The sequence below is a fragment of the Semicossyphus pulcher genome, unplaced genomic scaffold (genome assembly GCF_022749685.1).
Source record: "Semicossyphus pulcher isolate SPU_LCO1_2020_fin unplaced genomic scaffold, fSemPul1.0.p SCAF_10, whole genome shotgun sequence".
NCBI classification, from domain to species: Eukaryota; Metazoa; Chordata; class Actinopteri; order Labriformes; family Labridae; genus Semicossyphus; species Semicossyphus pulcher.
Window position 1 is genome coordinate 4,315,783 of NW_027211604.1, and position 140,666 is coordinate 4,456,448.

The 140,666-nt window shown below is 42.1% G+C and overlaps 10 protein-coding genes, 1 non-coding gene and 1 pseudogene across 13 annotated transcripts; 5 read left to right on the plus strand and 7 right to left on the minus strand.

Moving 5' to 3' along the window:
• The first annotated feature begins 300 nt into the window (after window positions 1-300).
• LOC138601832 (uncharacterized protein C11orf87 homolog) lies at window positions 301-2,704 on the plus strand. Its single transcript, XM_069673088.1, has 2 exons — window positions 301-758; window positions 1,177-2,704. The coding sequence occupies exon 2, from the start codon at window positions 1,275-1,277 to the stop codon at window positions 1,692-1,694; it is 420 nt and encodes a 139-aa protein (XP_069529189.1). The 5' UTR covers window positions 301-758; window positions 1,177-1,274; the 3' UTR covers window positions 1,695-2,704.
• Window positions 2,705-11,251: 8,547 nt separating this feature from the next.
• Window positions 11,252-26,441, minus strand: mybbp1a (MYB binding protein (P160) 1a). Its single transcript, XM_069669566.1, has 27 exons — window positions 26,252-26,441; window positions 25,652-25,747; window positions 25,076-25,159; window positions 24,910-24,984; window positions 24,354-24,461; window positions 24,001-24,191; window positions 23,584-23,751; window positions 23,222-23,339; window positions 22,642-22,931; window positions 22,413-22,523; window positions 22,197-22,322; window positions 21,764-21,970; window positions 21,327-21,435; window positions 21,143-21,236; window positions 20,550-20,707; window positions 20,112-20,231; window positions 19,751-19,921; window positions 19,410-19,583; window positions 18,720-18,877; window positions 17,948-18,082; window positions 17,331-17,409; window positions 16,173-16,304; window positions 16,016-16,084; window positions 15,658-15,771; window positions 13,995-14,096; window positions 13,788-13,912; window positions 11,252-12,693 (listed from the first exon to the last, which is right to left on the minus strand). Exons 1-27 carry the CDS (start codon window positions 26,426-26,428, stop codon window positions 12,321-12,323), a joined length of 3,864 nt encoding a protein of 1,287 aa, XP_069525667.1. The 5' UTR covers window positions 26,429-26,441; the 3' UTR covers window positions 11,252-12,320.
• Window positions 26,442-27,210: 769 nt separating this feature from the next.
• tbl2 (transducin beta like 2) lies at window positions 27,211-31,513 on the minus strand. The gene is made up of 7 exons (XM_069675434.1): window positions 31,340-31,513; window positions 30,602-30,723; window positions 30,013-30,197; window positions 29,704-29,855; window positions 29,362-29,488; window positions 28,644-28,796; window positions 27,211-28,297 (listed from the first exon to the last, which is right to left on the minus strand). The coding sequence occupies exons 1-7, from the start codon at window positions 31,464-31,466 to the stop codon at window positions 27,838-27,840; spliced, it is 1,326 nt and encodes a 441-aa protein (XP_069531535.1). The 5' UTR covers window positions 31,467-31,513; the 3' UTR covers window positions 27,211-27,837.
• Window positions 31,514-32,604: 1,091 nt separating this feature from the next.
• On the minus strand, window positions 32,605-43,551 carry pom121 (POM121 transmembrane nucleoporin). The gene is made up of 13 exons (XM_069670041.1): window positions 42,980-43,551; window positions 41,674-41,883; window positions 41,421-41,570; window positions 40,509-40,589; window positions 40,209-40,380; window positions 40,031-40,119; window positions 39,872-39,951; window positions 38,757-38,878; window positions 38,553-38,652; window positions 37,310-37,576; window positions 35,580-37,100; window positions 35,255-35,353; window positions 32,605-34,403 (listed from the first exon to the last, which is right to left on the minus strand). The coding sequence occupies exons 1-13, from the start codon at window positions 43,549-43,551 to the stop codon at window positions 34,303-34,305; spliced, it is 3,564 nt and encodes a 1,187-aa protein (XP_069526142.1). The 3' UTR covers window positions 32,605-34,302.
• A 1,290-nt stretch (window positions 43,552-44,841) lies between these two features.
• On the minus strand, window positions 44,842-47,019 carry LOC138599794 (G protein-activated inward rectifier potassium channel 3-like). Its single transcript, XM_069671553.1, has 3 exons — window positions 46,825-47,019; window positions 45,179-46,367; window positions 44,842-45,038 (listed from the first exon to the last, which is right to left on the minus strand). The coding sequence occupies exons 1-3, from the start codon at window positions 47,017-47,019 to the stop codon at window positions 44,842-44,844; spliced, it is 1,581 nt and encodes a 526-aa protein (XP_069527654.1).
• Window positions 47,020-50,254: 3,235 nt separating this feature from the next.
• On the minus strand, window positions 50,255-58,171 carry zw10 (zw10 kinetochore protein). Its single transcript, XM_069673715.1, has 16 exons — window positions 58,012-58,171; window positions 57,263-57,397; window positions 57,038-57,139; window positions 56,814-56,891; window positions 56,509-56,668; window positions 55,856-56,008; window positions 55,515-55,712; window positions 55,222-55,358; window positions 54,885-55,067; window positions 54,199-54,422; window positions 53,371-53,442; window positions 53,099-53,268; window positions 52,733-52,863; window positions 52,490-52,621; window positions 52,170-52,372; window positions 50,255-50,785 (listed from the first exon to the last, which is right to left on the minus strand). Exons 1-16 carry the CDS (start codon window positions 58,114-58,116, stop codon window positions 50,665-50,667), a joined length of 2,304 nt encoding a protein of 767 aa, XP_069529816.1. The 5' UTR covers window positions 58,117-58,171; the 3' UTR covers window positions 50,255-50,664.
• A 643-nt stretch (window positions 58,172-58,814) lies between these two features.
• On the plus strand, window positions 58,815-64,498 carry mks1 (MKS transition zone complex subunit 1). Of its 2 annotated transcripts, none has more exons than XM_069665948.1 (18): window positions 58,815-58,898; window positions 59,067-59,188; window positions 59,674-59,726; window positions 59,939-60,106; window positions 60,236-60,336; window positions 60,603-60,731; window positions 60,831-60,935; window positions 61,123-61,231; window positions 61,366-61,422; window positions 61,685-61,727; window positions 61,811-61,873; window positions 61,976-62,046; window positions 62,139-62,208; window positions 62,325-62,432; window positions 62,883-63,016; window positions 63,562-63,644; window positions 63,824-63,921; window positions 64,076-64,498. In XM_069665948.1, the coding sequence occupies exons 1-18, from the start codon at window positions 58,822-58,824 to the stop codon at window positions 64,177-64,179; spliced, it is 1,695 nt and encodes a 564-aa protein (XP_069522049.1). In that variant the 5' UTR covers window positions 58,815-58,821; the 3' UTR covers window positions 64,180-64,498. The 2 variants fall into 2 exon arrangements, with proteins under 2 accessions (XP_069522049.1, XP_069522057.1); XM_069665956.1 differs by having other exon boundaries at window positions 60,239-60,336.
• A 654-nt stretch (window positions 64,499-65,152) lies between these two features.
• Window positions 65,153-85,621, plus strand: ap2b1 (adaptor related protein complex 2 subunit beta 1). 2 transcript variants are annotated; one of them, XM_069665927.1, is made up of 22 exons: window positions 65,153-65,237; window positions 67,254-67,308; window positions 67,479-67,584; window positions 68,194-68,329; window positions 68,634-68,879; window positions 69,736-69,926; window positions 70,099-70,320; window positions 70,429-70,549; window positions 71,553-71,648; window positions 71,954-72,069; window positions 72,247-72,412; window positions 72,541-72,639; window positions 73,012-73,271; window positions 74,441-74,633; window positions 76,312-76,353; window positions 77,214-77,366; window positions 78,598-78,743; window positions 78,898-79,027; window positions 79,181-79,265; window positions 79,503-79,589; window positions 81,510-81,664; window positions 83,114-85,621. In XM_069665927.1, the coding sequence occupies exons 2-22, from the start codon at window positions 67,272-67,274 to the stop codon at window positions 83,186-83,188; spliced, it is 2,862 nt and encodes a 953-aa protein (XP_069522028.1). In that variant the 5' UTR covers window positions 65,153-65,237; window positions 67,254-67,271; the 3' UTR covers window positions 83,189-85,621. The 2 variants fall into 2 exon arrangements, with proteins under 2 accessions (XP_069522028.1, XP_069522037.1); XM_069665936.1 differs by lacking the exon at window positions 76,312-76,353.
• Window positions 85,622-86,039: 418 nt separating this feature from the next.
• On the minus strand, window positions 86,040-86,128 carry trnaf-gaa (transfer RNA phenylalanine (anticodon GAA)). The gene is given in 2 exon segments: window positions 86,040-86,075; window positions 86,092-86,128. It is a non-coding gene; the product is annotated as a tRNA-Phe (tRNA).
• Window positions 86,129-87,042: 914 nt separating this feature from the next.
• Window positions 87,043-92,529, minus strand: LOC138604647 (hepatic and glial cell adhesion molecule-like; annotated as a pseudogene).
• Window positions 92,530-94,488: 1,959 nt separating this feature from the next.
• Window positions 94,489-98,781, plus strand: styxl1 (serine/threonine/tyrosine interacting-like 1). Its single transcript, XM_069677127.1, has 8 exons — window positions 94,489-94,591; window positions 94,677-94,738; window positions 95,813-95,912; window positions 96,176-96,309; window positions 96,434-96,579; window positions 96,668-96,765; window positions 97,549-97,661; window positions 98,611-98,781. The coding sequence occupies exons 1-8, from the start codon at window positions 94,489-94,491 to the stop codon at window positions 98,740-98,742; spliced, it is 888 nt and encodes a 295-aa protein (XP_069533228.1). The 3' UTR covers window positions 98,743-98,781.
• A 2,073-nt stretch (window positions 98,782-100,854) lies between these two features.
• On the plus strand, window positions 100,855-109,488 carry tmem120aa (transmembrane protein 120Aa). Its single transcript, XM_069671111.1, has 12 exons — window positions 100,855-100,979; window positions 102,455-102,573; window positions 104,539-104,670; window positions 104,762-104,821; window positions 104,914-105,009; window positions 105,874-105,963; window positions 106,262-106,327; window positions 106,419-106,480; window positions 107,223-107,315; window positions 108,153-108,217; window positions 108,707-108,775; window positions 108,881-109,488. Exons 1-12 carry the CDS (start codon window positions 100,902-100,904, stop codon window positions 108,992-108,994), a joined length of 1,044 nt encoding a protein of 347 aa, XP_069527212.1. The 5' UTR covers window positions 100,855-100,901; the 3' UTR covers window positions 108,995-109,488.
• The last annotated feature ends 31,178 nt before the right edge of the window (window positions 109,489-140,666 follow it).

Genomic DNA, 140,666 nt, shown 5'->3' on the forward strand with positions numbered 1-140,666 from the left:
GCTTCACAATGCCTCTGAGACTGGGCAGGTGTGATGCCAAAAATGTGCCAAATCTTCTGGGGAAAAGCTGGTAATTGACACATGCCTCCTACACTCAGTTTAGCCCAAGAATTACCAGACAGCTGCACATTATTTACATCATCCATAAGAAGGCTTAAACGCCCGAAATCATGTAGGTTTGCAGCATCTGACTGACCACACCCTCCAGGATGCATGTGGTTACCGATCAGGGTCTAACAGTAAAACCAACTTACCTCTGTGTTTATTCATGATTTGATTCAGGTATGAACTCATGGGACTTTATTATTAGAGTGGTTAGGAGGAGACACGAGCCCACTGGTGCTGCTGATACACAGACTTTTGAAGAAGAAAAAAAAGGACAGCCCTGCCAGCTGACTAGTATACGGGACCTTTAATGCAGCTGCAGCTCTTCATTCAGATGCTGAGTGGAGCAGCGGATGACCGTAGGAGGGACGCGTTTCTAGGAGAAGCAGACCACATCTTTATTCACACAGCATTTTTTTAAAACCCCACTTTGACGCTTACTGAGGGATTTTCTTTTCATATTTAGTATTTAGCTGGGGAAGTGTTTCTCTGGATGCAGACTGAGCGGATTGCGGCAATCAAAGCGTCCTGAGTGATCGGAGCTCAGCAGCAGCATCACATTGCATGAAATGCGTCACCGTGATCCAGTTTTCACATTTACAAATATCGGCTCTGCGCTCACGGACGGTTCCCTGCACTGACCATTTCACCAGGTAAGAATTCCCTTTATTTAAATAAATAAACGAGGCTTAAAATGCAACAAATGCAAACATCGTTCTCTGGTAATCTTTAAAACGCTGCTGCGTGAAGTGCGGGAGGGGATGGTTTCTGTTCTTGGAGGCCTGCACATTACAATAGATGATGTATTGTCCCGACTCCCATCCCGTCTCACATTCAAAGCAACGTCCGTTTTTCACATTGATCAGCAGCATATGCTCAACTAAGCGCTGGCAGATTTTATCTTCTGTGATTGCGCGTCAAATGGTGAACACTTCCCGTGTTATTTTTTCATATTGGTCTGATTAATGTAGCCTGGACCGGTAAATGAGTTTTGGTGGGCGTGTTTCTGATCGTTCTGATAGGCAGTGTCCTCTGGATGTGCGGGTCTCATGTGTCTTCTTTTCGGTGCAGGTAACCACATGCGCGGGCCGGTGTCACCACGCTGAGCCCGGAGAGCACGAAGGGTACTGGGGTCAGAGCGACAAGAGTGGCCGGGAAAGGTGGACCTAATGACGGCCAGAACCTCTGAGGCCTCGGGACTGTCGGTGCCGCTGCACCGCTGTCACGGGGCTGCCAACAACGGCACCTGCGCGGAGCAGCTCAGCCTCTTTCCGCCGTTCTCCTCCACCCTCGCGCTCCTCGTGCTGGTGGCCGTGCTCGTGGGGATCATCCTCGTTTCCCTGGCAACGTTCCACTTCCACAAGAGGAAGCTCCGGAATAGGAAGATCCAGCGCGCGCAAGAGGAATACGAGCGCGACAGTCGCAACCCTGCGCGCGCCGGAGAGCCCGCGAGGCCGTGCGTCATCGTCCGACCGGTGAGATGCGAGGAGAAGCTCTCGTGCCAGAGCGCAGAGAGCGGGGACGTCAACGACAACGAGGCGGCGGAGGAGACACAGGCGATGCACGAGACAGTTCCTATTGACTGTTAACTTGGTGCAACTTCAGGGAATGAGACTGTGGAATAAACAGGAAAAGCAATAAGGCACAAAGAACTCCCACACCCATGTCTGCTGCTTGTAGATGATTTAGAACAGTAGGAAAAAAATCAGAATATTAAGCAGAATAGGCCTAGAAGTAACACTAGTAGGCTTCATTAGAGGCACATAGGTTAGCTATGCAGCCTAAGTTCTTAACACTAGTATTTAGCCAACCGGTAATTCCTTAAGAACCTGTATAAAGTATTTGCCTGCTTTGACTTTTGGACCTCTTCCTCTTCCCCAGCATAAAAACGTTGTTTAAACCTCAGAGATGTTTAAACTTTAAATCCTTCCCGGGATGTGACACATGGTTGTGTTAAATTATTAAGAGTTGGTGACACAACACAGTCCATAATGGCTCGCTGATCTTCCTTGGCATGTCCTATGACACACTACCACTATGTAGTTAGACTATAATGGATGTTGTGGTGCTGTTAGGCAGTGCAATGCTGCATATAGGCTGTAGAAATGGCTTATTTGTATGCGTAGTATTTTTTCCTTGAATTAAGTGACTTAGCATATTTGCATAAAGTACTGTCCTCCAATGTCTGTTAGACATCTGTAGGTAGCTCTAGTTAGCCTGACAGGATGCAAGACTTTTTGCTGTAGTTATGCACATAAGATTTGTTTCATTAATGTGTCAGATAGTGAGTTTTAGCGCTAATAGAGTATTTTCGTTTTTGAGTATTTATAATGTATTCTCTGACATGTAATAACTTGAGAATCCTTCCGACAGGGGGTTATAGTTCAAGCCAGTCTTATTTTTGATCCTTCATATTGTATCATAGTGGGCCTAAAAGAAATTATGTGTCATTTATTATATGAATTCACTGTAAATGTATGCCATTAAGAGAGCTGGAATGTTTTACAGTAACGTCATCTTTCTGAATCATATAATCTGCCTTATCAAAGGAAAATATGTAATATTCAAAGTTTATAAATAAATACTTACATTATGTTAATCCCTTTGAATGTGTCAGTAACTTTTAACACTTTATGACCATTATGTAACACACCTGAATATTGCTACTCAGCAAAATGTACAACTGACATTTGATAATATGCTAATATTTGGATGGATTTTCAACACGTCACGCATTCCACTTGACAAGTACAAATTACCTTCCTAAAGAAGATCCATCAAATTTTTACAAGGTCCCTTGCAAGGACCCTTAAAGCTACCAAAAAAGCTTGTCACTGCTAACAGAAGTTCTATAAGACCATATGAAATGGAGCCATGTGTATTGAATACAGAATTAGATCCACTGCATGTAGAACAACGCCTTCTGTATAGACCCTATCGGTCTTTCAGTGTGATTTATTGACATGCAGGTTATCCATAGAAGTACCATTCGTAATCTCAACATCTCCATGTAATGGCGCCGCAGCCTGTCTTATTGGAGGTCAGTGGAAGTGAATCAGCATCAGTCAGTGTGTTGGCCAGGTACCAGGACACCATGTTCCTAATTGTCCCCAGCAAGAAAAGCCCGAGAATATGAAGCAGTCTTTGGCGAGGCTCCAGCCCTGGAAGATGCACTGACAGACTACCCGTCTATCTTATCTCATTGGCATAAGTGCAACGGAGTGAAACCATTTATCTTCGCAGGGAAATTGGAAGCAAGACAACGAAAGATGACTAATGCAGTTTACATTTAAACATACGAAACGTTAGCTTACAATTTATAGATTAGGATCTAGAACACTGCACGTCTTCAGCATCTAAAACAGCAAGTAGATGGACTTAATGGAACAGCACTCTGCAATAAAGAGAGATAGCTTTCTTGTAAATGATGTTATTCCAAGCAACTGAGAGCAGGTGCAGAATGTATTAGTCATAAAGAAACCAAATAACAATCCTTTTGCCTTCCAGCCATCCGGTCGTAATACACATCGCTCGCTTTGACCTAGCTATGAGACACCTTTACATCTGCTAAAAAGGGAAGTTAAATTGGATTCACAAGGGGGGTGAAACAAATCTTTCCAATAAGGGTAAATTTACGATGAGAAATATAGCTAGCTGGCTTTTCGTGGAAAAGACTGCATGCGATTGACTGGACATGGATGGCACTCTCATGCTCAGTAGCAAGGGATGGAAGAGGTACATGGCTTGAAATTGATGAAAGTGAGTGCCTAGGAATCCATGGAAATCAATAGCTCAGGATTGTCTGAGGCTAGGCATGGATGAAGGTCAGTGAATAGGAATTTATGCAAATCAGTGGCAAGGAACGGCTGGGATAATGTACAGAAGAAGTCAGTGGCTTGGGAAAAAGGGGGCCATGGCTAGGAACGGATCAAGGTCAGTAGTTGGAATTAGTGGAGGTCAATTTCTAGTTGTGGTCAGTGGCTTGGGATGGATACGGATCAGTGAATAGAAATCCATGGTAGTCAGTGCCTAATAATCAATGCAGGGCAGTGACAAGGAATTGATGGAAAAATGGAGGGCAGTCGGTGGCTATGAATAGATCAAGGTCAGTGGTTAGGAATAGATGAAGATAAATTAATGTGCATGGTCAGTGACTAGTGATGGATGAAGGTCAGTAAATAGGAATCTTTGGAGGTCAGTGGCTAGAAATCAATGCAGGTTATTGGCAAGGAATGGATGGAAGAATTGAGGGAAATCAGTGGCTATGAATTGATGAAGGTCAGTGGTTAGGAATGGATGGGGTAAATTAATAGGGATGGTCAGTGGCTAATGTTGGACCAAGGCTATGAATTGATGAAGGTCAGAAGCTAGGGATAGACTGAAGCTTATTAGTGGTCAGTGGCAAAGGATAAAGGCTAGTTAATAGAAATCCATGGAGGTCAGTGGCAAGGAATGACTGGAATAACGGAAGGAAGTTAGGGGCTAGGAATTAATGAAGGTCAGCGGTTAGATGGGGTAAATTGATAGGATGGTCAACCGTGATGGACCAAGGTCACTGAATAGAAATCCATGTAGGTCAGTGGCTAGAAATCATTTATGGAACGAATGGAAGAATGAAGGAAAGTCAGTGGCTATGAATTGATGAAGGTCAATGGTTAGGAAAAGATGGGGGGAATAGATAGTGATGGTCAGTGGCTAGAGATGGATGAAGGTCAATGAATCTGAATCCTTGGAGGTCATTGGCAAGGCTGAAATAACCGAAGGAAGTCAGTGACTGGGAATAAATGAAGGTCATCGGTTAGGAATAGATGAAGATCAATTGATAGGGATGGTTAGTGGCTAGTGATGGCTGAAGGTGTGTGAGTAGTAATCCTTGGTTATTGTTATCCTGAGGGTATTGGCTACGAATCAATCAAGGTCATTAGCTAGAAATCAATCAGAGTCATTGGCAGTAATAGATGGAAGAATGGCGGGAAATCAGTGGCTATTAAGAATGAAGGTCAGTGATAAGGAATAAATGGGAGTAAATTGCTACGGATGGTCAGTGGCTAGTGATGGACCAAGGTCAGTGAATGGGAATCCATGGACGTCAGGAGGTAGACATTAATGCAGGCCAGTGGCAAGGAATGGAAAGAAGAATGGAGGAAAGTCAGTTGCTATTAATTGATGATGATCAGTGGTAAGGAATAGATGGAGTTTATTTGATGGGGATGGTCAGCTGCTAGGGATGGGTGAAGGTCAGCGAGTAGGCATCCTTGGAAGTTATTGGCGAGGAACTAATGAAGGTCAGTGGCAAAGAATGGCTAAAATAACGTAAGGAAGTATGTGGCTAAGAATAAATGGGGTCAGTGGCTGGGAATTAGTGGATGTAATTTCTACTTGTGGTCAGTGGCTGGGGATGGATGAAGGTCAGTGGCTGGAAATAGATGAAGGTCGGTGAATCTAATTCCTTGGAGGCCATTTGCTAGGAATCAATGATGGTCAGTGGCAAGGAAGGAATGGAAAAATAGAGGAATTGAGAAACAGAGAAGTCAGTGGCGAGGTATTGATGAAGGTCAGTAGCGAGGACAAAGATGGAGAACCATTACTAGTTTTGGTCGGTGGCTGGGGATTAAGGTCAGTTAACAGGAATCCATGGAGGTCAGTGGTTAGGAATGGAAGGAAGAATGGAGGAAATTCAGTGGCAATTAATTGATGGTCAGTGGTTAGGAGTAGGTGGAGATCATTTGATAGGGATGGTCAGTAGCAAGGGATGAATGAAGGTCAGTGAGTAGGCATCCCTGGAGCTTATTGGCGAGGAATTAATGAAGGTCAGCTGTTCGGAATAGATGCGAGTAAATTGATAGGGATGGTCAGTGGTTAGTGATGGATCAAGGTCAGTGAATAGAAATCCAAGAAGGTGAGTGGCAAGAATCAATTAAGATCAGTGGCAAGGAGTGGATGGAAATATGGAGGGAAGTCAGTGGCTCGCAATAAAAGGGATGAGTGGCAAGGAACAAATGGAGGTCTGCAGCTGGGATTAGTGGAAGTCAATTTCTAGTTGTGGTCAGTGGGATGGAAGAGTGCCAGTAAAAAGTTATCCATAGAGGTCAGTTGCAAGGACAGAGGAGGGTGGAATGGATAAAGGTCAGTTGCCAGGTCTTGGTAGAGGTCATTGACTAGGAATGGATGTAAAAATGGATGCAGATCAGTAGTTTAGAGACGCTATGGGTGGAAAGAGGTGGCCAGAAATGGATGATATCAGGTATGGATGAAGGTCAGTGGCTAGGGATGTAGTGAGGTCAGTTGCCTGCGATTGTCAGTAGATTTCAATGGATGGAACGATGGATATTCAGTATCTCGGAATCAAAGGTCTGTGACTGAAAACCATAGAGGAATGGATGGAGGTCAGTGGTGTCCCTGAGAATAGATAAGTGCCAGTTGCGGTAAGTCTGTTAATAGCAGGCAGTAGCTAAGAATGCATGGAGGTCAGTCTCGAATGTAGGGATGACTTGAGTGAGGTTGGTGGCTCGGAATGGATTATGGTAAGTAGGTAGAGAAGGATGAAGTAAGTGGCTGGGAAGAGACGAGTTTAGTGGCAGTCAGTGGGTAGGACCGAATAAAGGTCAATAGCTAGGAATAGATGGAAGTCAGTGTGTAGGAATCGAGGGAGGTCAGTAGCCCCAAACGAATGGAGGACAGTTGCTAGGAATAGATGATCAGTTTGAATGTATGCAGCTATGAATCAGTGGTCCATGTCAGTCAATCAATTGATATTGGTGAATAGGAGTGGGTGAAGGTCACAGCCAGAAGTGGATGACCGTCAGTGGCTCAATGAACAGAGGTCTGAATTAGGACAGCAGTTATTTATTGTCCCACCAATAGAGCTACATTACAAAGAAAGCGAAGGAGGCACAGACTTTTGTGTGATATAAGTTTGCCCTGGGAATAGCCTATTTATAGTGTATAGCCTCATTTAGAATTAATGAGGCCAGTTTTCAGGGTTTTGTTGTCCCGGGGGGTCTGCTCCTCAGTGCTGCAGAAGAGATTTTGCAAGGGATTTTGGATGGCCAGTGAGTGGCTAAGGTCCTCTAAGGCTTTCCTATTGCATTATAGTGGTTGTGTGAAATGTGTTTGTCGTCTCAGGCAACTGGTCTTTAGATAGTGTACCTGAAACAACCCGCTTCATGCCACCCTCAGAAAAAAAACTGTTGATACGGCAGCCACTAGAAGGGCTTTTTGAAGGGCAGAGATTTTTATGGCTGTACTTCATTTCTTTAGATAGGCTTTGGATGTTTTCAGCTCTTAAATTTTGAATATGATCTCTTGAACGCACTACATTCAGTTGTTTCCATCTCCTTTAATTGGGTTTTTTAACTGGCTTCCTTTCATTTCCAGGAAGTATGAAGATCAACTTGCAGAAGGTTCATCTCTCAGTTCTGCAGGCTCTTTGTTCAACACAGACGAGTTCTTTCTTGCTTTGGAAGTGGCCTACATTATCATAAATTATTCAGTATGAGTTTTGCACACAGTGGAAAGAAACATGGAAAGAAATGGGTATGGCTGTTCTTTAAATCATTACTACAGGAACAGGAAGATTTCTGCACAGTAGGAGTATCTGGCTTTGTGAGACGAGCAGATCTGGGCCTCCTCCAAGTAGTGATAAACTCATCTCAGGTTGTTCCTACAAGGCCTGGCAAGTATAGTACCGGGTGCACTAATTAATAGGTTTCCGGTTGCACTCAATACAAAACCAACACCCTGCCAGCAGCCTGCTAACCTGCCCGCTGTGAAGCAACAGACTCCAAAGGGCCACACGTAAAAGACAGCAACATAAGTGAAGACAGAAGACTAGAATGATAAACACTCCAATCCTTTTACAGCATTAATGCATAGGAATTACAATACAGGTAAACATAAGTGGAATGGATGCATCAAGCCATTACATCTTGCTCATACTAATGAGACTTTGCCCCCGACTTTACAGCTCCCTCTTTTTATTCCGCTGAGCTGCATTAGCAGATTGCTTCTGCGCTCTATATCTCAACTTAGCGTGATGAGAAGTGACAGTTCACTGTCAGGTAGCGAGGACACCGCTGCTCCTATTCTCACCCCTGCTGTCAGGGTTCGAGGCTGATGATTTGTCACCACCAGTGTCTGTTTATGTGCTTCATTACTGCAGGTTCAAGCTGTGACTGCCAGGGTACAGTGCCAGGAATTCAAGCATGGCCAAAGATGGAATAACAGATTGCCTTTGTACAGAGCTTGTGTAATTCTTCGAGGGTGGAAGCTTTACTTTTAGGACATGCTGAATAGCTCCACAAATCATTTTAATGCTACCCTCTAGATAAACTTATCTTCTTCTCATTTTTACAAACATCATTTTGTGTGCAAGCATGATTAAAACAGCTGATCACAAACATCACCGAGGGAATCAGTAGTTAATAGGGAACTTGGTGATTCAGAGGTTTGTTAAAGAAACACTGCTTCATGTCCCAGTATATTCAGCTATGGCTCGCCGCAATGTGTATCAAGAGGTGACAATTTAAGTGAATATATGTTAGTCAATCCATCACTTTTATCTAGACTATATCTCTGCAACAACTGCACGGATAAATAAGGAAAGTATTCACGGTGCCCGTGAGATGAATCCTAGAGACTTTGCTGTCAGATGTAAACCCCCTCCCTGGATCTTAGCAAATGTTTCTTACACAAAGTTGGGATTCTGAACCTAAGGCATACACCATATATCAATTTTCCATCCATCCATTACCTAAACCGCTTATCCTGTACAGGGGCGCAGGGGGCTGGAGCCTATCCCACCTGTCATTGGGTGAGAGGCGGGGTTACACCCTGGACTGATCGACAGCCAATCACAGGGCTGACACATAAACTTTCCCAACTAAATTTCGCATGTTGACGCAGGTTTTCAGACCCGGGAAGACCTGCTTATAAATGCCGATCATCTCTTTTCCCATTGCCAGTGAAGTATACTCCTGTTGGTCTCTTTTCTGCTGCGTCACCGTCTGACGTCACAAACGTGCCCGAAACAGGGTTAGTAAACAGTGAAGACGTTACGGTGGTTAGGTCTTTATTGTATCTATTACTCATTCAGCCTGTTTATGAAACTCGGCGCGGACAACGATGTTTGAGCGCTGCTCGGACGGAGACGTGCGGAATTTGTAGCTGAGATGACGAGGAGTTGCAGGAGTTACCGACAGAGCATAGCATCGCTCCGGAAAGGGGGCGGAGCTTAGAGTGTTGACACGGGTTTTGTGTTCCCATCAATACTGATCTGAGCCGAGGCGATAGTTACCCGGGTCTACTGCATTTGATCCGGGTCTGAATGCCGATTGTAACCTTTACATTAAGCAAAAAGGCCAGGTGTTTTTTGATCAGTGGGAAAGCAGCTATAGAAACAGACAACCTTTCACTATCACATTCGCACCTATGGGCAATTTAGAGTGACCAATGAACTTAAGGAGCATGTCTTTGGACTGTGGGAGGAAGCCAGAGTACCCGGAGGGAACCGACACATGCAAACTCCACACAGAAAGGCCCACTTTGTCCAAACCGGGATTTGAACTAGAACCGATCGAGCTGTGAGGCAAATCATTCATCTGCTGGACATGAATGTGCTCCTGAAACCTGAGGGTGGTGCCAGAGGAAAGGTCCCACTCGTTCATGACAGGAAGTTTAATGTCAATTTGATTTTAGACCTGAACAGAAATTTAAATCAAATTTGCATTTTTTTGGCCACCTAGGGGCAAAGCTGAAAACACAATACTTAAATACGTATGATCACCTTAAAAGGTTGAGATGATTGGCTTGTTGGAAAACTGTTGCGGAATTACATATCCAGGAAGTACAAGTTCATGGTTGTGTTTCTTGCCACTCTTGGTGACATATCTGGCTTCGGAGCTGCTAATTTCTCCCCTGTGTTCACCAGGAAGTGTCTGTCTCTGTTCATTGTTAGGTGCTGAGTCTGGCTGAGCCTGTACAGTGAGTTTATAAGAGCTTTCTCGCTTCAAACAGCTGCCTGCTGCTGTTGAAAATGAGGTTAAGGAGAGCAGGGAGACCGAATTAAAACACTTCAGCTGTGGGCTAAAAAAAGGGCTTTAAGAAGCTTAAATGCTCTGCAGCGACGAGGGGAACTGCCGAGTTGGGTGATAATTCTCTGTGGTTTTATCTTGTCACTTTGAGTGAACACTTTCATATACAAGGAGTCACAAGGACTTAAAGGGAAGTTAACACTTTAATAACCCACCGTGTGCAATCAGGCCCCATCTATTCATTTTTAACACCAATCTAAAACATTTGTTTTAGGCAAACCAGAACTGTGATCATTTTCCACTTTAAATGTTGCACATGTTTATTATTTGTTCTGTCACCTGCCCAGGGGATACAGATGTAAGTTAGCATTCTTCTCATCCTGTGTTACTATAGGGTTTTAAGGGTCAGTATCAAATAGACAAACTAACACACGGTTTAATGGAACCAGGCTTGTTGGTTTGCGACAGATCCAAACTCCGATATTGTAAATACAGGCAGGCCCTCCTGTTGGCCTCACAAAACCTCACCTCCTGGCTCATTTCACGCATTTTTCCCTGGTTAGGCAGTGTGATTGAGAATTAATCAATTCATTTGTGTGTATTAATTCTGCCTCGCCTTTTAGACTCATCTGGACCCAAAACAACACTGGGTTATGTACAGTGAGAACAGGACCAAACAACAAGTCACGTTGGAGCCACCACTGAGGCTGGAGAGGGGCATCAGGATGGGATAATTGATGGATGAGGCTGCAGCCTGCCTCGCGCTCAACTAGATTTATGGCCGCATGGCTTCATGTCCTGTACAGTAATCCATTTGTGGAACACTGCATCATTTTTCTGACAGCTGAATTAAGGCTCTGTGTGATTGCTCACCTTAGTTTACAGCACAAAGGCTTGAAACATTAAATGCGGCGCAACGGCTGCTGACATTTTTTATAATAAGTTATGTAATGGGGTAACATTTCTGCCGGTCCACATATGCAACACAAAAAGGTCCTCAAGGATTCTTCAGCAATGGATTCAGCTTGAACAACTAATAAACTTTGCAAGCCAACAAATCTGATTATGGTCTGTGAAATATAAAATACTTTGTTTACCCAAGTTATGATCTAATCTTTCTTTTTACAGAAGCCTTAAGCGGACATGCGTCCATGTTTTATTTACTCTGTTTTCCTGTGATAAGTAATTTCTGTTTGTTTTCTCAAGATCTCGACTTATTTATCTCGTTATCTTGAGATAACAAAGATGGTTTTCTCATGACGGGATACTTTTCTGGCGACCTAGAAAACAAAACAGGCTGGTCACTGTGATATAACAGAGCAGGACATGCCATGCTGCCATCGCCCACACTGATGAGGTCAGTTAAGCCTGTTTCTGTGTTTGTTTTGTGCCTTTGCAACTCTGGAGATACGAGCTGTGATCACCTGATGTTGCACTGGTGCAGCATTGTTATCTCGAGATCTTGAGATGTCTAGAAGTTGTATTTGTATATTATTTATTTTCTTTTATTTACAAATATTGCGAAAAAAGAAAGCAAACTATGGAAGCCCTGAGCGGACATGCATCCATACATTTAATGCGTTTTCTGGTTCTGGTTGTTTTCTTGAGATCTCGACTTATTCATCTCGTTTCCTCAGGATCACAAAGCTGGTTTTATCGTGAGAACGGGATAATTTTCTGTCGATGAAGAAAACAAAACAAGCTGGTCACTTCACAGCTGGTCATGCCCACACTAATGAGCAACTCTGGGGAGTTAAGAATATGTGACGTTGCGGTGGTGCAGCGCTGGAGTTAAACAAGTTGAGCTCCAGAAAACAACTGAAATGACTCGTTATCCCGGGAAAACTGAGTAAATAAAATGTACGTTCTGTTCTGTATCTTTTGTCCTGTTCTTTTTTTACATCTCACTAATTTTCTCATTAACGTTTCAGAACAAGCTGATCGATCTGTTGTGAAGTGACGGATCTTCAGGAAGATAAATGAATTTATTGTTGCAGATATTTTTTCTGATCAATAACAGTCACATATTAGAAAAATAATCCATCTTAACTAACTTCCCACACATCTCTAGTTTACGTAAATATTGGACTCATTTTGAAACAAAGCAACGAGCTGGCAGCCAAGTAGTAGAAAAAGACGACAAACACAGCCTCTTTAAAAGGAAATTAAATAGCAGTGTCCACTTCACATTTTCCCACCTCCCTCTTTCTTCTGTTTGGGTTTCTTCTTCTTCTTCTTGGCCGACGTGCTCTCTGACTGCGTCTTGCTCTTCTTGGCTGGGTTTGGCTGAGAAGCCGTTGCGCCATCCGCCGGTCGTTTCTGTTTAGTTTTCTTGTCGTGTTTCTTTTTGGCTTGTCCTTTGTCTGCTCCTTTTCTGTCAATGGAGGTCGAGTTGTCTGCTGCTGCCGCTGCTGCTGCTGCTGCTGTTGCTGGCTCTAAAATAGGCTTGTTTCGCTTTTTACGCTTCTTTGTTTCTGGTAGAAAGCCTTTCTTCTTCTTGGGAAGTTGCTCCTGGTTGGCCTCCTTGTCGGGCTTTGTCTTTTCGACTTTGGGTTTTCTGTGAATGTGAACATGAACACGTGTGAGGTCAACATGATGCCTTCAATACACCGTAAAAGAAACACCTTGTTATACCCCAGTCCTGTGAAGTAAACCCGGGTGGAGCTCATGTCTTTATTCTTTTGATTAATCAGGAACATCAACAACCTGATTCCTTGTCTTCGTGCGTATGCAACAGTCTGCATTTAATGAAGCCAATTTGTTGGAGCAGTAATTTTGGGCTACATATGTGCTAAAGCGCAATTAACACTTTATATAGAGTCACATTTATTTAAAGGTTATATCAACAAATAAAATATTTTCCACTCAAAGTGCATCTCTGATCAAAAGATGAACCACCCTGATCTTCACTTCTCTGTAAGTGTCCTTCAGTCGGTGTCGGCGAGGGATTACATTTAAAGAAGCACAAAATTAAATAGTTTATCTCTCTGTCTGTGGGGTATTAAATCTGATGAGGTCACATTTTCAAGGTTTGAAACTAATAGAATAAGAATCAGGAAGTACCTTCCGTTCACCTTGTCAAAATGCTGCAGCTTCTAATCCTTTCTAATCCTTCGTAATGTGTTCTCATTATCTCTGCAGAGGAGGGGAAGTTTTCACTGCTGTTTGTGTGTTTGTCAGCAGGATTACGGGGAAAAAAACGGCCTGATTATTCTTGAAACTTGGGGTAAAAGGTGAAGCATGAGCCGAGATGTGTGGACCCCTCACAAACAAGAACTCATTTACATCATTATATATAAAGAGACATAAAGATGAGCGATATGAAGACCTTGGCGGAGGTCTGCACCGTCCAAGTGTGTCCTTCTACCAAACAGCCTACTTTATAAACACACACAATCAAAACAGCAACATGCTTTCACAAGCACATGTTCCAGGTTGATACACCTTGTTGGGCCGTTGCAACCTTACGGGGAGGATACATTTGTTTTGCTTACTGATGCCACAACATGAGGAAATACTGAGTAAGTCTACAATCACTGAAGCGACCGTGTCTGCAGGGATCTATGTTCTTAAATAACATGCTACCAAGAACCCTGTTGTCTTATAGGCATGCAAACACAAACTGCATTAACCCCAGAGCTCTCAACTCACATGACTCCGAAGTGCTTCACCACAGCCCAGTACGTGTCCTCCAGCTTGCCGGTCTTGTTGAAGGTGAGGATGCTGGTCAGCGACTGCAGGACCTTCTGAAGGGGCTCCAGGTCCACAGACACCTTCTACACACAAACAGAGACTTAAGCCTGGACTGACACCTCATTAACAGTCTCCTCTTATGATTTTATTCTCAGCCAAACATACCTGCTGGTGAACGTGCTTCACCAGGAACTGGCAGAGCTCCAGGGTTCTCACCACCTTCTCCTTCACCACCTTACTCTCCGTCTGACCGACCTGCTGGAGACTCTGAGAGGAGACGACACGGGGGGACTGTAATCCATGGTCATCATTTGATCGTTTGATACATTCATTGCCTGATTATGCAGTTAGTGAAGTAGTGATAACTGCTGCACTGCTGCCCCGAGGCCACCAGGGCGGCTTTTATTACAAAGCAATTTAATGTGAAGGTAGAGGTTGGACTTCTAATCTGAAACTTAAGTCATAACAGAGACATTCCTGGATGGCAAACGTGACCAGAATCCCACTTTACCTTCCTATATATTTATTTAATGTCATCCTATTTAGTATTTATAAGCACTTTTTAAACATTAATAATCATATACAGTGTTTTAAACAGCTATAAAGGACTTTTTTAAAAGTTTTTATCTATGTACATGTTCGTCAACAATTATAACATCTCCCAAAATCTCAGACATTATAGCCTCTGGGGACAATGGTGAACATGTCGGGCGTGTCCGGTTTAGCCAGCGTCAAGCGATAAACGACTTCCAGTCAACACTTCCTTTTCCATGCGCTGCATTGTTTACAGTCCAGTTAGCAATTTGAGAAGCGGGCTTGTGTTCAGATCAAAGTGAAGTGAAATTCTCCCCTCAGATATGTCTGCTAAATGAACGCTGTCATCTCTTGGTTCACTCCGTCCCCCGGAGGAGGAGCGCCCGTTCATCTGTCTGTGCTGAGTCTCAGTTTCACTGTAAACAGTAAGTTACACAGAGGCTGCACTCTGGCTTACTTCAGCGGGATGAAGCCGAAAAATAAACAGATTTTCTGATTGACTTTAATAAACGGCTCTTGCAGATGCAGATTAGGAACAAGTCAACATGAAGCTTTGTCAGGTCTGTCCTCAAGAGGAGAAGAAAACTACTTTAAAATCAGACGTTTGTTGAACGGAGGTCGGAGCCATCATTTTCTGATACATTCGAGGAAGTCAGGAAATCTAAACGCTGAACTGCTTTCGTGACAGCGTCAAGTTGAATTTTTGATCTAGAACAGATTGTTAGCTGTTAGCATGCAGATGTCTGTTTATAGAGATTAATAAGAAGCTAAATCGTCGTCAGATAGCTGCTGATGGGAGCCGGGATGTCGTTACGGCGGATTACGTTCCGCCTGCTTTTGTTCTCCACACGGACTGTTTTTCCTGCATACGCCGCAGCCTGCTGATACGTGATTGGTCGATATTACTCGGACTAAAAGCGTACTACAAACAGAAACCTGATCAGTTCCCGTACCTAAAATCCACGTCCCTGCTTACAGATTCTACATTTCTATGTAGAATCTGTAAATAGAAAATGTCCTATCATTACTACGTTCTGTTTATACACCAGCCTCCTTAGATCTGTTTACAATTACATCTTAGTTTGTATCTGACATATTATTAATCATATAAAGACACATTGTTTGGAAGCCTTTTTAAACATCTCGACACAGAGCAACATCATATTGTATTTTGAGTTGTGTTCCTTCTCTTACAACAACTTCAGATAAAACAACCGTGTTCAAGCTCACATAAGAACCTAATTAAAATATCCTGAATCTCAATGCAGTGATTTGTACAGCTGTGTCTACTTACCGCTGTCAGCTGACCTGCGACCTTCGCACACAGCTCGGTCCACGGATCCCCGCTCAGCAGCTGCTGAACCTCCCTGCTCTGCATCGCCCGCAGCACCAGCACACACGCTTGGCCCTGAACACACACGCAGAACAACATCCATTAACAGGAAGTCTAATGTATACACGAGACAGTAGAAAGAGCTGCTAACACATGAATATCTCTGTGCATCTACATTAGATTTAATCTGTGCTGTGAGTATTCACATCAAGTCAGTTTTCACAGATCATTTTATTCCCTCATCTCTTTCCTGTCTTACATGCAGGTCTCAAATTCTTCTACTTTAATGATCCTGCAGAAGAAGAGTCAAATTCATTACCTGTTGGTGAACTCTGACCCCAGAGGTGATGTGCTGCACTGCCGCATCCAACAGGTTCACACACAGAACCTGAGAGTAAGACACAAGCTGCATTATTAACTACCGGCAGAGACGTGACTTCTTCTGTCCTCTGAACGAGATGTGTGTTTGCACTCACGGGGAATCTGCTGAACAAGTCTGTGAACATCTGAGCGGTCAGAGGACTCTTCCTCTTGCTCATGAAGGAGCTCAGAGCCTCTCTGAAGACGGCAGACACCCGATCCAAATCCACGTTACCCATGAAGCTCAGCTGATGAAAAGATCAACAGATCAATTAATCATTTGGTCTTTGAAACATCAATCACAATTTCCAATAGCCCGAGGTGTCGACTTCAAATGTCTTGTTCTGTTTGTTCTACAGTCCAAAACATTAAGACATTCAGTTTATTGTTACAAATCATGCAAATCATTACATTTAAGTAGCTGGAACCGCAAATGAATGACTGACTTAAAGTTGTAATCTCAAAGATCTCAGTTTCGTTCTCTTTGGCGCCACCTATGGTGATAAACAGTAATTGCGGGAGCACACTTCCCAGATATCCAGACAGCGTTGCATGTGTGACGTCCACGGTTGGCTCCGGTTGTAACTCTTGATTTTCCTGGCTGACGGTCGCTTTCCTTTTCAGACTGTTTGCTTCATCTGAGCGTCGAGTTTGTTTCTTTTTCTTTGGATTTTCACTTCTTGTTGAAGTTGTATCTGTAGTCATCCATCTTTTCTTTGTTTGTTTGTTCAGCCATAGAAGATTACTGTTTACTCGCAACACTTGCAGAGACCAGAAAAGCAGCCGCTTAGCTCCGCCTACCCTCTCTGGCAGACCAACCACTGCTGGCTGATGGAAAACACGTCACTAACTGGGCGCCGCTTGGGATTTTTTTCTGCGAAAGTCACCACAGACAGCCAGTCTGTAATACTGCAAATGCAAAGGCTTTCATCAGAGGGCCATAGGCTCAATCACCATTGTGTTACCTCATTCGGTGATAGAGAGTGACTTAACAGACATTTAGTTAAATTAGAATCTTCTAGATTATTACTTTAAAACTGTATTTAGATTATCGTCAACTCAAGAAAGTAAGACAGACCTGGAACCTGCAAATGTAGATATAATATGAGGTTTAAAAATGTAACAGTAACTGTTCATTCTATGTAAATATTTAATAACCAGCTTTCTACTGACAAACCTTGTGACCCAACAGCTGTTTGCTTGACCTGTAATTTTTTGTTTGGTGACCGTGACTGAATACAGAGGTGAAAGTGAAACAAGCGAGTGGAACGTACGTCAGTCGCTGCAGCTTTGTCGTCTTTGGCCTCAGCAGGTGGAGCTCCTCGCAGCACTTTCACCACATAAAGAGATGCACTGCAGGGACAGTTCAAAATCAGCCAAAGAGAAACACCTCAGACAAAATACTTGGACGCAACAGATTCAGAAATTGTGTAGCACCCTGATATTTAACAGAATTCTGAGCCACTGTAGAGGTCAAAGGATCAGGTAGGAACATCTACAGGTCCACGACAAATATTACAACTCAAAATCACCTGAAGAAGACCACTGCGTCTAAACATTGTTATTAGCCTGTTAAACTTTTTGTGGCATTGAGCAAGTGTTGCTCTTTCTCTAGAGGGTTTTTAATATCATACTTGCCAAAAGTAAAGTATATAACAATCATACAGTTCATATTTTTCATGCTCCCAATCCTCATGCTCTCGTACTTGAATAACAAGTCATGATGTGTCAGACTCTCCATTTGATCTGTTTTAATATAAATCCTATTTTTGTCTCTAGCAATAACTTATTTTCCCCAGAGCGATCAAAAGAGACTCTTCCTTCCACAAACATTCACAGATATTAAGTCACGTCACAAAGCCGAGCGTCGTTTCGGCTCAGTAAGTCGCACCTGAAGTAGTAGAGGCAGACAGAGGAGTCCGACAGTTTCTGGGTTTTACTCATCAGTTTGTCCAGCAGGTCATGCAGCTCCCCCTGTCTGTCGCCGACAGTCCTGCAGTAAACCTTCGACCTGCACAGCTGGTTCCTGGAAAATCACACAACAAGAAACATTAACGTTCACTCAGAGGAACAAGAAGGAAACGCTTCCAACAGTAGCTGAGACTGACCGCAGCAGATCGTGTGTGGGTGAGGTTATGCTAGGAAGTATTGAGTTTGTACTTGAAGTGTGTGGACTGAATGAAAGGAACAGGAAAACTTATTCCAACTAGGGAGCTTTCAAACATGATGATCTAAAATGCTAATGTTCTAGGCACCTCATTTAGACTAAATCAACATCAACAGCCTTAATCGGCTTCTTGCAGTGTTTCAATTTTGTAGCAGTTGGAAGCAAAATGTGTTCGGATCCTTTTAATTTAACCAAATCAAGTCTTTTAGTGTTAAATTGGATTTCATTTAGATGTGAATGCAACCAAATGAGGCTTGGCTGCAAACTCCTGAGATCTGTGACTCAGAGGTAAACAATTCTCCAGCTTAGTTTGATGTAATTATGGTTTTAATATGAAGATTGACCTCCAGCTTTTAATTTGAAAGTATAACATTTATAATAACGGTGCGAGGGCGATAAGGCTCGGAAGGTCTGTAAACAAACATACAAACACCAAGAATGGAGAAACCAAACATCAATCAGTGACAGACAAAGATGCTCTGTCCACGTGTGTTACCTGAAGATGTCTGCAGCTCTGCGGAGGAAGTCCTGCTCCTGCTGGTCGCTGTCAGAGCCCATACCTCTGTCGATGATGGTGAGCAGAGGCTCCACCAAACCCAGCACCAGTGGACTGCCAGCCTGCCGGGCCACGAACACCTCAACCAGGTCCAACACCTACAACGCAGGGAGGGAGACAGCTTCTGGTATTAGTGGAGGATGTATTTTATCCCACTTGATTCGAGAGTTTCCCCCTGGTTCTAGTCTCTGCATTAAGCGAGAGACACTGGAGTGAAATACTACCATGCACTACTACTTTTCGCTGCAGGCAATGAGTCAGAGCGGTACAGAATCTGAAGTACGACGAGAATATACCGGTGGATGGTCTAAAAAAAATCTTCAGGTCTGCAGTCTACATTTCAAACCTGATGATTTTGAACGAGACATGACATTGGAGACGGGCACCTAGATTGAGGAAGTGTAGTTTAGCGAGCTCTCTGGCCTCCGCCAGATGACGAGTTTTACGTCGTCTGTCAGAGGTTTTCCAGGGCCCATTGGAGAGGCGGATAGCGTCCTCCAAAGGCACAGAGCCAAACTGCATTTCCTCCCTACCATAATGCCATTAGCTCCCCATCATAGCATGATAGGACTGAGGTTGAAAATTGGTGAACTGGCCCTTTAACAATAAAAAAGACAGAAGATAAAGTACCTTGATCTTAAAGTCTCGGACCAGCATCTTCTCCTTCTGTATTTTGGCCTTCTCATCCTTCTTGGCCTGGCTCTTCTTCTTCTGCTCTGAGAACAGCGCTGCCAGACCCTTATCCAGCTCCATCATGGCGTCATCGTCCAGATCTTCGTCACTGCTGCCGTCCTCCTCTGTGGCCTGAATATACAGAACAACAGAGGACTTTTAACACTGCCCTTTTTCTGAAGAGTCTGATGCCCAATCGCAATGCTGACATGCTGATGTAGCAGGTATAATGTGAATTAACACCAAACAGCACACACAAACACCCGACAGCACGACCGTCTGAAAGGCTGAAAACCCACCAGAGCATTTTGCTGCTGCAGGACCTTCATCAGCTCCAAACGGAAACTTTGGTCCACCTCTCCTTCCATCTTCTCGTCTTCCTCCTCCATTGCATCATCATCGTCGTCATCATCATCATCATCATCCTCATCCTCATCTGCGTCCTCATCTGAACCGTCCGACTCGTCATCCTGGCAGATTCACGACCACATGTTTCATGATTTTAAGTATCAAAGGTTTCTTATAAAGCAGTAAAAAAATATCCGACAGCAACAGAACAGACTGATTCATTACGTGGAATGAGGACAAAATAATACCTCCTGTCTAAGTCTATGTTACAAGATAAAAGGAACGAGTTGTGCGAGTAAGAGAACAACTGACCTCCATCTCCTCATCCTGATCCTCGTCATCCTCGTCATCTGGTTTCTTCTTCTGGGTTTTGTTGTCATCAGTGACGACCACAGCGCTGTCCTCCTCATCGTCCTTCTCCGCATCAAGGACCTACATGGAGTCCAAAACATTATTATTACAATCACTTACAAAGCTGCCAGGGCAGTACACATCAACTGAGTTGCTTAAAATAGCATCAAACTCTCTGCCTCTGGCGATAAAGGGAACAAGATGTGTCTGAAAGCTCCAGAAAAAAACACTTATACTGTAATTAGACCCTGTGATTGGGGAATCTCTCACTACCAAACATAACAGGCTGGCAGGCTTAACTTTTGTCCATCTCTTAAAACATAGAAGTGACATTTGGAAATTGTCTTTGCTTTAAGGTTTGCCAGTGAATGACCTCGTATCCGACAGGGAATTACTTACATCCAAGATAGCGGTGAGGGCTGCTGCAGTAACGTGGGGACAGATGGAGATGAAGACCGTTTTGCAGACCTGTCTGATGTGTCGGCTCGGCTGGGACAGCAGAGACAGCAAGATGTCCACCATCACCTCCACCCACTCAGGCTCCTCCTCCTCTGCGGCTGCACCACAGAAAAGACACACATTAGTGATCTTTGAAGCAGCATTAACGGAGATGCTCGTCTCTTCTGCAAACCTATTTTGTGATTTACATCAGTGGTTCTCAAAGTGGGGTCCTAGGACCCCTGGGGGCCCGCGAACCATAGCCTGGGGGTCCGCAAAATAATTCTAATACATTCATAATACATTATTAAATTGTCCTGTATCATTAAAAACTGCATGTCTACAGATGAGGACCACAGTATAGATGCTTCCAAGTTGAGTCCACTAGCAGATTGAATAGCATGTCCCTCTGTTCCAATGGCATCAAAGAGCGCAAATGGTAGTCAGCATCAAGTATGAGGAGGTCCTTGGAAAATGTCCTCCCCTGTAAGTAAAGTTTAAATATATTCTGTTTCATGCAACATGAAGACATGAAAGGAAAATGGAGTCCTGACCTTGTTTCTTCTTTTTCTTCTTGGCTTTCTTCTCCTGAGCTTTGTCCACACAGCTCTGCAGGTCCTTCATGATGTCCAGCAGCTCTTCAGGGGCCTTTAGGAGAGAGAGACTTATTAAACAGGGCTGCAATAATACAGTAACAACCGTACGACTTTATATGTTGGCTCTGGTAGCGTGCTGTACCTTGAAGAGGTGCATGCCGACCAGCAGGAAGAGCTGCTGGAAGGCGCTGCTCTCTGCAGACGGGCCTTTCTTTGCTTTCTTCTTCAGGTCGGACACAGACTCCAGCATGCTGCAAAACACATTTAGAGCCCAGAGCTATCAAACCTCTTCTCACCTTGTTCAGTAGTACTCATTAAACAGATACTCTGGTGTAGCAGTGGAGTGTGAACATTAACACCTCTTCAGCTTTCTCATTTACACAATATGTATTATTTATTTCACCCGTATGCAGAAGATTTTACAGTTTTGATTAACCAAATTATCATTTAAGCCTTTACATTCATGAGCTGGCCACGGCTTTGATATATTAACTCCATGAGGACAAAATAAAGCACTAAAAAGTCTCCTGTTATCTGGACCTTGTCCTGGACTATGGAGGCCAGGTCCTGTTGTCCTACCTGTCCCAGGCCTGTCTCTGCTCGGGGCTGAAGGGTTTGCTGCTCTGGGCGTGTCTCGGCTGGTTCAGCAGGACTTGAGCGTACTGGACCAGGTGGTAGATCCACATGGTGCCATCTGCTGTCACACCCAGCACCCGCTTGTGGTTGACAGCCGCGCCTTCAGCTGAGTCCTCATTTAAAGGCAGGTGGTGCATGGAGAGGAGGAGCCTGGAGGATGTAGAGACAGAGATAGACACTTAGTCGCTGCATGATGTCACAACTAGTTTTTCTCCTTTCCTTTTGCACTACTTCTTCATACAATCTCTCAATTCATATTTCGTATTGATACCTTCCGATGTCATCCTTAAAGTATTTAAACAAAGGCTGAAAGGAAGAAGCTACACTGGCTGTAATCAGTGGCTAATACAGAAAAGGCAACTATGTATGCTCTTACCCAAAGAAGGAGTTGACGAGCACGACTCTGGTCTTATCATCCAGTGGGACAGAAAGCTTCCCCTCCGTCTCTGGGATGTCGGCTGAGGCCTTCTTGGCACTGAAGAAAGCGTGGAAGAAGACAAACCTAGAAAGAAAAGAACACAACTCCAGCTGATGATTATCTCTTCATCACACATGGAAACTTAACACTGCTAAACTACAGTCAGTTTCTTACCTCGCAACGTCCATGATGAGATCTTCCTGCCTCTTCACTTGGTGGTTATCAATGATTGAAGCCAGCCGAGCTACAATCCACTTCCTCAGACGGAATATGGAGCTCTCCTTCCTGAGGAGAAAGAAAATCAACAGTTACATTTGTCCCGTTTTCATACCCATGTTCATGCTTTGATCAAGAGACCGGACGGGAGAAAGAAAAAAATGCCTGTACAGGCTTATACACTCACTGTTCTTTTCCTTCCTGACCGTCCTTCTGCTTGCGAGTGCTGAAGTCCAGCAGCTTGTCCATCTGCGGCTGCACAAACATCTTCTTCAGCCAGTCCACATAGTTCTGCAGGGCTGCAGGCTGAAGGTGCTGCACCACCCTCCACACCGACGGCACCACGGGGTAGCCCTGGTTGGTCAGCGATGAGAAGCCCACCATCACTGCCAGCTGTTTGTCGGAGTCCTGACAGTCCTGCAAGAAGTCCGACACGTAGATGTCCATCTCTGGAGCGAGCTTGAAGCGGTCTGGTTTCTAGGAGGAAAATGATACATATTCGTCGTGTGTTAGCTCAATCGGCGAAAGATAGTGAAAATCTTTGAGGATTATTTTAACATTGTTTAACCTTTGCCTAGCCAAATAAAGGCCCTGGCCACAAGGACACAGGCTTCTATTAATACTACAAATAACACAAAAAGCTCTCTTGTAAACAAACTGAATAAAAACATCGCCTGTTATCCAAAGCATATGCTAAAACTGTCTTTGATCATCCATGTTGAAGAGCGCACCCTGTTGTTTATATTCACCTTGATGAGAGCACTTACCTGAGCAGACACCACGTGCTCGCCGTATTGCATCATCACCTCTCCGGACAAAACCTCCTTCAGCTGGGCTTCAGACAGGAGAGGCAGCGCAGCGCCCAGCAGACGGAAGCTCAGGTAACTGGACACAAACACAAACAGACATTATGTCCCTCTTCAATGACACATTACGCTCCTGGAATTTTAATGCTTGAAGAATCTTAAAATTGATACTAACTCGCATAGTGTAATCTAGTTAAATGTAACTCATTATTGAACACCTACTTCAAACTAAGCTGTGTTTGAACACAAGTATAGCGGGTGCAACATGCTTCAGGTTCCAAATAATGACAATAAGGACCCCAATCACTGCTTCTACTACTCACTGAGCTGCCCCCGGCTGCTCCTTCAACATGCCATTGATGATGGCGTTCTTCCAGAAGAGCTGGAAGCTGTCTTCCTTCAGAGAGAGCTTCAGGAGGTCCAGGACCACCGCGGGGAGGACACAATCCTTCTTCACCGAGCGGGCCGCCATCTTCAACACCTCTGTCAACCTGCCAGACAGCATCGCACACTACTTAGACTTTCACACTGCAGCTGTTAATGAGCAGATGGAGTGAGGGGAAAATGGTGCATATATTTTGCATAATCTAGGATGTGATAATGACATGTACATCAATACCAACTAATATGATCTAACCATTATAAAATGATTAAAGTTATACTCAAAAGTATGAAGTAAATGGATGTGCCAGGGCGATGAGGAACATAAAACCTAATTGAGCCGATCCCCGTGTTCTTACTTTGGGATGTTGTCAGCGTTGATGATGGTCGAGGAGCCCAGCAGCTTCTTGAGTTTCTTGGGTTTGAGGGTCTGTGGGAAGCGCTGCAGTGCCACCAGCAGCAGCTGTAGCTGCTCCGGAGTCCTGAAGGCTGATGCCAGGTCAGTTTGCAGGGCGCTAAGCAGGACCTCCTCAAACACCTCCTCTGGGATCTGACAGACAGAGAGGACACACATCCACTTTAAGTTTTAGAAAAAAGAGAGATTGATGTGTTCGGGATAAGTAGAAGATAAAATATAAACTCTTGTTCTTATGCATGTGTTTGTGTGATGCTTGTGGCCGTTATTTTATGAATAGCGAGCGGCGGTTGTCACCTCATTGAGGATGTCCGTCATGGTCTTAGTAGGAAGGTCCTTCAGGTGTTGTCTGTGCTGGCTGAGGCTCTGGAGGAGCTGCACACATCCCAACACCACCTGTGGCTCCTGCAGAAACACAAACCATGTTACACTACAGCCCACACAAAGTCACAGACACACTTAACAACAGTAGGACACATTAGAGTCTGCAGCTGGAGTTTCATACAATGATGCCAGAGTGTGCAAAACCTGCTGGGAAGCCACAGGCAAAAGTAAGCTACTAATCCCTTTTAATGTTAGCTAATGTAGCCATTACTAGCCAAAAGCAGACTGGGCTACAGAGGTCTGGTAAGCTCACTTCTCTCTTACTCCTCCAGATATTTTTCATTAACAGTCTTGTAACCTTCAGCTCCAACTTAGCTCAAGTGACATCACTGAAAGCAATTAAATAGAGTAGCTCCCTTATAAGCCACAAAACGCTTCATGCTACTTGTAACATATGCAGTAGCACTTCCCCAAACATATAATCAGACTTTGGTATGTAAAAACAATAAACTGTGGTGCTTCTACTTACTTTAGAGAGGCGGCCAGACTGTTGAAGAGCGAGGACACCGAACATGTTTCCAAACAAAGCATTTCTGACAAGTTTCTGCAAAACAAGAAAAGACCGTGATATTCAAAATCAAAATATCCCAATGTTTAATCTTCTGGAGCTGAGGGAGAAATCATCAAACACTCACCTTTTTCACCGCCTGCAAATTGTGCTTCTCTTTGATCCTGTTGAGTACGCCCTGCAACGAGACATCTTCAAACGCACTTAAGACCTGAAAAACAAAAAGCCATCATGTCTTGCTTAAACCAACACACTGAACTCAGAATTAAAACTCCTCTTAAAGTCATATTTTCACTAATCAAAAGTAAATAAACTGTCAGTTATTATTCAGTGTTTGTCTGTGATAAGATCTTCAAAGTTAGGTGTTAAAATGATTATATTAACTGAGTAAGACATTTTACAGTAAGTAGTTAAAATAAAGTTGTCAGTGCTCTCAGGTGGACAAAGCACATACGATGTGAGTAAATTATCTCAGATTCTTCTATTAGGACTTTTATACAACAGTTTCTTGCTACACATCAATAAACAAACGTAGTCCCACTCTGACATACTTAGTTTGTGATAAACTAATTTTGGCCTCAACTTTCACACAGTAACTGTTAGTTTGACTTACTAAGAAATGTAACCAACTACAACTACAAATACAAATACAAGTCGACCTGATATGCACTTATGTATTGATTAGGTTAAACTCTTTACTTACTTGTCCCAGAGCCAGGCTGAATCCAGGTCTCGCAGTCTCTCGTGTGTGAGCCAGTCCATCCACCAGCCTTTTAAAGGTGTATTCCAACTCATCTGCCTGTAGTACACCGAGCAAGAGCACCAAGTGGGAATTAGGTTAGTAAATAACATTTCTACAGGTAACAGGGTTCACAGAGAAGACTGTCAAAACAAAATTAGAATTACATAATCATTTCTGGAAAAGGTATTTTGGTGCACAATAATAAACATAGTAAGAGAAAGGAAAATGAAATACAAAAGCAAATAAACATAAACATGTAATGTATATTACAATAACAGGATTCGGTATGCATAATTAATACAATTACTTTTTAAACATGAATTATGATGCAAATACGTCCAATGAGCTCCTACTTAAGTCAAACTTTAAAAGCAAGATTTTTACTTGTAACTTGGTATATTTATATCGTAGTTCTACTACTGGCACATGACTACTTTAATACTACGTGACAAACTAAGTACTATTACTAATAGCATCACTACTGTTACTCTCTTAACTTCAGATTATAACCATGCTGAGTTTACATGCAGCCTCTCATTGACTGACAGTGCTCTGCCTCACCTTGTTGTTGGTTTTCAGGTACTGAATAAGGTCTTCTACCGCCTTCAGCCGGACCTCCTGATCCGGTTTTGCCAAGTCCCAGAAGAAGTCGAGGAAGACGCGGTTCTGTTGGAGGATCCCGGTCGGCCGGACCGGCTCCGCTGCTTTTACTGAGAGCTCCACCATCTCTACAGACATCTCACACCACCACAACTCATGTACATGCTGCTACAGGGCAGAAAACGTGCCTCACTGCGCAGCAACTGCTTCCGGGTCAGCACTTCCGTTTCTTTTTTTGACATTCCAAAAACTTTATTGAACAAATTAAACAATGTAAAACAAGGACTACAATCGTTTCCAAAATCTGAACAGTACAATACTACTACTAAATATTAGTATGAATAGTAACATGTTAAAATAATAATAATCAAAACTTATTTTTGAAACGATTTATGAAAGAGAGCTTTTCTGTCAGACTGTTATTCCTTCTTTAGTTGTATTTAATGCTCCTTTTTTTCTTTAGTGCTACTTTAACAAACTTGGTTTGATTTTACTGTCTATTTTTTTGTTTTGTTTTCTGTTTTTTTGTTTTTGTTTTGTTCATTAATCATTTTTGTGCTTGAGTATTCCTGTGTAGTTGCTGTATAAATAAACATCAGTCAAAATAAATTTAAGTGGCAGCAGTTAAAAAACATAATAGTATATGATTATACTTGTTTTACAAAGTAAGAATAAAACCATAAAAACTTTGTAATTGAGGTGAAAACTTTCTGTCCTGTCATAATCATATGACTGACATTGGCCTCTAGATGGCAGGAGTTGTATGCGTTTTTTAATGTGAAGGGTCAGTTCACCCAAAAGGACCATAAAACTATTCTGATCCCGACCTCTGAAATGTTTATCTGGATGGTTTGGGTGTTATTTTTGTCAGGATAATAATACTGGACCCCCACTTCAATAGAAATTCAAATGAAGGGCATTTAATGTGGTTATAAAATTGAAAAAAACTCTGTTACTCTGGATCCGCAATGAAATTCACTTTAAGCAGGTTTCATTCATATTGAGGACACATAACACCAATTAATACACGAGATTATTAATTGATTCTGTACTATAGCAGCTTTTTGAGGATGGCAGTGTTGACCCCAACAGCTTGTGGTGGTGGTATTAACCGAATCCGAATAATCAGATCCCACCCCCCCCGGGGATCAATAAAGGATTATCTTATCTTAACTGTAGTTAACATATTCATTATTCCCACACAATGGACTTTACACATGTTGGTGACCACTTGACCTGGTTGTGTAGGAACAGTAAGCAAAATAACATTTCTGTGGAAGCGGCTTGAAATTGGAGTAGCTGGGCAAATATAATACAACTGCTGCAGAGAGCTCATAAACATAAATGGACAAGAAAGGTGATAGAAAAATATCTGAACTTAAACCATTTCATCTTTGCATAAAAAGATATTCTTTATTAAAACCGCATGCAGATCCCATTCCCAGACCAGATCATTTAGTGGCAGAGGAAAAAATTGAGGTTGCAAAAAAGATTATCAGTCCGAGTCTGACACTTTCACATTCAGAGCGTGGTCTCTTTGGGCGGTTTTAGTCGACGGGACCAGCCAGCACAGTGTCCAGGGTGCTCTGAGCATCTTTGATCTGCTGCTGCAGTCTCTGCTTCATGGCCTCATTCTGGGCCTTCTTCAGCATGTCCTGCATGTCACTGATGGCCGCCCGGTAACCAGGGGCATTGTGAAACACTCGGATGGCTTTGTCCCCGCTGCACACCAAGAAGCGCCCGTTAATGTCAAATCTAAGGTCGGTTATCTCCTCACTGTGGATGCCCGGCAGCTCCTCCTCCAGCTGGCCGCTGGTAGCGTTATACATGGCCACGTTACAGCCGTCACTGATAGCCACAACTCGGCCGTCTGGAGACAAAGCCACCCGACTGCCGTCAGAAGATGCACAGGGGACTGTCTTCAGGAGGTACGGGTCCTGCTGCTTTTTGTACTCCACATCTGTATTCCACAGCTTCCATGTACCGTCTTTAGAAACAGTCACCATTCTGGCAGAGAAAAGAAAACGATGACACGGCTGAGTTACACTGATTATTAAAAACAAGAGTCACAGATATTCTCTCGGTCTTCTCTCTTTGTTATTGTGTGTGTAAAATGCTTGTTCTATTTTTTAAATTTAGGACAGAACCAGGCCAGCCATTTCCCTGTTTCCTGACTTAATGCTAAGCTAAGCTAATTGGCTGCTATTTGTAGCTCAATATTGAAAGTATAAAACTACATCTCTGCAAGAAAGCAAATAAGCTTATATCCCAAAATACCAAACTGTGTCTTAAAATCTGAACTGTGTGAGCCACCTCTTTGGCTTTGTGTTGTAATAAGAAGAGCCTCCATTACCTGTGAGAGTCATTGGAAAAGGCGAATGAGTGAACTCCTGCAGAGTGGCCCTTCAGGTCAAAAGCACGAGCCACCTCCTTGAACTCTCCTCCCTTCCCGAAGCAAACCTCCCACACCTTCACGTCAGGAGTGAAGCCACATGATGCTACAAACCTGAGCACAGAGACAGAACGCACAGGCCATTAGATCAAGTCTTTTTTTTTTCTGTTGTTGGAAAAAAGACATACCTCGTGATGACGCTGCTCAATACAGTTTACTCAAAATCAATGTAAATACTGCAAAGGTCACCTGTACTTAAACTAACCTTATTTGGCAGAAGAATTATTATGATATCTGGATTTCACTATTAAAGAAGAGTTGTTTCAGTCAGGCATTTTATGAGAGACAAATAACAGCAACAGCTAAAATAAATGGAGTAGCTATAGTGGAAGAAGTAAGGAAGCTAAACAAGTCTTGAACACCTTTGGAAGCAAAATAGAATTTAAAAAAGAAAACACTTCCACATTTTGAGCCAATGATGCGATCAACTCAAAATGCCTTTACTGCATCTGATAAGATTGCTAAACAATTCTTGAAGAGAGGAAAACCTATGGTGTCGTAAAAAGGATCACTTTTTTACACATCAAATATCTGTTTTTAAAACATAAACTTACACTTCCTAGACACTGTAAATCTGATATTTTAAGTGAAAGGATTTGTTGCCTTGGATGGGACTGACCTGCCACACGGGGAGATGGCAGCATAAGAGTTGGTCATCTGGTTCGTGTTGATGGTGGCCAGTACGTCTCCTTTCAGGTCCCAGATGTTGATGCAGGTGTCCGTGGAGGCGCTCATGATGAACTTGCCTGGAGAGAGGAAAACAGTCAGCTCATCCCAGTATTAAATGTAGAGTTTTTCTTTCTTAACAGTAATTCAATCATTCAGTAGTTCGTAGTTTGTTTTTCCTGCTGCTGCTTGCACTGATCACACTGTAAGTTTTTCTATATTTGGGCATTACGGCCTAAAATCTACAATAATAACACAAACTAATTCAAATGAAGACATTGTGTGAGCTCATTACCTGTCTCTGCAATACCAATGTTAAGGATTGGGGCCTTGTGTTTTTGAGGGAAGTCCTCAGGGGCAGCTTTGAAGCTTAAAGTGCCGTCCTCCTTTTTGGTCATTTTGAAGATTCGAATTGTGTCTCCATTAGCCAACCAGGTGATAAACGCCCTGCAGTGACAAGGTGAGACTCAGTAAAGGAGTTGGTGAGACAATTACGTGCCTGTATCTGTAAAAAGTATGAAAATATCACAAGCTAACTGTTGTTAGCTTCGGCAGCTGTTGTTTTTGTTCAAATTTAGTCAAAAGGAGGTAGAAAGGAGCACACCTGGAGTCTGGGCTGAAACGGACTAGTGTGGCATGATCCAGCTCCACATTGGCCCTCAGACATTTGTGTTCCCGGTCCAGGAAGTCTTTTGTGCTCCAGATCCGGACTGTGCGATCATCGGCGCATGACGCCAGGTACTTTCCGTTACTGCTGAAATCAAGGCACGTCACATTCCCACTGTGACTCTGAAAAATACATGGACACAATTATAAGCTAGGTTTAGGAGAAGAGGCCTAAAGATAGACATCATTTGCTCCAACTGAAGTAGTGGGCTACATCTTTAAAGGCAGAACGCAATTTAGGTCAGTTTGATTAGGTCAGCGTAGCTATCATGAATGCTTTTAATACAACCTTGCAAAAAGTCCTTCTTTAAACTGTTTTAGAGAGCTGCTGATTCAACTTAAAGGTTCAAGCTGCAACTTGTGGTGTGGTTTCCATCAAAGTACGTCAATGAGAGGAGAATAAATAGAAACACTCAATGAAATCAAGGCCCTTTTGGACCTTTGAGATGTTAGTACAGATATAGCTCAGAACAACAAGGATCTTTGACTGTATGATTTTTATAGTGTCATTGTGTGTTCCAGTTTACCTTCAGGGAGGAGGCCAACAGCGGGTGGCTGAAAGTGTGCTGCGAGGGTTTATCCTTACGGCTGCGCTGCTTCTCTTGCTTTGGTTTCTTGGATGCAGGGGCCTTCCCAACACTGCCTTCAGCTGTGAGATAAGACACAGGAGGAATGCTTGCATTAAATCACCAGGTATAGGCATCACATGATCAAGACATACTAAAATCTCATTAAGGATAATATTGAAGGTATGTGAAATACGGGACAACACACAGCAGCTTGTGGCTTATCATAAGGTACAACAAACCAAAGCCCTACAGTAGTAATATTGATGTTGTGCATTTTTGCAAACTCAAAATAAACTTAGCTGATGTCTTTGTAGCTTATCCATTTATTTATATGCAATAAATAAGGTCAGATAAGACAAAGACAGTCATAATGAAATTTTTATCGGTGTCTGCATTATTAAAAAGCATCAACAGACTACACAAAACGCAGCCATCTCATTGGTCAGTCAATGAAACCTGAGCTGATTGGCTAACGACAGGTGACAGTCGCTTAAAGTTGTTTTAGTTTCTTTCAGTTATTCACTTCATGAATCTTTGGGTCCAAGTGAAAGAGTAGTATATTGCAGTCACACTACTTTCCGGAATTAATAAATACAGCAGTACAACTTTAACGTGTCAAAGACCAGAGATAATGAGAGAGCTGGTGACTCACCGCCCTCCCTCGGCTAGAGTTACATTAGCTTGTACGGCTCTTACCGGTAAACTCCGCAGCCTGCTCCAGCTCCTCTCTTATTTCTTCTTTCCGTCTGCCCACAGCTAATGCAACAATAATAACCAGTGCACCTAATAACAAAGTCAAGGCGACCAGAGCGGCTACCTCCATGTTTTAAGCTTTATGCCACGTACTTTGCACCGCTAACGTCTACTTGGCCACTGTTCACTGCTGGCCCACTACGCATGCGTACAACTCTTCTTCTTTGGCAGTTTCTTCTTCGATTCCGTTGTTTAACGGCAAACCGATATATACAACCATAACCACCACCTAACGGACTGTAACGTTTATACGTGCATTAATACAAAACAAAACAAATTGTCTCAGCTCCAACCGTTTGTGTAATATTGTGGGTAGAAGATGTTGTCAGATTATTTACTGAAGTACAAATAATAAAAGAAAAATTATTTTACAAGTAAATGTCCTTTTTAAATCCTTCTCAAGTTAAAGAACAGGTCAGGAACAAAATGTACTTTATGTATCAAAAGTAAAATAAGTTATTCTCAGGGTAGTGGCCCTGGTCAATGTTAAATTATTACAATAAATATCATTAGACTGTTTATTGGCCTACTGAAATCTGCAAATTGCTTGAACCAAAGCTAGTTTTAACTTCAAATACATTGTGGTTATTTAGTCCAATACCTATAATAACTGTCACATGTGAAATCTGTGTGACAGATCTCATAAGTGTTGAGCCTCATGTCTTGCAGGACAGAAAATTAACTAAAATGACACAGATGCAACAATTTCTGCTGTCATCTCAGTATTTAAGTTAATATTTAATTAAATGTAGTGCCCATTAGAATCTCTGAATCCCACAAAGCTCTGAAGAGGGTATGCGTTATTGTCCCTTTCTTACACACAGTACCACCTCCCGCAGTTTTCTTGGATAACATGCTCACTAAAGAGCTTCAAGTTTTATATTTTTCATTGATGATGAATGCAGTATTTTTTTGTTGATTTATTATTTTGTCAATAGAAGAAAATGAAGAAAAATGGCTCCAATAAATCCTCAGATTGATCATTTTTCCAGACCACCATTGAAAACCATTTCAGTTTATGTAATGTCATATCAAGACCTTTCATTTGAGCAGCTGGAAAGGGAATGTTTAGTATTATTGCTTGAAAATTAACATTAACATGTTGCTCTTGCTTAATGGTGTGAGTTCACTTCTCAAGAGGGGGGGGTTACCATGAGAAACTCCATATTTGGTGACGTGACAATCTTACTCCTTGAAACAGAATCTAGTTAAAACTGACAGATGAGACGTTTTATTTAAGTTTTTCTTTATCTGGAGAGGAAAGAAAGGATAAATTAGGTGGCATATGCCAGTAACTATTACAAAAGGAGAACAATAAAAATGGCATTAGCTGTTACCTAAATCTGGACTTCAGAATCATTCTAAGCACATTTGTACCCCAGACAGCACTAAAAAGTAAAAGTATTTTGATATAAGGTACACTACGTACAAAACTAGAATGCTGTTTATTTAATCGTGTCTGTCACTTCACTGGTCTGGTCACATGGCCTCATGGCAGAAGAATTAATCGTGTCCTTGTTGGAATGTCCATGTCAAAAAAATGTGTTTTTATTTGTTTAAAATTAAGCATTAAAACTGCATCAGATCCTGCTCCCTTTTCACAGGAGGAAGTGATCTTTACTGAGAACACAGACCCTAAAATAAAAATAACCGACTGCCTACATCAGTGGAGTTACAGTTATGTTCCTGGTGCAGGTAACAGACATTAGAGAAGAAAAAAATACCTGTATCAAAGTGAGACTTAATTACCAAGCAGATAAAGGTTTTCAATTTGATATGTTTTTAGTAAATCTGATGTTATGTTAATGTGTTGTTATCTACTGTTACAGTGATGTTTCAGAAGTGGGGATAGTGTGTTGCTGTGCAGATGTTTAAAAACTCACTGTATTTATTAAAAGGTACATCTGTTTAAACAGCAGTTGACGGTTAAATCTTACGGATGATTTTCAGTGGATTCACACAGATTCAGTGCCTGGAGCAGAGAGGTAGTCTGGCACAAACAAACATCTCAGATTTAAAGGTTAGATTAAGATCACAGATTCTTTTCACAGGCATGAAGTTGGAGGACTCAGCTTTGGTTTGTCAGCACAAGTCATGAGTAGTCATCCTAATCGTATACTGACATGCTAACTACATCAGTGTTTGCAATCACTACCAAAAGAAAAAGGCCATCCACAGGAGGACTTCTGGGAATGCTTGTAATGACAAAGAGTATGAAACAAGAACACAAAGGTCTGCACTATCTACATTAAGACACGTCGCCTTTTAAGTGCAGAAACACATCATTCATTTACAGGGTCAGAGAGCCAATTAAAAAAATAATTTAAAATGCAAACGTCTCATAACTTTACATGTACACTGCAACTGTGCATTTTGCCCTATTCAGACTCATTCAGATAATGTTCTCAAATATTCGGTAACATACAAACCAGTGAGCGCTTCACGTAAAAAAATAAATGTTTGAGCCAAGGCTCCACGTCTTTGCCTGACTCAACTCGCTCCTTAAGACGAACCAATGGGAGTGTCCACATACTGTAAAGGAAAAAGGAACTTTGGATATGCTTTTGTTCAGAATCAAACTACTCATCTGTCTTTTCTCCCTCTTCAAGTATAGTACATTGTTATGGACTCTGTCTCCTCGCTGCTACATTCCCTTGCTGGGTCATGTAGTCATCCAGGCAGCATGAACCCAGCAAGCTGGTGTGCTCTTTCTAAATCCTCTGCAAACACAATGTTTTCGGGCCAGCGCAGCCCACTGGAGGAGGGGAAGGAAGCAGAGGGCATGGTGGCAGCCTGGTTGGGGGATGTTGGGCTTAGAACAGAGCATTGTTAGCCAGATTAACCATAGCAGCAACAGCAGCAACAGCTGAAGTCCTCTGAAAGCGTTGCTGGACACGTGTAGCAGGTTATTTCTTCCTGTTGTGTTGCCTCCGCGCCTGCAGCCTCTGCCGTGCTCCAGATGGTTTTGGTCCGGCTCCGATGGAGAAGGAGGGTGTCGCTGGAGACCCTGATGATAAAACACACAGGAAAGAGTGAGGAAACAAGTTATTATATCTTTTGTTTCTAATGTTTTAGGAATGCAGCAATAACATAAATACTGCATGGCTGCTAAAACTTCAGCTGCGACTGTCTTTTCTGCTTTCAAAGTGTTATAATGAGTAAAACTGATGTAAAACAGGACAAGCATTTTGTTACACTGCGCTCATTTGTAAAGATCACTCTTGTCCTTATGGCCACTGTAGTTAGGCAATTCTAAGATAAGGCCAGGAGTGCAAAGTTCATGGACTGGAATGCTTTCATGCTGTGTTGGTCATCAAACAACGATATAAAGACAAGCAATACTTTGACTCAACATGAGGTCAAATTTAAGGATTCTTGAATTATCCAAATAATATCAGTTTAGGGATCATTCACGTGGCAGAGACAGCCTGTAATCATTTCAACAAAGACAACAATTATCTGCTGCCATTAATTACAGCAAACCTGCAACAGTGTCGCCCCTGAGTGATTAGTTGTTGCTTGAGTCTAACATGTGTCTACCTGTGCTGGTGCTGCAGCAGAGCCTGAAGCCAGATTTTACATTCTAGGGCAGCTGAACTCGAGCTGAAGAAGTTATAAACTAAATTACTGAGGTTTATCACCAATTTGCTCAGTGAATCAGTTTAAAATATTAGGTGAGAAATAGTTCAAGAAGTGGAAGGTTGAGTTGTTGGGGGTCAGCGGCTCTTCATTTAACTTCATATTAACACCTTTTCCCTTTCTGTGACGAGCTGTAGAAAGACATTCAGGCCTGACAATCGCAGTTTCTAAAGGCTCAAGTTAGAAAACTCCAATCAAAAAACAGAATGAACGACCTACCAAATGGAACAGCATTGAAGCCTTGGACTGGCGTTCCAGGACTTCCAAAGGGAATTGGACCTGGAGCAGCACTCTGGCCAAAGGATGGGGTAGACGTTCCTGCAGACAACGCAGCACACAACTTTATTCAATCCAACAAACAACATGGTCGAAACATTTGAAGTATACTGGAAATAGTATTTTTGTAAATGGACCTTTGATGCCCTTTAGTTTGTGTGTGCCACAAACCCTCTAAGTGTGAATTATTGTGTTTGTGACTCTTTCAGAAATCTGTAGCTGGGTTTTAACATAAAGAGGACAAACAAACAGCTGTATTAATTCTTACCAAAAGCTGGTTTGTCAGTAGCAGCAGCCCCGAAGTTGAAGCTTCCCATCTGTGGTGCAGGATTATTAGACACTGGTGTACCAAACTGGGGGCATTGCATACCAGCAACAAAGTTAAACCCACTTGATGCTGGCTGTGCAGGGCCGGAGGGAGCCGGCTGAGGAGCAGCACGGCCAAATGCAAAAGTGGCCGAGGTGGAGCTCTGAGTCTGAGTTGCTGCACCAAAACTAGGTGCAGCTGGTGGTGCAGCTGGTTGCGCAGCTGAGGGAGCAGTGGTGCCACCGAACGCAAAACCGGTGGCGCTGGCGCCAAAAGCTGGCTTAGTTGGGGTGCCGAAGCTGGGTGCCGTGGTGACAGCTGTTGAGCCAAAGGGGAAAGGGGGCGGGGCAGCGTTAGCAGCAGGAGCGGATGATGGTCCACCGTCTCCAAAGGTGAAGGGTTTCGCTGTTGCTGCAGCAGAGCCGAAGGTTGACTGGGTTGTTGTTGCTGCTGCTGGCGGAGCTTGAAAGGAGGACTTTCCAAAGGCGAAATTGGATTGGGTGGTGGCAGCGGCAGTGGTGGAGGCTGTGTTGGCCATGGCAAAGCCTCCAAATGAAGCAGTGGTTGTGTTCTGGGTGGGTGCTGCCTGGCCGAAGGCAAATGCCTTCTGGTTGGCTGCTTGGGGGTCTGGCTGTGTTGCACCAAATGTGAAGGCGCTGTTGCTGGAGGTTGTGGTAGCAGCAGTGGGGGCGGGGGCAGTGGCAGGGGCGGGGGCAGGTGCAGCGGAGGTGGTGGTGGGAGCAGCTCCAAACTGAAATGTGCTCCCTGTGTTAGGGGCCTGCGTTGCGGGTGAGCTCGTACTGATGGTGGATGGTGCTGACCAGTTTCCAAAGAGGGATTTCACAGCTGCCGGGGCTGCAGGCTGTGTGGTGGTGATGGAGCCGGTGGATGCTGAGCCAGTGGGGGTGTTGGTCATGCCAGGAAAAACTGATGGAGCGACTGTGGTGCTGCTTGTGGATCCACCAAACATTGATGGTGTGATGGTGGTACTAGAAGGAGCTGTGGAGGCTGGATTGGTGGTCGGGAGAGATGATGGCTGTCCAAAGCTGGTGGCTGTGTTGGCAGCTCCAAAAATAGGCTTGAAATTGTGAACAGCCGGTTTGCTCTCTGGGGTTGGTGTCACAGAGGTGGTGTTGGTGACGGCAAAGATGGGCTTAAACCCTGAAGCCAGCAGAGGGTTGGTGTTAATGAATGACTCCGAGCTGCTGGCTGGGGCAGCAGCAGGGGCACTGACTGGGTGAGAGGCTGAAGAAGCAGGAGGGGTGCTTATCTTGCTCGTCAGTCCAAACAGACCTGCTCCTGTTATAGGTGGAGTGCTGCTGGGAGCCTTGGAGACCTGACTCAGCACCTGTGTAAAAGCAGAGGGCTGCTCCACACCTGCAGAGGAGGACTGGGAAGCAGGGGGAGGCTGTGGAGCATCTGCTGTAGTCTGAACCTTCAGAGTTAAAGTATTGGGTGGTACCACTGCGGTTGTTGCAGACACTGTAGACACAAAAAGGCAATTATGGATGGATGTATATGAGATGTCCTGAATGTAAAATCTAACGATTGTTTTAAACGTGAAAATACAGGACGAAGAAAAAGAAGAAAGACGAGTTGAAAATGATACAAGAACGTTTTTCTCTTTTATCTTCTGTGTTTCGTTTTTGACCTGCGAACATATAATGAGAAAAAGGGAACAGAGAACATACCTGTTGTGTTGGCAGCAGGTGTGGAGCTAGCAGGAGCAGGAGTGCTGCTCTTTTTCAGAGCCTCCAGCAGCGGGTTGGAGGCTGCAGGTGCCGTGCTGACACTGATGCTAGGACTGGGGTCCAGGTTAATGACTGGGATGGCAGAGCTGGAGACAGTGGGTAGAGGAGCTGCCAGAAGGCTGCTCAGGGTGGTGGTGGAGCTGATAGAGGAGGCAGGTTGGGTGGAAGTGATGGCTGAGGGAGAGACAGACTTCTCTGGCTCTGGTGCTAAAGGACAAATCAACAGGAAGGTAAGAGAGTCAGGCTTATAAAGTGAACAGCAACATCCGACTGGTCAAGTTTAGTCTTTGTGTTGTTGAGTTGGAGTAAAAAAGAAATACAATTGTGTGTCTGTTGTCTGAGGTTATCAAAATGAGTATGATCGGTTGTTTAAAGGAGCAGTTCGCCCCTGGAAAAAGCCCATCAGTCAAAGCTGGTGTTCTCTGTAATCGAAAGAAGAAATAATATTTGAAATTGGCGCCACAGCTGTGGAGAAAGTTGTAAAAAACAGCTCGCGGTTTCGCTCAGTCTACATTCCTACAACACCCAGCGAGCATTGGGCCCCTCCCTCTGAAAGGAACGGCCCAGCGAGAGACGCTGGAGTGAAATACTGCCGTTTTCGCTGCAGGTAATGGCTCAGAGCGGTACAGAATCAGAAATACAACGAGAATATACCGGTGGATCATCTAAAAAATCTTTGGCTCTGCAGTCTACATTTCAAACCTGACGATTTTGAACGAGACATGACATCGGAGGCGGGCGTCCTAGATTGAGGAGGGCGCCTGCCTCTGATGAAGTGTAGTTTGGCGAGCTTCCTGGCCTCTGCCAGATGACGTGTTTTACGTCGTCTGGCGGAGGTTTTCCAGGGCCCGTTGGAGAAGCGGATAGAGTCCTCCAAAGGCACAGAGCAAAACTGCATTTTTTTCTACCATAATGGCATTAGCTACCCATAATAGCACGATAGGACTGAGGTTGAAAAACAGGCACTGGTCCTTTTAATATTTACACAACAGCTCAACATTGCTCACATTTTGACCCTTGTTTTGGACGACAGTAGCATAGTTATTTTTAGCTTCAGTTAACGATGAATGGCAGCCTGTCAGTCTTCCAGCGTTTGAGTGGGTATGTTTGAATGGAGAGGAAACATGCAGCCTGAAATAAACTGCGTACAGAAGTAAAAGAAAAAACGATGGATTCTACTCACCAGGCGTCTCCAGAACCTTCTGGATCTTGCTGATGGCAGCCTTTTTCTCTTCATCCAGGTCTTTCACAGTGATAGTGTAGCCCAGCTCTGGAGGCGGGGGCTGCAAATCAAAAGTAGAATCAAGAAATCTGGGTCACTGGATCAAATGATTATATAAACAAGGGTTTCTGGTAGCATGAAGTCTGACAATGCAGCACTCCTTACCAGAGAGATCTGATCATCACGGTTACTGGACACCAGCTGGATCTTCCGTTTTCTCTTCCCACCACTACCAGTAGAGTCTGTTGAAGCTGCGACTGGGACCTTCGGGGCTGGAGTCAGTTTGGCTGCAACAGCATCATATAATATCAATTGAATTAAACCCAACAGAAAGACAAAACTTAGTACAACCAACTCACAGAACAAAGCAACTTCATGCAAAATAACATCCTTCTATCAATGAAGTCGTTTCTTTAAAATATTTTCAGAAGCGCTGGCAGGGCGCTGGGGAGAGCTGGGATGGAGCGCTTGTGCGGTGAGAGAAAAAACGCTGCACGCAGGTTGTGTTTCTATGATATTTAACTTACACTTAACTTACTACACAGTTAAAACAACGCGTAGGGCGATAAAAGCACAACACTTACCAGCAACATTTAGTGTCCGGCCGATCTGCTCCCACAAACGTGCTTTTCTGTCTCTATTGTGATACTATTTGTTTGTCATATCGTAAAGCTCCGAGTAGACAGAAACGGCCAGGACAAGTTCCTCTTTCCCGTTTAGTGGTAACCAGGGTGACGAGTGACGCCCCATCTGAATGGTTGCCAGAAAAAAGCAGCGGTGACGACACCAGCGCTTTTCTGAGAAGTTCAGAGATTTTCAACTTGAAGTGCTCGGAGCGGCCGCACAAAAAAGGCAGAACGCTCTAAAAGAAGACGTTGGGTGCAGCGCCTTTTCTCTTGGCGTCTGCATACGCTCTGTCCTCTTTGGGAACAATTGAGAGAAGACACTGGCGCTCAGAAAAAAGCGCGATGTGGACACGGGGCTGAAGAGGTTACGGTGCTGAACATGAACTGTAAGCAACACACTGTTTGATGTGCATCTTATGTCAACAGCTGAACATGCACTTACAGGAGTCTGACATAAGTTTGCCTCCTTGGTCTAAAGGGGAAATATACTTTGGACTTAGTTGGATATGGATTTGTGGAAATGAAGCTCATTTAAAGTGATCTCTAATGGCGCAATTTAAAGTAGCCTAATGCAGCTTTAATTATTCATTCAATTGTTCCGTCAATATTGTATAGCCTTGCATAATCTGTCTGCACAGCATAAATGAGACTCACAAGTAACAGGTGCCTTGTCGGAGGCTGTGTGGTCCGACCTCACGGAGGATGCTGAGCTGGGAGACTGTCCTTCGTCCTCTCTGTTAATGAAACCACAGGTTATAAACTGTAATATAAGATTAAGAACAGAAGCCTAGCGAGACTCCAGCAGAGGCATACCTGGGTCGTTTGGAAACGCCCTCTGGAGTCTGACAGCGAGACGATCCGGGGCTGGACAGAGGAGAGCTGGGTGCAGAGCGCTTCTTCCACTATGAAGGAGAAAATTAAAAGGGTTAACTCTACTTCATCCCTGCACTGCTGCATTCACTGTACACTGCGTGCAAGGAGTAATCGTTACCTGGCTGAGGCCTAGCGATGAGCTGTAGGAGCTGTGGATCGGGTTTCTCCTGGTGCCTGGGGTTCCTCTCGGGGCATGGATCCCACTGCCAGAGCTGATGGAGGAGGTGCGAGACCTCTTCATGATGGACTCCTCTGCCAGTGAGGTCATTCCTCTTTTGAGACTTCCGGGCCTGAAAGAAAGAAGGGATAGCATTTACAACTACATTTAGACTTACACAATACTTCACAAAGCTTCACAACAGATACAGTCAGTTAAATTTTAAAGAAATGATTGGAGAGTAGGTGAAGTAAAACTTACTTAGGAACCAGCAGTGATGGTGTTCCATTGGGCAAAAGAGGCCCAAAAGCAGAGTGTGAACTCCCACCGCTGTCGTTACGCCTTGGGAAACATGCACATGCACAACATTTTCACTGACTGAGTTCATAAACAAAGAGCTGAGTGGCTCATAATCTTTTAAATACTAATATCTTCACGTTGTTGTAAACAGAAGAGCTGAAGAATTCTGGGCTCAGACATGTTGAGCAGACATTAAGTGCCTTGCATTAGTGATCCCTAAAGCTGCACTGAACCTGACAGCAGATTTACAGAGAGGAGTGCAAAGAGTATGTTATGCATTCTGCTCTGTATTCATTTATTTCAATGCAGTTGCAAATAATGAAAAGCAAAAAGTATTTCCTTGGTCCTACAACTTTTGAAAAGATGATTATTTTGGGCTTTTTGCCTTTAATTTGTAGGACAGCTGAAGACAGACAGGAAATGTGGGGAGTAGAGAGTAGGTGCTGACATGCACCAAATGGATCGGCAGACCGGGAGTTGAACCTGCGATCAGTGCGACGAGGACTGTAGCCTCTGTACATGGGGCGCCTGCTCTACCGACTGAGCAAAACCAGCTCCCCGGTCCTACAACTTTTAATTGGCTCTGTGAGTTTTTCATAGTTTATTATGGTAATTATTTTTTATTTGCACAAGATGATAATAATGCATTTATTACAGAGGTATTAGAAAGCATAAAATACTCATACAGGCTATCTCTCTGCATGTTTCACATTGTGCTGCTGACTCGTTTATATTTATCCATTTGTATTAACTTTAACTTGCGTCGCGGGGGAAATTATTTGGAAATTATTATACTGCATTAAAGGTAATCGAGTGGCAGTGGATAGGCTTGCTAGCACCATAATCGTCCCTCCAGTCTCCTTTTAGCCGTACCTTCTTTTGCTTCTCTGCTCAGCTGAAAAGCTTCTGTCCTCGTCCTCCACATCTCTCTTGCGGCTTTCCTTCAACACTTTGAGGACACTTTCTCTGGAGCAGGGGTCTGCAGGAGTCCTGGTGAGCCCTGTACAACTCAGATGCTCGAAACTAAAAACAAAGAAGGTGACAATGCAGCTTGCATCAGTTTTAACATTCGAACCGCAGAGCACAAACAACAAAGCAGGGTTTTACTAGGAAAAAATTATGAGACCTGGGTGAGCTGTGGTGGTCTGGCCTCGCGATCTTCACAGTTACAGGGCTGAGGACAGCCGGAGAGTTGCGGGGGCTGAGGATGTTTTTCTTCCTGAAGCCATCCCACTTGACAGGAGGAAGGACTCCAACTGATGAGACACCTGGCTGCTGCAGGGGGTAATGACGCTGGGGGGTAATAGTGAACCTGCTAACTGTGCCCAGTGGCTCCCTAAAAGGGGAAAAAATAAAACACAGAAAAAATATAATGCAGGAGTAGATACTGTACATGATACTTGCACCCATAACTAATATATAGCCAAAATCTTTTATGTGACTAACATAGCCAACATTTAAAGTGAGTATTTGCACACACTTCCTTCTACTCTGCTCCTTTGGTCAACCATGCTAGGTATGTCAGCTTGCATATCAGTGTATATATTTGGATTCAAACGTTGATTTCAGGTACACATTTAAATCCCTTCAGGTGGACAGTAGACATCTTTGACACCACAAAAGTTCCTTTGAAGCTACAACATGCTGCTAGATAAAAGGTTACAAAAATAAACTTAGATTTTAAAGATGTTGCCGGCATTAAGGCAAACAGAAAACATAACTTTATATCAATGACCAGAAATATTAATATAAGTGAGGATTAATTTCTTCTTTGGGAATCTGTGATCCATTACATATTGGTTATTTGTTCATATGATGGTTCCTATTTTCTAATACTTCTTCACTTCTATTATTATATTATTATTATTATTATGATTATATCTATAATACTTGCCACTTGTCTTGATAAAGGCTGGGAATGTGTAAACACCAGGGACAATAATGAAACAAGCCCATTGTGATATTGTTCTATTACTGTTAAACATTAAAATGTTATAGTATATTAAGTATATCACGATGTTGTCAATATATTTTTTAAAAAATGGTGAGTCACTTTTCTTATTCTGAAGTCATTAATATTAACTAGACGCAACGTTTCCACTTACTATATGGTTCACAACTTAACATTATGCAATCTTTATAAAATCTAAGAATACAACAAATCCTGTACGTGATGCAGTTATGGTTACTTGTTGAACTGTTTATTGTGGAAACGTTGGATTCTTTAAACATAATGGCATTTATACAATATTTATCAAAAAGAAGTTGGTCTATATGTGTTGCTCTTTTGAGTGGGCCGACAAAGGCTTAAGCGTTCATCATGTAAACCCGCCAAGAAATTGAATCTTTATCTCCTGGACTCCACCACCTGTACCGCCTCCACACGGACGGTTAGTTTACGTTGGTACAGCGTGATTTGATTGTAAACGTACCCAGCGAATGACAGCCTCCTGTTTGGTGTATAGACAGCATGGTTGGGTCTGGACAGCTTTTCCCGCAGTTGTTCTCGGGGATTTCTCGCTGCTCTCGGCCTCCCGGAGTCAGTCATTGGACTTTCGGGTTTCCCGATATAACTCCCCATGAGGAAATCCCGAGGGCTGAATAGAAATGAATCACTTGACAAGGTTTCCCTCCTATATATCCCAGGTTCGACGAACCTTTCTCTGAAGTGTCCCTCCGACTCCCGGAACTCGGTTTTGTTTCTGTTACTCTTCGTTCTCCCCCGCGCAGCCACCGACACGCCGGTAACCCCCCAACCCCACAACCAACGCCGAAGCACGGCTGGGACGGTCAGCCCAGCCCGCGGATTCAGGCCTAACCTGGCGGGAAGCGGTTCTCCGCTGTGATAGTAACACACAATACAACAAACTGCAATAATTAAAGTCGCGTAAAGAAAAGTAGTACTATAATAGAGAGCGAAACTAAGTATGCCTAATGCAGAGAGAAGCGCTAAATGTTTCTCTCTAGGTGACATGGCGGCAGCGCGCCGCCGGAGGTCTCTCATATCCCATCATGCTGCTCTTCTGAAATGTCTTCTTCTTTGGAGTTTACAACATCCGACGTTTTTGGTGCTTCAGCGCCATCTACCGGTCTGGAGTTTTGGGGAGGGGGTTTTCTTCTTTTTCTAAACTTTATTGTAGAAAATTCACATTCACTACATTCATAAAATTGCTTTCATAAAATTGCTTTCAAGTATAATAAACAGATATAACTTAAAAGACACAAAACATTGCTCAAGCACAATAGATTATGGTATATAATATTAAAATAAATAAATCAAAATAAAACATAAAAGGTGAGTATTTAAGACATTTCAATAATGAGGTCGTTTTTAAGTGATTCATAGAGATTATTGGCATATTTGGATTTCATCAATTTAAGGGACTTGAGTTGAATTTTGTTATAGTAGCATGAGAAGATGGTGGAGTCTTTATGAATTTAGCTTTGTGAATGAAGAATTTGGCAAAACATTGACCATTAGGTCCAATGTTTTGTCTTTTTAATAAGACACCATAAATAATGCTATTATGATCTATAACAGGTTTTTTCCTGGCTTGACTGTATAACCGTTCCATTCGAGTCTGGAGTTTGTGTCACAGGGAGAAATTTCAACATAAAATATAGCTGTATATGTATTCTAGTGATGTTCTTTCAACAGTCACACATTATGATTAGTCAAGTATTTTTACTTGGCTTGAAAATTTACATTTTATGCTACTTTATGCGTTAACTCACCTACATTCATCTGACATCTGTATTGAGTTACGTGATGAAGCTCGTAGTAAAATGTGTGAAAAGTAGGGGTGAAATTAGCTACAACAATGCAATGGAATATAATTTGAACTATAAAATTTGTGACGGGGGCTATTCTGCTGTATAATGACTACTTTATGTTTGGCTACTTCATGTCATGTTTGATTTGGTGAATAAAGATGAGTCGAGCCTCCAGGAGTTCAAGGCCCAGAAAAAGGCAGTAAGTAAGGTGACCTTTTGATTTATGTATTTTTTTGCCAGACTTATTTTTTAACTGCCCAGAAAGGAGACAATAAGGTTCAGCAGGATGTTTACTTATTTATTCAAAATATTATCAAATCACAACATAAAACATTTCACAATGTAAAACAGAGCAATCCTAATAACACAACAGAACAACAGAAATTATGGCTGCCCTGAGGTTAATGTATAAGAATAAAGTAGATTGTAATTGTTTATGAAGGAATAACACAATAACTTTAAGTCACTCATAAAATGCCATGTTAATGTACAGAAACATGTACAGCTTGTTAAACATAGTCTAAAAGTCAATTCCTTGTTCTTTTGCTGTGCTGCTGTCTTTTGCACTCAGTCGGGGCATTTGGACTTCAAAGGTTTTGTCAAATGCACCACAGTCCACACGAAACGCCCCTTTCTCCAAGGAAATGCACGACTCAAATCGGTGGCCCCAAAGGACTTCATCCTCTGTGTAGGATGTCCTCGCCTGGCATGTCATACCTGCAATCAGAGGGTCAGGGAGAGTTAAACAAATACTTTCCTCTCCATTCCGATCCATCAAACCAAACTTGGCCACACACTTTCAACCAATAAAAACAGAATATTTATAAAGCACAAGACTTATATATACTCCTACAAACCAGATGCCTCTACGATGCCCTCCAGGATGACAATGATCTCAAAGGTTTCCCTCTTCAAGCGTTCAGCCCCAACCTCCCAGAAAGGGCTGCTTTCATTGATGACATGGGTAATGGTCTGGGGTTCGACCAGGAGCAACCTGTCTCCTCCGGTGTCGTAGCCCAGATTGATTTCTGACTGCTCCAGTGGGATGAACTCGCCCTCCTTGGTCTGCCTGGACTTGATCAGCTTGGCCCGGATCTTGGCGTCCACCATGTGGCTGGCTCTCAGATCACCAATGCGGAAAAGCATGCACAGCTTCTCGTCCCGCTCACATATGACACAGTGCTTGCTGAAAATCAGCGTCTGGGCTCTCTGCTGTGGCCTGGAGATCTTAACAAACATGCATCCCACCATCAGAGCATCGATAATAGAGCCAAGGATGGACTGGATCATCAGGAGCACTGTGCCTTCTGGGCAGTTAGCTGTGACCATCCTGGAGCCATATCCAATAGTCCTCTGGCTCTCTATTGACAGCAGCAGGGCTGAAAGAAAACTGTCTACATTTTCGAAGCATGCCTTCCATTGTGGGTCGTGAACATGAGCAATGTCGTCACGCAGCCAGGCACCGAATAAGTAGATTCCACCAAAGGACACCCATGTAAGAATGTAGCACATAGTGAAGACCAGAAGGAACCAGCGGCACTTTAGGTCCACCAATGTCGTAAAAATATCTGAAAGAAAGCGACTTTTGTCTGCAATAGGTCCCAGGTTGACCCTGCACTTGCCATCCTTGGTGACGTATCGTTGGCGCTGATTGCTGGCAATAACATGCAAAGAGGGGTCATCACCCAGCAGCTTGCAGCGCTTCTTGTGACTCCTTGCAACATTCAGCTTATCTATTCCAAAGACGGGAATGTTGTTGCTGCTGCCAATGGAGCTTCTCGATTGCCACCTGGAGCTGAAACGCTTGAGGCCTCTGTTGCGATGCGAACGCTGAGGCTTTGAGGTCTCTTCCGCTGGTTCCGGAGGAGCTGCTTGGACAGCTTGCTGTTGGTTGGGCTCTTGCCTTGTCAAAGTCAGAGCCTGAGAGGATTGGCTGCAGGCACTCTGGGATGGTGGGAGTGATGAGCCGTTTGCATTGTTGAAGTTGTGGCTGAGAGAGGCTCTTTTTGTGGACATAATGGAAGAGAGGGTGGATTTAGCCGCAACCTGAAAGAAAGAAAAACAATGTGTTAGCAACCACAACATCACACTATTCCATATCGGATTGGTTGTGGCTTCCAGAGACCTTTTGGTCTGCGCCCATGTAATACGCCCTTTGAAATCCAAAATAAGTGGAGCTGTGCGATCCTTAGCGTCACCAACTGAATCAGTACCTTCAGTAGAGTCCTTTACACGTCCTCTTTGCTCCCAGTAACTTTTAGTCCTGAACCAGGCCAATTTGATTGATATAGATTTTCTCAAAAAGAAGAATGCAAAAGATCCTCTACAAACAAAAAAATTAGCTGTACGTCTGTTGAAGTTTAACTGTGGTGCACAGTTACAAAGTTACTGTGAAAGCAGACTTCTGAAACTACACGGATGATTCTGCATAGTGTAACTCAAACATCCATATAGGTATAGGAGGACTTTTAAATCACATCATTAAACATATATAAATGTGTACCTTGTAAGTGTAAGGAGCGAAACGGACTGATTCTGTCTGTGGTCGGGGAAGGTATGCCAGCAGATGTTTGGCAGTGAGACTCTGCGTTTGGGGAATGGAGTTCCTGCGAGGCTCGATCCTGACGGGGCTCCTGATGTGATTGTTGCACTGAGCGTTCTGTAGTGTCTCTCTTCTGCACATCACAGTGGAGATCATCGCTGAAGTCCTCGAGATGTTGTTCACCCTTCAAGTTTTTGCTTCTGTTTGGGCAACAAATTTAGGAGAATTATGTCAAATATGTTGCTTTTGTGCATGTTATGCCCAAGCTGTGATGGTGTGCCGTGACAAGCCAAAATCAAATGTTCTTTATTTCCATGTCAGCGAAACATGAGATTTCATCAGTCTGAAGTGGGCCGCTCAGTGTCCCACTCACTGCCACGATTTCTTTTCTCATGACAGGATTATCACTAATCCTCAAAATTAATCGGAGAAACACCAAGGAACACACTGGATTGGAAAAGATTAGCGACTGTATTTGCCAGAAGGCTTAGAGAAAGTATTGTCCAGATGTGACCATATGAACCGTGATAAATTCACTTGTCCCTTGTAAAATGTGGTGACAGTGTTGTGTCCACATGGCACATGTGACACAACCGTCTGGTACATCTGTCCAGAGGAGCCAATCAGAGGGACAAGATTTCACTGTGAGGGAGTCTGTCCGTTTTAACAGACAGAAAGTCACTCAAGCTATTAAAAACATGAACATCTTTTTATTTTGAATCGGCAATCTTTATGGTTTTGGGTGATTTATTTGTTTATGTAGTATCCCCATTAGTTATAACTGCAGTGACAACTATTCTTTCTGGGGTCCAATTTTAATACACTCTCAGCCTGGTTTATATGTCAAGACAGTGATTTATATTAATTGTATGTCGTCAGACAGAATAGAGGATAAAATATGTCTTATCCACAAAAACACAGAAAGTTATGTGATATATTTGATGTACAAATTTACCTCATATTAAACAGAATTGTAAACATAATAACTCTAGGTTTATAGCAGTCTGGTCACTCTGGGCTATGCACTGTTATAAGTGCACTACATCTGATAAATTGATTTGATTTAACATGAATCACATTAAGCACATTAATCAACCTATCAGCAATACGCTGTAAATATGCCGGCATTAATTCAATTTAATCCGTAAATGTCTGCAAACACGGACAAAAGACAGAAAATCAAACTATGGGAATAATCAAAATAAAACTTGTGCAGTAGTAAAGAAAAAATATAGTGGAAACAAATTATAAAAAGTATAAAGTTACTTTTTAGTTTACAAATGTGTAATTTTCAAATCCTCTCGTGCAAAGTTTCCTGGAAAGAACTTTTTTTATGAACAATAATCTTTTGGAAAAAAAAAAACACCTTGAAAAAACAGCTTCATTTTTTTTTTCAAGACTTATTTATTTTATTATGCATAACCGCCATATTTTTGCAATTTAAAATATATTTTGTGCATTGACTAAAGTTCTGTCCAGGGTACAGCAACAGTTACTTGCATAACTTTTAGCCAAAACGCTCAAAGCTCAAGTCAAAGCAAATCATTTCAAATAACCACATTTTCTTCCACTGATTTTAATACTTCTTAAAGGTCATCATAAAAGCGAAATAATCACGTACCTCTGTAAAGCATACCTCAAGATGAATGAAGCTCCTGCTGCAACTTCACTTCCTTTGTGAAGTCATCAAATCAGATGAAGAAGAAATGATGAGCTGCTGTTTGACCCTCCAGCTGTTTGTCTCCTCCCTCGGCGTCACTCAGAGGAGCTCTGCATGTGGCTGTAACAACTTCACCAGGTCTATAACAGAACACTGCTGTGATTTTAGTGTACAGCGTGTCAAGTTTTTTACTGCGCTGTTATTTTTGGCTGCAGCTATATTTACTCTATCAGGGGCATGGATGCTAATTTCTGATCAATAATCTCCTTGATTGATAACCTTGTGTGTTGTCTGTCTTATCCTTCTCAGGAGGGAAGGCTAATGAGGTGTCAAAAATGGAAATGCTTCATCCTCTGGAGAATGTGATGAGCAACTTGTGTTGTTATCTTTCAGTTACATTTGATTTCTCTTTTGTTTTTAAGAGCAGCTCCAGTCGTGTTTTAAGAAATATAAAATGCTCTGCTTGAAATAATAAATTGTGTCTGATCCATTTCTGAAAAATACGTTTAATTACCTCGTAAAAATCCTCCCAAGGCATCTCCTCCTTCTCCCTCATTAAAAATTCCTTAATCTACATAGTCCCCGCCCACCATGTACAACGTTTGTCCTTTAAGGAAATTACATCCGAAAACAAAACACGCCTCTGCCATCGTTTAGTGGCAACTTGTTGAAATGTGGTAACGTTAACGACAGTAGTCAGCAGTAAGTTTGCAAAAAATACGATGACGGGTTACAGCTGGCTTGCGCATCGCCTAAGTGGTTGCCATAGGTTACACATAATGATATGCATAGCGTCACAGGATTGGCTCCTTAGGTTTGTGACGTCTCAAACCTGCCAATCTGAAAACGTGTTGTTCAGCCTGTCCTTGGTACACTGCAGTTTAACAGCAGACAGGCCCAGCCATGGGGACGACTGCTCATGTTGTGCCTGATATGTCTTGTAGCACATGAAGAACACCACATGGAGATGTTTACAAGGTTAAACACTGGAGGGGGGCTTTAACGTATAAAAAAGGCCCGATAGTTGTTCAAAGAGTTGATCATGGCTCCTTTAATGATAAAGATTTGGTGGACAATAGTTAAGATGAAGCAGAAACTGTCAACTTTGAAGAAGAAAGTCATGAGGCGCCTGCTATATTACACGCCCGCTATAAAGCATTTACTCGGCTGCTGACGAGGGCAAAGGCAGATGCAGTTTCTTCCAAACTACATAATTTCATTAAAAACAATCACTGAAAAATGTTTTGGTTTATTTGGACAAGTAATAAATACATAGAAGGGTTCAGTTATATGATTTGTACAAGAAAGAGACCCGTGTCCTAAAAATCATGTTTATATAGAACTGAACGTTTTGAGCAAAATGTAATTCCAATCGAATCATGTTTTCTATCAACAAGAGGAAAAGATGATACTTAAATTAACATGCAAGTTGCAAAAAGGTTGATCCTGCACATAATAATATGTTCATTGACAATGCTTTGTACGTCTGTCCATCATGACCTCTTTGAAACTCTAGCATGGTTAAAAAATGTAGTGTTTCATTCAAGCTGAGAACTGTCTGTGAACAGTATCAAGGCAGGGACAACATGATAAAGAAAACTGCTGAGTCATATATAAACAGAACTTGTAGGACACAGGGTACAGGAGATGTAAAGTACAGGGTTATTTGTTAGAACTTAATGAACATTTAGAGGCGTTCAGGTCCAAACACATCAAACAAACATGAGCTGGAAGAAGCTGGAGATGACGTTTGATTAACAATGTGCAGCAAAGTTAACCCTGAACACAAGATCACATGTCAACAGATGGCAAGTCGCTGGTTACACAACCTCAGCTGGCTCTGTGTGGGTAAACCCTCAGAGCTATACGACTGAGGCTGCAGGATGCTGATGTAAAGACGCCTTCATGTAATCTCTGTAGGACTAATTGAAGTCAGATAAGGGACAAACCCCACAGACTGATTACAAGCAGCTTAGACCCTCAGCGGCAGCATCTCCACCACACAAGGCGAACTCTCTTTCAAACATACATGTCAGTGTGAATATTTAATGAAACACAAAATGGAAATGAATAAAGGCATGTATCAGATTTTCCTCAGAGGAAAAAGTGCTATAGTTTCTTCTCCAATTTATCTCAAGCATCTATTTGATTTTGGTCAGAGCAACAGCTCTCCTCTCTGTATTCTGAAACAAAGCTCGGACCAGATTCTTCACCTCCGAACTGGAGAACTCCAACGCCAGCGGGCCTTTACTGTCAGCCCACCTATGGAGAGAAATCAAAGGCAGATCATGTGATGGTACCCAGAGGATTATCTTTTACTGCTCAAAACAACAAGGCAGCCGAGTTTTAAAAAGGAATCGATTAAGCATGAAAAACTGTTGCATTCTGTCTTCTATGTCTTTGTCCATGTTTGGGAGTTTAACTCCACCTACAGAGTGTTTGTATTTTTACATCAGAATACATATTTGGTTGATATTAAAATCCACAGATACTTTATCATCACGTTTCCTTCTTAAGCGGGGGGAACACTACCAGATAATCAAGCTGATTTCGGGCCTGATTCCCCCCTTCTGACAAAAGTAAACAAAGTCCTGATGTTTTGATGGTTCTAAAGATGATCTCTCCAGATGTTCCTGTCGTGTGAGGGATGTTAAGAGTGATTTTACTTCCCCCGATCTGCTCGGAAGAACGTCACGGCCGCACTAATTTCCAAACTTAAACATGTTCAATATTTATGATCTGATATCCTGTTGTGTGGGAGGAACCCCGGTGACAGCCGAGCACTAACTCTGTGGATTGTCAACCAAACAATAGCCAATTGTGAAGCGAGCTGACTGAAGAAAGAAGCACAACTGCAGTCATGGCAACCAAAGCAAACAATTAATCACCAGTTTGTTCTTTTTTCAAAAACTATCATCGACAATTCTTCCTGCCCGTCGTCCGCCATGTTTGTTTCCTCTAAAGTCTCGTTTGACCGCGAGAGATTTAGTGAGATTTCCAGCTGTGAGAGTCGGACTCTGGTTGTTGGTGAGTGAATCTGTTAGTGTGTGGTGTGCTGTTTGGGTCATATCGTTACTCTACACACACTACAGGAACAAAACTGTTCAGTCTGTCATTTTGTTTTTGCTTAGTGGCAAAGGTTACAATCAGCATTCAGACCCGGGTCAAATGACTCTGCAGTAGACCCGGGTCATTATCGCCTCGGCTCTGATCGGCATTGATGGGAACACAAACCTGTGTGGACGCGTTAATCTCCGCCCCCTTTCCGGTGCGATGCTATGCTCTGTCGGTAACTTCTGCGACTCCTTGTCATCTCAGCTACAAATCCCGCCCGTCTCCATCCAAGCAGCGCTTGAACATCGTTTCAAATTCGTCGCCGCCAAGTTTGATAAACAGACCAAATGAATAATAGATACAATAAAGACCTAACCACCATAACATCTTCACTGTTTACCAACCCTGTTTCAGGCGCATTTGTGACGTCAAGACGGTGACGCAGCAGAAAAGAGACCGAAAGAAGTCTACTTCACTGGCAGTGGGTAAAGAGACAATCGCATTTATAAGTGGGTCTTCCCGGGTCTGAAAAACCAGCGCCAACGTGCTAAATTTAGGTGGGAAAGGGGTATTGGTGTGGGCCAGGCCTTACCTGTCGACTATCTCCTGCAGGTTGGCTCGCAGCACGATGACCAGCTCTTTGAAGGTGCCCCACTTCCTCACATAGAGAGGAACTTCCTCCTGATATTTCTTGTTCTTGTTCTCCTCAGCCAGAGGGATGAAGACCAGCGGACCTTCCTCTATGATGGTTTGGCAGAGAGTGTGGAGGTGCTCCCCATCCTCAGAGGAAATATCCTGCAGGCAGGTCAGTGGAAAATATGCAAATAATTAAAAATCTATCACAAAAAATGAATATGATGAGCATACAGTAGATCATTATCATGTTGTTTCACCATAATAAAAAGGACAAACCTCTAGCATCATGATTTTGGAAATGACCTCTGTGATGGCCGTGTTGAGAAGGTTGCCCATGGCTTTACAATAGATGCTGACTGGGAGAACATCCTGCCACACTGTGCCCAACTGCTTCAGCTGATGGATGACCTGAAATCAAGCAAACAGACGCTAACTGAAGGAGCGAGAAGCAGTGCATGGAGGACTAAATTAATACAATAAAGCACTGCTGCTGCTTTTTACCAAGGCCTTCTCTCTCACCTGTCTCACTGCTTTGCTGGCTGCAATGTAGTTGTCTTCGTCATCCAGGTTGCAGAAGTTGTGAGCGGTGGAAAGTCTCTCCAACAGTTCAGCTCTTTGGACGTTCATCTGTGCTAGGAAACACTGAGCACCTAAAAGAAGTACATGAAAGGTTACACAGGATATGTCATGGCAATCTGTAGAACTGTATGTAGAAATGGAGTTTGAGCCAGATGGTGGTGCTGCAAGAAAGATCAGAATATTCAACAGAACAAATAGTAACTTGTTGTCTCTGTGGTTTAATTAGGGATCAACTTTTGGCGGCCATGGATTTCAGTTCTAAAGGTTTAAGCAACATGACCGACAGTAAAAGAACTCGTAGTGTACCCAGTTTCCTGAATCCCGGCACCATGTCAACAAATGTTGCAACGCCCTCGCTGAGGGGCTGTGGCAGGTGCGCTCTGAAATGGTGGCCTAGTGTGAGCAGGTGGTGAGCCAGGTACATGCAGTTGTTGTGCTGGATGGCAGCCAGGTGAGGGAACTTGAGTAGGTTCTCCCTGGATGGAGAATAAGAGAGAGAGGAGAAAATAAGTGACACCTTCAGGGGAGATGTGTTGGTTTGATCCGTTATATGTGATATATGACGGTGACATCCTTACTTGTGGTATGTTGGCACAACATCGTAGAACAGCTGGAAGATGTTCCTCACAGTGAAGAAGAGTTGTAATGCACTGAAAAGGAACAATTGAAGCATTACATTTAAAGGGCCAGTTCGCCGATTTTTCAACATCAGTCCTATCATGCTATGATGGGGAGCTAATGCCATTATGGTAGGAAAGAAATGCAATTTGGCTCTGTGCCTTTGGAGGACGCTTTCCGCTTCTCCAATGGGCCCTGGAAAACCTCCACCTTTTCCAGGGCCCATTTGAGAAGCCAGGGAGCTCGCTAAACTACACTTCCTCAATCTAGGACGCCCGCCTCCGATGTCATGTCTCGTTCAAAATCGTCAGGTTTGAAATGTAGTCTGCAAACCTGAAGATGTTTGAGACGATTCACCGGTATATTCTCTTCGTATTTCGGATTCTGTACCGCTCTGAGCCATCGCCTGCAGCGATCAATGTCCTTGACTGGAAAACAGTACTATTTCACTCCAGCGTCTCTCACTGGGCCGCTCCTTTCAGAGGGAGGGGCGCAATGCACTCTGGGTGTTGTAGGAATGTTGAATGGGCGAAACCATCATCTGTTTGTACAACTTTATCCACTGCTAGGGCACCAATTTCAAATATTACTGCTTCTATCGATTACAGAGAACATCAGCTTTGACTGAATATTTGCAAACCAGGGGAATATTTGCTGTTCTGACAGGAATCGTCCTCCATGCCTCGGCATAAGAAGCAGAATGAACATTTCAGCATCCAGTGACTCTGTTCAGGGTCCGGAGGTCAGAATCACTACAGTTTGTCAAAACGGAAGACGCTGGAACGTACCATTGAGTGGAGCTGCCGACAGCCTCACACAGCGTGTTCAGTGCCAGCTCCATCAGCTGCTGCACGGACTCACTGATGCGACAGGCGGGCAGACACAGACTCCATGCAGACATCTGCTTTGAGTTCTCCATGGTCGTCTCCTCCTTTGTGTTCTCTTGCTTCACCTTCACAGCCGAACCAGGAGCAGGCAGCTTGGGAAGGCGCAGCTTGTAGTCTGGTGTGATCTTACAGAGACAAAATATGCAGTTTGATGAAATGTTATTTGTTGCCATGTAGGAAAATAATTTCATTTTGATGATTGAACAGCCGACTTTAAGGAGGCCACAAATGATTGGTGTCACAGAAAGCTGAAAAAGTCTTAAATGTATACATATATATTGTCATAAACTGTCATAAAAACATTCTGTCAAAATCATACTGATGGTTTCCAGTCGCTTTACAGGAGATGTGAGTAAGTGTAGCTGCACCAACATGAGATTTACATTCACTTTTACGACAGCAAATGCTTCAAGGCTGAGGAGTTTCCTCCCCTTGGACTAATAGTATCTTTGACAGACCTTTGTAGCTAAAACTGGTCAATTAAAAGAACAGTTAAGTTAATACTGTCAATGTAAATGTTGCTCATTTCCCATTTAAGTTTATAGTATTTAAATCAACAGGTTATTTATCTTGACACTCAAACATACCTTCACAGTGTTGTGCATCTTGGAGGTCATGAGTTTGCGGGCTGCCACGATGACATCCTTGCACTTCTTGCTGGCAAAGTGACAGTTGACGTCTCTGGCATATTTGAGCAGGTCTGTGGAATCACCCTGCAGGTACTCCATCTCCTTCAGAGACTTCTCAAACTCCTCAGTTTCCTTGATCACCTTAGACGCATACAAAAAACATATATATTCAGGAATGTGATTGTGTTGACAATAACTTCACACAGAATCAAATAAATGCGATTGGTGACACGTGTATATTTTCTTTCTGTGTAACAATATCATGATGTTAAACAAAGGGCTGTGAGGTCCATACAGTGTTGTATTTCTCCAGCTGGCTGCTGTTAGTGGGGATGGAGTACAGCAGACACTCGTGGATGATGCACTGGGAAATTTCCTCCCAAATCAGCTCCCCCAAGATGGCCGAGAGCTTTTTATCACCAATGGACACATCTGAAAAAAAAAAGACAGACATGTGACGCGCCTTTCTCAAGCTCTTTGATTAACATTTCAGTAAGGGTGATACAAATGATAACTATGTCTCATACTGTTAAAATCTCATCTTTAAGCATGATACATTAATTCTATAAAGAGCAGGACAAACCGTACCTAACAGGTGTGAGTGCAGCGTCTTGAGCACCAGGAGCAGTTTGCTGTACACCTGTGAGGGAGTTGATCTCTCCTCTTGGCTCTCCTCCAAACACTGTAAGGCCAGGATGGTCCCCTCACCCTGCTGCTCTGTTACCCTCACTGACAGTGACGGGTACATCACGAGTGGCTTCAGCATCGTCTTCAAGAGCACCTGACCTGAACGACAACAGAAACCAGTAATGAGCAGGATTTTACTTTCAAATTCATTGTGCTTCAGAGTTAGAGCATCAAATTAAATCGAGCCATGAAAACCTGAAATTACTGCATGCATATGAGTGAGCAGTGTTGTTTGTTCTTACTAAAGAGTTTAATCTTGTGCTGAAGGTCTCCTTGGATGGCCAGAGCTTGCAGGACGCAGCGCAGCAGAGCAGGTGGTTTCACTTCTCCGTCCTTGCTGCAGGCATAGCTTAGGTTCAGCTCCACCTTCAGGCAGGACTTCAGACCTGCTGGCTCTGGTGGTGCACATCAAACTGTCACTTCTACTGAATAACAGCCAGATACATTTAATGTCATGTTTTTGAATCATATGAACACAATAAATACTATCTAGTAAGAGACAACTTTATCAAATGAGTTCACTTTGTGCAGGCTGAGAGGGATGGATCCCTGATAATGTTCTGTCACTTTTTTAGACAATGACTGGAGTTGATGCAGTTGTTGGATGAAGCCTGCAAAATCCTCTGTATGATCAGTATCACATTAATATCTAAATGCATGCGCTGTATGGAAGAAAAGCACTTAAAGTAAATGTGCTGTACCTTGCACTGAACTCCTAAGCATTTGAAAAGTTTGGTTTATTTTGTTTGATGTAACTTCTTTTGTAGCAAAAAGTTCACACTCAGCAAAGTGGGGTTATAGAGTGTTTTTTATGAAGTTGTACAAGTCCCATATGTTACACACATATATTAAAAATTGTGAATATATTTATTTGATATTTCTGAGAAAGTCTTACCCTTTGAGGAAGGTAATCTCCAGATGACGAGGCTTTTCCATTCATCTCCCAGGTGGTAAATTAAGTTTTCTCTCTGCACCGTCAGCTCAGAGCTCAGAGCACTCAGCAGTGGCAGCTGAGAATTCTTCCAGCCCTTCAGGGAATCCACACTGCCCCTTGCCTGAAAGATATGACATGACGATCAGTACATTAATTTGCATGTAACATAACAGGTTACTGTAAGTACACATGTACTAGGTTGTCATAATGTTGGTTTCAATGTGATTGCCCATCCTGAGATCTGAGTAAAGTTTTGTGGCTCTTACCTTTTCAAGCTGGTTGGCTGCATCAACATACTTCTTGTCCAGTAAAGCTTTGTTGAACTCCTCCATGGCATTGTGAAACTGAGTCGAACAGAGGATGTGACCATCAAATAAATGCATTATGGATCCACCTCAAAGTACCACCGTTTGTCTGGACTTTTTATATGGAAAGTATTTATTACAAAACTGTATATTATGTTACTAAGTACATTGCCATTATGTTGTACCTCTTTCAGGTGTCCAAGCATTGTTATGATGATTGTATTTTTCTCCAGCTGCTGCTTCAGCTTTGCATACTCAGCCACAGCCACATGGATGTTCTGCTGCACCTGTGTCCACACACAGACAAACACACACAGTTTAAAAACACTATAACACTGCTTTCTGTGTAAAACTGAACTGTTTTGTTCTTTAGGAGGAAAAATACTGATTTAAGTTAAAAATACACATACCTCGGTTTCAATGCAATTCTTAAGGACATCCATTTCTTTGGAGACCTCATCAACCTGAACCATTAGCTCCTCAGATCCTTGTAGACTGGGCAGGAAGTCACCATACCTCTTGTTTATCATGTCACATACTTCTTCCTATGAAAACACATGACGAAAAAGAGGTTTTAAAGATGAATAATAACAAGACTGACCATTTCCTTTAAACACAGAGCATAACGGTTTTAAGTCTGAGTACATTTACAGTCATTAGTGTACCGCTGTAAGAATAGCCTAACTCCCAACCACCTGTTGTTGATGTGAATATGTGACTGTTAATTATTCCGAAACACAATAACAGTAGGTCGTTTGATCGAATGGTATTTGCCATGTATGCAGTTTAATAGCAAAAAATTAAGACAGTGGTGGTTTAGCTAATATAAAGCTGTGTCCTTATGGTGAAAAATTCACTAACGTTTTGACTTTTTAGTGAATATAACAGCCACGTTGCCAGATGTCACCTGAGTCTACACCACAAATTGCTAGCTTGAAGTCTCCCTAACGATAATGCATTTAACTAAACTAGATGGTGCGCTATGAGTTTTCTTAACGTTTATATGTACCTGCGTGTTACTTTGATGAGAATTGTAAAAGCTAACGTTTGGTAAAGGAGTAATAAAGTTTCATACACTCCAGTATTAGCGCTGACGGCTAAAGCGAGTTCAAACTTTACTTAGCGTAGTTAGCTCATGCTATGCTAGCTAGTGGTTTACCTTTGCATCCTCCACTTTACGCGACATTTTGCTTATTTTACTTGAAAGGTCCTCTTTCTCCAGTTTGCCAGAGCTGGCGAGCACTTCAGTCACAAACGACGCCATACTGTAGCGTTTGTAACGCTATAATGTTTTACAAAAACTGTGACAGATCAGCACAATCACAACTGAGGACCCGCCAGGTGGTGTGATTGGCTCCGGGATGTCGGCGGCTGGAACCTCCTCCCCCCTCGTCTTCTTCGTTTTTCATTGGATGGCAAGTTGCAGCCTTCCTGACCGTTACCGCCACCACGTGTTAGGTTGGTATAAAATCTTCCGGCCAGTTGTTGATTATTTCTGCAGAATGTATGAACTTTGAGGACCGGTCGTAACATGGATAAACTTGCATTAGTAATTATTACACGGAGGAAATATTATTAACCAACAGAATCAGGTTTAGTAGAGGGAAATTAGCTTTTTCGGCTGCTCCGGCATTTCAGTTCACTAGGTGGCGGTAAAGCTCGTGGTTCGCAAACCGCCAAAAAATATCAAAGAAGAAGAAGAACAATAATCTGTATCTCTATGGCAACGACAACTATCTACTTTACCATGCTTTGTGCTTGATTGGAAGACTTTTCCAATTGTAGCTGTTACTTATAACATCTGCTGTTTCTTAGGTTATATTGCTTTTCATTTGCAGACACTGCGAGCGGTTAGTTAATACATTCTAAGTCGTTGCGAGTGCGCACAGGACAAAAACTGCTTATGTGCTTACTGTAACATTAGCTAACGGAAAGTGCTAGCTTACATCGAACCGATAGGTAAATATAAATGGCAGACTGTTGGAACACAGATACCGGTGAAGCTGTGTTTCGGTCCCGGGATGCTGTCAAAAACTTAAGAATAAAGTAAGTAGTAAAAATCAAAGCTTATCTACCAAACTCAAATGTGCTAATGGTGCTCAGAAGATAGGGATGTTACAGTATGATTGCTTGTGTAGTGTGAGAATCTAGAATCCTTCAGCATCAGGGCACGTTTTTAAAAAAACACGATATCCATTTGTTTCCCGACTCTAGGGTGCGTATAGAAAGGGTAACTTCCACGGCAGCCCTCTCTCAGCACCTCCAGCAGCAAGTTCTGTCCCAGCAAGACAGAGGAGCTATTGAACTGGAAACCCTCACCTCACAAGGCCACACAGGTACAGTTGTTCCACGGCAGGGACTTCAATGATGGTGATGCTATAAAAAATGTCAGTTTTCACTTGTACTATATAAATATATTACTTTGTCTCTTGCACTGTAGTCTTACATTTATTTGTCCCTCTGCTTGATCTGTTGATTCTTTTAATTCCATTGTTTCATTGACTGTCAAACCTATCAGGACCTGCGGGTTTAATTGTCAGATGAGCTATTCCTGTCAAATAAGAAGTACTTTAAGTTGTACTGAAAACATAGTATATTTTGACTGTTTGAACATTTGACTCTCAGGGCTTTTGTTGGACATGGGGGGGATGTTATGTGTTTGTTCTGCGGTCGACAGAACGTAATATACAAACACTAGAAAAGGTAAAGAAATTAACTGGACATTGCGTGTAACTTGTAGGCTATTTAAACATGTTTTAGGATGGATGTGTCCTTTAAATCATATTTTAATAACTGATAATTGCTGTTACTCTGTCGTTAGGTGACAATGAAGAGGAACTGGTGGTGGGCTGGCAGGAGAAACTCTTCAGTCAGGTAAACATTTTTAAGTATCCTCATTTAACAGAAAATTATGTGGTTTTAATCTTAATATATATGAAAGTGTTTTTGAGTTAAAGAAGAAGTTCAAGAGTTAAAGGTAATTTTGCTTATACATTTTTACTTTACTCTAGTCCAAATTTTTTTTGTCTTTGTTAATGAACCGAACCTCCCTCGTCATCATGATGTCTCCCTGTGTGCGGTCCCAGTATGAGATGGAGATGTTCCAGAACGAGGCAGCATGTCAGACCCCTCTGGACCGCCAGTACCACACAGAAGTCAAGGCCCTGAACAAGGCCAAGGGCAGACGAAATCGCAGGATTTTCACATACACTGATCATGACCGCTACACTAACTGTCTTCCATTGCACCAACTGGTAGGTTATGCTGCATTCTACAATGTAGGGTTATATTTTCATAAACAAAAAATATATGAGACAAGCCTACTTTTTTTTTCTAGTAAATAACTGTGTCTGTAAGTAGCTTGTTGTCTTTAATCCTTAAAGCAGCAATCCACCGATTTACTGACCACAACGAAATCCAGCCCCACATTCCTGGCTGAAAGGATGGCCAGCGTCAGACACAGACGGCAGGAAAGACGCACCATGTATGTGACGCACCAGCTCACTTAATTAAATGGATTAATAACCGTTAGAGAAAGACTGTACTGTCAAGATATATGTTGTAAAGAGTATCCCCTTTTAGCTTCGCTTCTCTCTGTAAAATGTAAAGTACTTGCATCTAATTGGGTAAATTCAAGCAGATGGGATCATTTTTTCATCAACTTTTATCAATACGATGCTTGTTTATCCTCAAAGACAGAACTTGTAATGTTTTATGTCATGTGATGAGATGGTCTGTTGTATTTTGCAGTGATAGTAGCATCCCTAAGTCAAAGATCATTAACTTTGAGCCCACTGAGGAGTTTGTAAAAAACAGTCATGTGGTGAATACTACCATGCAAACCATGCACATCATGGGAGACCTGAGCCCCCCTGGAAGGTAAGACCATCAACACAAAGCACCCATTTCCAATGAATTGAACCTTTATTGTCTCACATAGTCCAATTGTGATTTCCCTTCCTGTATTTGTTTTCTTAGGCTCGGCCAGAATGAGAACGAGTGTTTGCTGGTAACCATAAAAACAGATGGCAATGGAACGGTCGTTGTAAAACCTGACTTCAACAAAGGCAAAGAGCCCTACAGGCAAGTTCACAACATCACTACAGACTGTTAAAGCTGTATGATGAAAGTTTAGCCACATCGCTTCTAAAGGTCCACCACTTTGGTCCAAAATATTGTGACAAATACTGTTCTGATTGTGATTCATTGATAAATGTTTGGGTTTTTTTTACAAGAAGAAAACCAGTGTGGTTTGTGTGCTGTTGTGCAGGATTGTAACAGAGGGGGAGAGGAGGGAAGTTTGGCGTCTCTCTCTGGAGAATGTATCGACAGCCATGAAACCAGAGGAAATGGAGAAGGAGCAGAACATGTACAAAGATGTGAGTTCATCTCAGTCACAGTTCCTCCACAAACAGAGCAGAACTGAGAGAATGACCTGTAGTGTTCATTTTATACTACTGATTATGGAATCACAACAACATGTCTTATAACATCCACTTATCTCTGTCTCTAGCTGTACGTACGGCACAAGGACTACCTCAATAGTCTTGTTGGACAAGACTTTGAAATGGTAAGTCTTTATCAAGTTATCACAGGAGCTTAATTATATTTGTAAATTGTGCTTTAGGCAAGGGCACATTTTTGAATAGCTTGCTTTGTACGACCAACAGTGAACACAGTTTTACACTTAATTGTCAAACATGACAACAAAGAAAGTTGAACAACACGTTTCGCATTTTTGCTTGGCTTAAAATGATAAAATACAAACTCTGGAATAATAACTTAATGTTAAACTGGCCTGTAATCTAGCTTACTTTATGTCTCCCCCTTAGCCTCCTGCAGGTATTCTGCGCTATGTGATGAATGGAGAGATAGGTGAGTAAGAAAACTGTGATCTTCACAACTGTGTATATTTATGTCTTTGATATTTTAATCTTTCTCTTTTTTTCTTTGTCCAGTCTCAGCCAAAGGCTTTGAATATGATAACTTATACATCCACTTCTTCATGGAACTGCCCAACAGTAAGTCACATACAGTGTATGACACTATTTACAAAGCGATACTTAAGTAAGTTAAACTAAATATATTTATCAATTTAACTGTGTTATTCTTTCTGATTTAAGATTGGTCCAGCTTGCCGTTTCAGGCTCTCTCAGGAGTAACCCAGACCTGCCGGACTAAAACAGTAGGGAAGGTGTGTGTACTCTTTAATGACCTGTGAAAAGCAACAGAGAACAAATACAGGGATTGATTAAACCTCTAACATGTCTCATTTTCTGCCAACAGGAAAATGTAGCTTTCTTCAGTTTCCCCTTCAGCTTTGAAGCGTTCTACATGTGTGAAAAGGAGAGTGAGGGTGAGTATCATTGTTGTATTTCGTATATTAGTTACATGTTATTGATTTTTTATTTTTATGATAAATTAATGTATTTAAGAGATTAGTCTGAACGTTGAGTTATCTTTTCATTTCAGACTCAATCCCCCAGTGGCCGGTGCTCTACTTCAAGGTTCTTTCTCTGGACTCCTGGCAGCGCTATCGGACTGAAGGCTACGGCTATCTGCTTTTTCCTGCCATGCCGGGTATGCTGTACATTTCAATTTCAAGTTGTTGGATTACTATAAGAGCTGCTGCAAACATTTGTTTTTAATTATTGGATGATCTGCTGATTAGTAGTCTATTTGTCTTTAAAACATTAGAAAATAGTGAAAATGACAACAAAAAACAGCATTTCCTGACATTGTAGAAGCTGGAAACAACAGATGTTTGGCCTTTTTGATTACAATAAATAAATAATTTATTATTCAATTTATTTTATTAATTTAACTTGCTTGTTTCTCAAATAATTGAATTAATACAAAAGATACTTTTGAAGTAAAGTATGATGGTTTCATTTGCTACTGATGCTGAACTAATCCCTGATTCCATACACAGAAAAGCAGTTATATATTTTGTAAATCATTTCATCAAGTCCTTGGTCTTATTTGCCCACATTTCATGTTTTGTGTGTGTGTATACATTTGTTCGGCCAGGTAAACATACAGTAACATGCCACACATGGAGACCCCTTCAGACAGGAACAGTCTCGGCACTGAGGCGTTTCTTTATTGGAGGTTCTCCAGAGCTTGAAGACCACAGCTACGTCAGGATACCAGGGACCTTCAAGGTAGGCTTAAAGCTCTCTTAGGATGAATAGATGAGTGTGTACAGACAATTTAAGCTAATGCCGCTTGTTACTGAAAGATTTTGCTTGTTTTCCTGCAGCTGCAAGCACAGTTTGAGTAAATAGGACATTTATTAATAGTAAATTTACTGATGTAAATGATCCTTCTACTGCCGAATAATCACATGTTTTCTTCTACTGGCGTCATTGCTTTAAATCAATGCTAAATGGAAATCCAAAGAAGGATCCCTTCTAAGTTTACTCCATTGCACCATGTGTAATTTTATTTAAAAAACAGTTTGTTATCTTAGCATTTCTTGGTATAGGTTTTCTTTGGAGTTTTCGAGTACAGTTCTTACTACAATCACTTTGCCACAAAGATGCACAACATTTATGTGTTTTGGTTTTCATTTCCCTCCTGATACAAATTCACTATCAACTTTGTGAATATTATGGAGCCTGCGTTGTTTATGTCCATGTTCATGCTGTGTCAGTAATAATACTGAAGTGTTGGTTTCTCTTTTTGCTACTTCCATCTATGGCTGCAGGGAGAGAGGCTGAGTCGCTTTGGCTTTTGCACTGAAACCACAGGAAGTGTCACATTTAATCTGCACTGCATCCAGCAAGCCAGGTAAGCAAGCTATGTGGATTCAACCATGTCATGTTACACCCATCGATGATCTGCATTGTTTAAGATCTAATACTGCGTCCTGTACCTTCATACACATGTCACACAATTATTCATACTATTAAATGTTTTGTACTGAAGCTGTACTGTGATTAAATAAACCCATGTTGTGAATGTTTCAGGGCCTTTGTTGATGCCACCATGTTGAAGAAGAGGAGGCAGAAAGTGTTTGACCAGCTGGGAGGATTTAGTCAGCAAGGAGCTGTTTGCACCATCCTGGGTAAAGACATTCACTCAGAATGAAGCCAAGAATTTTCATGTAGATATCTGCAGAGTTTAGCGCAATATTTATAAAGATTGCTGGATTGCAGAAATTGAGAAAAGAGGGTTTATATAGTTTTAATTATTGGATGTTAATGTTTTTTCCTATTCAGAGGCCTTCCAGAGGGCCAGGAGAAAGATGCAGGAGGCCAGAGAAAGTCATCCCAGAGACCTCATCAACGCCACCTCCCAACTCCAGATCGAATCCTCTGCATAGATTTGCATCTTCTTGTCAAATACGTAACAGCCAAAGATCTACATACTATTTTTAGAAGCAACACCACAAAGTACAAGATGCCATTTTAAATATTGCACATTTACTTTGTTTTACTGTTTATATAAAACTATGAATAATTTAACTTTTCTTTATTAAGAAAGCACATATGTTTGGAGGAGTTATAATTAAGGATAAATATAGATTCATGTGATAATGAATAAAGGCAAAAGCAAATTTGCCTTCTAAGTACAGTATGTATGTATTCAAGATGTATTCTATGTACAGTCATTGTTTGTCTTAGAAATGGCTTTCAGACAGATTTTCAGAGTTAAGCTGTCAGTCTTGTGTAAAATGAAAATAAAACAGCTTTTTATAATTTTGGATGTAAATTTTCATTGTTGTTTTTTTCCAAACATTTGAATCATATTTGCTATTTGCTTCATATTTATATTGAGCATCCTTGAATAACTGAGTGCAGGTTGCGAACTGTTGGGATTTAAGAGTTCAAATACGTTCATTGTGGTATCTTAAGTTATTCATACTTCTATTTAAATAATCAGCCTTACACTTTCCTCTTTTGTTACAAATAGCTGTTAGTTAAATGTAATGGTAATGGCCAGGCCAAGAGGGCTTAATAGAAAGCTCATTATAATAGTTCTCACTGACATTCAGGATATCATTGATATCCCAGCCAAGACTTTCCTCTCGTGTCACATTCAGGGCCATAGGGAATTGTAGGACAGTAAATTGTCACATCAGAGATTCTTCCTGATGACCTTGCTGTGCCCGGTCCTTTGCGCACCTGAATAGTACCTACCCGCAGAATCCAACCACATCCAGCCGAACTATAGCCGCATTCAAAATTTGAGTATGGTTTATATGATCTGTGGCACAATACATGGAAACCTTATCGCCGCCCAAGAGGGAAGTTATCCAGTTTCCTATGACAGTGAACGCACCGTCACGATCCAGATTCTCCATCTTCCTCCAACCAGGCAAGGGACCAACCTGCGTCTTGCACCCACTGTAACATTTCCCGCTGATATACACTCCACAAGGTATCTGTTATATTTTTCAGATCAACATTTTAGCAACGTTGTTGTAATTTTCTTTGTCTTCGTGTCGATCAGTCAGCTTGGCAGCGCATCACATACGTAACATAACATAGCCCCTGTTCGCAGCAGTGGAAACTGGGCCGCTGATCACTTTTATGTTTTAATGTCAGATTGTATGCTATAGCATTACAAGTCACACCCCAAATGGAAATGCTTACTGGTGCTGGTTACGGAAGAGTTGAATGGAATTATATCGTTAGTTTGACGCCCTTAGCTAGCTGCTGTTGCCTGTCAAGAGGCGACATTAGCGTTAGCGGCAATCATTAAACTGGTGCATTTAACGTTAGCATGCAGCAAGCTAACGTTAGCTAAATGAAACTGATGCTAATTTGACGTTTGAGAGAGGTCAAACGATAACACACCCAGCGCGTTATCATAAATATTATGGCTAATATAGTGCTGATTTAGCTATAATTAAACAAGGGAAGCCACGACATTTTTCAGGATGTTACGTTAACTAGCTAGCTGTTTGTGTGTACGTTAAGTTCAGTTATGTGTAGTGAAGCAGATGAAACTTTAAGTTACCTTTACGTTAGCTACCTAATGTTTACTTCATGTTAAAAAGTATCTTAGTAACAGTATGCGAATCGCAAGCAAGCTAACGTTAGCACCTTTCCGTGAACACATCTGTGACAGCGCAAAATGCCATTGCCAGAATGAGCAAAGAAAATTAACTGCTTGTACATGGTTTACGAAATCCACTATACACTGTTTACTTTGTTTTTGTGTTGTATTTTTTTGCGCATTCATGAGTACAAAGGGGCAATTGTTATCAGTTTTATACTGACATACCGATAGACTGCATACATATGAATAATATCATTATCTGCTTCTGGGAAAGTTGTATAACAGTATTGTGGAACCTAATGCTTGGGATTATTTCCCCCCATTCAGTCACAACTTCAACAGATATTGGGTGATAAAGCTTGGCATTTCAGTTTGTCCCAAAGGTGTTCGACAGGGTTTACCTGTGCCGGCCTGTTATGTTTTCCCACAACTAACTTGGAAAACATTTCTCAGTGAATCGTGGTTTTTGCAGGAAAGGGCGTTTCCTAAAAGTTGGAAGCAAAATATAATCTAACCCTGCTTTTTTGAATGCCAAAGCTCATCAGTCCAGGGATACTGTGATTTAAACCACTCCCAACATTATCTTAAGTGAACCATGTCATCAAGGTCTCTGGGCCGACTTTGCTTCCTGAGGCAGTTTGGAACTTGTCTATGAGTGTTGCAATGAAGGATTTGAAATAATATGTAATGCACTCGGTGGTCTGGTTCTGCAAGCTTGTGTGTGAAACTGCTTCACATGTAGAGTGGTTGTTACTCCAATCCTACTGTCTTATCAAACACTTATCACTTTCACAGACATCCTGTGCCAGTGCCACATCGAAATTCATTGTGCACTTAAGTGTAACCTATTTTACTATTGTACCTGTTTGTCAGTGGCCAATACTGTCAGTGATGTGTGACTGATAGCAGCTTAAATGTCAGTGAGACATTTAAGGGCTGCTTTTGTGTTTTTTTCCCCCATAGCCTCTTATTTTGAAATCTATAGAGGAAATTGAAAAGAGAGTATGTAGGTAAATAATATGCAAATGTGCAATTGTAAATGCAAACTGGCAAACGCAACTGATAATAACTGCTTCAATGTCAATCTTTTATTTTGTTTTTTGAATCCAGTCTAAGTCCACTATGGATCTGTATGTTGTAATTACCAATAATAATGTTTATTGATAATGTTAGAGGCAGGACTGCAAACTAAATTACCAAGCTTTCCTAGTATGTGGTTGGATTGTTACATATGGTCACACATCAGATTAAGCAGTAAAGGACAGAGAAATCAAATGGATATCGAATTAGTAAATTGTCATTGTATGTGAAAAGGGGAATTGAGAATGATTAAAGGGGATCATTAATGCAGATTTTGCTCATGGCATAATACAGTGTAATTCTTCTGTACAGGTTTAGAGGACCACAATCATGACGGACTCCAAATATTTCACAACAAACAAAAAAGGTGAGTAAGGAAGGAGTTGGTAATTTTCAATGCCTCTACTGCAGAATTCATTTAATCCTTACACGTGCAGTCCTTTCATTTCTAATTGAAGTAGCTTGAAGTTTGGTAAAGCGTCATATTTCTCACCGTCATCACTTGGTGCTGCTGCAAATGTGTGATTCATTTTGCAGGGGAGATCTTTGAACTGAAGGCAGAGCTGAACAATGAGAAGAAGGAGAAGAGAAAAGAGGCGGTGAAGAAGGTCATCGCTGCCATGACCGTCGGCAAGGATGTCAGGTAACAGAAGAAAATGTAAACTATTACATAAACCAGACATTATTATGAAAAATCAACCGCATGTTTTTTACACATACTCATAGAAAAGGTTTATATTAAAGAAAAAACTGAAAAAGGTGTTATAATGTGGTAATAACAAACATTAAATTGTGACAGGATCGGCTTTTCTGTCTGCTGTCTCCCATCTGCTTTGGGGACGGGTGCCTGTATCTAATTATGATTAGTCAACGCAGTGGAAAAGCAAGTCAGACCCTTGTGCCAAAGCATCAGAAGGTCCTTAAAAGTGAACACTGAAGTAAACACAGACAGTGGTTGAAATAGGAATGTAAGGAATGCGGAAAAACAGTTAGTGGAGAGCTTGGAGCTCTGCCCAGACCTTTGACATCTGGCTAACAGCCTCACAAATCAGGCATCAAATTGGGAACATGTTTTGTGACGTTTGAAAAATGAGGACCCCCCTCAGAAGCTTGATCCTTTTACCACTTTCAGAGTTTGCAACCAACACCTGAGAGTATATATGCCTTTAGGGTGGCGTGTTGCTGATTTGCTCATTATGTAAACATAAGATGAATGAAAGACTCTGACGGATGCCGTTTGCTGTGCTGCCAGTTCTTTGTTCCCAGATGTGGTGAACTGCATGCAGACCGACAACCTGGAGCTGAAGAAGTTGGTGTACCTGTACTTGATGAACTACGCTAAGAGCCAGCCTGACATGGCCATCATGGCTGTCAACAGCTTCGTCAAGGCAAGGCCCTATACATGCTTCATATGTCTTTTCAATGTGACTACATCTCTACACAGAGACATTAGAATGTTTGTTAAAGCTGTTTTTTCCCTGTTAACCCACAAAGCCACAGTGTAGGGAAACAGTATGGGCTACTAGTTGATCATTCATCAGCTGAAAAATTATGTTGAACACAAAAGGAATACATTTAAGATGTAATAATTGCTCCAGCTAAGACATAGAAGGTTATGAACTTTCACCTTTGGGTTACAGTGGGATATGACTCAATTAAATAACAACCTTAATGTCTTGTCTCGCCCTGCAGGACTGTGAGGATCCCAACCCTCTGATCCGTGCTCTGGCTGTCCGCACCATGGGCTGCATCCGGGTGGACAAGATCACCGAGTACCTGTGTGAGCCGCTGAGGAAGTGCCTGAAGGACGAGGATCCATACGTGAGGAAGACAGCAGCTGTTTGTGTGGCCAAACTTCATGACATCAACGCCCAGATGGTGGAGGACCAGGGCTTCCTGGACTCCCTGAGAGATCTCATTGCTGACTCAAATCCCATGGTATGAGTCAGTTCCTTTCAGTCTGAGCTGTATTTTCTGTAGTTTTTATTTTTAGATTTTATTTCTTGGGTATCGTGTCAGTTGTTTGCCAAGTCCCGCTGTTGCTGTGGCGTCTTTTTCAAAGTAATCTTTCAGTTTATACCTGGCCTTAGCACTTTTAGATGTACTGGTTAATTTCTAGCTTTTTACTGACTGTAGTGTGTGTCCAGCGGGTGAATATTAAACCTAAGTCTAAAGCCGCTTTCCCACTGGTCAAAAAACCCACTAGCACCCGCTAACAGCTGGCTTTTTTGCTTAGTGGGAAAGGCTACACTCCGCATTCAATTAATAATTAACACTTCGGCTCCGATCGGCATCGATGGGAACACAAAACCCGTGTCGACCTGCTAATCTCTGTTGTCTTTCTGGCGCCATACTATGCTCCGTCTGTAACTTCTCTGACTCCTTGTCATCTCGGCTACAAATTCCACCCGTCTCCGTCCGAACAGCACTCGAACATTGTTCCAAATTTGTTGGCGCAGAGTTTGATAAACAGACTGAATGAGTAATAGATACAATAAAGACCTAACCACCGTAACATCTTCACTGTTTACTAACCCTGTTAACCCACAGCAAAAGAGAGACCGAAAGCAGGTCTTCCCAGGTCTGAAAAGCCTGCGTCAACATTCTAATTTCAGTTGGAAAGGGGTATAAGTAATATTTAACCTGCCTTTACAGGAAGAGGAAATGTTCTGACCTTTCTTTCTGTTAGCCTGATTGTCATTTGGCCAACAGTGATGAACAATGCTCTTTTGAACCCCTAAAGATCCAACTTGTATAATAGCTCCAGAGTTTTCACACCCTCTCCGTCCTTTAGGTTGTGGCCAATGCAGTTGCTGCCCTGTCCGAGATCAGCGAGTCTCACCCCAACAGCAACCTGCTGGACCTCAACCCCCAGAACATCAACAAGCTGCTGACGGCTCTGAACGAGTGCACAGAGTGGGGACAGATCTTCATCCTGGACTGTTTGTCCAACTACAACCCCAAGGATGAGCGCGAGGCCCAAAGGTAGCTATCGCAATCTTTACACTTTGAAGCTGTATTTTATTAATTCCTGATCAGTCTGCTGTTTTTGAAAGCAACCAGCTCAGCTGCTATAAATCACTTGTTGACACTCATACTTGATTCAGATTAGTGTCTCCCTCCATGACTCTCACCTTTCCCTCCTTCACTTTCAAAGCATCTGTGAGCGCGTCACTCCCCGGCTGTCTCACGCCAACTCAGCCGTGGTGCTGTCAGCCGTCAAGGTGCTGATGAAGTTCTTAGAGCTGCTGCCCAAGGACTCCGACTACTACAACACCCTGCTGAAGAAGTTATCCCCACCGCTGGTCACTTTACTCTCCGGAGAGCCTGAGGTCCAGTACGTGGCTCTGAGGAACATCAACCTCATTGTGCAGAAAAGGTGTGTGGTCAGATCGTGTTTATAAAACTATCAAGCTTTCTACTTCTTAAGAACTATCACTAACTCAAATTCTTTAGGATCACATCTGATGTCTTTCTTTGTGTGCAGGCCTGAGATCCTGAAGCAGGAGATCAAGGTCTTCTTTGTCAAATACAACGACCCGATCTATGTGAAACTGGAGAAACTGGACATCATGATCCGCTTGGCTTCTCAGGCCAACATTGCTCAGGTATGTCATATAAAACTCAACTTGGGAACTTTATTTATATTCTTTTATCATAATTATTCTTTTATTATAACTATTATATTTGAATATTTCTTTTTATAATTTAAAGTGGTGATCTCAAAGATCTCAGTTTCATTCTCTTTGGCGGCATCTATGGCGATAAACGGTAATTGCCGGAGCACACTTCCCAGATATCCAGACAGTGCTGCATGTGCTACGTCCACGGTTGGCTCCGGTTGTAACTCTTGATTTTCCTGGCTGACGGTCGCTTTCCTTTTCAGACTGTTTGCTTCATCTGAGCGTCGAGTTTGTTTCTTTTTCTTTGGTTTTTCACTTCCTGTTGAAGTTGTATCTGTAGTCATCCATCTTTTCTTTGTTTGTTCAGCCATAGTAGATTACTGTTTACTCGCAACACTTGCAGAGAGCGGAAAAGCAGCCGCTTAGCTCCACCTACCCTCTCTGGCAGACCAACCACTGCTGGGTGATGGAAAACACGTCACTAACTGGGCGCCACTTTTTACCGCGAGAGTCGCCACTGACACCCAGTCTGTAATACTGCAAATGCAAAGGCTGTCATCAGCGGGCCACAGGCTCACCATTGTGTTACCTCATTCGGTGATAGATAGAGACTTAACAGACATCTATTTAAATGAAAATCTTTGAGATTATATCTTTAAAATAAGAAATAAAAAATGAAAGGACTGTCTGACAGACTTACTTACTTGATCCCGAGGGAAATTCAGGTGGGCATATTTTTCATGCAGTAAAAGAGGTGGCATATTTTGAAATCTGGGGCTTAAAAGACCAAAATATCTGATTTCCGAATTGTACTTTTTGTATATGTGTCAATGCACATGCAGCATTCCAGTGAACTACATTAGAAGATTAACTATTTGTTGTTGTCCATTGTTAATAAAAGGTTGAGCTAAAATGTGTATTTTGATAAAGACATTTAAAAGCTGTATTGGATATGTATGTGGTGTTATATCTCTGCTGTCACTTTCAGGTGCTGGCTGAACTGAAGGAATACGCCACAGAGGTGGACGTCGACTTTGTCCGCAAAGCTGTGCGAGCCATCGGACGCTGTGCCATCAAAGTGGAGGTAAAACACTCAGTCATTGCTGATCTCTACAGTCTTGTGTGGATGGTGGCCCAAGAATTTTAATTAGCATTGTGATAGTAGCATAATGATAGTATAGCTGACAATAGCTCAGTCACTGCTTTCCTCAGAAAGAATTCATCTTTACATAGAAAGAGAAATCTGTTCTCCCACATTGCTTTAATTTTTTTACTTGTTCTGTATCAAACAGTACAACAAACAAATTAAAGCGATGTGTTCTCTGATGTGTTATTATGACCTTTTTACAAGTAGTGCTGAAATGCTGCCTCTGTCCTCTTCCTCTTCAGCAATCAGCCGAGCGCTGTGTCAGCACCCTGCTGGACCTGATCCAGACCAAGGTCAACTACGTGGTTCAGGAGGCTATTGTGGTCATCAGGGACATCTTCCGCAAGTACCCCAACAAGTACGTCTCCCACTTAACACCTGAGAACTGTTAAACAAGTAACAACCACTAAGTAGCCAGTGTTTAACATAAACTCTGCTAGATGACATAAGTCATCCAGGACTGTCGAGTGAGGTTTTTTCATATCGTGTGGCAGGTAATTCTGACCATTGAGATACTTGTTTTTGTTTCTCTCAGGTATGAAAGCATCATTGCCACCCTGTGTGAGAACCTGGACTCCCTGGATGAGCCTGATGCTCGTGCTGCTATGATCTGGATCGTTGGCGAGTACGCCGAGAGGATCGACAACGCTGACGAGCTGCTGGAGAGCTTCCTCGAGGGCTTCCACGATGAGAGCACTCAGGTGGGTTCACACGGTAACGCTTTGCTCGTTTCCACCTCCCGCAGCTAACATGAGATATGGACCTTGGGAGGTTCTGTACACTGAAAAGATATACCACACTACATATAAGCGTGTGCTCTAATTCACAGGTCCAGCTCACTCTGCTGACTGCCATTGTCAAGCTTTTCCTGAAGAAGCCGTCAGAGACTCAAGAGTTGGTGCAGCAGGTCCTCAGCCTGGCTACTCAGGTGAGTCTCTTTATTCTGAAGAAGTGCAGAAATTAAATTATTTTCAATGCAAATCTGGTTCTTCAAATTAGAGAAATACAAAAAACAACTCAAATATTTTGTATCTTCACTTTTATTTGAGTTGTTTTTTGCATTTCTCTAATTTGTACTGGAGCTATCTGGAACTATAATTTCCTTTGGGATTAATAAAGTTCTCTCTTATCTTATCTTCTGTTATGGCTGCTCTCTTACATGCACCCTCTGAAATGCATAGCTTTCTGTAGCTTAAAAAATTGTTTTGTTTGTTTTTATTTTACCCAAGTTCTCTCTCTCTTTGCTACTAGTCCAAAATGTTTCTTTCAAGATTTAATTTCACTTTATGCTCCTCTGCAGGACTCCGACAACCCTGACCTGCGTGACAGGGGCTACATTTACTGGCGTCTGTTGTCCACCGACCCTGTGACCGCCAAGGAGGTGGTGTTGTCCGAGAAGCCCCTGATCTCAGAGGAGACGGACCTGATCGAGCCCACCCTGCTGGACGAGCTCATCTGCCACATCGGCTCCCTGGCTTCTGTCTATCACAAACCCCCCAGCGCCTTTGTCGAGGGAAGCCACGGAATCCACCGGAAACACCTTCCTGTGCAGCACAGCAGGTCAGACATACGCATGTAGGAAGGAAGCGTGCAAGACTAAAGTGCTGTATATGCAACTAAATCAACGCTCACTAGATCTCAGGGTGTCACCCTTAGCCTCTTGAGCAATGCTGTATGGCCTAAAAGCGGTTTATGCAGGAATGGAGCTCACACATTCTGCCGTACTCAATATGTGTTTTCATCACACTCCGGTCCATATTTCATGCCACATTTTATACTCCGCTGACTGTTCTGGTGAAGCAGGACATTACGCAACACGCTGAAGATATTGCGCAGGTCTCACTGATATTCAAAAGGGAAGAAATATCTTCTGTGTCTTGTGTCCTTTAAAAAGAAACTTCTGTTCACACGATGACAGAGAAACTGTAAAATCCTAATTGACAGTTTTGCCTCTATCCCTGTTCTTAGTTTAATCGGTTTTGGTGACAAAAAAATGCCCCACACGTGATTTAAAATGATCTGCAGTGCTTTGCAGAATAGTATTAGGAGTATTAGGACACTTTAAAGCTGCTTTCCTCCAGATCTTCCACTAAACCCAATTTCTATTAGTATTTATGGCTATTTTTAGCCTCAGCATGTCAAACTTTTCAGTTTTAATCAGGAAATTTTTTAGGGATGCACGATATTATCGGCACGTTATCGGATATCGGCCAACACGCCGATATAATTAACCGATAAAATAATGGGCTGCTGCATACGTGATTAAATGCCCGACCTCGGCACAATGTCCCCGGCGCGAAGAAGACCTGCGCGGTGCAGCGTGATGACGTCACGTGTGTCTACCTGCAGCATGAGAGCGTTAGAAGCCAAAATGTCCATGGTGTGGAAGTTTTTCAAAGTGTCCGAAATTTCGGTGATGCGAGGAGGAGCCAAGGCAAAGTCTTTCAACACTACAAACTTGATTAACCATCTCAAGACCCGTCACTCCGACCGTTGTAACAAATGTGATAAGAGTGTCACCATTATACTGTACGCTAATTCCAATACAGAAGAGAGTTGATGATCTCTGCAATTAGGTGTGCGGGGAAAAAATATCGGTATCGGTAATCGGTTCAATGAGTTGTAAAATATCGGCATATCGGATATCGGCAAAAAATCCAATATCTTGCATCCCTAATATTTTTATTGAACCTGTCTCGTACTTCTCCCTCTGTTTCCTCCTACGACAGCATTGACACTGGTGAGAGCCCAGTGAGCAGTGGGCCAGCGGCTGCCATGGATCAGCCACATGTGATCCCCAGCCAGGGTGACCTGCTGGGAGACCTGCTGAACCTGGACCTGGGCCCGCCAGTCAATGTGCCCCAGGTCTCCTCCATGCAGATGGGTGCGGTGGACCTACTGGGAGGAGGCCTGGACAGTTTGGTGAGCTCAAGCACACACAGACAGACGCACAATCATTTTCTTGTTGAGTGGAAGCATATGTTTAACGTGGATGAAGACCCCGATCCCCAAGAGTAACGATAATTTCTATTTACAGATTCTACACAGAAATTCAGACTCTGTATGCAGGGATGTGGGTTTGAGGGACGCACGTGTTCTGATTTCCGTTTGTTCTACGCTTGTAGTCGAGAGTAGTAATGAGCAATCACACATCAGCAGGCTGCGGCGTATTACATGCATTGCCTCCATGGAACGTAATACACGTAATAACATCCCGGTTCCCATCAGCAGCTATCTGACCACGATTTAACTTCTTACTAGTCTCTATAAACAGACATCTGCATGCTAACAGCTAACAATCTGTTCTAGATCTAAAATTCAACTTGAGATGAATTCCCTTGACACTGACGAAAGCCGTTCAGCGTTCAGATTTTCAGACTTCCTCGAATGCATCAGAAATGATGGCTCCGACCTCCGATCAACAAACTTCTCATTTAAACTAGTTTTCCTCTTACCTTGAGGACAGACCTGACAAAGCTTCATATTGACTTTTTAATAATCTGCATCATGATGTTCATCATGTTGTTATTTCAGCAAACCTACGAGCCCTTAATTAAAGTCAATCACAAAAAAATGGCTAAACCGTGTTCACCTTTGTCCCCAGAGGCTATATCGTTGTCAGACTGTAGCCGATCGGATCTGAAAGTTGTTTTGAGTTGCACGTCCAAAGGTCAATAACCTGATCTTAATCTTTAGATCTGTAAGTTTCAGTATTTAAAGATTTAAATATCCAACTGGGAACCAATCGGTTTGGGGCTAATTGCCACAGTCAGGGTATTGAAGGCAAAGGAGCAGGTGTTAGATCGCCCAAAACAACACAAAAATGTAGAATAACGTCAGCCTGATCCTTTAAATCTTAACCTCAATAGATTGCACCCACTTTCTTTGTACATTAAACATAGATTAACGATTCTGAACATAGTTTATCTGTGCTGATTAATGTGAGGCTTTTTCCTGTGACAGGTGAGGAACATTGTCTATATAATGTGTTTTTAAAAACCTGTAAGTCAGCAATTTCATGATAGTTCCTCTTTTAATCTCTCTGAAATGTCTGCTCGTCTCTTTCCTCTGATTCTGACTGATTCATTGGTCACGACGGGGAGCATAATGCAACACTCTATCATCTTGTTTTATTTATATAGTGCAGATTTATGTATGTTGTTATGCAGATTTCTGATTTTTGTGTCTCTGTTGTATATTTTATTTTGCATAACACGATGAAAATACTCTGAAACTTCAAATGTATCATATATATCACTCTGAAATGAAATGTTTAAAAAGTATTGAATACATCTGGTACATTAACATGTTACTAAGTGTTTTTTAACACAGAGCTACTTCAAGCCTTTTTGTACCTTTCTCTGTTAATGGTCGCTTTTCCACCTCTTCAAGCCGCTGGAATAACTGGACTTCCTGATAATCTTCAAGGTCTAATTATTTAATGTCTGAATAACAACGCTGCTGTTTCTCCCAGAAAGTGAGGGCTCCTCTTGATGGGTTGCGGTTGCTAAGAAAGTCTCTGTCTCTGTCTTTGTTTGTGTGTTTGGTCTTTCTGTGATGTTTGGATGCTGTCTTTGGGGGCCTCTCTTCTCTCCTGTAGCTGGGGGGAGACCTGGGCGGAGGTGTTGGGGGAAGTCCAGCAGTAAGTCCAGCCCTTCTGTTTGGCTGTCTGCCTGTCTGCATGCTGCATGCTTACTTTATTTAACCCATCACACTCTAAAAAACAACCTCTTCAGGGTTTCACCATGTTTTTTTAAACCTGGCTTGTTCGTCTCACACGCAAGTATTTCAGTTAGAGGACCACATAGATATTTATGCATGTTTTAGCCCCTTTCTGGCAGGGAAAGGTCGTCTCATTTCTGTCTGGATTGACAATGTTTAAACGTAAGGCTATGAAATGGATCATTTACGTTTCAATCAGTAGCTCGGTTGGAAAAACACAGCACCACTGTCGCTGACTTTATCCAAATTTACCCAAATCTGAAAGAGAATTCTTCTAAGGAGTTAAATTATTCCTCTCATGTAAACATTTGCTGATTGGTCTGTTATAGGCAATATTACAAAATGTACCTGTGCTGTAGTTTTTGCTACATTTATAGATTTTGCCACACCATTAACAATGTGTGTAAATATGGCTTTTATTCCTCAGGTTGTTTTAGGACAGTGTATGCAAGTAGGACTGCTCTATAGAAACATTACAGTTTATATTAATTAGCTTTAATCTGTTAAATAGCTTTGTAAGTGATAAAACTCTTCAAACCGCAGAAAGGACTCACATCACACTTTCTCTGTCATAAGGGCTTTAGCTAATCACTAATGTTGCTAAAGTTCAGATGTTGTCATTACTAAAAAGTGTTATTGCCTCTTCCTTCAGCATGACGTCAGTTTGTGATTCTGTCTGTAGGTTTTAGCAAATTGTAAAGTTGTCCGGGATGCTTATTTAAATCCTGGTTTCTTATTTTGTGTGTTTTTGTTTGTGTGTTTTTGTTGTGATTGCTTTAGGTGGGGCAGAACTTCATCCCCTCATCTGTCCCAAGTACTTTTGCTCCGTCACCTACACCAGCACCTCCTGCTGTCAGCAGCGGCCTCAACGACTTGTTTGAGCTCTCCACAGGCATGGCCATCACCACTGGAGGCTACGTCGCCCCCAAAGCAGTGAGTTCCCGTAACTTCTGTCTCAGTTCGTGGGCCAGAATCCATTTAAATAAGTGCATTTAATAAATGACATACTAATGTGCTCACTAAGATAGAGCACTTAATTAATCCCGGAGGGGAAAGAAGTTATCATAGAAATAAATGTGTGCCATAATGTGTTGTTTACATTCACAACAGGCTGCAAGAAAAAAATAAAAAGCCACATAAATCAAAAACACTTCTGCGTGTGTGTGTGTGTGTGTGTGTGTGTGTGTGTGTGTGTGTGTGTGTGTGTGTGTGTGTGTGTGTGTGTGTGTGTGTGTGTGTGTGTGTGTGAGTGTGCGTGTGTGTGTGTGTGTGTGTGTGTGTGTGTTTTAAGCACAGGTGAAAAACTGCAGGTCCACTTTGAGTAATTGATTAATTAGTTTTAAGGTTAATAAAAAAAAACTGCTATTTTATAATTGTAAAGCTCTCGGACGCCTGTGGCATAGTAGATTTTTTTTCTCTGTTGTGACCATATAATGGTAGAATATATTTATTTGTTTGCTGCACGGTGAAGCAGTGGTTAGCTCTGTCGCCTCACAGCTAGAAGGGTTCTAGTTTGAACCCCGGTCTGGACAAAGTGTGTCGAGTTTGCATGTTCTCCCCGTGTATGCAGGGGTCCCTCCGGGTACTCTGGCTTCCTCCCACAGTCCAAAGACATGCTCGTTAAATTCATTGGTGACTCTAAAATTGCCCGTAGGTGTGAATGTTAGCGTGAAAGGTTGTCTGGCTCAACCAGTATGGCGTTGTACCTACATGGGATTAACGTACGTTTGTACTTTCTGGGTAGACAGTAGCTCAGTCTATAGGAACTTGGCTTGGGAACCTGAGGGTGGCCCGTTCAAGTTCCAGTGCAGACCAAGCGTGGAAATTGGGGCTGGTAGCTGGAGAGGTTCCAGTTCCTTTCCTGGGCACTGTTGAGGTGTCCTTGAGCAAGGCACTGAATCCCCAACTGCTCCGGGCGCATGCCCATGTGCAGTCCCTTCACTCTGACATCTCTCCATTAATGCATGTCCAATGGTTCTTGGTTGTGCATGTGTGTGTATTTCAGGCCTATGTTAGTGCATGTTTCTAATAGTGAAAACTTTGAATTTCCCCTCTGGGATTAATAAAGTACACCTCCTCCTCCTCCTCCTCCTCCTCCTCCTCCTCCTCCTCCTCCTCCTCCTCCTCCTCCTTCTTCTTCTTCTTCTTCTTCTTCTTCTACCAGGTATGGCTGCCTGCAGTGAAAGCCAAAGGACTGGAGATCTCCGGCACCTTCTCTCGCCGTCAGGGCCACATGTACATGGACATGTCCTTCACCAACAAGGCCCTGCAACACATGACAGACTTCGCTGTCCAGTTCAACAAGAACAGGTCAGTGAGATGACTATTGTCACATTCAACAACAGTGGAGCTTCTGTATAAGACTGCCTTATACCTCACATATTGGAGTGTTTACTCTCTGACCGGATAAAGGTATTAAAAACCACCAGTGATTTTCATGTGTTCGTTTGTTTCCTTCATGTAGTTTTGGGATGATTCCTACCAGTCCTCTGCCCGTTCACACTCCACTGATGCCCAGCCAGAGTATCGACGTCTCTTTGCCAATCAACACAATTGGTCCGGTCATGAAGATGGACCCACTCAATAATCTGCAGGTACAGACACTGTTGTGGACCGTTTTTTCGAAGTGCACAGGACTAATACGCCATGAAATAAAAATGAAATCTGTTAAGTATGTAATTTCTGTTCTCCCTTCTCCCAGTTGATCCAACATCAAACCCAGTGTTTCTTTGTCTCCTCGTCCACAGGTGGCCGTGAAGAACAGCATCGACGTCTTCTACTTCAGCGTTCTCATCCCTCTCAATATATTCTTTGTTGAGGATGGAAAAATGGGTACGACTGTAATAACTCATAAATAAAACAGCATCACATCTGTCTTTACACCAACACTGTCACACAATGTACAATTACAGTTACAAACGGCTGATAATATGCAGGTAAGTGGGTGAGTCATCTGAGCGAAAAGGAACTGACTATTGTTTGCATCAACCATCTTATTATATGAAGTGTTTAACAATGGAAAAAAAACTAAATCCACAAATATTGATGACTTGTTTTTTCCTTCTTCAGAGCGACAGGTGTTCCTGGCTACCTGGAAAGACATCCCCAATGAGAATGAGCTCCAGTACCAGATAAAGGAGTGCCACTTAAATGCAGGTGTGTGAATGAAATTGTCCTCAGCCGCCCAACTATTTATCTTATGTCGAAGGAGGGAAGCCACTGGGCTTTCTTCAGGCACCCTCGCACCGAGACAAGGATTTAGTTTAAAATGCCTTTATTGAATTAGGGCAACTCTTGTAAAAAACATCAATATTACAGGCGTAAATGCCAGTTTCGACCCTCATCGGGTCTTCCTCAGGGCGTGGCGAGGAAGAGTCATGACACGGAATGTTAGGTGAGGTTCACTTATATATCGCCAAGTGGCCTGGAGGCTGAACTACACCAGCATATGAATAAATACATGAATATTAATCACAGCATCTTATCTTATGTGTTGTTCTTTTACAACAGACAACAACCTTTCTTCTGTGGACAAGTAAAGCTGATGATAATTTGAAATGTGTTGTTGTTTTTTACTTAATGCCACAGAAAGTCTGATGTTTACGGCTAAAACTGTGCCTTCCCTGCCCACTTTGTGTTTTTCTTCCTGAATGCAATTCTTTGTTGAGATTACATCTTCTAACTTTCTCATTGTTGCAGGAAAGTTACAAGAAGAATCATATTTACAGCCCTTAGAGATGGCCTGAGTGCATTACACCTGTTCTATCCAGGAAACATAACTATGTAATACAAACCTGACACTTACTGATCAGTTTAGTTTGCTAATGCCTGGCCCACACTTAGAGATTTTTCCAGTCTTACAGATGTTGAAAATGTGAGAGAGCAAACACTTGACGATCTATAATCATAGATTGAACAGTTTTGTTCCTGTAGTGTGTGGAGAGCAACGATTGCACCAGAACAGCACACCACACACCAACAGATTCATTCACAAACAACCAGAGTTCAACTCTCACAGCTTGAAATCTCGCAAAACTCTTGCAGTCAAATGAGACTTTAGAGTAAACAAACATGGCGGACGACGGGCAGGAAGAATTGGCAATGATAGTTTTTGGACTTTTTACTGAAAATTCAGAAAGAAAAAAGAAAAAACTGAGGATGAAGTGGTGGAGACGGCGTGAACATGGGCTGTACGTTACTTTTTTGCTGCGGTTGTTGTGCTTCCTTCTTCAGTCAGCTCGCTTCTCCATTGGCTATCGCTCTGTTCCACGGGACAATCCACAGACTGCTTGCTCGGCTGTCCTTGGGGTTCCCCCCACACAACTAGATAATGGATCTTAAATATTGAACATGTTTAATGTCATGATTTGAGAACGGCCTTGGGACTTTGTTTATGATTGTGGGTAGGAGGGAATCGAGCCCAAAATCAGCCTGATAATCTTGTAGTGTGTACCCAGCTTAAGGGAACAAGCCTGCACCATGACGGTGGGCTAAAGATGACAGGAGATCACCAAAAGCAATAGAAAGTTTCTTTTTTGTAAAGCATAAAATCATTTGTGAAAGCTTCTGATGTGCATTTATGCACAAATCACAAAGAGCAAAAGACAAACGTGTGAGAGGCTGTAGTAAACATGCAGACAGATAACCTGCCTGCTCTTACACTTCTCTCTGTTTTCTTTCCCCATGCCTATCTTGGGATACTTCAACATTTCCTCTACCACTGTACCAGGACGTCTCCAATTTGCCCATAATTGTGCCACTATTACCCTGTCAGCATGATGGCTGATGAACCCGCAGTGTTTCTTCTTAGCGCGCCCCAGTGTAGTAGACGACCTGGTCTGAAGGTCGCCAGCCACAGTTCATTAATGTCCTCATAGAGCTGAATTTACTGTCCATCCCCTGATAAACCTTTTGCCAGTAGTTTTTTAGATCATATGCACATTAGTGTTAGTATCTATAGAGATTATAGTAGTGGTTACAGCCTCTTGCGTGTGTTTCATGTGCTTCCTCTTTGATTAGTAATTAGATGGTAGCCCCAAGTTGTGCGGTGTGTTGACTCTAACTCTTGTCTTGCAGACACAGTATCAGGGAAGCTGCAGAATAACAACATCTACACAATTGCCAAGAGAAACGTAGAAGGCCAGGACATGCTGTACCAGTCCCTCAAGCTCACCAACGGCATCTGGATCCTGGCTGAACTCCGCATTCAACCTGGCAACCCCAACTACACGGTAGAGTATTCAACAAGTCACGACTGGCATGTAAAGGCTTTTGGCTTTTTGCCTTCATTAGATAGCTGAAGATAGACAGGAAGTGTAGGGAGGAGAGAGTGGGGGATGACATGCACCAAATGACCGGGAGTCGAGCCTACGATCAGTGCGTCGAGTACTTTTGGCCTCTCTGGGACGCCTGCTCTACCAACTGAGCTAAACCAGCAATAAAATACTCTTGACAGCTGACGAGCAGGATCTGTCAAAGATAAATGGGGAAAATTATTACTGACAGAATTTAGATTTTTTACACTCAGGCCCCCAATTAACATTTAATTATATTATCAGTTCATTGTTTGATCTGTAAATGTCCAAACACAGGCCAGTCCTACCTTTCCAAGTCAATGCACACATCTTAAAATGTCTTAATCTTTTGTTACTGACACTGATGGAGAAAGAATAAAAGAGAACCAGCTGCAAACTTTGAATTTGAACTGATCATTTTGGATAAACTGTTGATATTTTTGTACGTTAGTTATAATAATGTGACAGGTCTTATGATCCATGGGTTCTTGTTTAAAATAGGTAAAGAAAGTCAAAGTCACTTTAAAAATAAGAATCAATCATCACTGTTATATAAGCATTTTAAAGTCGAGCTGAAACGACATTTCGAGAGTATCTAGCTTCCGTACCGTGACGTATTTCCGAGTGAAACAGGACGTGCAGGCGGGACATATCATTAGAGGGAATTGATTTGATCGTTGAGAAGTGGGCGTAGACAGACGTTCTCCACAGAGCAGCAGCTAGCTAACTGACCAAGCGTTCTTGGTGCGCTGCGGCTAAATGTTGCAGATTGATTGGTTGAAATAGTTTGGTGCTAACTTACGTAAGCACGCGTGAAATTTAGTTTTATTGGAGGAAAAAAATGATTGGATTTTGATATAAGAATACGAAGAAATGGATTTTCTGTATTTTTTTGGCCTATATTGTCAAATAGATGCACAATATTACCGGGGATGTGATCTAAAAGGATTAAAATGACATTTTTCATTTCACCTCGACTTTAAAGAGGGGGTATTATGCTGTTTCACATTTTAAGACATATATATATATATATATATATATATATATATATATATATATATATATATATAATGTTACAATGTTGGATGTCCCAACTAAACGTGGTTAAAGTTTCAAACCTGTAGGTAAAAGTATGTTGGAGTAATCCCCCGGCGTCTCAGCTCAGTCTGCAGGCTGCTGTGAACGCTGGGTTTCACACAGTTTTTTCTTGGTGACATCACAAAATGCAGCATCAGCAGGCCTCACAGAGTGAAATATGAAGCTTGGAATTAGCAACATATCCCCCCTTTAAAGATAGATTTGGTTGGCTCATAAATCAACATCTTTCAGGTATACAAGTGAAGGTTAATCCTGTTGTAAGTCTGTGTACCTTCTCTGTCTCCACAGCTGTCTCTCAAGTGTCGGGCCCCTGAGGTTTCTCAGTACGTCTACCAGATGTACGACTCTGTGCTGAAGAACTGATCTGCTCTACAGCTTAGCAACTTTGCTTTCTCCTGACACCCAATAGCAGTGTTTTATCATTTTCTGCCATCTACTGCTAACTGCCAAAACAAGGGAATCCAAACAGTTAATGGTGGATACTAAATGTATGGAATATTAGACGTATTTTTCCTCTGTAAATGTCAGTTAATACAAATGTATTGTGGGGGATTACCATGCTGTGGTTCTGTATGTTGTGCTTAAGTCAAATAGTACAAACACTGTTGGTGTTTACTTTCTTTTGGCAGTTGGAGCATTAATGAATTCTTATATTCAAACACCCAATTCAATTTTACCTCCCAGTGAAAACAACCATTCCATCCCTAACTTAGTGTCTTAATGTTGTGAAGATGTGACCGAGTGGGAAAAAAAAGAATCTCCCCAGATTTCACAAAGCCATCGTTTTCTTCTTTTGTACTGTGTGCTGCTCTCATTTGATTTATTTTTGATACTCGCTTTGCTGCAGGTGACCAAACTGAAAAATACCAGTGTTGATTACTTCCTTTAGCCGTTAATGTGTGTGAAGAGTTAAATCCAACAACGTGTCTGTCAGAAGCTACTAATGTCCGTCGTACGAATGGTTGGCCTCCTGGAGCTTGAGACGTGCTAAATTGATAAACAAACATCACATAGACCAACATACTGTTTTTCCTGTTATGGCTTTTACGAGGCTCCTTGAAGTTAATGGGATTTCATACAATAATTGCAGAAAGAAACATTTGACAGCGATTGAAAAAAAGTTGCAAAAAGGAAATGCAGAGATTAGATAAAAGAAGTTAGAAAGCCCAGTGTAACTATTAAAGCACCTGGGAATTGTTATTATCTATACTGCAGGTGAAAACAAAGAAGCACCTCAGTGTTCTTGCAAAGCGCTTCTGTTTGGTGATTAAAGGGTCAAACTAAAAAAGTACATAAAAACTGATATAAAGGATTTGATAGAGAATTTTTAATGCGAAGGAAATCATAAGGCCTTGTGAAGGAATTTCAGTGGCCCTGCTCTGGCATAATAAAGCTAATTTTTATGTATTTAAACATAGTTGCGTTAAATAAACATTTTACTGCACATCCAGTGCAGTGAGTTTAAGTGGAAGGAGGTAAAACCATCCGTAAAACAGACGGACTAGAAGATTCTAACTGGCAAGTTGCCCTTATTTTCAAAAGAAAAGTCTCGTTAGCTTTAAACCACTACACTTACCACTGCAAATATGTGTTATGTGTTAACACACCAGTGTCACTCCATTATAAGAAAACTTGCTCATTCATCTCGCGTCTAATTCTTTTTCTAACTTTTATTGCAACCGCATAGTTGTGCACAACCTTACACACCCTTTACTACATTCCTATTTTTTGTGCATCTACCTCTCTGTGTTCACTTCTACCTGGCTCAGTTGCTTCAATCTTCAGTTCTGTAATGTGACTTACATGTTTTTACCTTTTCTTTTGTTGCTAGTGTTGTTTTTCTTATCTTTATTCCGTTGTTTTCAACTCAGTCTAAACCTGCGGCCAGTCAGCCAAACCAATCGCACAGGACCAAGCACACATGCAATTTAAATGCCAAGCCTATGTCGTAGTCCCCCAGTGTCAATATAACCTCCTACTGTTGGCTTCGTTTGTGCTATAGAACAATAGAGTGCATTCACTCCAAGGCCCAGAGACGCTCAAGTCTAGTGTAGTCAAGTGATGGTGTAGTTTGTGTAGCTAATAAATTAAAATGTTTTGGTATTACCCTGAAAAAGAAATGCCTTGCCTCTATCTATTCAACAGAAAAGGCTGTTTCATCAAATGTGACATCATTTTCCAACGTTAATGTAAAAGACGACGTATATGTGCCTGCATGAGCCCACTGTCCGTGTTATCTTTCATTTACAAACTCATCTCCAAACTTGTGTCTCTTACGTAGATCTCGTGCAGTTTTAAATTGTTGTTTCAAGCACTCCCACAAAGAAAGTATGTCCAAATCTGTTGCCAGCAATACAGAAAACACAGACAGCTATAATACCTTCCAATGAAATGGAACATGTCTACCATCATTGCTGTAACCCTGTTGTAAATTATTTCTCATTGTCACAGAACCACATATGTCAGTAGATTGTTAAACGTATATACTGCATCACTGGTTGTCCAAAAATTTAAACAAGGCAAAGCAGACTTCAGGTCACACTATAGCCTCATCATTTTGTCCAAGTTAACTTTTCTAGTGTCACAGAGCATTTAAAGGATAAGTCTGGTGATATTTAATTGTTTTGTCTTATTGAAAACGAATCCATAGAAAGGCGAAAACAAGGAAATGATTCTAAAAAAAAAGAATTGTCTGTGTATCCAAAGTCTGATATATCTTATTCTGCTGTGTCATAGAGCTCATTTTTGTCCCACAACTACTTAAAACACACCAATAAACCACATTGTTGCACTGGGTGACGGATTCTTTCATTACTGTGAACCACACAATGTAGTGTATTATGTATCTCACACTGACACGCTATTCTACAGCCAACTACTCACAAGAACACCAAACAAATATTGAGTGTATTGACCCAAGGATTCCTGCAATTAACATCCCACAGTCCTCCACTCTACCAACTGGTGCCGCTATCGAAGGTAGCGTGCAGTGTTTTTTTGCAGGGATTTACTTGAACAAGAAAAAATGTCACCACAGCAGCACCCCTACCTGCATGACAACTTAGTTCGTGCTGATAATAAGTTGTGAAGGACTTTATACAATGCGCATGTACACTTGCTTCCATCAACCTGACAAGGATAAACTATTTACTCTATACCTGAAATCCAAAGCTTTGAAGATGATGATTCAGCATCACTCCGATCTCAACGCACATCCTTCGAGCCGGAATTGAACCAGCAACCAAAGGATACCTGCGGTCAGCATCCTTCAATCCTCTGCTCTACCAACTGAGCTATCAAAGGGAGCATGCAGCGTACACTTGCAGGGATTTCCAGTGACTCAAAAAAACGTGGCACCAGACTTATTCTACGTTAATATCTGCTTGACAAACTTACTAAGGGCCCGCTGAAAATATAATGAGAACAACTAAACAACGGCCAGACATGTATTTTTCTCTATTGTGTACTTTCCAAGCATCTACATGACAAGCTTTCTTTTTTCTACACAAGTTAGGAAATCCATTGTTTTCAAGACGATGAAACCCAGGATCCAGCACTCTTCCCTGTAGTATCTGGTCCTTATAAAGAGAAAAGACAAGGTGTTAGTAGCTCGTCTAATATTGATATTATTGGCCAATTTATAGAACCTGTTCAAAAAGTATGCCAAATAATTGTATCTGTATTATCTTGGTACAGATGCAGCCTTGATGATGGTCTGCTCTGAGACCGTATCGAGTAGTAACGAGTACAAGTGATGAAGCTTCTCTTTTGGGGCTTTGATGTTGCGTGTTGCCATAGCGAGGAGTTTGACTGACAGCCAGTCATCCAATCATTACAATCACACACTGGGGAGCTTTTTGAGTTGTCCAATCATGACTCCCAGTTTGCGCTGCGTACATACTTGATAGTTACACAGAAACTTGACAACATTGAATTTTATCATTTTATATTAAACAGCCACCATTCAAACTAATGAACACACGCAAGTAATCCGAGTCATCAGGCCTCAAGTCTCAAGTCATTAACTTGCAAGTCCAAGTCGAGTCTCAAGTCATTTATTTTTTGTTAAGTGGAGTCACCAAGTCTCAAGTCTACATCTCTGCAACAGGGGTTTCAAAAAACAAAGTGATGTAAATAATTAATATGGAGGGTAGAATTGCAAACAGAAACTTCAGAAAAATTGTTTTGGTTTTGAGAATTTCACATTTTATTGAAGTTGTACAAAACTGAAACACTATTGTCCCTCCTCCAACATCCCCTTTTCACTGAAAATGCTATTAAATTGTATAGAGAAAATAAAATAGTTATTTACACTCCACAGAATATTAAAAAGAGACTTCTGAATTTTATTTAACACTGTAGAAAATATAACACACAAGAGCAGAGTAATATATCTGTGGTTGATTTTTCTGTTTCAAAGTTTAAACATTACACACTTACACACAACAAACCTCATTTCTCGATGAGTTTGACTGACAATGAAGTGTAATAAGAACTGTAGCTTTGCCACACTACTGTTCGCTTCTTGCAACTTACCAACCCCTCGTCTGCTTTATACAAGCTGCTACTATTTCATACATCTTTGCTTTGCAGTTCCAGTAACCAACAACAAGGTGGGAAGTGACAACTCTAAATCTCTGCCATTCTGTTTCTTTACAGGCAACTAACCTCAAAAGCAACTGCTATTTAGGTCACCGTTTATTTAACATATCAACAGGCGTTAATGACATCATTGTAAAACCCCAGAAAATGGTTTTCAGATCTTTGCTAAACGTTGGGCCGATGCGCAGAAAGTTGCTATCAGGGGTCAGAGAAGTACACGGTACGACAGTCCGACCTCCCATGTGCAGTGATGTGGAGACATCCGTGGGCTCTCACGTGTACCTGTAGGGAGAGTGGACAGGCGACCCAGATGACTGGGCAAGACCACCGTTGTAGCTGGGGGAGCTGGTGTAGCACGGCGGGTTGTCGAGTTCAGAAGGAGATCCAATACTATTGCTAGATGAGTCATCCATGGAGGGATCCTGCACAACAAGACAACTTCAGCCACAAATCAAGTTTGTGATAACATTAATTAGTAAAACTGAGACTTCGACGATGTTTCAACGTAGCAAACCTACTAAATATTGTTCTGATAATCAACACAAATAAATAAAAGTCAGGGGGACAAATGTCAGATATTGTCTCCCCATCCCCACTGGAAATTGTGGATATTCAGTAATGTAGTTTGAACTAAACTCTAAGACCTGTAGTATTAAAATATAATACAACTTTTTTTGTCTTGCTACCTTAACTGAATCACGTGATGTAGTAAAATCACAGTGAAGAGAGGATACCTTTTGCTGCAGGATGTAAAGTGAAGTTACTGCATTTACTCCATTATGCTCTGTCGTTTTTGGAATCAGATCATCTGTGGCAACACACAAAAGATTTATTCACACACGTTTCTGAACAGGTTTTACTTCAGTCTCATCTAAGATAAGATCACTTTGTGTATTAACTTTCATCACAGTAGAAGAAAATACCATACCTCTATGATTGACTGGTGAGCGATAAGAGTGGTCACGAAACCTGGAGAGAGGCTTTCTAGCTGGAGGTTTTGTCCTGACAAAGGCAAGCATTAACAAGTTATAACGTTTTTATTTACTCTCAAGGCCCACATTGCGTGAATCAGTCTTTTAAGGATGAATTTTAAGGCCGAGTGGCAACTCGTACTTTTTTGAAGGTGTCCAGCAAGCACATACTGTGACCAAGGTGATGAGGAGAAAGATGCCACCAGTGGAAAGGATGATGTAGAGGGAACTTCTTCCTGGTAGGATAAGCAAGCAGAAGGTAAGTAAGCACAAATCTGGGAGACAGCCTACTCAAGCGATGCTAATGTAAGAGCTCTAGAGATGGCTGGGTTGGTTCATCAGTCCACCACTTCTGTTGAGAAAAATCTCAACATTTTTCAATCGATTTTCATTTTCCAGATTTTAGGCTAGGTAAGGTGAGTTTTCCTCTTGGTAAAAGTCTTTATTAAGTTATTTTGAAAAATATCTCGAATGAAATTTGAACAGCGGTTATACACCGATCAGCCATAACATTATGGCCAACTGCCCAATATTATGTAGGTCCCCCTTGCAGGTGCCACCAAAACAGCCCTGACCTGTCGAGGCATGGACTCCACTAGACTTCTGAAGGTGTGCAGAGGTATCGGGAACCGGTAAGTTGCGAGGGGCTTCCATGGATCGGACGTGTTTGTCCAGCACATCCCACAGCTGCTCAATTGGATTGAGATCTGGGGAATTTGCAGCCAAGTCAAGACCTTGAACTCGTTGTCGTGTTCCTCAAACCATTCCTAAACCATTTTTGCAGTGTGGCAGGGCACATTATCCTGCTGATCCACCGGACCACTTTTGGTAGGTGCTGACCACTGCAGACTGGGAACACCCCACAAGGAGATGGATCTGAGCAAGTCGTCGAGCCATCACAATTTGGCCCTTGTCAAAGTGGCTCACATCCTTACGCTTGCCCACTTTTCCCGCTTCAAACACATCAACATCAAGAACGAAATGTTCACTTGATGCTTAACTTATCCCACCTACTGACAGGAAGCATTTTAACGAGATATTTACTGTGTTTCACTTGACAGTCAGTGGTCATAATGTTATGGCTGATCAGTGTCTATCGTAACTCTGACAATCTTCCGACCTTTTCTCTAGCGTGAAAAAAGTCACTTTTCATTGGATTAGCCTGAAATCTGGTACACAGATTTATAGTCCCCCCGTTACTGTGTAACTGCCTTTGTGCACCTGTAACTTTTTATTTATCATCAGGTCAAAATCTGAATTTTTTCAAGCACCTTGTTATATCCTGAGGACTGTTAACCTCACCTGTATAACAGTATAATACCTGAACTACGACTTTAGTTAGCCGTTTGTTTAAGAAGCAGCATTGCTCAATAACATTAGCATAACATTAACTGGTCGATGTTCTACATGGCTTTCATCATTTCCCAGAATGCTTTTCAGCATACAAAACTAAAGCAACAACCAGAAGACAAAATACATCACACCAGTAAAACTAATGAGATCAACATCAAACATCTGTCTCTATGTATTCGGGCTAATTAGCAAATGTTAGCATGCTAACACAAAAAACATTGTCCTTGAGAGCGTGTTAGCATGCTGATTTAGCTAAAAGACTGCTGTGTCTTGACGCAGCCTCACAGATATGCAAGTTTGGCAGCAGACTCGAGTTAAAAATTTGTTTTGATACTGAAAACTAGCAGAATTCTGAGACCTGCGTTAGCCCAGCAGTTCGGGAAAAAAAACTGTTGAAATAGTTTTTTGCTTGTCCGCAGATATCTCTCATGTGTTCTTCTGATAATTATGTTTAGAAGACAAATGTAACTCTGTTGCCTGTGTTTCTATATCTAACATGATGTTAGTGTTTACTCTTGTCAGTTCAACAACAGGCAACTAAGATAGTACCACTTACTGTAGACAGTCAGTCTGAGAGGCAGGCTTGTCATATTGCCAACAGGATTCTCCACTGAGCAGCTGTAGATGTCGTCATCTGCCATCAATACCCGCCTGATGGTCACAAACTTCTGGTCAGGTGACAACACAAACCTGGTCACATTGGTCAGTGGCTTTCCCCCTTTGAACCACCTGTATGTAGTCCTGGTTCCATTGTCATGGGAGCAGTTGAGGACGACGTTTTCGCTGAGCTCCAGCACTGATGAAGACTCCATGTTGATATATGGCCTGGATATCGCCTCTGGATATAAGTGGCAGGGGACACAAGAGTTTTTTTAGCATGCAAGTAGACACAAAATATTGCTGTGTTTGATGCATCACTGTATTCCTACCATCCACAGTGAGAGTGATGCTTCCCTCTCCTGTAAAGGTATCATCTGTGATGGAGATCTCCACATCATAGGTTCCATCATCAGAGAGTCTGAGGTTGTGGAGAAGCAGAGTCCCATTCTCAAACACCAGGATGCGGTCACGGTACTCAGGTCTTAGGGTCCCAATGATGTCGGTTCCGATTGATTGGACAACAGTGACAGACTTTTCCCTCCTGAGCTGCCACTTGATGACCGGCAGGTCGAGACTGAAACTGCTGTAGCGTACAGACAGAAGGGCCTCCCCTCCTACTGTACCTCTAATGAGAGTGTTGGGGATAGTCATGTTCACTGCCAGCACCCCACCTGGAGAGATTACAGTCAAAGAAGAACAAAATGGGAAATCTGCAGGAACAATGTCCATGGCAAATAAGACATACAGCCACCTTTAATTGAACCTGATCCCAGATACAATAGTTTTTTGACAATTCTTTAAACGATGCACTTTTGAACACATTTCTTTGCAAACTTAACCTATTGCATAAAGTAAATATAAGCTACATGCACATACGTCACCCCAACCTCCACACGTTTACATTCTGCACATCCTCATTTGCTCTGCATGTCAAATTTAATGTTACTTATTCAAATACAGTAAATGATACAGTAAATATCTAAAGGCTAGTGTGAGCACCAGGCCCCATCACTGCTGTATACTGAAGCCAGCTTGCATGGCACATCCACATTACCATGGTAACAGCTGTCAGTCCTTGGGATGGGCCAGCATGAGCCCACAAAAGCAGGTATTGTTTGTTGAAATTTCCTTCTTGGCAGTTCATAAAAAGAGCACTGGGGGCAGTCCAGATGCCATGCTAGCTTTGCAGAAACAGAGCAGCTCAGTGACTCTGCTGCTATAGCCACAACAATAGCAGGACAGTGATGAGACGCAGCTGAAAATAGCCAAACATCTGAAAACACTGGTTCTGCTTTAGGCTGGAGGCACAATTACTGTATTACTTGCAAAGGGCGGACACAAGACTGTAAGAGCACCCACACAGTCTAATGCAATCCAACACCCCAACAACAAATGCCTCCTTTGTGATGTAATGTTGAGTCAGAGCGATGCCAACATAACTCTCATTTTCTGACTCCATCATTTGTGGTAACATTGAAGATATTATAATAATATGCGTGTAACTGTAAACATTTGCACAAACATCTGGTTTTATATTATTTATTATTTATTGTTTTTTTATTGCATACTTCTATTTTGCATGACGTATTCAACTTTAAAATCACCATCTAGATTGCTCCTGTTGTTGGTGATATATTCCAGCCCTCAGCTCACAATGTGAAAGAGGATGTTTATATTTCTCTTGTTGCAGGTTGCTGCATCAGTAATTTGCAAAGGGTTATTTCCAAAATCGAATCTTTAATTTGTAATTTAAAAAATACATACTGGAACAAACGAAAACAAAATTAAGGTAAATAAACTTTATTAATTGCCTCTAACTTATTAGCAACAATGCAAACTGTATTTATGAACAAAAGTTTCACTAATCTTTCAGACACATTGCATAAACACGCCAGTGAAACATCAGGCCATTGTTTGGCTAAACAATGCGATCTATTTACATCAGCAAGTTTTAAAGAAAATTCTAAAGTAGAAGATTTTTACTGACCTGAATTGAAGGAAGAGACACAAATGAGCAAAAAAAATTGGGAAAATATTTTGGCTTCCAAAGGAGCCTCCTTCTCTGCCTTCATCTTGGTTCTCAAGCTTTGTTTTCCTCCCAGACAACCAGCATGATTTGCAACTGGGCAGGACGAAGAACACAGTCAGTCATTCAGACTCTGCTGGGACTGAGTACATGTTGTTCTCAAAAGCCAATATAGCAGGACAAAAGTGTGTGTGTGTCTGGATGTCTCTTGTGTACATTTATTTTTCTTCACGGTTTTATTGCTGTAATTATTATAAGAAATGTGATGAGTTCATAATCAAAACAAAGTATAAATGTAAAAAGGTTCAAATTCTATCGTGTCTTACAGGGCAATGTGCAGCCGAGATCAGACAAAAACACACACCTCATCAGAGTCAACAAAAGCTTAAACACACCCATTATAAAAGTTGTGGAGGCATTTCAGTCTTTATTTTAGAAAGTGTAACATTGCCAACCCAAAGCCATGACACTAGCATGTAGTGTTGGGAATGACGGTTCTTTGAAGGGAGCCGGATCTTATGGCTCCGTTCCTTTCCGAGAGCAGCTATCGTACGTGGATGTCAATTCACTGTTGATGGAAAAAGGAAAGAAACAAAACAAGTCAATTAAAGCCATAGCGCCTGAGAGAGAAAGCTCAGTTTTGGTGAGCATGGACTGCTTCACTCTGCTGCATTTTCTTTTTCTGCTTAAAGGTTTAATCTGGAAGTTCTCAGTTTTGTTGTATTTGGTGGCACCTATGGCGATAAAAGGCAATTGTGGGCGCAAAAGTCCCAGATGACCAGACGTCTACTGTTGGCTCCCTTTGATACGCTTGTAACTCTTGATTTTCCCCGCTGACGGTCTGTTTGCCTTCATCTCAGCGTCCAATTTGTTTCTCTTTCTTTGGATTTGGATTTTCACTGTTTACTCGCAACACTCGCAGAGACCGGAAAAGCAGCCACTTAGCTCCGCCTACCCTCTCTGGCAGACCAACCACTGCTGGGAGATGGAAAACGCGTCACTAACTGGGCGCCACTTGTGATTTTTTCCGCCACAGACACCCAGTCTGCAATAATATTATATACTGAAAATGCAAAGGCTTTTATCAGCGGGCTATAGGCTCAATCACCATTGTGTTACCTCATTCTGTGATAGGTAGAGACTTAACAGACATTTATTTAAATGAAAATCTTTGATATTATATTTTTAAATATGTAAAAAATATAAATAACAAATCAATGAAAAAATATGGCAAAATATCCTTGTCAGGCAAAACACTGAATAATGTATCCTTGTCCATAACATCCTATGTATTCATATTTTTAACGTCTATTTTTGCTTCTGGTTGCGTAGTTCTGTAGGGAGTTTGCAATTCAAGCAAAGGTGGCAACTATAAATCCAAACAAAAAGAGCCTGTAGCTCTTTCAGACCACAAACTGAGTCTAAAGACGGCCCCTGGTGGCGTAAAGACTACCAGGCTTTGCAGCTTCTCCAGGCTGCACCCAGAGACACTAAAAACAACAGCAGCAATAGCAGCTGTTTTTTAAACTATTTAGAAATTCCTCCCGTTTATACTCGCCTTTTACGAGATCTCTCATGCTTTAAATGTAAATTATGAAGGACAAAATCCAGTTTTTGTCATGTAACATAGTAAATACCCCAACAGCCTGAGTTAGGCAAATGAAATGGGCATCTTCCAAAGATACAATCTTTTTAAAATCAAAAATTACCAGTGGATGATTTGTACACTTGTGTGTGTAAATAACATCAGATACAGCTGTTAAAATATCTGTTGTTGAAACCTCAGCTCACTGTGTTCTGCTTGTTCGAGGACAATACAGGTTGTTTCGGTAAGAAGAAGCATCAATAAACTGAGCACCTATTTAAATTTAAACTTTTTATATAAATATATGTTGGTAAGTAAAAATGGACGTCCGTGACTTTAAGGCTCTGCATCATCACCAACTGCCAATGAGGGAGGACACTCTGTTGCTAAGCAACAGCCCACACAACTAACAACAGTGCTCTTTGAACCAGGATGTAACGTTTCTCCCTCCAGGACAAGCTAACCAGTGTTCATCAGCTCTCATCTGTCTTTAGCTGATTGTTGTCTTGTTGTCGTTCTCCCTGTGATGGCTGAAATCATGATGTGTGAGCCTGTAGAGCTCTACAACCTCCTCAACCAGAGCAGCTGTGTGTCGAGGCTGGCAGAGATCAACTACCTCTGTTTGATTGGTGAGATAAATAATAGCAGTTTTGACAAGTTAAATCTTAACTGCTAGCTGCAACTTAACTGACCTATTGTGTGTCTCTTTTCTAGATGCTAGTGAAGCCCAGGATTACAGAACAAGTCACATCATAACAGCTAAAAATGCCAAAATGGTATGGACACCTGTCTCAATAGTTTTGGGTTTATGTGTCTATCCCAACTGGCCCAGACTAATGGGTAAAAATATTCTTTTAAAAGGGCAGAAGTTTAGACGCTGTAAAATACTTCTGCACATATATAATACAGTATAATATAAAAATAATAATAATAATAACTTTATTTAAAAAGAACTTTTCAAAAGCAAGTTAAAGGCAATTAGTAAAAGCAAATAAACAAACACATAAGATCCCATAAATGAATAAAAACTTGGTTAAAAAGTAAAACAAAGCCAGTGGTTATGAAAAAGCCAGACGTTTTAAGAAGAGATATGAAAGAGGACACCGAGTTTGCCTGCCTGAGATCTCCAGGCTTGGTCACATTTTGAGACCAGTCGAGATTTAGCAACCAGTAGGGGGTCCTGCCAGAAGATCTCAGGCAGCGGTCAGGCTCATAGGGAGTTAGCAGCTCACAGATGTAGGCTGGAGCCTGACCATGTGAGGCTTTAAAAACAAGCAATACAATCTTAAAGTCAATTCTGAAACTCACAGGTAGCCACTGGAGGGCAGCAAGGACTGGTTTAATTTGGTCGCTTCTCTTCCTGTGTGTTAAAAGCCTGGCAGCAGCGTTTTCAATGAATTGCTAATACTTTCATTTTGGTACTGCATGCTAATACTTCAGATACTAGCAGTAAAGTATTGCTTTTATATATTAAATTTATTTTTAAATAATTTTAATAAAATATTTAGCTAAAATTTGCTGCCATAAGAAATAAGTGCTTAAATTTAGAAGAAGTTTTATTCTTGAAATGTAGGATGTTGATGGAAAGAGATATCCATCCTGCTGTTATTTGTGAATAGGGATCTATCTTGTCCATCAGGTCATCTCTGAGTCATTGTGTTGCTTGTGCAGCATTAGATGTTTTGTGTTTTCTGCATAATAGACTCTAAGACGAAAAGAGAGCGGCTTTACAATTACTTATGTGAAACCAAACAAGCTGACAGAAAGTCCTTGTGGAAAAGCAATGGTACTTAAATTTCTAAGTTTGTTTTTGCGTCAAACATGAAGACTTTCTGTGTGACTCTCTCCAGGATTCAGAGGGCACATTTGTCCTGCCAGAGGCCGTGGAGGTGGACAGTATGCGGCATGTGGTGGTCTATGACAGCAGCACGAGCTGTTTAGAGGAACAAGGTAATCTGTTAAAGTTTTACACAGGAAATGTTGCTGTAAAGAAGCTCCGAAGTCTTAGAAAGGATGACGAATCGTCCATTAAGATATTTTACATCTGAGGAGATATTTAACTCCATTGTTTATCTCTATTTTCTTATATATCCCTTCACTGTACCAAGCTAGTACAGTTTCCAATAGGCTAAGTTCTTAATATGCACTTTCTCCACAGATGTCAGCATATAGTTGAGGGGAGTTTATCACCTGTTTTCTGACTGTGTCTGCAGGCAGAGCACTTGAGTGTGCACAGGCCCTCGCTAAAGCTAGCCTCTCTCCAGTTAAGATAGTGAGAGGAGGCTTTCAGAGGTTCTCCGCTCTCTACACTTTCCTGAGGACTGAGAAAATCCTCTACACCATCATGGTAAGACAAACACACCTGACCTACAAAACCTGTCTGCATTACAGTGAGAATGTTGAGTTTATAAGTGGACATGGGAGTAGATAGCTCTCTATTAGTAACCATCGATGTTTCCGGAGTATCTCAGGAGCTGGAGAACCTGAAGACTTATCCAGTGGAGATTATATCAGGACGGCTGTTCATGGGTGATCAGAGACAAGGCATGGACTCCAGTATACTTAAAGACCTGAAGATCAGCGCTGTCGTCAGTATCTCAGAGAGCGACGCTCTGAAGTAAGACAGGGACACGATATTATAAACATTACAAACGTCATATGTAGTGTTCATTGAATTTGGTCTGAATTTCTTTGAATTCTTTTAGATGCATAAATGGAAACCAGACCATCCTCAACATCCCCGTGGCCGACTCAGTGATGTCTGACTTGTATTCAAGTTTTGAAAGTATTTGTAGTTTTATTGGTAAGTCGGGCACAAAAATGTTTTTAATACTAATTTGCTCACTTTAAAACTCTTTTTTGTGCAAAGAGGATTTACTGAAAGTGGTAAAAGTTTCATTCTCTTTGACGCCATCTATGGTGATAAATGTTAATTGCAGGAGCACACTTCCCAGATTTTCAGACACTGTTTCAAGGTTGGCTCTGGTTGTAACTCTTGATTTTCCTGGCTGACGGTCGCTTTCCTTTTCAGACTGGTTGCCTTCATCTGAGCGTCGAGTTTGTTTCTTTTTCTTTGGATTTTCACTTCTTTTTGAAGTTGTATCTGTAGTCATCCATCTTCTCTTAGTTTTTTCAGCCACAGTAGTTTGTTTAGTCGCAACACCTGCAGAGACCAGAGCGGAGAAAGCAGCCGCTTAGCTCCACCTACCCTCTCTGGCAGACCAACCACTGCTGGGTGATGGAAAACGTGTCACTAACTGGGCGCCACTTTAGATTTTTTCTTTGAGAGTCGCTCCAGACACCCAGTTTGTGATACTGCAAATGACAGCAGACAGTTATTTAAATGAAAATCAGCAAGATTATTACTTTAATGAGTGGATGTCAACCTTTTTGTCATGTGACCCCATCCAAGCTGTGTGTTAGTTAGGGCTCCTGGTCATGTTTCAGATGTATATGAGGTGTTAACAGTGCAACCAACAAGATATTTTAACTTGAAACGTGTTACAGTTATTGTTATTTTTTCTTCGCTTCATAATGTAAATGTTTCTTGTTAATTGAAGAAGCCCTCTATCACATCTGTTTTCAGGTTCCCACATCAACATGGACTCTCGTGTCCTGATAGTTTCCAAGCAGGGCCGAAGCCGCTGCAGTGCTGTAACCATCGCTTTTCTCATGCACCACCTCAAATACACACTAGAGGCAAGTGGGGTTCACTCAGTTTGGTTGCAATATGTGCCACAAACATGGCGGTCCTACTAATTTTGATATGATATTGAGATGTTTTGGTTATGAACGATTTGTTAAAAAAGAACTAATCTTTTTAGTGAATTGAATTATCCGTTCAATTCCAGGCATTGATTCGTTTCTGCTGTTCACTCTGCTCTGCTCGTGGCTTCCAATCCTGTCCTTCTTCCTTTTAGAAAACCAGACTGATGTTAGCACACGCCAACAGCCTTTTGGAGGAGGGTTGTGTTTATCAAATGACCATGTCATTGGTTAGGAGAACTATTGAATGTATCACCAAATGTGTGTGTGTCTCTCTCGCTCTCACTCACTCACTCACTCGTCCACTGAACTAGAATGGTCCTCAGGAACGATACGACCTGATTACAGACGAAAGTGGGGTGAAAGGATTTCAGGCGTGCATACAAAGCCAACTGACAGACGTGTAAACCACTGACAGATGAACACAAACTAAATTATGTTTGTTTATGAAGACATTATAACGTCAGAAGGTTTTGTAATGGACAAGTTGGTCCAAGTTACTGTTACATACTGTATATATATATATATATATATACACACACAGTACTGTGCAAAAGTTTTTGGCAGGTGTGAAAAAATGCTGTAAACTAAGAATGCTTTCAAAAATATGAATAATAATTGTATATTTTTTATCAATTTACAAAATGAGTGAGCGAACAAAAGAAAAATCTAAATCAATTCAATATTTGGCGTTACTACTCTTTGCTTTCAAACCAGCTACATATGAGGATAAGGTACCGATACCCCCTGTGGTGTATCCCAAAATCTGGAACTAATCTGGGTACATACAAAAGTGAGATTAATATAGATAGTGAATAAAACGTGAATATGATATGTAATATAACATTTATAGTATGTAATGCCATTGGTTTGACTTTTACAGGAGGCCTGGAGTCACATGCTCAAATGTAAACCCAACATGAGGCCTAACACGGGGTTTCTACAGCAGCTGTCTGACTGGGAACTTCACACCATGGGAGCTAAAGTGACAGATATCTGTGATCATGGTTTTTAACCAACTGGCAAAGACAACAGTGCGTCTATTTCATATTCAATACATAAATTAAAACAGCTGATTTCAGTTGTGTTACTGTGTACGCAATAAAATAAGCAGTGGCACAAATGTTATGCTCGGTTTTGTGTGCTATTAAAAATTGCCATGCTTTATTTGATGATGAACATCAAAATGATACACTTCTGCCTGCTTAGTTTCCTGTTTTCTATTAATAAAGAAATATATTTATGATTTCTTTTTTGGGAACGACCTCATAAAATCTAATTAGTTGTAGGTCAGTCCATACATGGATCTGGCAGAGGTTCTAACAATATTGGATATAACAGTTTGTCCTGAACAGTTACGTAACATGCTCTAAAAATACAGGCAACATGCCAACTATTCAGGCGTTCATTTTTCCTGGCACCTTGCGGGGCTCAGAATTCCTTTCTAGCAGACGTCAGCCAAACAAGCTATTTCATCAAAACTTATCTGTTAAGACGGCTAAGGGCCAAAGTTTGTGTTTGACATGCCAACTCCTGCTATTGAGAGGGATTGATTGTGTTTGCTTTACTCAAGGCAGCACATTTAAAGCCCCACAAGTGGTTGTTAAAAGGTTGGTTGACTGAAAGAAGGAACCAAAATCACCGACGGGCCATCTGATTGGACCAACCAGATGCAAATAAGCACGTTCAACGCACATGACATACGCCGGAATTGTCGTGAAGTTTTTTTTAAAGCGCCCTATCGTTAGCTATGATAAAACCGGATCTTTTACGTAACTTCAAAAATAAAAGCACGAAAGTAAAAATTCTTGAATTTTTAGGTTGGACTACAAGAAAGTTGATTTAGTTATTTAGATTCAACTCTAGTCAGTTATACAACAATACATACGGAGAAAAGAGGTTTGAGGTTCACACCCAACAGTGACGCTACATACACAGACGATCTCATCTTATCATAACTGATCTAAATCAGAATCCTTTTTATTGGCCAAGTATGTGGGCACGTAGAAATTAGTTTTACATAAGATAAGATAAGATAAGATAGAACTGTATTAATCCCAAAGGAAATTATAGTGCCAGATAGCTCCAGTGATACAGTACAAATTACCAAAATGCAAAAAAACAACTCAAATATAAGTGAAAATATAAAGTGTATGGGTTAATGCAAAAGAGACGGTGCCTGATAGAAAAACAATATTACAATGGTTATTTACAGAAGTAGGGGGGAAGAAATGGTGGCAGTTAAATTGACAGTAGTATTGAAAGTTATTACGTAATAAGAACTTCTATTGCACAGGATTATGAATACAAATTTAAATGTGGCCATGTATTATTGCATATATGAACAGATATAGAAAAGTAATATAAGATATCAAATCAGTTTTAATGGCCAAGTATGTGGGAACATACAGGGAATTTGACTCCAGTTTTACACAACTCTCTACGTACAGCCATACAACTTGACATACTACACTTAAAACAAGGACAAGTTAGACAAGGTAACACAGACACTTAGCAGTATATAAAGTAGGATTGCAGAATTATGCAAATGGAATTACTATTGCATCAAAATTGCAATATGGCCAAGTGCAATATCCAAACCGCAGGAGCTGCCATTCTTTTAATTATAGGTATGACAACACAGTATTATAATGATGCACTGTAGTGCTGCAGTGCATTAAAAAATGTGATGCAAAAAGGATCATTCACACGAATTGCGAAACATACTATAAACTTAATATCTGTCAAAATGATCCAATTTGATTTATCTTTATTATGCAACCCTATAAAGCACTGAAATTAGCTTATCTTCAAACAACTATAACAGTAATAAGCCTACACATGAATGCAGCACTAATATTTATCTAAATAAAAAATGTATCCGCAGATCAAATTATTTTACTTTTGATACTTTACGTGAATTTAGATCACAATACTTACCAGAATGCTGGACTTTTACAGTTAAGTATTTTGACAGTATGGAATAAGTCACTTAAGACCCTAAATACTGCTTCCAACACAGCCTATCGAGTAGACTTTTACTTTGAAAGTCCTGACAGGAAGTCACACTAATTCGTTGTTTTTTATTGTTGACACTGACGGCAGCTCAACTGTTGCTCAGCGGAGATTCATTATTACCCAACTCCAGGAGGTTTCCCGATGTTACAGTAGAAAATGTTGTTCAGTCCGACGGGTTTAACTGAATGTTTGCGAGAATGGGACGATTTGGAAAAGAACCACCAACAAATTCAGGTAAGTTAAACATTGTATATCTCCAGTAACGTTACCTATGGAAGTGTGGACTTCCCCGGGGTAAGCTAACAGCCGGAGTGGGAGGTTACAGAGGCAGCAGGGGGATCCGCCCTCCTCAGCAGCTAAAGATAATTGTACTGTAACAAGTCAAGAGTAAAATAACAAAAAAACTAAAACATTAAAGTTAAAGGACATTAATTTAGTTAGTGTGAACAACCACCTTCCCCTAACGATGACGTTGCCCTATAATGACGCTATGTTTTGGGGGAAATGCCAAGTGAGCATCGATGTTCGTGTTTATAGCAAGAAGAAAACTTTAAAGTGCACATGAGGTGATATATGCGAGATGTTTGTTAACCATTGCATCCGGGTATGTGGCGTGTTGTTATTAGGTAGCCACAAATTAATTTGTAGTGCTGGAACAAGTATTTAGATCCTTGATTTAAAGCTCCTGTGAGGAGTTTTTCACTGGTTATGAAACTGATTGAAATTAATTCTGATGACTCTATATGAGCTACAAAAGCAAACCAGACCATCGGCGACAAGATTGACTATTTCTATATAGTTATGTTTAATGCCTGAAACCGCTGGCGAGGGTTGGTGTCAGGAAGGGATGAACTGCACGCTGCCTTTGTTTACATTTTCCAGGGGGAGATTTTAAACCAAGTGATACATATGACTGTTTAAGAAAGCAGGATGAGATTTGTTGTTTAAATTCACCACTTAAGCATGTACAGGACAAAATCAGCAAAGCGATAAGAGGTACGGCTTTGTCCACAGGGGGCGCCAAAATCAACACAAACAGAAAGTTCCTCACAGGAGCTTTAAGGGAACGTGTTGAAGTACAATGTCCTTTAAATATCCAAAGTTAAACTGTTAATCTCAAAGTTTTCAGTTTCGTTATATTTGGCGGCACCTTGTGGCGATTAAAGGCAATTGTGGGAGCATATGTCTTTGTTTGTTCAGCCATAGTAGATTACTGTTTACTCGCAACACTTGCAGAGACCGGAAAAGCAGCCGCTTAGCTCCGCCTACCCTCTCTGGCAGACCAACCACTGCTGGCTGATGGGAAACGCGTCACTAACTGGGCGCTGCTTGGGAATGCTTGGCAATTTGATGTGAACTTGAAGTGTGACTTACAGCAAATGTCACAAACTGATCTGGATTACCACACAGCTTACTGGGAAGCACTCTTAAGCAACGACCATTGTCGGTCACATGCTCAGCGGAAGACAATGCAGCTCTGTCTCCATATACTAAAACAGCCACTCCTCATATATTTACATAGACACATATGAACTGTACAGACTGATCATATTCTGGGGGTTTTTGTTCATTTTAGCCTGATAGGATTGATTGTTATGACATTTGCATGGGCATTTCTTGCGTCCTCTCCACCCTGCACATTGGTTAATACATTTAATTATAAAGTTCCTTGTCTTCACAACTTTGTTTATTCTCTATGTCGCCCCCAGGACACCCATCGTCTATACAAACAGAAACTCGAGGAAGTCACGAAACTTCAGGACAGCTGCTCTGGTGCAATAGCACGGCAGAGGAAGAGACTAAAAGAGCTCACTGTGTCACTTGAAGAGTAAGTATTTAGCAGCCTTTTCACTTAAAGAGCAATTCAATAAAGTACAACAGACTACATTATTGTAATACTCTTTTATGGGTTTTTTTTGTAAAACGCTCTTTAAAAATATAAGGGTCCTTATGTTGGCAAAAGGCAGGGCACTTGTTCAAGGCGTATTTAAAACAGGCTGATTTAGAAAAAATAAGTTTGGTTTGTTAACAGCATTGGTGTGTTTCACAGCACAGTCATATCTTTGAGTTTACAGCTGAAAAAAGCATCACCTACATAACACTCCTCCTCACATACAAATCCCTCCATGGTCTGGCACCCCAGTACCTCACTGACCTCCTCCATCCCTACACCCAGTCAAGGATCCGCCATTCATCTACCTCCGGCCAGCTTTCCATTCCTCACACCAGGTTGCGGACCTTCGGGGATAGAGCGTTCAGTGTAGCAGCCCCCACCCTCTGGAACGCTCTCCCTCCCGACCTCCGCAATGCTCCCACACTGGACTCTTTCAAAAAACTCCCCAAAGCCACCTATTCAACACAGCCTACATCCTTTAACACCAGTCATTTAATGTACTGTGTCTAGTCTGTTTGTGAGTGTTCTGTGTTCCTCCTTGTAAAGCGACCTTGGGTCCCATGAAAGGCGCTATAAAAATTAAAGTTATTATTATTAGCTGTGCATCACAGTCACAAAACGAAAGGATGTTTGCAAAAATGGGTTGAGTTGGATTTGATCTCACGACAGCAGCATTCAAGCCGAGCGCTCATCTGCGTCGGCCACTGAGCTCAGTAGAGAAACAGTTTTCTGACACGTTGATGGCGGTTACTTTTAGAATTGATTTTAAGATTTTACTTTTAAAGCACGTATGGGTCTGCCTCCAAGCTACATTACAGAGTCGTTGACACCATATGGCTGTAACTCCCCTCCTCTACTGTAACTCCCTCCTCTTCGGCCTCCCTCACAAATCCATCCATAAAACTGGTCCAGAATTCAGCTGCCCGTATCATTACTCGAACCCCCTCCATCCACCACATCACTCCTGTCCTCCGACAGCTCCACTGGCTCCCGGTTCAGTTCCATATTCAATTCAAAGTCCTCCTGTTAACATTCAAGGCCATCCACAACCTCGCCCCCCCATATCTGTCCGACCTCCTCCATGTTCCCACTCCCTCCCGCTCCCTCAGATCCTCTTCCTCCTTACACCTGTCTGTCCCTTCCGCCCGTATCACCACGATGGAATTCATTACCACCCCAACTCTCGAACTCGTTTCATTCCCCGATTTTAAATCAAAACTCAAAACACATCTGTTTAAATCTGCCTATTCCACATGACGCTAATCGCTTTGTCACTTTTGTTTTTCTTGTTTTGTTTGTTTTTTCTCTCTCTTTTAATGTGTATTTTGTGTATATATATATATATATCTATGTACGGTTTCCTTGAGTGCCGAGAAAGGCGCCTTCAAATAAAATTTATTATCATCATTATTATTATTATATGAGCCGGCCCGCAGCCTAAGATCCTGGGGGCCTTCTGGTCCTTCCAAAGTCGAGGCTTAAAACAAAAGATGATCGTGCCTTTGCCATCAGGGCCCCTCGGCTTTGGATCAACCTGCCTGAGGAGGCTCGCAAAATCTGTGACATCTTTTAAATCCCTCCTTAAAACTTACTTTTATAGATTTGCTTTTATGTGATGTCGTCTTCTTATTGGCTATTAATCGTCTTTTTACATTTTTATTCCACTTTATTCTTACTTTGTAAACTTTTGTTTTTAAAGGTGCTGTATAAATAAAGTTATTATTATTATGTTGTAACCATATTTTAGCCGTCTTAGACTTTCAGACCTGTTTTCAATCAAACTTGTTTTCAAAACAAACGTTGAAATCCTGGTCGGTGCTCACTGGTTTGTTTGTCATTGTAGATGCAGAACTGGGATATTTTATAAACTTGACATAATGTTTTTTTTTCCACGTTTAGATGCAAAGAAAACACTCCAACATCAAAATTAAGCGCAGAAGAAGTGAATGCCATCACTGAAATCAAGGACTCCATCGAGGAGAGAGCAGATGCTTTCTCTGAGATGGAAGCGTTTCTACCAAAGAAGAACGGGTTTGTTGCTGTCATAGGATTTTGTTGTGTATTTAAATGACAAAGAAGAGTTTTATAATTAATTGTTGGTACTTTAATTCTTCCTGTTTAGGTTATACCTCACACTTGTTCTGGGAAATGTCAACGTAACACTCCTCAACAAACAGTCAAAGTAAGTGTCTCCCTCACAGTCGTGTTGTGCAAAGCCTTTCAAAGTACAGTCACGATAACGTCTCATCACACCTGCGTAATCTCCACTGTCAGGTTTGCCTACAAAGACGAGTATGAGAAATTCAAACTGATCCTCACGGTCATCCTCTTCGTGTTCTCCTTCACGTGTCGCTTTCTGTTCAGCTACAGGTAAGGCTTCTAAACATTTGATTTATGTGTGTAGAATTATAACACACCAACATTTGCTATATGACTGAATAAATACACAATTATGCTGTAGTGGATGTTGCCTGCAGTAGGATGTTGCATGTTAAATCAATTAAAACAAACCACAGCCCTTGTGTTCATTTGGAAGAATGTCACTCAGTGTAACTTCGTAGCCTAGTTTTTGTAACTTAAAGGGCCAGTTCGCCGTTTTTCAACCTCAGTCCTATCATGCTATTATGGTAGAAAAAAATGCAATTTCACTGTGTGCCTTTGGACGACGCTATCCGCTTCTCCAATGGGCCCTGGAAAACCTCCGCCAGACTACGTTACTATGACTACTTCCTCAGTCTAGGACGCCCGCCTCCGATGTCATGTCTCGTTCAAAATCGTCAGGTTTGAAATGTAGACTGCAGACCTACGATTTTTTAGACGATCCGCCGGTATATTCTCGTCGTATTTCAGATTCTGTCCCGCTCTGAGCCGTTGCCCGCAGCGATCAATGTCCTTGACTGGAACACAGTAGTATTTCACTCCAGCGTCTCTCACTGGGCTGTTCCTGTCAGAGGGAGGGGCTCAATGCACGCTGAGTGTTGTAGGAATGTAGAATGGGCGAAACCACGAGCTGTTTGTACAACTTTCTCCACAGCAGTAGTGATATACTGGCGTTTGTTTTTATATTTGAAAATGAACCCTTAAAGTAGGTTATTATGACCAAGACATGTGGCTGATCCGACCAGGACTTCTAACTTCACTCTACATCCTGGGGAGGAATTAATGAATTATATGTGTCAGTGTGACTTTGCTTATCTTAACTCTAATTCTGTTTCCTTCTCTTTTTGTCTTCAGAACTCTAGATGCTCTGTTCAACTTCCTGTCGGTGTGGTACTACTGCACACTCACCATCCGGGAGAGCATCCTTATCAGCAACGGCTCAAGGTCTGTGACCAATGTACTGTTTCTCCTCTGTTGTTGTTTGAATGATGAGAGATAAAGTGGTCCCACAGAGGCTTCCTCGAGGCCTTGTAATGTAGAGAAACCTGAACCCAGTTATGTTCTTCTTTTATTAGAGTGAGTGGATTAACATACTGCAGGTTGACAATGTTGTAATGTTCTTCAGACGTAGCTTGTATCTTTTGAGGTGTAGTTACATAATCACCTTGCCTGTCGGTTTCCTGTCCAGCAGAACAACATGAAGTGCAGCATCGTTCAGTGTCTGTCCTCTGTGTTGTTTCAGGATCAAAGGCTGGTGGGTTTTTCATCACTATGTTTCCACCTTTCTGTCTGGAGTCATGCTCACCTGGTGAGTGACGTTATGCACATGAAAAACTTCACTGTTTGTCATGATTGTGTGTTTGTGCTCCATGTTAGCGAGTTGTTGTGTTTGTTCACAGGCCTGAAGGCGCTCTCTACCAGATGTTTAGGAACCAGTTCCTATCATACTGTCTATACCAAAGTAAGTATGTATCAGTATAGTATTCTGTTTAGGTCAATGGTTCCCAACGTTTCTGGCATTCATCAAAGCACATGACAATAGTTTGAACATCGGTATCATGAAGCTGTAACTATAACATCATGCTCCTCATCACTCCTCATCCAGTGTCTCTCTGAGGTCTGAAATGTTTTTTATCTTCATCTTTTAAACTCTTTTGTCCCTCAGTCTGTCACGTTATTAAATCAGCGTTTGGGCTCTAAGTAGGCCGCAGGGTTCATGTATGGACTGAGCACGGGCTGTTGAACGGGATGCACTATAGCAACTTTGTAATGTCTGATATAATATATATTTTAGTATTTGCCTTTGTTTAAATGTTATGTTTTGTTATTTATGTTTGTTGAAATCTAAATTTAAAATCTAAATTATCTTGTGGACTAATATGTGGTCCTGATGTCAGCAGCAGCAATAAAAGTGTGATTATTTTTGATGAATAATTTTCTTTTGCCATAAAAACTTTATCTGTTCGTTCTGCCCTCACATGTCGGACTCTGCATGATTTATGAAAGGGAGGAAACGTTGGGATGTATAGAGACTTACACTAACAGGAAGCTGACTGTACAAGGCCTGCACACAAAGACAATGAAGCTACTGCCAGTTTATATTTATAAAGGAACAAGAGTTAGTCGGTATCAAGTGTTAACTATGAACGGTCCTAACATAAATAAATCTTAATAATTAATAATTCTCTTTTCTGTTTGTTAAGGCTTTGTCCAGTTTCTCCAGTACTACTACCAGAGTGGCTGTTTGTACAGACTCAGAGCGCTGGGAGAAAGACATAACATGGACCTAACAGTCGGTGAGTGCCTCTTAAACTGCTGTCAGTTACCAGTTTATATTTAGAATTAACAAACTTTAAAATCATACAGAAAAAGTTACTGAACAAACGATGGACTGGTCAGACAGATACTATTGTCTGATAGCTTATCACACAAACATTTTTGTTCATTGCCAAGAAGAAGTACAAGCGTTTTCAGGGATCCTTATCAAAATGTTTGTTCTGTTTTTATGTAAGGGGAAAAGGGAATAACAGAAGAGATGTTATTGGGTCTTTAAATCCTCAAACCTCAGTGTTTTCTTTACACACAGACCATGTTCACTTCTTGTCTCATGTCAGCTGTATATCGTGTCTTTACAATCCACTTTCATGCACTGTTTTAATGCATGGGGATATCCTCTTATGATAACAACAAGCCCTTTTTACACTGTCAGTTCGAGGCGGCATTATTACGCCTCTGTTACCTTCCATCTTCTATGCAAACTGCACAGAGGCAGAATGGTGGGGCGAAGTCGTTCCGCCTCTGAGCCGCCATCGGAGGTAGCAACAGAGGCCAAACGGCGTCAGTGGAAACGGCGGAGCCGGCAGGGCGGAACAGCGCCGTGTGTGTGTATTTCAAGCATGTGCTGTTTGTTTACACCTCGCGTACATTTTGCTTCCGCAACGCCAGAACACTTTACAGAAACACACACTGGGGTGGCTTTACGCCGCCGTTGCTCAGTCCAATGTAAAATAGCAACGACTACAGGACAGTGGAGCTTCGTTACGGCGCTGAGACGGAACCGCAGAGTAAAAAGGGCTAAAAGATTAAGTTAATGTCAGCTCAGTGACTCTCTCGTCTCCTCTCCTGGTGTTCAGAGGGTTTCCAGTCCTGGATGTGGAGAGGCTTGACCTTTCTCCTCCCCTTCTTGTTCTTTGGTCACGTGAGTAGCCTCTCTCTTAATTCTTCTCATCGCAAACTTACATATAGGGCTTACTAATTTAGTAATTATATTTATGAAATTGGGGTAGACAGTAGCTCAGTCCGTAGGGACTTGGCTTGGAAACTGGAGGGTGGCCGGTTCAAGTCCCGGTACGGACCAAGCGTGGAAATTGGGACCGATAGCTGGAGAGGTGCCAGTTCCTTTCCTGGGCTCCGCCAAGGTGCCCTTGAGCAAGGCTCCGCAGCCCTCACTCTGACATCTCTCCATTAGTACACGTCCACAGGGTCCTGTTTGTGCATGTGTGTGTATATCGGGCCTCTGTGAGTGTAGCATGTGTCATTAGCAATTCTGATGGTTAAAATCAGATTGAATATATTTTTAAAAAGTAAATATCTCACCGTTTAAAAAGAATATCCAAAAATTAAAACTGTTTTTACACTAATGACGTCTTTTTGAATTCCTTACTGTCGACTGTTCCTCCTCTTACAGTTCTGGCAGCTCTACAACAGCATGACACTCTTCAAGATGTCTCAGCTCCGGGAGTGTAAAGAGTGGCAGGTTTGTACACCAGGGAGACCAAATGTTCTCTCGCAGTGAACTTGTGAAATGTGCATTTAGTGGTTGTATCCTTTAGCCATGTTTTTTTCTTCCTCTGTGGTCCAGGTCGTGATGTGCGGCTGCTCCTACATGGTGCTCTTCATGGGAAACTTCCTCACCACACTGGGAGTCGTGTACCAGAAATACATGAACAACCAGGACAAAGCAAAGAGCTTATAGGGCCGGAACAATGAACACAGAATAAACACCAAATATGCTACGGAAAAAAGTGCAAACCCACAGCTCTAATATTCTCTTTAGAGCTCGTTATGGATGTATGATCATCGTCCGTGTTGACCATTTGTATGTACTCCTTTTATCAGTGTCCTGATTTCATGAGTTTTAAACGGTTTTTATGTCACATTGAGCTGTCACAGAAACAACCAGGTACCTCGCAGGCCGTACTGAGTCACACTGTCAGGTCTCTGTGTAGGTCAGAACTGCACAACGCTGAGGAGGAAGAGTTACTGAATTTGCATCATATTTATTTACGCAAATACAGAGTCTGTTACTGAGCAACTGCTGTGTAGTCAAGCCTTACACAAGGTTGCTTCATAAAACACTCCTCCAAGCCCTACGCTTCTTTTTGTTTACGCTGTTTCCCAAAGCTTCTTCGATCATTTTATTTAAATTGATTTTAAAACCCAAAATTTTGACAATCTTTAAATGTTTACAAAAAAAGGAAAAGTTGGAGAAAATAAAAAAGCAACACAATTTTTTGTTGTCTTCTCTCGTACCCCATTATTCATCTCAGGACTGCTCAGATTCATTATTATATTATATTGTAGTATTACTATTATCTTATGAGCCTGTGAAGAAGCCCCAAACCTGAGTCTGGAATAACAGCATAGAAAGTACTTACACTTTCTTACATCCGTCATTAACCGGGACCAAGAATGAAAGACTCAATTGCAAACTCAGACCAGTGGACAGATTTCAGAGATTTAATGCCAGGCAAGGTTCGGTACACAAAATAGGCAGTCAAAATCAAGCTAAGGTTTCCAACAGACGTGAGGCAAAAGGCAAAACAGGGTCAGAATCAGAGGTCATACACAAAATACATGAGGTAATGAAGGTGATGAGACACAGCTGGGGAGAGCACAATCAGGAGCAGGTGAGCACACGACAGGGGAGGGGCAGGACGCAGACCTGAAACAGAGACGGGTGAGTGATTTCAAAATAAAACAGGAAGTACCCGACAAGACACGAGGAAAAATACGGGCAGGCAAGACAACATCAGTATTTACATATGCTATTTTATTATGGACCTAGTTATTTGCTTGTTTTACTTTAAATACATTCTGATTTATACTCAAGTACTTTTACTCAAGTAGGATTTTAAATGAAAGACTTTTACTTTAAATTAATATTTTTAACATCAATATGGATATGGGTGACAAGATCATTCTGTAATTCTACCAACAACATTTAACATTCAAAGTTACTTATAATATACACTACCAGTCAAAAGTTTGGAAACATTTTCTCATACTTTGACTGGTAGTGTATATTCATAATTTAGTTGTGTCTTTGGTATAGCCTCATCTGAACCCGTTGTTATTGAGCTTTTCCAGCATACATGTTTTACTTTATGTGGAGCACAAAGTAAAATTATTAACAGTCTTTCCAGGAGTTTAGGAACTTCAAATGCACGATCACCTCTGGATTTGAAGTGTGATCGAGGAACGGAGAGGCTGGCTGCTAGAATAAGGGCTCAATAGTTACGCAGGAGCCAGGCCGTGCAGGGTTACAATTGATTGTGTTACTGGAAGCAAATGAAGGGAGGCAAGAATTAATGAGACTGTCGACCAACACTTGTTAACAGGCTTCCAATACATGTTATACTGTATTTAAAATGGTATATAGTGAATTCCTGCATTACACCAAATTGACCACAAGGTGGCACCATTGAATTGTTGTATCTAAGAGTTCACCTAATCTGGGTCCTGTTGTAAATACACAAAGTAAGTTTCATCCATCAACACATTTTAATCTTTTTTATGTATATTTGGAACTTCATCACATTTTCTTCTCATTAGAAGTCTTGTTTTTTCGGGGACTGATTTTTCCAGGTGGATTACATCCTCTCTTTAGCTGCTTAATGATGAGGAGGTGTTGAGCTGTAGTGTTTGTTTTTCACATGCCATCAAGGTCAGTCATCAGTTTAACTTAATGACCGTTAATGATGGCTTCAGTATAAACAAGGCAATCATCAGGCCTCAGTGGGAGGGCTGGACTCGGATCTGAAGGGTCCCGTCTACAGTCAGGACTCAGAGACCCCCCTTCTTTAAGGCAGCTTCAGCAGATGGAGGTAAGGTTACATTTTATTGTTATTACACAAACCAGGCGGTCATCAGGAGCCATAAGCAACTTCCTATAAGTACTCAGTAGTGCATCAAATGTGTATAAATGCAGCGTTAAATATGGCTCCCAATAAATGCTTGTTTTTCCTGTATGACTGATGTTTGCTAAAAGCTATCGTACTCAAAGTTTCAAAGTAAAACTCAGTATTTGTAACCCATTTTCTTTCCATAGAAGGAATTAATGAGCCGGGTTTTGGTGTCTTACACCGTGTGAAAGGTAGGCTGGGAGAGGGGATGCACAAGACTGGATGAACAAGACTCCCACTATACCCACAATCTAGCGAAACCAAGGTCATGAGTCAGCAGTGAAAGAACACAGTGAATGTAGAGCTTTACACCTGTGTCCCTGCACTCGATGGAGAGTCCAGCTGGGGGCGCTGTTGCCAGTCTCTGCAGTTATTGAATCACATAATGCCTCATTTTAGGTCTCATTGTAGTGGAAGCGCACCTGGGGGTTTCCATGGCTGAGTGGAGGCAACATTTAAAAAGACTTTAAGTGTGTTCTATTGTTGATCATTGTGGATGAACAACTTTCCTTCTGTCTTTGCTCTTTGTGGTGACCTTTCTCTGTGTTTTTGCATGTCTTCTTCAAAACCATGTGAATCTATGAATAATGCAAAGAATTCTAAGAGAAGAATTCAAATTTTTTACTCATGTAAAATTGTTTCGTTTGCTTATATTTTTGCACCATTGTTTGCCAGTGGACAGTTTAGAGAGATCACAAATGTGGGGAGAGAGAGGAGTAAGACATGCAACACAGATTCCCAGCTGGAGTACAAGTATCGCAGAGTATGCACAGAAGCTGCCACGACACACCTTAAAGATTCTGCCACAAGTGCTTCAAGTAAATATATATACATATACATATAAAGGGAAATTCTTATTGGATTAAATAATAGATTTTAATGAAATAAGTTTGTCTGGTTAAAAAATGTGGGCCACGATTCGTCATTAAGGAGGTGGTGGTGGGTCCTGAGGCTAGACCAGTCGAGAGCCACTGGTTTAATTTCAGGGCTTGTTGAGCAGCTGAATGCCGCGTGGAACAAAGGAAGTGATGCCTCTTTTAGTCCGCATGCTGGGCGTTCTGTACCTCTCACCTGAAGATAGACGTTCATATTGTCTAAGAAAGCTAATTAAAGCTCCTGTGAGGAGTTTTTCACTGGTCATGAAACAAACTGAAATTAAATCTGATGTCTCTATATGAACTACAAAAGCAAACCAGACCATCAGCTAGTTATTTTGAATGCCTGTAACTGCTGACGAGGGGGTAGGTGTCAGATAAATTGATTAACTGCACGTTGCCTTCGTTTACATTCTCCAGGGCAGAAATTTAAAGTGAGTGATACTTATTAAAGAAAGCAGGGTGAGATTTTTTGTTAAAAAACAACACTTACGCATGTGCAGGACAAAATCAGCAAAGAGATAAGAGGTACGGCTTTGTCCACAGGGGGCGCCAAAATCAACACAAACAGAAAGTTCTTCACAGGAGCTTTAATGACATGAAAAGTACCTCATAAAAATGATGTCCAGCTTCAAAATGACCATGAACTAGTCCTGCTCAATCCTTTGCACCATTGTTACAAAACACACCCGCAGATATAAAACAGATGGATACCTTACTGTCTACAGGTGTGCTCACATTCACTTTTACTTGAAGCTCAACAGAACAATGTGTTCTGAAAACAACATCCAGAACGAATTGAGAACAGGACAGCAGACTGGTGGTTTCTAATTAAATTTTGTGCATGCAAAAATTCCTTTTTGTTCTGCCAAATATCTTTCTCATAATTTAATAATGCACATAACTGTAACTAGGTCTGCTACTCAATGAAGAGGCTGCAAGAGAAGCCCTAAAATATAAGTTGAAGCAGGTTTTAATGTCTCAAACACCTGTACATGAGTGATAAGACAAATAGAACAGTAATTAAAAACATCTTTTGCACCGTATTCTGAATCATCATTAGTATATTATTGTAGCTTGAAACACAGGATCTTCTAAGAAACGATGACTGAAAAGATTTCAGTAAAGCTGCATTTCATGAGGTTGATGATTTAAACATGTCTACTCGAGTCACAGAGCCAGAACACAAAGAAATAAAAGCTGGGGAGAAATTTGCACATAAGATCAGAGGGAATAATACCTGAAAAATTTAAAATGGAAACCAGCCTCACTCCTAATTCATTACAGCAGAACTTCCCCCACTCCTGCAGAAAGTGTTGGATGAGTCAGTGCTGCAGGGCCAGAGAGAGAGCGAGGCTGGGCTGAACAAACGGGACGAGGAGCCGAGTGAATGGGGTGGTAAGAAGCGAAGGAGGAGGGCTGGGTATTCTCCCAGCCTGCACCTCTTTCATCTTTCTCATTAAAGCCGGAGCAGTGGGGGCCGTCAAGAATGAGCCCAAGGACATGGGGATCGGGGACTGAGCCTGAGCCTCGCATCAGGAGGCGCAGAGGAAGAGAGGGAGGGAGCAGGCAGACAGGCAGCCATGTCAAACCTTCACCTTAAACTTAACCCACCTCCCAATGGGACGCAGATAAAGACCTCTTATCTGTGCTCACCTGGCCTGGGAACGACTCTAGCAGCGGCAGCAGGAAGGGCGAGAGGGGGGTGTATTTGGTTGAGTAGGTCCGAAATAATACACAAGCTTTTACTCAGACAGCGTTTATGAAAGAGGAGGGTTAGCACTGATGAGCTTCCATCTGGGACAGGCTGATTAAAAGAGAGGGGAGGGGAGGAAGCGGCTCGTGATGGAAGAGCTGATCCAGGAGTGGAAACACAGGGCTCTCTGATGGGAAAGCTTACTGTCATACTCAAAGTTTTGGTGATGGACTGTATCATGTGTGTTTGTGTGTGTGTGATCTAAAGCTTAGGTTCAGGTGAGGGATTTTGCAACTTTAAGCTTGCATGAGTTTGAGCATCCTTTTCTCAAGGATTTCTACATTTTGTTGGTTCCGTTTTTCACAACATGCTAACAACAAGGTATTTGAAGTGGGAATCAACTTGTAGCTTCTACCTTAATGCACACACAAAGTCAAAAAGGAATAGTTTAATATCTTGTTAAACACACTAAATCGCTAAATAAAGATGAAAAGATTAACACCGCCCACAGTCTCTGCGGTAAATATGAAGCTACAGCCTGCGGCAACTTAGCTTAGCTGAGCCTTAGCAGAAAAAGTGGAAGAAAACAGGAAGCCCATCTCTGTCCTAAGGTCACAAAATGCACTCTAAATCACTCCAAACACTCTAAATCTCACTAATTAACAGCTTTATCTGTGAATGGCAACAAAAAGTAACTATGTCCCTCAAATGCTAGCTGTGTCCCAATTCAGGGGCTTCATCCTTCGAAGGAGCTATTTGAAGGCTAATTGCGCCAGAGCGTCGCCTCGAAGGCTGTCCCAATTTGAACTCTCCTTCATATGCAGCTGACACGCGGTCGTCCTTTTCCCCGGGTCACAAAGGATCCATGGGGTGCATCCTTCGCGGGCCAATGTATCCCAAGATTCATTGCGTGCCAGTTCAAACGAGATGATGGACTTTTTCGCCAAGCAACACATTTTAAAGGTATACAACAAAGAAACTGGGCCCCTCCTCCTGGGCTCTTCGTCACCAGAAGCTCACTCTCACTCTTTCGTGTGAGAACACGCCCACCCCGTCGAGCTGACACTGACAGCATCACGGTTAATTTTGCGCTAGCATGCTAACTGTTGGTTAGCTTGTCCTACCCGGTTTGAGGCACCTACCTGTCCAACAGAAAGAAGGCCAACTCTTTCGCCACGTTCGCCGGTCTGAATGGGGCCCAGTTGCTAATTTGAACCGCTCCCACACTCACCTATACGCTGTGATTGGCTCAGGGAACCACAACACAACAGCGCCCCTCCTGAAAACATCCCGTGCAAAGCAAAACAACAGAATAGATGTTTCACCTAAATCAAACAGCTGTGATACACGTGTTTAAAAAAAGTTGCTAGGCAACAGAAACTGCGTTTGGTGACGCAAGGGTGAGGGCGGTAACAGCTGGTGACGCAAACAGGAAATCGTCCTTAGACCAGACCGTCTCATTTCAGTGCGGCTCTAACGGTCTACACGGGCTGTGAGTGGAGCATTCTCCTTCGGAAGGCTGCAGTCCCTGGATCGGGACACAGCTATTCACTACAAATATTTAAAATGATAACTTGGGGGTGCTGGTTCAGCTCAGTTGGTAGAGCAGGCGCCCCATATGCAGAGGGTACAGTCCTCGTTGCACTGATTGCAGATTTCGACTCCCGATCTGCCGATCCATTTGGTGCATGTCATCCCCCACTCTCTGCTCCCTACATTTCCTGTCTCACTTCATCTGTCACTGCTGCCCCCAAAAGTCTGTTAATGCCAACAATCTGCGACAAGTTTGTAAAGTAAAATGCCAAGAAGTGTTTTTCCTTTGTGCAGCCTGTTGGAAGAGTATGATAACTTACTTTGTTGTTTATTGTCAGCTAACTTGTGTAGGACATTTAATTTGTTGTGGTAGGTTGATGAAGCAACAATAATACACAGTTTCTGCAGCTGGGTGCTTGCTCTACATACGTAAGATATGTTTGCACAGGACAACAAATCATGCAGAGTTTGGATGAGTCACAGAGTTCGTTCTACATCAAGGAACGGTTCAATATTTCAGCATCAGTTTGCACCACAGCTCGATACTTTTAGTGTGAACTTGACTTTGAATGGCTGTGTCCTCATCTGCCCAAATGATAAGAACTTTAGTAGAGGTTTGGCTGAATCCAAGAAGGTGTGAACATGCCCTAAGGCCCTCAGCTTGTTACTGAAAATGGACTGTGTAAAAGAAGCGGATGTAGCCACAGTGCCATCACCTATTGCTGTATGAACATCCCCCTTTTGAAGCTTCCAGTTCAGCCTTTTTGCCTCTTATCTGCGTTATTCTGCGCGTATATTTGTAGTGGAGAGAGTCTCAATGCCGACCCACAACAAGCCAACAGCATCTACAGCCAATCAGCAGAGAGGAAGGTAAATATATGCATTTAATTTAAGTAAATGATTCGACAAAATAAGGCTCATAAAGAAAACAAGTCTGTGCTCGTGCAGCGATGAGATTCAGATCTTTCCCCTCTTCATTAGTAAATTAAGTCCCCCGACAGCAACTCCTTCACCTCTTGAAATATGAACTGAGTGCCAGATTAAATATGCATATTTAATAAGAGGGGAACATGAATACATCCACTTGTTAAATGGGAGCATGAGGGATGAGGAAATCAGAGACAGAGAGAGAGAGAGAGAGAGTGAGAGAGAGAGAGAGAGAGAGAGAGCGCTTCATGGCCTGCAGAGTGCGAAAGAAAAAACAGAATTCATCTTTATTTTAACGCGGCTCTTTGGGAGTAACCCGAGCAGGACTCCCCCCGCTCTGCAGAGCTGATTGCACACACGCTGTTCTTTCTGGGGGTTTGGACAACGCGTTCCTATAGCAACCACAGAAAGCAGACAGTATGGAGTAAACTCGCTCGCCATGCGCTTTAACATTTTCTACCTCTTGAACCATCAAACAGCATTTTGGATCAGGCCGCGTGCTGCCAAGTGTCGTCTTCTGCTCGGAGTGTTTCTTTGTCAGCCGGAGTCGGGCCTTAAAATCCACCCAGGGCAGTGCGGGAAATAAGAGGACTTTTACAGTAGATCAAATCCAATTTTCTATGACTTAAAAAAGAACAGGAATAGATATATTAAATATTGTTTAAAACAAAACTGGTATGTCCAATATAACACAGTGCACGGCTACATTTGTCCAGTGTAGTAGGCAACAGGAGACATCCAGCACGCTCAATCAGTACTGAATACATAAACTCCACAAATGTAATTTAAGGTAGACGAAGAGTACTTAAGTTTCATTTAAGTCATGGAAGTTATGGAAAAGATCTATTATAGTGTCAGCTCTGTGATTTAGTATAGATTACAACGTCATGGCCACGCCTCTTTTTAGGACCCGAACATCCTATAGATGTCAATCAATTTAAGGTGTGTGTTTATGCATTTATTTTCGTGCTTAAAAGACCCTCATTTTTTTTTATTATTATTATGTTTGCCTTTTCTGCCTTTATTAGTTAGAATAGCTGAAGAGAGACAGGAAACATGGGGAGAAGAGAGCGCGGGGATGTTGTGCAGCAAAGGGCCGAGGGCGAGAGTCGAATCTGCGGCCGCTGCGTTGAGGACTGTAGCCTCTGTAAACGGGACGCCTGCTCTACCACCTGAGCTAAACCAGCGCCCTAACCCCCTTGGCTTTAAAGAAATAGTCTGATTAGGTTTTTCTGATACCTTGCCTAAAACTGTTCATGATACTTCAATAAATTCTTGTTGATCTGTCAGCCATAATGCCCCTTTATTTTTCCCCCTGTTCATGTGGATCAATGACCCCTACACAGTATGCAGACGGTGCTTTTATGCACGCATATTTGATGGAGTCACAATAAATCTTTTGGATAAGTGTCTAGAAGTAACCATTTAAATGCAACAACAGCTTTTTCTGCGTTTATTTGTTTCCCTTGTTGAGTGAAAATGTGATTCTTTCCTCTAAAAGGAGGCTCACGTCGTCTTCCTATCATCTCTTTATGGCTCTCACTGCCTTTCCAGATCTGCCTGTTTCATCACTTTTATTCCTTTTACCTTCATTTATTCTTGTTGGCTTTTTGCGTTTGCATTTTGTTCTTGCCTTTTGTTGAATTTTCAACACTTCTCTTTGTTTGGCCTCACTGTTCAATGTTTATTCTTCTTATCTCTCCCCGACTTCCTGCCTTTACTTCATCTTTCAAAGCACTTCTGTTAATAAATAAAGTTATTATAATCATTAGTATTGTTATTAGTATTCTTGGCTCGTTGTGCTTGATGCTGCGATGCCATTCTTGTCTATTTAGGCTGATAAAAAGGCCTGCTAATTTCATGGTTAGACTAATTCTGTTCAGGCAGAGCACAGCGCCCCTTACTGGACATTTACAGTTAGGCATAAATATGGTCGGCTAATTAGGACCCACCTGTCAACCATGATGTGCCATGTGCTCCTGCATGTCCCTATGGTTAATCCTTGCATCATCACCTCTGATTTTAAGTGTTGTCTAGTAAGTCGCTTGTTCAGTTTAAGTGTTTTACTTCACTTTATTAACCTGTTGGTTTGTTGTTAATAGTTTTGTTTGTTTGTTTGTTTGTTTGTTTATTTCCCTATTAGCTTCACCCTCTTGGGGTACTAGCACATCTTAACCTCAACCACAGCTAATTAGCTTTGCTCGACTGGCTCAGTTATTAATTAATTAGTTTTAATTAGTTAATAAAGGTAGTTAAGTGCTTTTGTTAGCTGTTATTGTGATGACCAAAGCCCTTCATATCATTGTAATATCTTGCTTTGAGTTTATTGGGGGTATTTAGATGCTTAAATGTCAATTGCAAGTGTCTATGTTCTGGCTGTAGCACTTATTTTACAGATATGAGGTTATAAACCACCCAAAGTAGTGGACAAATTAAATGTTTGATGTTCTCATTATGGCGCTAGGTGAAAAGTTTGAGCTTCTGGAGACCATAATTGTTTGTACAAAATGTCAAAGCAATCCATCCAACAGTTGAGATGTTTGTGGACCACAGTGGTGGACTGGGAATGTCATTCATAGAGCTTCACAGCTAGCACGGCTAAAAATGTGTGTAGATAAAGGAAAGATGATAACAACAGCGATAACTGTGCTTGACACCTTCTAGAAGAGAGGTTACCACTATAGCTTCAATAGAAACTAAACACCACTAGAAGCATTAAATTAAGCAACACACGCATCATATTTTGCTCCACCAACTCAACTAGCTCCACAACTTAACTGAAACTGGACTTTTCTTGCCGAGCAACCCAAACATTCTCCTGCACTCTGTGTCTACAGGTTACCACAGATCAGCTGTTTTTATCACGTACATTCACCTGTTTGTTTTCATTTATCATCAACCAGTGAAGTAAGAGTCTGCTGTGTGATTCAGAGGTACCAGCCTGATCAATGTAGACATACACGGTCTGCTGTAGTGTTAATTAACAGTATTCAGAACACCTGGCTGAGGTGGAGTGATACACAAGCTGTGTCCCAATCCAGGGGCTGCAGCGCAAAGGCTGTGCCAAATCGAAGGCTCCTTCAGATGCGGCCGACAAATGCATCCTCCGAGATGCATTGGGCGCCAATTCAAACAAAATGGCAGACTTTTAAACCGCTGAGGAATACACTTTAAAAATGTAAACGATTTAGGTTAAGTGTTAGCGTTACACATGTTCAAGAAAACGAAAGGGCCCTTGAAACAAATTATCTTTAAAATAATAACTTACACGACGTTAGGTATGCTAGCAAGTTGGCCCGCTAGCAACCTGTTGCTAGGCGACAAGAGCGGCGTTTGGTGACGCAAGGGTAGACCAGACTGTCTCATTTCGGTTCGGCTTTAACGGTCTACACAAGCTACGAATGGAGCATCCCCTTCGAAGGCTGCAGCCCCTGGATTGGGACACATCCACAGTGAAATGTCCCAGTGATGTTGTACTCTATATCAGCACTCATGGAATGCCTCTTGTCCAGTCAGATTACTTGGTCGCAGCTAACTGTTGTATATTAAACAGTAACACATAAAGCCAGGGCAGTGACACTAACTTTAAAAGGGTTGAATCATCCAACTTTCCAAAGTCAACAACAACACCAACACATTTTCCTCTCTTCCCCTCTGTGGCAAACATCCATTTGGTTTATTTTCCAGGATTTGAGATACGTGTTCTGTAATTTTTGCCTCCACAAGCGTTTAATTTGTTGCTCTAAGCGTTGAGGAATTACATTTACATATCCAATGAAAACATATCTTTGCAGAAACAGTGTCTCTGCTGCTCTGCATAATCCACAGACCTCACTGAGAGCGCTTTTATTGAAGCCAATTATTGAACTACTTTTTTTTCTTAAAAGATAGGTCCTTCAGCTCGCAGTGAGGTCTGTGTGGATTATGCAGAGCGAAAGACTCCGAGTGTCAAGCACATCCCAGAGTTTAAGGTTCCTGAAAGCAAATACCCTCTGCCTGCAGGTAGATACCACACCTGAAACAAGCGAGAAGAGAGTCCTGAGGCTGCACTTCATTAAGTTGTGGAGGATCTGTCGCTGTGTTTTAGAACAGCTGGAAATGAGGGAAGTGTCCGTCTAGTCTGGAGAGAGCCGAGCGAGACTAAAGGAGAGAATTAACACAACTCTTTTACCTCTTCCACATCACACTGACTGAATAAAGAGGGACAATGCGTCTTGACCTTCTCTCATAGCCCCTGAGGCGGGCGCTGCCTGCTTGCGCTAGTGACGTTTTTTGGAGCCAGAGACTGTGCAGTAGTGGAATAGATCCCGCACGTCTGTGTGTTTGTGTCAGTCTGAAGCAGATATTCACGGTTATGGAAAGTTCAATGACTGTAGTGTTAGTGTTAGTTACGTCTCCTCTCGCCGTTCCTCCTCTGCTCTGCTACCCGGGAACAGAACGCAGCAGGAGTGCGATTTGTCAACAGAGCTGTCAGTCATGAGGTCACACCCCCTTTTTATAGCATCAAATAACTAAAAGAGAAAAATGAACACTTGGACATAAATCAGCATGATAAGAACTAACTATAAAGACAGAAACCATGTTGAGAAAAATGTATTTGACGTGCATTTTGATTTTATAGTTTGACTCATGTCCCATCTGTTAACATGGAGGAGGCGGGCTTTATGAGCTATACTGCAGCCAGTCAGCAGGGGGCGATAGAGAGGGTTGAGCTGTCATGCCGTCCATCTTTTTAGACAGTCTGTGCCACATCACTGAATTAAAAGAACGATCTGAGGCATGTCACTTCTCTAGAAGTTCTTCTTGAAGTTGAGGTTTAAAGATGATTAAAGTGCAAAGGAACAAAGGGTCGCCCACAAAAGTCAAAGTGCAGAACTGAAATTTTCCGTCTCTCCCAACTTAATGTCTTTTAAAAAACACACATACAAGCTCGTCCAATTATTTAAAACATTCTCACGCTGGCTAAACTGGAAACACAAACATGAACATTTTTAATCCGTAACTAAAGCTGCACTTCACACCTGCAGTTTATGGAAATAAATATTGACTGGCCCTTTTACATAAACCGCATAATCAGCCACGCTGTTACCGAGTTGTTGGGAGTTTAACAAAACTTTTTGTTGCATAACAGTTACAAAGCACCTCTGTATCTCCAGCTATAATAATAATAACTTAGCGCCTTTCAAGAAACCCAAGGTCACTTTACATAAGAGGTCAAATAAATAAAGCTCCAGAGGGTGGGGGCTGCCACACTGAAGCCTCTCTCCCATAAAGTCTGCAGGCAGGTGTGGGGAACGGTGAGCAGGCCCGTGTCTGAGGAGGGCAGATTCCGGGGCGGAGTATAGGGTGGAGAAGGTCAGAAAGGTACTGTGAGGCCAGGGCATGGAGGGATTTGTAGGTGAGAAGGAGGATTATATAGGAGATAAGGGACCTGACCGGGAGCCGGGAGGCGGGACCCGGAGAGGACTCCATTGCAGTAGTCCAGATGGGGGCTAATGAAGGCATGTGTAAGGGTCTCTATCGCGCTGGTTTTCAGATACAATCAATGAGAACATGTTCTATCTTCTCTGAACCTGCAGAATTGCTCCTCTGGGGTACAGCAAGCGTCACTGTCTGCTGTTGCAGAATGTCTCTCCAGCTCTTGAAAAGGAAGCAAAGAAGTTTATCTTCCTGTCAGAAAATAAGAATAATGATTCATTATTATACCTGAATGACACGCCACCAATCACAACCGCATTATTCAAAGGGTTATGAGAGGGTTCAGTGTGCCTAAGGGCTTCTGCAAAATTGCCAAAACTCATTGCAGAAATTGGATATTCAAGATTTTTTACACAATAAAATGATGACAAATACATCTCCACAGCAAGAAACGACAATTCAAAACACATTGCAGTGAATCGTCTTGTTTGTGAATGTAAATATGGATACATGGAGTCCACAATCCTACCCAGCATCGTCCCACACAGTCCTTGACCCACATATATGAAATTTTCATCCCTGAGGGGCCGAAGTCTGAACAATGAAGTGGGTCAATAGACCCACTCCCACACACACGGTGTGTTCTTGTAAACCAGATGGCCAATTTGGTGCGAGCCAAAGGAAAATTAATCACAACACATTTTGTCCGCCGTCTGACTGAAAACAATCGCCCTGCACGCTGCAGAGTAAACCCCCCACCGCCTCCTGCAGAGCACGGGCAGCGTGTCACCAGCAGCACGTTCATGGACGTGTGTGAATCACAGGAGGAAACACTAGTGTGAAGAGTCACTTACTTAGCTTTATATGTGTGTGTGTGTGTGTGAACTCACTGTTATTAAACACTGTTCGTCTAACTTTCCTTCAGCCTTTTACAATATGGTTTGTGCCTTTTATCGGCCTACAGCACATGAGGAGCTCCAGGCAGGTCTAGTCACACAGTTTGGCACTGAAAGTCTGACTCGAGTATAAAAAACATCTCTAAAATTTAAAAACAATTTAAAAAAGACTCTATGGATTGACACATATTCTATTTTCAGGTGCAGCACAAAATGGACAACCCAGCATGACGTGTGTTTGAGATGTTGACCCGCAGTGAGCCTCCAGAGCAGCTTCAGTCTACATGAGGTACGGACGCCATTCTTCCTAAAGCTATTTACTCATTTGGTATTTTCATGATGCTGTTATCTTCCATAACTGTGCTGCAGAGTTTCTGATTAAAAAGACTCCTAGTTGTTATTTTTTAACTCTTTACTTACTTATTGTGTATTTTTTATCCTTGTGTTGTTCAAAGTCATATCCACTCTGGGGTAATATTACTTTTAAGAGCCGCTGTATCTCTTAAAGTTAATTTCACTCAATAGTCTTTAAAGAAAAGGAAAGGTGAATAAAACTTTCACTGTCAAATACAGTAATGCAAACTTGTTATACTACGGAAGCCCGAAGTGGACATGCATCCATACATTTTATTTGCTGTTTTCCTGGATGACAAATATATTTTATGTTTTCTGGAGATCTCGACTTATTTAACTCATTATCTCGAGATATGAAAGCTAGCTTTCTGGTGATCTTGTCAGAGCACTGGGGTCAACACCTCTTGGATGCTCGAAACCAGAGGAGACGGAGCCTTTGTGGTGGCTGCTACTAACCTGTGGAACAGTCTACCTGTCAGTATCATAGACTGTATAAAAAAATGCATGACATGACAGCTCCCTAAAAGTGAAGCCAAAACATTTGGAGCGCCCCCTGCTGACTGGCTGCAGTATATGTCATAAAGCCCGCCTCCTCCATGTTAACAGATGGGACATGAGTCAAACTATAAAATCAAAATACACAACAAATACATTTTTCTTTTTTATAGCTAGTTATTATCATGCTGATTCACGTCCAAGTGTTAATTTTTCTGACAAGTTATTTTTAATTAGTTATTTGATGCTGTCAAAATGATGATTGACAGCTCTGTTGACAGATACGGCTCCTGCAGCCGATCAGTTCCTGATTAGCAGAGTAGATGAGGAACGTCGAGAGGAGACGTAACTAAAACAATCACTACAGTCATTGAAGTCTCCATACCTGTGAACGTTAACCTCAGACCAACACAGAGAAGCTGTTCTGCTGTTAAACACGCCGGCGAGCGAGATCCTTCCTTTTTTTTTTTAGTAAGTGAAGTGTGTGTTTTGGTTAGCGGAAGTGGAACCCCCCGATCTCTACTGTGCAACTCTGGCTCCAAATGACGTCCCCATAGCAAGATGGCAGCGCCCGCCTCGGGGGCTATTTTGGCATCACTTTTGTACAATGGGAGCAGATGGAGACGCGTCGTCCATCTATATATTCAGTCATTGGTCAATATCAGAACCGCCCAGAGCCTTGAAAGATTTAAATCCTTGCTTAACCTATTTGCGCTTAACATTTTATTATGCAACAATATTTAACTCTTATTTATTGTGTTTTTATTGTTAATTTTACGTATACGAGTTATTTTATGTGATATTGAGTTTTAAGTCTGTACAGCGCTTTGGTCAACCGTGGTTGTTTTAAATGTGCTATAAATAAACTTGGACTTGATTTGATCTAACAACAGGCTGGTCACTGTGATATTACAGAGCAGGACATGCCATGCTGCCATTGCCCACACTAATGAGGTCAGTTAAGCCTGTTTCTATGTTTGTTTTGTGCTTTTGCAGCTCTGAGGATACGAGTTATGATCATTACGATAAAGCAGCGTTAAATAAAGCATTTAAAAATCTCTGATAAATGTGTTGCTTTCCATTACAGTGAAGTTTAGAGGCCAATACGTTGGTCAAATACGTGCTGCAGAAATATATTCCAACAGACAGTCACAGCTCTGAGGTTTCTGAGAGAACAGGAGGCTGCAGGGCATTACACAGTCTGCAGGGCTCACATTGTTCCCACACGAGCCCCCCCACTGTGACAGGTTTGAAATATCACATCACCATTTGTGTCGCTTTGTTGAAAAGCTTTTCTCTCTAACATCCGGTTTATTGCCTTTGTTTCCATCTTTTCAGCATAAAACAGAGTTTAAAAAAAAGGCCTCCGCTGTCATTGTTACTTTCCCTGCAGCCATTGTTGGAGAGCGCCGGTCGCTGCTATTTCCAGTCTCCCCTGGTTACCGATCCCCTTTGAAATCGTAGCGGCCCCCACACTGAGCTGAGGTGTAAACAAGCAAATAAAACAAAGCTGCAGAGAGGATACACACACGTTTGTAACAAAGGCTCCAAATAAATACAAATGATGCTTTATGCTCTGGCTACTGTTAGAGAGATTACACCTGTGCTCACTGTGCAGATGAGGCGGAAACTGGGCTCGTTCCTGCGCACAGAGCGAGAACATAACTTTATTTAGTCGAAAGTTAACTACAAAAAGAAACACAAAACAAAGGAACAATAAATATCTGCCCCGTCATAGATTGAATGTGCTGATAAATGCTGAAAGTTGGAGATGATGGATGATTTATCTTACATACCAATAGATATATAAATGAGTGTGACAGAGATTAATGTAGAGAAAATGGCACAGCCTGCAAGTTCAAGATACGACCGCAAAATAGACTTTAAAAACAAATTTATAATTTAGCTTTTTTCAGATTTCTAGAAACAAACTTTTCATGACCCAAGGGTTAAGAACCACTGACTCAAAGGGATCAGTGGTAATTAACAGAACAAAGGTTATAATATGTAACATTTATCTGTGCACACAGATTCTGCAAAGCTCTTTGAGGTTCAGCTCAATAAGTAAAGAAAGTATCCCTTTACAAAGCTCAGACTAATTAAACAAGACTAGGTCAAAACCTAGTGTGTGGCTGACCGCATCAGGTCAATGTGCGCTTTTGTGGGCAATGTGTTACAAGGGCTGTCCTGATGAGGCCGATGACAACGTGTTTGAAAGCAGGTGTGACATAGGTGAGGACAGCGGGCGAGCAGCGGAGGAGCAGCCCCGCCTACTCCCTGAACAAAGTATCCAGAGCCGTGTAGACAGAGAGTTGCGTCAGTGGAGGTCCAATATGCTCCATGATCTGCCTTTGCGATGTCGCAACTGTCTCTCTCTACGGCTGTGAAAGTACCGTCACTCAGTCAGTCACATACAGACCCATGAGTGGGGATGACCGGGCGGTCAGCCAAAAAAAATGTTGGTGCTTAGCAGGTTAGCTAAACGTACAAAATGTTAAATGTCTTATCTGTTGTTGTTGTGCTGTTTGTTTGTCTCTATCCTGCATCTCCCTCTATGACACTTTTTGGCCCATCCAGTCGTCTGTTCAACATGAACCTGGTTCTGCTCGAAGTTTCTGCCTGTTAAAAGGAAGTTTTTTTACGCTCTGGCTTCTGTTACAGAGATGCCAAATGTTGCTAAGTGCTGCTCATGGTGGATTCATGTCGGGTCTTTCTCTAATTAACACAGTACGGTGTCGACCTGCTCTGTTTGCAAAGTGTCCTGATGTCTGTCTGAGTTACTGTCCTAATCTACATAAAGTTCCTTCCAGGAAATATCCTTAATAATTAGTGGGAAATAACCGAGCTGTAAAATTAAGTGTATGAATCTGCTCTGCAAATTTGATGGCACGTTACCCGAAACATAATGAGATTTGTTGCATGCTCAACTGACAATTGGGTTTCACTGGGAAGCTCATAAAGTATCCAAAATCTGACAGACGGAGTTCATCCTCTAGGGAACACGATTGTTGCAGTAAATTTCAAGCCAATCTGCCTTTTAAAAATGTGATATTTGTTGTGTGAGAGGATTTCTTTGTCCTGAGGAGAGGTCAGCAGGTCAGCAGGTCAGCAGAAACGTCAGGGTTCATCCTTTGGGGAAATGTTATTACCTAAATTTAATGGCCGTGTGTGCTCAGTATTTGCTGAGTTATCTCGCTCTGAGATATCAGACACACAGACCAACCAGCTGTCTAGAGAAAAGCAAATTGCCAGACATGAAAATATGTATTTTATAAATCTGCAAACCATAAGTTACATTCAGGGACATATTTTCTTTCTGTGCAGTGCAAATGTTTTTTAAATGCTACAATTTCTTTGCATGACAACTACAGTACCGTCGAGATGAGGCAAAGAACGAAATGAGAGCAAAAAATCGATTAATAAGCAGCTAAAACGCTTAAAGTTGTAATCTCGAAGATTTCAGTTTCGTTCTCTTTGGTGGCACCTGTGGCGATAAACGGTAGTTGCGGGAGCACACTTCCCAGATATCCAGACAGTGTCGCATGTGCGACGTCCATGGTTGACTCCTGATTTTCCTGGCTGACGGTCGCTTTCCTTTTCAGACTGTTTGCTTCATCTGAGCGTCGAGTTTGTTTCTTCTTCTTTGGATTTTCACTTCTTGTTGAAGTTGTATCTGTAGTCATCCATCTTTTCTTTGTTTGTTCAGCCATAGTAGATTACTGTTTACTCACAACACTTGCAGAGACCGGAAAAGCAGCCGCTAAGCTCCGCCTACCCTCTCTGGCAGACCAACCACTGCTGGGTGATGGTAACGCGTCACTAACTGGGCGCCGCTTGTGATTTTTTCCACGATAGTCGGCACAGACACCCAGTCTGTAATACTGCAGATGCAAAAGCTTTTATCAGTGGGCCATAGGCTCAACCACCATATTGTTACCTCATTCAGCGATAGAAAGTGACTTAACATACATTTATTTTCATGAAAATCTTCCAGATTATCACTTTAAGTCCAGAGAAATAATTGGAGAGGCAAACTTAAATTGCAGGTTTGTGATGGGAGGCAAACTGTCTCATCCATGAAGGTCAGAGGAAATACACATTATTATTTTCTACCTCACAACAAAGACGTCCTGCATTGCAGCTGAACCGAAGAACTGGATGTAATTTATGAGGTGCAGATTTGCCCTACAGGGATGCAATTCCCAGGAATCCTGCATTTGTCTGTCACTCTCTTTTTAAACCACAAGTAAAAGATTTCAGATCTTCACATAAACTTGTAAGAATTACACAATCCAGCTACACTTAATTAACACTACATTCAACTAAACAGTGCAAATATGAAGCTGGCAGCTGCAAGCAGGAACGTCACACTATTAACACCCCACCGGACAATACCACCGTGAGGCCGCTGCTGTGTCACGGCTGCAGGAGGGGCCACAAGACAAAACAGAGCTGCAACACTGACTGGAACAATAAACCAGCACTAAACAAGAAGAAGCCTTCAGCTGTAATAAATGTCTTTATTCTGCTGAGCCATTAAAAGGTCAAAGGGAATGTGTGTTGCCTCCTGCAGGACGATGAATAGAAGAGTATACAGAATAAAACGTTTAATTCTGACAAACGCATTAAAGCCACTTGAGTCTGAGTAACGATCACTGAGGTTAAAAACCTGCGACTGCACTTTGAGGGGAACTTTGCACCCTGACATCGACCCCCTACATTTTAAAACGCTGCAAATGTGAACACTGCATAGTTAACACCTTTGGGACGCCTACACACTTGACTTTTTTATGTGATTGGATAATTGAACAGTTTAAGGTCAGCAGTGTTAGCGCCTGCACTTGGAGGTGTCAGTCAAATCGCAGGGTGCCGGTTTCAAGGGGCCGATCCTGACCCTCTGTAACTCTGCAACAACCAGAAACAGAATCTCACTTCAGTGTGGGAGATGTTAAAAGGTCTGTCACCAGGTCTGCTGCTTACAGTTTGTAAATTCTAATTTTAAGTGCGTGTTTTGGAGCTGTGGGAAAAGAGCGAGCGGCGGGGCTCTTATTTCTCGTCTGCAGAGCTGTAAACAGCTGAGAGGGCTAATGTGGCTGAGGAGGGGGAGGTTAAAGCTGCCTTATCGGAGCCGCCTGGAGCCTCCAGCTCCGTAATTCAGACCCTGTTTTTTTTTCTGAATTGAATTTCGCGAGGATTACCGAACACATGTAAACTCGAGAGCCGCACTGTTAAAGCTGCTCGAGTTTATTGTTAAAGAGAAATGTACAGAAAGATTTAAGCTTTAACGCTCTTTGTTGTGTTTTAAAGGAGGTGTTGGCCGACTGACAAAAATCCTCAGGGCGTACATGTTTTATTAATGCTCTTTAAATTACCTTAAAAGTGTTCGACCTGCACTAAGTGATATTTTTATAGGAAGACTAAATCAGATGAAGCCTGTGGTGCCGAACTCACTGAGAATAAACATCAAACTCTGTAACCTGTGCAGTCTTTAGCCTCTTGTATTATCTCTGCCCGTTCACTGCAGGGTGCGGCCTCATCAAGGCCCAGAGGGTAAAACCCCTCCCACTGATCCGGTGCACTAAACGACCCCCTTTCCACCTGGGTATTAATCTGTATTAACATGTGATGTGTATCTGTGTTATCAGTAAAATGACATTTCAGAGGCCTTTGCATTTAAACTCGGCTTTCATGAGCTTATTATCTCGATTCTTCCCGGGCTGTGATCGATCATCGTATGCAAAGTAGGTAGGTGTAGCTAGCAGGCACAAGAAGACCAAAAATACATGAGTACCAATCCGTCCTACGCCTCCTCTGGCCGACTTTCTCGCTCTTTATACTCTCTCCATACGTCACCTCACTTCCTCTTTTGCCTCCTGCATAATTGTCGCAACCAATAGAGGTCACTGCCTGACAATAGGCGTGGATATTGGTCAAAATAACCTGGCTGGCACAAATGATCTATGCGGCTGTATTTTTGGGAGGACAGTCTGACTTTTGTATCATCAGAGCCAACAGAGAGGCTTGCTAGCTGTAGTGCTTACTCGGCTAGCCCCATGAGTCATGTGATTCTAGTTTTGTACTTAAAGCAGTTCCCCGAGAGTGTCTCAAAGCAGTACATATGGGCTCTGCATATTTTTCATTGTAGAAGAAAGGATACGGTTCAAGCTACCTTTCCAGATCCGCACACAAGCAGAACTGTTAAATTATATTTGTGGTTTAAGAGAGGACTTCTTTGAAACTCCTCTCACTATCATGTGGGTTGCCTGTATGTCTTTCTATTGGTGCAATGGTACCAAACCTGGCAACCTTACTGTGATTAGAAAACTTTTCTGTTGGTGCATGTTAAAGTTAAACAGTTGTGACACAGAAAGTTGTGCTTTGAAGGTGTTGATGGCATTTGTTTCTCATTTTGAGCACAGCCGTGCTAGCTGTTTCCCTCTGCTTCCAGTCTTTGTGCTAAGCTAGGCTAATCACGTCCAGACCCAAGCACGGACGAGATATCTGTATCAATCTGTGCGTCTCCTTCTTCAAAATGAAGCTTCTTCCACAACATTTGGAACCCATCCTGAAACTTAGACTGTAACTATTAATGCAGAACTTTATGATTTGTATAATGTCTTACAAGGAATCTACGGAAGCCCTAAGCGGACATGCTTCCATACATTTTATTTACTCCGTTTTCCCGTGATCACGAGTGTTTTCCGGTTGTTTTCTCGAGATCTCGACTTATTTATCTCGTTATCTCAAGATCACAAAGCTGCTTTTCTGGTGATAACGGGATCATTTTCTGGCGAACAGGCTGGTCACTATGATATTACAGATCGGGAAATGCCATGCTGCCGTTGCCCACACTGATGAGCTAAGTTAAGCCTGTTTCTTTGTTTGTTTTGGGCTTTTGCAGCTCTGGGGATACGAGTTATGAGCATCTGACGTTACGCTGGTGCAGCACTGGACATGAATATGTTGAGACCTCGATCCAGAAATTACTCGTTATCACGGGAAAAAACGGAGTAAATAAAATGCATGCACGCATGTCCTCTTAGGGCTTCCGTACTCCACAGTCTGTAGCACAGTAGATATAACAGTGGTTACAGTGTCTCCATTATGTGAGTATAAAATAGACGGCGCTGTCTTGTTAATGTAATCAGAGCAGAATGAATGAGAAGTGTGCTGTCTGCTGCTGATTAAGAGCCGCCCTGACCAAATTCTGATTCACTACATTTGGAACAATTGGCCACCTGGGTCCCTCCGACTGCTTCAACCAAACCCTGTGTTGTGTCTACATGGAGCCGTGGCCCCGCCCCCTCCCTGCCCCCCCTCTGTGCCCTCAACAAGACACTGATGTGTCTGAGCTGAGGTGTGCCACAGTGATTCATTAGTTCATTAAGGCGTCTTGTGGCCATGGCAACAATCTTCGCGCGGGGTCAATGGTAGCATGACAGTCCCCTTCAGGGCAAACCTGTCACAGGATCTGAGCAATGGCAGGAGGTACGATCAGTTACCCCTCCCCCCCCAAAACATCCAGAGGTCCCATAACTCATTTATGCCCTCTGCCTTACGAAAACACACACAAATGTGCACAAACACACGCCTCCACAACACACAATGATCCAGCTCTGATCTAATCAGAAATTCTGGGTAGTATATCTAATGATTCGTGTTCCTGTAAGCCTCCAGCTCGCAGAGTTCACAGCTGCTGACGGGAGCTGAAGGCCCACGGTTTCTGTTTTGTTTTCTTCAAGATCAATTCTGACAATATGTGCAATTTATTCAGCGTCTGTGTGGGAGGATGCTGTGTAAGCACGGACATTGTGTTTATTTTTATACACATCATAAATTATATAAAAACTCGAAATTCTCAGTTTGTATTTAGACATTTTTTTTCCTGAATTTTGTTTGTGCAACAACTAAAAATCCCACAATTACCATCAAATATATGTTGTCTTAAATTACGTAAAATAAAACCCTCATCTGATGATTCACCAAACAAGAGTTGATGCCGTTTCACCAATCGCATGTCAGGATAGACACATATGCAAACATGCTTCCTAATATTCCTCATGAAAAACAAAGTCTGATTATGTTAGAGTCAAATAAATCACTGGCTTGGTAACAAATAGAACTGCATGTTGTTTTGATTAGTGCTATAACCTAATTGCACTTGCTGTTTTGAGTGCATTCACTCTGATGGTACCTGGACGGTCTACTCATGATAGTCAAAATGTTTAGCGTGGAGGCCAAGACGCTTCTCATGCTTCGTGGTCGCCATCTTTGCTACGTAGGGGAGGAGATGTTGTTTCCACTTCCTCGAAACACTGCGCACACTCAAGCAAGTAAAATAATTTTTCTCAATTATTATTGAAATGTAACGGAAGTCAAGAGAGAATAAAAGCCAAGCAGATATTTAGACGGTTGAAATCTGTCATTAAATGAAGAAGAAGGACAGTGCTGATCAATATAAAATAATATTTATATGTTCAAAGTCATAATCTCCAAGATTTTCCTGTAAATATGTCTGTTAAGTCTCTATCTATCGCTGAATGAGGGAACACAATAGTGATGGAGCCAATGGCCCACTGATGAAAGCCTTTGCATTTGCAGTATTACAGACTGGTGCTGTGTCCGAAACCGCATACTAACGTACTGCCTACCAACCTGACTATTAGGTGCATCATACTCAGAGCCGTCTTCTCCGTATCACGTGACTTAATCGTTTACGTATGTCCGGTCTGATCTCCGGTCCATCTCCACCATTGTAGAAGCTGATTAGCCGCAATGCATTTTGGGGCGGTTGAGTACAACCAGTGAGCTCCCGTCTCATACTCAATCATCCGAGCCGATCTAGTACACATCCGGGCATTTCTCGCATACACAAAATTGCATACTATGAGATGGGAACGCATGACAATTTTACGTCACAGTTAGTATGATTAGTATGATTAGTATTCGGTTTCAGACACACCCTGGGTGTCTGTCGCGACTTATACGGAAAAAGTTAGTGACGCGTTTTCCATCAGCCAGCAGTGGTTGGTCTGCCAGAGAGGGTAGGCGGAGCTAAGTGGTTGCTTTTCTGGTCTCTGCAAGTGTTGCGGGTAAACAGTAATCTACTATGGCTGAACAAACAAAGAAAAGATGGATGACTACAGATACAACTTCAACAAGAAGTGAAAATCCAAAGAAAAAGAAACAAACTCGACGCTCAGATGAAGCAAACAGTCTGAAAAGGAAAGCGTGATTTGAATGATCTACTCGTTATCAACCGACTGAAGTGTCTCGGGACTGATAACGAGCAAAACATTCGCATCAGGTGTGTTAGGTTGGGAGAAACCTAAAACATGCAGGAAGGCAGCTCTCCAGGAGCAGGGTTGGAGACCCCTGCTGTGAATGATATCACCCAGGCAGGCACTGTTTTCATTATGAAATCAACCAAAACAACACTTAGTTTTTATGTTATCCATAAAAATAAGAAACTTCTCAAAGAAACCACTGATCTTATGAAACTGAATTAGTCAAAACAACACTGACTGACTGCATTACTTTGATGAAATCTGTGGTTCCTTGGTGGAATAATGTGGAATAAACAGTTCCCATGTTATCAACATAATGGGTGATTATGGATGGCGGCGGTGTGACAGCATCAGGGTGGGAAGTAGTGCATGTTGATGGAGAAAGTGCCTTTTTGTTTTCTGCACGGCCCTGTGTATAGAGGTTCATTTAAGCATCACAAGTGGTGCCATTGAATAAGTGTCACATTTATTTAGCAGGAGAAACCTCTGTACATTACAAACTTGTTAAATTACTGCCATTTATTTCTGAGGTTTGTCTCCAAAGAACATAAAAATGCAATGCTGCGTAAAGACCAGTGAAAAGCAAAGACAACATGTCTCATTCCAGCTTTGTTCAAATGGAAGGACTCCTGGCGTTCAGCCGCTGCAGAATGATGTACAACTTTACATTTAATTAGGTTTCTCTTTTATTGCATTACCAATTTCCAACAATAAAACTGTAATTACTTTTACAATGTGTCCTTTAATTGTAAAATTGAAATAAACAAGCGAGATAAGACGGTCGCAGGTGGAGCCAGCAGCCTTTTTACATGTGAGGCTAAATTTAGAACCTCTACATCACCGGCTCTTTCACTTACAGCTGTGATCACTGCAGCAGTAAACATTACTGACATGGTAATATACTGAATAATTAAACGCTCAGCCGGCAGATTTTTATCGCCGCACGGACAAACTTTAAAAGTCCTCTCTGGTGATGCACTCTGTTGTTATAAAATGAGCTTTGCTGGCACAAATTGGAAATGTGGCCTCAGCAAAACAGTGTGGACCCGATAAGAGAGTCAAAAGTTTTCAATTGGCCCGTTCACGCTGCGGTCACAGTGATAAGGATGCAGCAAGTTTATGAATAATACGCCGGCTTCATAACTGCGTCTTTCAATTTCAGTGTGCCGCCCCGGGACGTGCAGGGTTCCCACTGAAATAGGCATTTTTCACAGCGGACGCTTTGACTTGTCACATGCAGGGAGAGCACAGGTGAAGCTAATGACATTAACGACGGCTCTGTTCTGCTTAAGTGTCCCGCAGAGCCGTGACCGCCATGTGACAGCGAGCCAGAACACACGGTATCAGAAGCTGAGCAGCTGAATTAAATTCAGGCACCACTAATGTTGTTATTTACACCTGTTCTTTCTCCTACATGTCAGAACATCTCCCACGAAAAAGGCCTGTAGAGCAGAAAGGTTGTTATCAGTCCTGATGTTTCAACAAGGCTGTGATAACACTGACGTCAGCGCCGCGTTAAAAAACAAAGCCCCCTCACTCATCACGATAAGACCACCGTGCTGATGGAAGGAGGTAAACAAACCAGCGTCATGCAGGATCATCAGGCGTAACGCTGAATCTGACTCTTCTGCTGCAACGCAATGTGACCAAACTGTGACATTAGAATTAAAAGTTTCTGTCACACTTCATTTCTAAGACCTGTCACGCTAAACATCTGTGTGTTATGTAACGTGTGTCAGTGCTCTGCTTGCTTTTCACATCACCTATAGGAACATGTTAGTGTCCAGAGGCATTTTGGTCTGAGCCTGTGAGAGAGGATTCATATTTTGTGCATTCAGACAATGCGATGAAAATATATATATTTTTATAGCTTTCATGTTTTAATGTAGCGCTGTCGCCTCACAGCTAGAAGCTTCCTGCTTCGTATCCCGCTTCAGACGCAGCGGACCTCTCTGTGTGGAGTTTGCATGTTCTCCCTGTGCATGCGTGCAGCTTCCTCCCACAGTCCAGAGGCATGCTCGTTGGGTTCATTGGTGACTCTAAAATTGCTTGTGAGTGTGAGCATGTGTGTCTCTATGTGTCAACCCTCAGATTGACTGGCGATCAGTCCAGTGTACCCCGCCCCTCGCCAAATGACAGCTGGGATCGGCTCCAGCCCCGGCGACCCTGAACAGGATAAGCGGTACAGATAATGGATGGATGTTTTAATGTCTATCTCTATGTTAATGCAATATCACAAAATCCTGAGTCGCTACAACCTCAGAACTAGAGGCTATCATCCGCCAACAATGTAGTGCGAAGGGCAACAGCCAATATTACAGGGCTTCCTGTTTAGACAGTGAAAATTCAGATAACTGAAACCAGGGCCAGGACTTGGTCTTTCATATGTTGGACATTGTTTACAGTCTGATTAGTGACATAATATTGGAGAATGGAGTTAGAGTTCGTCAGAGACGACGGCTACGATTGGATTGTTATCTGCACTCAAACACAGAAGCAATTAATAAAAGCTGATGAGTTCCGGGAATGTATTTTGGACAATGTGTTCCTCCCCTATTGCCCTCCACATGGACTATTTTCTTGCATACAACTCCAGCCCACTAAAGCGTGATTGGTAACACAAACGGAAACTGTACCGCTTAATACACGAACATCTTGTCCCTCGCCTACAGATTCTTCAATCGTGCAGATATCCGCTCACAGAGACTTCAGTTACCAAGTTACTCCTGTCCTACTAATAACATTTTATTATCCCTGTGTGAGGAGTGTTACCTTCAGTTACCAAGTATAGAATCTACAATATCCTATTTCCCTGTAAAATGTTGTTAAAGACTTAAATAGCTCTTCAAACGCGACACTGTTGCGACGTAATTCCAAGTTCAAAACATACGAGCTGGATCCAAGACACCAACGTGGCACCTGCTCTAAAGACCTTGTCTTTCTTCCTTATTTGCCCCTTGGTCATGTGACACACTGCACATGTGCATTAGGGCCTCTTTTCCAGCCATTAGCAAGATCATCCCTCAGACTTTTTCAGATATGTAACGCCCATCAAAAGGGAATTTTGGGCTCAGAAAAAGTTTTGAAAATCTATTATACACAGAGAAATCATTGACCTCCTTTGCAGTTTAAGATGTCCTAAGAACAGTTTGACAGACGTCTCCTTTAAAGTGATGGTTAATTAATTTGTTTAGCTGCAGTACTCTCTTTGGCCACTGGGACAAAATTGGCAACAACTCTGACTTCAAAACTCCATCGCTTCAAACTCACAGAGCCACAACTCTAAGTGGAGCAGAGCAGCCCCTCGTTCTTGCTATTTTCAGACTGCCTACCCAATTAGGAAGTAAAAACAGCTAATATACACAAGAAGCTGACAATGATGTAGTTTCTGGCAGAGCATTCATCCTGTTCCCATTTGGAGGCTTGTTAGAGCGAGTGCTGTTATTGTCTTTAAGACGTTACAGACATAAATCTCTCTTTCTGGTCAGCATAAACATGTTGTTAAAATCAGATTCTGTAAAATGGGAGAGCGTGCCCTGAAGCCCCCTGGCATTTTTTCATGAATGGCGTCCTTTCTTACACTCCCACCCCTCTCTCTCTCTCTCTCTCTGACAGAAGTCTGTTCAAACCATTGGTCCTTGACTTCGTCTGGCACCCCTGCGGTGAAACACTCTGCCCCCAATCTGTGTGAGCCGAGCAGCCAGTGTGTGGGCTTTGGGATACAGAGACAAGGATGGTGATGAACTTGAGAACAATGTCCGTCCACTTCAGAGGATTTTAATGCCAATGAATGATTACCTCCATGTTGGCCTACGTAAGAGAACAGTTCCTTTTCCACTTTGAACTCCTCAAAACCACGACAATCACTTTTGTGTAGTCTTCATGTACACTGCATTTATGACATCCTGTCCTGAAGAGTATTAGGAGAGTCGCAAAACAAGAACTTTGTTAATCCAGAAGCAAATTAATGTGCCAGATTGCTTCCGTAATAACCAGTGTTACGCCCCACCATAAGGCGGCCCTATGGGGCTAACAACTATCCACATTTGACCCAACAAACTCAAAGGAAACACCTTAAAAAAGTCAAAACCAAGGGAGTTATTGAAGACAATACTAACAACTGAATCATTAACTGAAGTCTAACAAAAGCAACTAGAACACAACACAGAATCCCAGTCTGACAGCAGTCCCCACCCTTCAGAAGCCTCTCCCCTTCAGATGCCAAGTCTGGGGTTTTTTAAGCATCCAAGACCAGGTGAACCACGTTGTGCAGTCAGCAGGGAAGAGCTGGGAAGACAACAGAAAGGCAAAAGGGACAAACAGTGCAGGGAACACAGCCGTTACAACCAGTAATTTCCCGTAGTTATCTCGAGATAACCAAGCTGCACCACCGTAACGTCACATGTTCATAACTCGTATCCCCAGAGCTGCAAAAGCACAAAACAAACTTAACTTACCTCATAAGTGTAGGCAATGGCAGCATGGCATGTCCTGGTCTGTAATATCACAGGCCCTTTTTACACCGCAGTTCCCCCTCCGTGCCATAACGAAGCTCCGTCCTCATGCCACCTTTGTCATTCTACATTGGACCATGCAACGCCGGTGTAAAGCGTAATAGCTTTCTGGCATTGTGGAAGCGTGCGTGAGGTGTAAACATACAAATACACACACACTGCGCTGTTCCGCTCTGCTGGCTCTGCGGTTTACACAGACGCCGCCTCTGTTACACCTCTGTTACTTCCTCCGATGCCGGCTCAGAGGCGGAACGACTTTGCCCAGACATGATGCCTCCGTGCGAAGGCGGCACCGTTTTACATCGCCAGATAATTATCTCGTTATCATGATAAAACCAGCTTTGTTATCACGAGGTAACGAAATAAAAATCAGTCGAGATCTCGAGAAAACAACCGGAAATGACTCGTCAACACGGGAAAACAAACAGTAAATAAATGTATGGATGCATGTCCGCTTAGGGCTTCCGTACCAGAGAACAGTACATGAAATGTTGTAATAATGTAACATAGATTTCATTTAAAGCGTATCATGGGAAACGCAGGATCCAGTAAGTTTGGAGCCCGGGTCCATATAATTCAGTCAAAGTCAGGATCTCTGTGGAATCAATTTGCACTTCTTTTACTGTCTTTTGCCAGCATCTCAACTTTATATAACAGCAGTACTAAACCTTTGAAGTAACTTTTCTCAGATTATTTGCAGCCCTATTTGTCCTTTGTCTCCCTGACAAAGACGTCATGAAATACTGAGATGATTAGGTACAAAACCTTTTTATTATAGCGATGGGAATAACAGCTTTTTCATCTTATGGCGCCATTACTTTCCCAGAACGTTCCCTGTTCTTTTATGTTTTATTCTGCAGCTATTTCAAGCACAAAATACACCTATGAAATGTGACAGCCTGTTTCTCACTTAAAACCAACGATTGTACATAAAGATGGACAACACGTCTCCATCTACTCTCATTGTACTTATTCAAAACCAAAATACCTTAGACAAGCGCTGCCATCTTGCGCTGGTGACGTTATTTGGAGCCAGAACGACAGTAGAGATCAGCTGGTTGAGCCACAGTAATGATGTCCCTCCCCTTCCACTAAACATGCATTTAACTTACCAAAAAAAAAAGTGTATTTAACAGCCGAACAGCTTCTTGTGTTGGTCTGAAGCAGATATTCACGGTTATGAAAGTTCAATGACTGTAGTGTTGTGTCTCCTCTCTCCGTTCCTCCTCTACTCTGCTTCTCAGGAACAGATCGGCTGCAGGAGCTGTCAATCATGAGGTCCCTTCAAAGTAAACGTGTCAGAAAAATGAACACTTGGACGTAAATCAGCATGATAAGAACTAACTATTATGAGAGAAACCATGTTTGAGAAAAATGTATTTGACGTGTATTTTGATTTTATAGTTTGACTCATGTCCCATCTGTTAACATGGAGGAGGCGGGCTTTATGAGCTATACTGCAGCCAGTCAGCAGGGGGCGATAGAGAGGGTTTGGCTTCACTTTTAGGGAGCTGTAATGCCTTCCATCTTTTTCTACAGTCTATTGCTGTGTTCGAAATGTCGTACTATACCAGCAGTACGTACTGATTTGGCCAAAATGTAGTATGTAGGATGTAAACAAAAGCAAAATGTGCAGTATGCCAAAAATACCCGGATGTCGTTCTGATTTGGAAAAAATCTCCAGTATGCATCGGACCAGTCTACCTCGCCTACTGTATCCCACAATGCAAACCGCTGGAACGTCACAATGGCAGTTGAAATGGCAGACAGCAGTATGCAGTATATAGTAAGTAGTATATAATATGTAGTATGGCATTGTGAACACAGCCTATGCCTAAAATATAAAAACATGGAGTGGATCTTTTAAGGTCTTCTGAGTGGAATGGGGGAGTGGCTTCAAGGCATGCTGGGAAATTTGGGAACAACGACAAAAAGACAGCTCTGAAGCGCGACTTGATTCCCCTCTTTTGTTAAAATATTCCATTATGTGTGAAAATGACGACTCTGTTTTTCATGATAAGACAGTATTATTCAAATTTACAATCCTTATATCAGCCCTGGTCCTTTTGGCTAGACCTGTGGTTTTATACTACTGATCCCAGAATTCTTTTGGGCAAGAAGGACTCCTTGACTCCAACGCAACAGAAAATTAATTAGTGCACCTTTAACAGTGCAGCCAAAAAAACTATCAATACAGTAAGCCTTTAGCCTGCCTTCCCACCATGCAGCTCATCATCCGACCTCTTTTCCTCTTTCGCTTTAGAGCCACACAACGACACTCGAGATGACTATTATAAAGAGAAAGTAGGAGCTGGAAAATGATGAGGAGAATGGATATAACAAAGAGTCACAGTTGATTTAAAAGTAGAGTAGAAGAAAGATTTGGCAGAGGGGGAATCATCTTTTTTTCAGCCTCTCCTCCATTACAGGGAGAAGAAGGATTTCAGATGGGGTTTGGGATTTCAGCCCACTTCAAAGACTCTTTCACACCAGCCTCTGACTTTTCTTTCCACTTCTACATAAAACAGACTTCATTTCAAAAAGCCATCGATATTTAGACCCTCATGGCTCTGAGCCTGGATCAGAGGCGAAGATTTCTGCTCTGTGACACTATTGCTTCTTAAATGTGTCTATTCTGCTTCACGCTCTACTTTCTCTCTTTATTGTGACATGGTTGCATCGATTTCACCATAAATTAATGCTGTGCCTCACAATTTAAATTCTCTTCTTATAATTGTAATAATAACAGTAATGGTGAAACTGCTTCAATTACTGCTGAAGACTTCCAGTCAGAGCTGAGTTATGTGAGTGGATGGTTTGTCAGGGCGTCTGCACCGTGGGAGGGGGGTGTTTTTGGTCTTGAGGGGAATACCATGAACATCCGGCATGTTATGTTGCTCTTAAAGGGCCTCTCTTATGGCAGGTGAAGGAGGGAAGTGGCTGGCATTACCATCTGTCATGGATGCAGGACATGCCTGTCCACACCCTCCATGGGACAACAGTGGGGTCAGCCGTGAAATGACTGTAGTGCGGGGGGAATTGGGTGCTTAAAATTTAAGGGGGCAAAACACAAGTTGAGTTGTAAGCCAAGATTGAGGAACAGAGATTTCTTGGTTAGAAGACAGCTGAAATGACGCGACAGCTCACATAACGCAGACTGTAGTTGGGGTGAAAATCTCAAGTTGCACCATCTTTGTCATGTTTCAGGTAAAACACAAAAGATGATTTACATGATGAAAGCAAAAGGCAAAAAACAAGATGCTTACTTTGAAGGAAAGTCCAAAGGAAGAATTTAAACACAGCAGAAGCCACAAGAAATATCCACACAGGGAACAGGGGTTAAAAGTTTGACGGGGGTTGATGAAGGGTTTGGCGATTGCCCAGGAAAACACTGGTCAGGCCACGGCGAACATTCACACAAGGAGCGAGGTTGCATGCTGTGACGAAGGTTTAACAAAAGACAAACTG

Coding starts and splice junctions, on each gene's coding strand:
- tmem120aa (XM_069671111.1), top strand. CDS start 100,902: ATGTTGTTCAGTCCGACGGGTTTAACTGAATGTTTGCGAGAATGGGAC. Junction 105,010..105,873: donor CGCTTTCTGTTCAGCTACAG/GTAAGGCTTCTA, acceptor TTTTGTCTTCAG/AACTCTAGATGCTCTGTTCA. Junction 106,328..106,418: donor TCTGGAGTCATGCTCACCTG/GTGAGTGACGTT, acceptor GTTTGTTCACAG/GCCTGAAGGCGCTCTCTACC.
- tbl2 (XM_069675434.1), bottom strand. CDS start 31,466: ATGGAGGTAGCCGCTCTGGTCGCCTTGACTTTGTTATTAGGTGCACTG. Junction 30,724..31,339: donor GCAGGCTGCGGAGTTTACCG/GTAAGAGCCGTA, acceptor CTTATCTCACAG/CTGAAGGCAGTGTTGGGAAG. Junction 29,489..29,703: donor CATTGGTATTGCAGAGACAG/GTAATGAGCTCA, acceptor TCCTCTCTCCAG/GCAAGTTCATCATGAGCGCC.
- styxl1 (XM_069677127.1), top strand. CDS start 94,489: ATGGCTGAAATCATGATGTGTGAGCCTGTAGAGCTCTACAACCTCCTC. Junction 95,913..96,175: donor GAGCTGTTTAGAGGAACAAG/GTAATCTGTTAA, acceptor CTGTGTCTGCAG/GCAGAGCACTTGAGTGTGCA. Junction 96,580..96,667: donor TCAGAGAGCGACGCTCTGAA/GTAAGACAGGGA, acceptor GAATTCTTTTAG/ATGCATAAATGGAAACCAGA.
- mks1 (XM_069665948.1), top strand. CDS start 58,822: ATGGCAGACTGTTGGAACACAGATACCGGTGAAGCTGTGTTTCGGTCC. Junction 59,189..59,673: donor CACCTCACAAGGCCACACAG/GTACAGTTGTTC, acceptor CTCTGTCGTTAG/GTGACAATGAAGAGGAACTG. Junction 63,017..63,561: donor GGATACCAGGGACCTTCAAG/GTAGGCTTAAAG, acceptor CTATGGCTGCAG/GGAGAGAGGCTGAGTCGCTT.
- mybbp1a (XM_069669566.1), bottom strand. CDS start 26,428: ATGTCTGTAGAGATGGTGGAGCTCTCAGTAAAAGCAGCGGAGCCGGTC. Junction 13,913..13,994: donor TGAAGCACGTTCACCAGCAG/GTATGTTTGGCT, acceptor GTTTGTGTGTAG/AAGGTGTCTGTGGACCTGGA. Junction 12,694..13,787: donor GTGAAGCACTTCGGAGTCAT/GTGAGTTGAGAG, acceptor TCACATTCACAG/AAAACCCAAAGTCGAAAAGA.
- ap2b1 (XM_069665927.1), top strand. CDS start 67,272: ATGACGGACTCCAAATATTTCACAACAAACAAAAAAG. Junction 67,309..67,478: donor TTTCACAACAAACAAAAAAG/GTGAGTAAGGAA, acceptor TTCATTTTGCAG/GGGAGATCTTTGAACTGAAG. Junction 72,413..72,540: donor TCCACGATGAGAGCACTCAG/GTGGGTTCACAC, acceptor TCTAATTCACAG/GTCCAGCTCACTCTGCTGAC.
- zw10 (XM_069673715.1), bottom strand. CDS start 58,116: ATGGCGTCGTTTGTGACTGAAGTGCTCGCCAGCTCTGGCAAACTGGAG. Junction 53,443..54,198: donor GTCGGCAGCTCCACTCAATG/GTACGTTCCAGC, acceptor GTTCCTTTTCAG/TGCATTACAACTCTTCTTCA. Junction 50,786..52,169: donor CTGCAGGAGATAGTCGACAG/GTAAGGCCTGGC, acceptor TTCTCTCCATAG/GTGGGCTGACAGTAAAGGCC.
- LOC138601832 (XM_069673088.1), top strand. CDS start 1,275: ATGACGGCCAGAACCTCTGAGGCCTCGGGACTGTCGGTGCCGCTGCAC.
- LOC138599794 (XM_069671553.1), bottom strand. CDS start 47,019: ATGATCTCCACTGTGATGTGCAGAAGAGAGACACTACAGAACGCTCAG. Junction 46,368..46,824: donor TCGCTCCTTACACTTACAAG/GTACACATTTAT, acceptor TCTTTCTTTCAG/GTTGCGGCTAAATCCACCCT. Junction 45,039..45,178: donor GGGCATCGTAGAGGCATCTG/GTTTGTAGGAGT, acceptor CTCTGATTGCAG/GTATGACATGCCAGGCGAGG.
- pom121 (XM_069670041.1), bottom strand. CDS start 43,551: ATGAGAGACCTCCGGCGGCGCGCTGCCGCCATGTCACCTAGAGAGAAA. Junction 38,879..39,871: donor CGACAAGGCACCTGTTACTT/GTGAGTCTCATT, acceptor ATGCTGTTGCAG/CCAAACTGACTCCAGCCCCG. Junction 34,404..35,254: donor CTTCAATGCTGTTCCATTTG/GTAGGTCGTTCA, acceptor TTTTATCATCAG/GGTCTCCAGCGACACCCTCC.